General features: G+C 38.1%; 3 protein-coding genes across 4 annotated transcripts; 2 read left to right on the plus strand and 1 right to left on the minus strand.

Moving 5' to 3' along the window:
• The first annotated feature begins 306 nt into the window (after positions 1 to 306).
• On the plus strand, positions 307 to 5,807 carry neurod1 (neuronal differentiation 1). Its single transcript, XM_047371558.1, has 4 exons — positions 307 to 435; positions 1,674 to 1,954; positions 3,233 to 3,462; positions 4,713 to 5,807. Exons 2-4 carry the CDS (start codon positions 1,686 to 1,688, stop codon positions 5,270 to 5,272), a joined length of 1,059 nt encoding a protein of 352 aa, XP_047227514.1. The 5' UTR covers positions 307 to 435; positions 1,674 to 1,685; the 3' UTR covers positions 5,273 to 5,807.
• A 3,026-nt stretch (positions 5,808 to 8,833) lies between these two features.
• On the plus strand, positions 8,834 to 52,598 carry cerkl (ceramide kinase-like). Of its 2 annotated transcripts, XM_047370222.1 has the most exons (15): positions 8,834 to 9,130; positions 16,032 to 16,141; positions 24,171 to 24,401; positions 35,513 to 35,644; positions 35,866 to 36,135; positions 36,262 to 36,325; positions 40,159 to 40,289; positions 40,370 to 40,444; positions 44,999 to 45,176; positions 45,457 to 45,522; positions 47,357 to 47,394; positions 47,515 to 47,623; positions 47,709 to 47,805; positions 49,586 to 49,782; positions 51,782 to 52,598. In XM_047370222.1, exons 1-15 carry the CDS (start codon positions 8,976 to 8,978, stop codon positions 51,858 to 51,860), a joined length of 1,932 nt encoding a protein of 643 aa, XP_047226178.1. In that variant the 5' UTR covers positions 8,834 to 8,975; the 3' UTR covers positions 51,861 to 52,598. The 2 variants fall into 2 exon arrangements, with proteins under 2 accessions (XP_047226178.1, XP_047226179.1); XM_047370223.1 differs by lacking the exon at positions 35,866 to 36,135 and having other exon boundaries at positions 8,836 to 9,130.
• itga4 (integrin alpha 4) lies at positions 52,471 to 77,586 on the minus strand. Its single transcript, XM_047370221.1, has 29 exons — positions 77,250 to 77,586; positions 75,203 to 75,403; positions 74,322 to 74,437; positions 73,812 to 73,912; positions 71,317 to 71,449; positions 70,891 to 70,958; positions 70,085 to 70,217; positions 66,595 to 66,680; positions 66,419 to 66,484; positions 66,196 to 66,336; positions 65,941 to 66,049; positions 64,586 to 64,680; positions 64,177 to 64,267; positions 64,037 to 64,082; positions 63,677 to 63,831; positions 63,331 to 63,485; positions 63,089 to 63,241; positions 61,945 to 62,021; positions 60,767 to 60,905; positions 60,332 to 60,433; positions 58,246 to 58,322; positions 58,018 to 58,107; positions 57,763 to 57,850; positions 56,028 to 56,135; positions 55,729 to 55,854; positions 54,638 to 54,763; positions 54,247 to 54,345; positions 53,956 to 54,075; positions 52,471 to 53,792 (listed from the first exon to the last, which is right to left on the minus strand). The coding sequence occupies exons 2-29, from the start codon at positions 75,388 to 75,390 to the stop codon at positions 53,694 to 53,696; spliced, it is 3,087 nt and encodes a 1,028-aa protein (XP_047226177.1). The 5' UTR covers positions 75,391 to 75,403; positions 77,250 to 77,586; the 3' UTR covers positions 52,471 to 53,693.
• Between the last annotated feature and the right edge of the window lie 29,560 nt (positions 77,587 to 107,146).

Below are 107,146 nucleotides of genomic sequence, written 5' to 3' on the forward strand. Positions count from 1 at the left end.
GACTGTAATTAACACCATTTTAGTACTGACTACATATTACTTCTACTCTTGTTATTAATTTTCTGCAGTATTACTTAAATAATGTAGACTCACTTCAGGTGTTTTTTTTTTTTTTTTGGAGTGCATCAGCGTGTTTGTGTTGACAGATGGTCAAGTTTCCCCACGAAGAGAGAGAGAAAGAGACTCTCTTCATCACGTGATCCCCGGGTCCGTTTTAATGACGTAAGCACCATATGGCGCGTGCTGGGAGGGCGGGACCTCGATATGCTAATTACTCACAGCACCTCTCGCGCGTGGGTTCGCGTGTGGCGCTGAGTATAAAACCAGCAGCATCACACACACTCCTCAGAAATCTCCCATCAGATCACGCACAGTCACGCACGGACACAGGACGGGATGCCTGCGAACTGACGAGCTGCGTCCATTAAACAAAAGGTAGGTTTTTACAACAATAATTGTAAGTATTGACCACATCCTATGAATTCAGGATAATATATGTGGTTTTTCATTAGGATAGTTTACACTAAAATAAAAGGACTCTTGGGGGCCTAAATAGCTATAATTTATGACATCAGTAAGTTGACTGAATAGTTTGTTCCCATCGGAAACAGTTGCTAATTAAAAAAAAAAAAAACTTAGACCCATTTCCAAAAAAAATAAAACAAAGAACACATTGTTTCCTGTTAGTTACTTTTTTTTAATACTTGTTAGTTAACTCAACATTATTTGCGCAACATTGTTTCCCGCTTGGATTAAAAACCGATTTAATTCATCCAGTTAGATCTCCTATGCTACTTGTCATCATTACTGTTGTGCTTAGATGAATGAAATCAGCGGTACAAGTCAGCTGAAGACCAGAAATTATTTAATTTTTAACAACACAAATTCTTTTATTATTATTTAAATACAAAAGTTTTCAAGAAGCGGTACGTTTCAAGTGCAAGGATATTTTTCCATTGTATTTATTTTCTCATTCATTTGTTAAATTACTTTGTTGGTTGGTTAGTTAAATGGAGAAATACAAAAAGTTAATTGTCTCTTTCCGAGTCAGTATTGATCCGTTTTGTGTATTTTTTTTTTAAATAATTAAACAACTTGCACTTTTTAAAACAGTTAGAAGCACTCACTCGCTGTATTGAAGAATATAAATTGTACCGTCGTCCTAATTATTTAAATATTTAAATGAAGTCAAAATAGCTTGCTGAATATCCTAACGTTTTGCTTGTAGGCCTCTGCTAGATTTCTATCTTTTTTTTTTATTTGGGTTAGAGTCCTATTAATCCAATTTCTTCAAGTACGCACTTATTGATGTAAGATTGGGAAAGCCAAGAAAGATTAAAATATTATTCTAGTCTTACCTTTCTTAGTCTTTCCAACCTTATTTTAAGAAAATTAATTTTAAAACTTGTATCGTGCTTATTGTTTTTAACAGAAATGAACCATTTTCCAAATATCCTGTCGTGGAAATAAAATTTTCCGGTGATGAGAAGAAAAAAAGGTCATCTGTCTGATTTACAAAAAGCCTATTCTGTGTTTGACAAACTTTAGACCGTAATAATTATAATAATAATTATTATAATAATAACAATAATGTACGTAAAATACACATTTTAAACATGCGAAAGCGTTCTAAAGTAAAATGTTTTAATCAAATTGAACTTATTGTTTCCCAGAGAATCAGCATCATGACCAGGTCTGTGAGAGGGGAGCACACGTCAGTGGAATCGGACGAGCAGCGGGAGCTCTGCAGCCCTGCAAGCAGAGAGACCGAGAGGGCAGGAGCCGGAGCGGGAGTTGAGGAGGAGGAGGAGGAGGAGGAGGACCAGCTTCACCATCTTGGGGAAGACGAAGAGGAGGACGACGAGGAAGACGAAGAGGAAGAGGAAGATGGCGAGAACAAACCCAAGAGGCGAGGGCCGAAAAAGAAAAAGATGACCAAGGCTCGTCTTCAGAGGTATGGTCCATCCTCCGAGCACAAGGACAATTAGTAAAAATGTGTTTGTAGATAGGCATGAACAAACACTGGAGTAAAAGAGCCAGCCTGAATATAGAAATAATATTTTTTAGATAGAAACAAGACCTAAATTACGTCTGTCAGATCATAGAAACTTCAGAACAATTAAAGCCCACATATTGTGTATGAAATACATGCAGGCAGGGATTTGAGCAACTGCTCTTTAAACTGTTTTTGCAGATTTCTTCGAACTCTCAATTTTACCATTGTGGTACAAAACAGTGTGTTTTCATGTAATGTCCAGTAATACGAAATGTGGTAGACTGGGGTTCAAAATAAATGTTTTTATGAAACCATTTTTTAACATTAATAACAGTTTTCTTTGCATTATTAGTGTTATTTGGTCAGATATTTTGCACAGTGTCATGAAGCCTTTAAACATGCTGTTTACAATGAAATTGTAGTGCCATTATTCCTAGCATTATCACCAGAAAAAGTTATTTGCACATGGATGGTCATCTTAACCCAAGCCATATCTTACTGGAGCACATCAATGTGTTATAGTAATTTAACCCGTTAAACTTCCTGCTCAAATATCAGTTAGTTTTTGTGTAGTTGTCTCATTTGTAATTTATGCAACTGGTGTCACCCTTTATGACAATGACATTTCTATCTGTCCTTTGAGCACAAAACCAAAAAAGAAACCTGTAAACACATTAAAAAAACAGTAGCAAACATTGCGTTTAAACTAACAGGTTGACCTACTACACTTTAGCTGTTTGTTGAGCTTGTCTGTTAAATCACAGGAGATAATTTGCAAAGATTAAATTTAGGACAGGGGTGGTTCTTGCATAAGTGGCGCCCTGGGTGAGCCCTTCCTTTGCTCCAGTCCTCCCTTCAACATATCACACACAACCAACTCCTGCGACAAAGCCCATTTTGGAAAAAACAAACGTTATATCACGTACCTTATCTGAAAATAAACAAATTAAATAAAGCATACTAGTCAATTGTATTCAATAATCTATATTCAGTGTACAATATTCCAAAAGGGGTTTGGACATTGACTAAAATTGGACTAAGTAATTTAGAGAAAAAAAGTAATTAAATAAAAAGTAGGTTCTTTTATAAAAAGAAAGAAAAACATCTTTTCAATTTAGCATTGGATTTTGATGCTGTTTTTTTTCTGCTCATGGTGCTCTCCTAGACCATTCTGCCCCTGCCACAGTTTAATACCTTTTCAAAATACCTTTAATAGCTCTGTTTCTGCCTTTGCAGGTTTAAGGTCCGTCGAATGAAAGCCAATGCCCGGGAGAGGAATCGCATGCACGGGCTAAACGATGCCTTGGAGAGTCTCCGAAAAGTTGTCCCATGCTACTCCAAAACCCAGAAACTGTCCAAGATTGAGACCCTGCGCCTTGCCAAGAACTACATCTGGGCTCTAAGTGAGGTCTTGCGCTCTGGCAAGGCTCCTGACCTCATGGGTTTCGTCCAGGCTCTCTGCAAAGGTCAGAAGCTCAGCATTCTGGTCCCTTAGCATTATAAGAAGATACATGATACGTACAAATTAAGATGAAATACACCAAATTTTGATCAGTCAGTTATATGTTAGCTTCTGTTAAATGTTACGTCCAAAATGACAAGTTTATGTTTCATACTTGGGAGCTCCCAGAGACGAGGAGGTGTTACAAGACCTTGAACCTTGATGTGGCAATATAATGGATATTATTATTTACTTATAGTTTTGTTGTAGTTGGTTTAAAAACTGTCTTTTGGGGATGTTGTAATCGGATGTTTGTATTAATGAACATGATTTATTTATGAACTCTTATTGTAATGATAATTAAAGTTCATTTATAAGTATTATTAGGTACTAACAAGTGCTGTTACATAAATGACATCATTGACAGGGATGTAATGAAGCATGAAGCTCACAGGAACATTGGGTTCAGGGGAATGAGACAAGATTTGGGTGATAATTTAGTAAATTTAGTGTAAACTTTAGTAAAGAGTCCATCTTTTTTTAGTTTTCACAAATTGAGTAAAGGTTTTACCAACCACAGACTGTTCGTGTGCTTGTCCAGGCTAATGTTAAAAAACTTTAATACTGTGCTATTATTGTTTAATATTTTAAGAATACAATATAAAAATCATAATTTTCAAACTGTGTTTTTAAGGATCTCTGGTAAGCGTAAATGTATTCATGTTTGATTAGTCTACATATTTTGGATTGGGAACTGTGAAGACGGCCAAATCCAGCACAGTCTATTTAAAAACTATAAAATAACAGATACTAACTTCATCATATTTTGCTGCTAATGATTAGCTTGTCACAATATTACTTACGAGTGGTTACGAATCATTTTTATCTTGTCTGTCACCATCTTTTACTAATTATTTTACAAAATGGAAAGATAAGAACAGTTTATCAAAGTTTTGTCACCAACCCGATGAGAAGTCCTTTTTGTTAACTCTGTCACACAACATAGAAGCTCAAGAGCTACTTAATTTCTTCTATCAAAATAAGAGTTTCAAACGTAAATAAGTCAACGTGTCAAGTTTAAAGCAGTCACATTAAAATCAGTGGCTCATAATAAAAATCTTTACCTTAACTTCAACTTAGCCTAATTTCACCTCTCAAAGTAATGCTGTGAGCAACTGGATAGCATTTTACAAGACTTCCCTTGAAAGAGAAATATTATGAGATCTCGTTACACTATTGATCGATACTGACCTTTAACTTTCTCTGTGCTCTCAGGTCTGTCTCAGCCGACCACTAACCTGGTGGCAGGCTGCCTTCAGCTGAACCCTCGGACCTTCCTTCCGGAGCAGACTCCGGACATGCCAACGCATCTTCCCCCTGCCGGTGCTGCTGCCTATCCTGGACACTTCTCCTACCAGAGCCCTGGACTGACAGCCGGTTTGCCCAGCCCCCCCTATGGCACCATGGACCCTTCACACATCTTCCACCAGGTCAAAGGTCAGCCATACGGCTCCTTGGAACCCTTCTTCGATGGAGTCCTGGTTTCAGATGGCCCGGCATTCGACCCGCCTCTCAGCCCCCCTCTGAGCATCAACGGTAACTTCTCGTCCTTCAAGCACGAACCCGTTGCTGCCTCCGACTATGACAAGAGCTTTTCCTTTAGCGTGCACTATGGAGGTGGAGGAGCTGGTGGCCATCCCTCCGTCTATGGCAGCGGGGGGCCCAACCCACGGTGCGGTGAGCTGCAAGTGGAACAATTGATGGGATTCGATGGACACTCACACCATGAACGGTTGATGAACGCCCAGTTAAACGCCATCTTTCACGACTCCTGAGGATGAAGGACTGTGAGACTGATGAAGACAGAGAGACCATGATATGAGGAGACTTCTATCATTTAATCACTGTCTTACAGTCTGTCCTTGTTTTTCATCTTGTTGTCCACATCAGGATCTTTAACTTCTCTTTATGATGGTGATTTAACAATCCCGTAACCTTCTTTGTAGCTCTTCACCTGGCAAGAGATGCTCTTTGAATGTCTTGTCAGTGTTCATATTATCATTTAAAAATAATCAATAATCAATGAGCAATAATCTGGAGAAAACTATGCAATTTTGTTAACATCTGAGCAATGCTCAGCTGATGATTCCAAATGTTGAAAGAATTAAGATTTCTCTATTTTTTGGGGGTCAGTGTGTGAGGCAACGTAGGGCTGGTGTCAGGCTGAAGTGTTAATGTTGTTCATGTTGTTTTTAAGTTTTTGCTTTTTATATGGTTTCTGTAGCATTTATGTTATTTCATGTGACTCTTGTTCATATTTTATAAGATAGATGTTTATAAAGGCCTTTTATTAAAAGGAATTTCACGTGATTCACCTGTAAGACTCAATTCATCTGCAACGACACATTACAAAAACACTACGGTTTGGACAGCTTTACTCTGTTTTCACTGCACAGCTGTTATTCATAAAAAATATCAGTAGATACAATGTGGCAGTCAAAAATAACAGCACGTTTTGTTTGTTGACTTACCAAAAAAGTATTTTTTTTACTTACATAAAAATAAATTTTTTGTAAATCCTCTAAAAGAATTTGGATGAATCACGGATTGCCAAGACCTCCGGTTGACAGTAGTGACAATACTACAGATTTCCTTCCAGAGAAAGCCCTGTTAACAACACTATCCCACTTTGTGGAGTACAAAACAAGGTTTGGTGTATGTGTGTGTGAAGGGCACAGATGTTCGTCCTGCAGACGAGATTTAATTTATGAAAATTATTTATGCATGAGAGCCCCCCCCTCCACACACTTACACACACATACACTAATGACCTACTGTTTGATTGTGTGTGTGTAAGTCAACTGGGACAATATGGTGGCCATATCCCACCATTTACCCTCACTGTTGAAGAGGAATGTCAAGCAAAAGACTGCGGAGAAAATGCCCTTTGTCAAGTGACAACCTTAGTTTTAAAGCATGAAAAAACCTTAGCCATTTGGCTCTAGTTATTCTTGAATTTACTTGGCAAGACAATTTCGAATAAGGATATTGTAGTAATGGAAAATAAATATTCAAGACTCAGGGTCTCTGACAACTTCTCTTCAATAAGTAACAAACACCAAATACTAAACTTGACACAAAAGTAAGAAAATGCTCGTTCTGTTTTGGTTGAGCTGAATACGTAGCTGAATATTAGTAGAGTTGAATATGTGGGTTGTGTGCATAAGAAAAACAAACTTGGCAAACAGCTTTTGGTGAAGGCAGTGTGATGGTGGGGCTGCAACCCCTCACTGGAAAAGCAACAGTTGTAATCATTGTACGCAATCTTTATAAAGAGGTATATCGAGATGAGATGGCATGTCTTCAGAGACTAACTCCAGAATTTGGAAGTAGAGAGGATGTAATGGTCTGGCCGCAGTCCTGATCTCAACCTCACTGAACACTTGGTCAGCTTGGACCTTGCTGTAGTGAGTCGAAAACGCAACCACTTTGGCTGACTTGTCACAAATGCTGGTTGAGAAGCGGGATGCCATCCAATGCCAGTGTGTCACCAAGCTGTTGACCAATGTGAGAAAGAGGTGCCAGACCATTGTGGTTGATTTTGGTTCTCCTACACACTATTGAAGCCCCAGGTTGTTGAATAACTAAACTGTTAACAGGCCAATATCTTATTTCTTCAAACTTCAGTCTTACAATCAAATAAAAACACCAAACACAAGTCAATAGCAGAATAAGCTGTTGGGCATTGGCAGAGAGGACTTGGCAAGGTTTCAGTTCTTAAGCCAATAACTCAACTGTGTTGTTCAACCTAGAAATTCCTTTTCTTTACAAATGTGACAAAATGTAAGTAAAAAGAAACTCCAGCGATATAATAGTGGAAAGAAGTATTTTTACATCTACGGTCTGGTTAGCTTTACTCAGTACCAGGAAGGGACGAGGAAACACTAAAGCTGTAAGACGTTTCTTCAAAGGCAACTATAAAGTACTTTTTATTCTTATTGGAGCATCCTAAAATATTCTACAATAGCAACAGAAGCATTGAGAGCATTGCAGTTGCAGTATTGTGGGCAGTCTTTGTGACTTGGGTTTTGTGTTTCAGACTGTTGGCTGATCATGAAACTGATTAATGCAGATTTAAACTCAGCCATCTGTCAGCAGGACACACGCTGAGTGAGTGTTTGAGCCGGAGCTCATAATATGGAATTAATGACACAGTCCCCCCTCTTCCTTACTGATTTGCTGGCAGGTGTCTGTTAAATAACATCACAGGACACACATATAGACAACAATCCAGATGTACTGCAGGATGCTACAACACACACTCTTCTCAGCCCTTTTGCAGAAAAAAATACACGCTGTCAGTGGATGTAAGTCGCCTATTTGTGACAAAAGCACAGAAGATTTGGCCATGATCATGTATCACTTTCTACCTTGTTCTCATTAAAACATTACAATTCTTTGCTTTAATGCTGATTGATGCAATTTGTGATTTTGTTTTACTTGACTTCTAGTAGTGGTTTTGCAGAAATGTATTTTGATTGGTTTAGAAGTGTCTGCAAAAAGTTTTAGATTTTTTGAAAACATGTGACCTAATCAGACAAAAAATCTTAAATTGTATATGTAAGAGATTATGGCCCAGTCCAATTTCTCAATCATATCCCTACTGCTTACAGACTTTTATCATCTTCAAAGCACAAAAGTTTATTGGTTAACATATTTCACCACAATATGAATTACCATTTGAAGAAAAAGCAACCAATTGTCCTTTTTCCTTTTATGTTAAAAGTAGCGATAGTTTGGAGTTCCAGTATAATTAGTTATACAACTTGCAATGGGTCTTGGTTATTTAAACCATTTTATACTTTTGGTACATTTTGTGGACCAACCATTTGTCACTCATGACATGATTTAAGAATAATTATAAATGCTTTGAAACCCAGTGATTTAAAGCAGTTTTCTTTAATGTACTCATAGTTAACTGAAAGGATGTGAAGTTCTGTTACTGCACTTAGGTAAGGTTAATTTTAGTTTGATCAGGGGTCATAATTGGTCATATGTCATAACACTCGGCTACCCCCAACAAGGATCAGAACTGCAATCCATGGAAAAAGGATGGCATACAATTTTCAGAAAAACAGTCAACAGTTATGTTAAATTGTAACTGAGAGCCAAACCTTTTTAGAATGTATTACAGCTAAACCTGAAATTATTCATATATGTGGCAGATTTAGATTTGAAATAATTTTTCATTCAACCAAGTAATCTGTCGTGTAGGAAATGAGACAGGCCTTTCTCAAAAGATTATAAAAAAACAACATAAATGCGCGCTCCCGAGGAGTAGCGCCCATGTATGTTGATTACACACCAGTGGATCTGCCGCGTGACCAATGAAGCCGCTACCCGTCTCCATAGCGACGAGACCCCGGAAATACACACCGTGATCAGCTTACTGCCTGTTTATCGGACAGAAACAAATTTATACCCGCGGTGTTTTCTTGTTTTGTTTGTTTGTTTGTTTCCTCGAGTGATTGTTTAAATATGTCGGAGCTTGAGACTGAAGCGCAGGGAGAGCTGAGAGACAGCGGCAAGCAGAAGAAAAAGAAAGAGAAAGAGAAACCCAGGGTCAGTGAGGAGGAGGTGGAGGAGAACAAGCGGGAACGAGAAGGGAAGGTGGAGAAGAAAGAGGAGCTGAGGTGAGTAGTACAAGATGTTCCTCTACAGCTTCACATTAAAAAGTTACCATTAATTGAAAGAGAAAGCGAAGGATGTACGCAGACAAGTCATTTAGGGAGATTTTTTCAAAATAAAAGGCTTGCAATTAAAAAACATATTCTTTGAACAACGGAAGTGAATTAATAGTAACACCTATGTCACTACATTCAGTGAAAAAAACACATGCCCCTTAGTAGAGCTAAGCTGTATGCAGGTTAGTTTTCAAATTTAACTGGTTAGGAAAGATTTTACTTTTCGTGAAAAAGTTTCTTAATGCTGTGCCCTCCTTCATAGCAATACAGAAGAAGATGCTGCAAGATCCAGCAAGCCAGGAACCAAACGGAAAACATTTTCAGTTTTAGACAAATGATAAACATGGTAAAAAAACATGGTAAAAAAACAAAGCTTTGTAATCCTTTTACTTTTTATTTTCCTTTTTTACATCATACATACTATAAATGAATCATACTATAAATGAACAAAGGAAAACATTTGGAAAATTACTCATGAAAATTTAGGGATATTTTGCATTCAGGTCAAATTTATGGAAAAAAAAACAAAAAAACACCCTACATTGATATTATATCGTGAAAGTAGGGCATTTACAGTAGAAGCATGCAATGGTGATTTCCTCATTTCAAATGATTTATTGAAACAAAAGCCAACAACTGTGGTGGGTATACCACAACAAAAATGTCAATAACGTCTCGTCTGCCCTTGAGAATCGATTACAGCTTTACAACTACGTCTCCTGCTGTTTACAAGTCGACTTATTGTCTGCTGAAGCATGGCGTTTCAGTCTTCTTGAAGGGTGGCCCTCGGGTCAATGAGGTTCTGAGTTACAACCCTCTAGACGGCGACTCAGCTGACTATAGCTTTTCCATGGGATCATCAGAGAACAGCACTTAGGCCCACTGGTCCCTCGTCCAGCGATAATTCTCCCTGGCCCATGCAAGGCGATGATTCCTGTGCCTGGTGGTGTGGTCAGGTACCCTTGCAGATTGTCTAGCATGCAGACCATGCTGATGTAAATGTTTTGAATGGTCTGACTTGAAACCTGGGTAAGTCTCACCTCCCTTAAATGTGCCTGGAGTTGAGTGGTATTCATTATCTGGTTCTGCAGGACATTGTTCACAATGAAGCGTTCATCAGTGTGGGACGTGGCTAAAGGACGTCCACTTCTATGCCTTTTAGTGACCCTTCCAGTCTCTCTGCTGATGATACTCTGTTTTAGTCTGAGAACATCCTGTTTGAACCCTCAGAATGCCGAGGTACAGTTGATCAATTGTTTGGTGTCATATTGGTCTCATGATGTCAAAATATGAACAGCATGATGAGGGGCATGTGTTTAGATACCAATTCTGATTAAACCAGGAAATTTATCAGTTGATTCTTGGATTAAACACCTGTTGTAAATTCTGCCGTTAAGCTCCTTGTTAGAGGAGTAAGTTGTGCAAAAAGTACTGAAACATTGAACAGCATTCAAACATTTAGAGTAGGTCATATTAAGTTCTTCTGTAAAGGTTATATTTCATTTTAGGCTCATCCAGAAATTTCACCCGGGAGCCGAATATCCCTAACGTTTTGTGAGTCGTGTGTGTGTGTACATAGAGCACATCAATACTGAATGCACTCTTTGCAACTGATTCTTTTATTTTATTTTTTTAGGTGCTAAATATACTTAGTTAAATTGGTTAAATTCTGACCATTTTTAAAATATACTTACTTAACTGAATGAGTTAAATTCTGACTTAAATGTAATCTTACTCAAATTTTACTTACAGTGCCTTGCGAAAGTATTCGGCCCCCTTAAACTTTTCAACCTCTTGCCACATTTCAGGCTTCAAACATAAAGATATAAAATTCTAATTTTTTGTGAAGAATCAACAACAAATGGGACACAATCATGAAGTGGAATGAAATGTATTGGATGTGTCAAAGTTTTTTAACAAATAAAAAACTGAAAAGTGGGGCGTGCAATATTATTCGGCCCCCTTGCGTTAATACTTTGTAGCGCCACCCTTTGCTGCAATTACAGCTGCAAGTCTCTTGGGGTTTGTCTCTATCAGTTTTGTACATCGAGAGACTGAAATTCTTGCCCATTCTTCCTTGCAAAACAGCTGGAGCTCAGTGAGGTTGGATGGAGAGCGTTCGTGAACAGCAGTCTTCAGCTCTTTCCACAGATTCTCGATTGGATTCAGGTCTGGACTTTGACTTGGCCATTCCAACACCTGGATACGTTTATTTGTGAACCATTCCAGTGTAGATTTGGCTTTATGTTTTGGATCATTGTCTTGTTGGAAGATAAATCTCCGTCCCAGTCTCAGGTCTCTTGCAGACTCCAACAGGTTTTCTTCCAGAATGGTCCTGTATTTGGCCCCATCCATCTTCCCATCAATTTTGACCATCTTCCCTGCTGATGAAAAGCAGGCCCAAACCATGATGCTGCCACCACCATGTTTGACAGTGGGGATGGTGTGTTCAGGGTGATGAGCTGTGTTGCTTTTACGCCAAACATATCGTTTTGCATTGTGGCCAAACAGTTCAATTTTGGTTTCATCTGACCAGAGCACCTTCTTCCACATGTTTGGTGTGTCTCCCAGGTGGCTTGTGGCAAACTTTAAACGAGACTTTTTATGGATATCTTTGAGAAATGGCTTTCTTCTTGCCACTCTTCCATAAAGGCCAGATTTGTGCAGTGTACGACTGATTGTTGTCCTACGGACAGACTCTCCCACCTCAGCTGTAGATCTCTGCAGTTCATCCAGAGTGATCATAGGGCTCTTGGCTGCATCTTTGATCAGTCTTCTCCTTGTTCGAAATGAAAGTTTAGAGGGACGGCCGGGTCTTGGTAGATTTGCTGTGGTCTGATACTCCTTCCATTTCAATATGATTGCTTGCACAGTGCTCCTTGGGATGTTTAAAGCTTGGGAAATCTTTTTGTATCCAAATCCGGCTTTAAACTTCTCCACAACAGTATCTCGGACCTGCCTGGTGTGTTCCTTGGTCTTCATGATGCTCTCTGCGCTTTGAACAGAACCCTGAGACTATCACAGAGCAGGTGTATTTATACAGAGACTTGATTACACACAGGTGGATTCTATTTATTATCATCAGTCATTTGGGACAACATTGGATCATTCAGAGATCCTCACTGAACTTCTGGAGTGAGTTTGTTGCACTGAAAGTAAAGGGGCCGAATAATATTGCACGCCCCACTTATCAGTTTCTTATTTGTTAAAAAAGTTTGACACATCCAATAAATTTCATTCCACTTCACGATTGTGTCTCACTTGTTGCTGATTCTTCACAAAAAATTTGAATTTTATTACTTTTATGTTTGAAGCCTGAAATGTGGCAAGAGGTTGACCATTTCAAGGGGGCTGAATACTTTCGCAAGGCACTGTAAACTCAATAATTTAATTATTGTAATACATTTGTTTCTAATTATTCTCGTTTGTAATTAACTTAAACTAGAAAGAAGCATGCAATATTTGTCAGTTTACATTTTATTATTTAAACAGAAGTACAAGACATCTGTACAACCAACTAGAAGAATAGTGTTTCCAAACCTAAGGATACACTTTATGGTTGCAGAGGATCTTCTCTATCACAAAATAAACATCTGCTGGATCCTCCTGGCAAGAGAATCATGACCAGCAGCCAACTCTAACCATTACGTCACAAAGTCATCTGGTTTTTCCTCCAGGTTGAAAAGAATCAAATCAAAATCGGTTGCTTTGAAATGTAATTAGGTAAAATTAAACTGAAGTAAAACTTCTTAAATCAGTTCCACCAAGGTGTTACTTAAAGATTTTCCCTGACAACCACAGCTAAATTGTGCCGTTCATTGGCAAAAACAAGGGTTAAGAAACCCAGCTTGCTAGCTCCTATGACCTCTGCTTTAGTTCTTCTAAGTATGTAAAGAAACACTGGACATTAGTTAAAATGAACACAGCTGTAGCCTCAATAGAATTAGTGTGAGTGTGAGAAGAAACTGTATCTGCCTGATGAAACCTTTCCAAAGCTGCAAAATCGTTTTAGTCATTTTTTGACTAACAGCAGATCATTTAAAATGTGGGTGCTTTTTTGTCTTTTCAATCATATTTTATATATACATTTGTCCTATGCAAAGACTAAAAACAGACCCTCACCATTAACCCCTAACCCCCCACCCCTAAATAAAAACAAATAGACCGACAGCAGTTTAAAACATACTGCAAAGGCAGAAGTTAAAATGCCTCAAAAAATATTTTAATCTGTCGGATTAGACCAGACATGAGGAGGATTGTTGAGGAGTAAATGTTATCATTTTCAACTCTTTGCTAACAATGAAGCACTGAGTAATAAAAAGTAAAGAGATAAAAAAAAATAGGATTATAAACAAAATGGATAAATACAACTGTATTATATATTTTTCTAAAACTAATAAAAGAAATGCAAAATATTTTGACAAAATACAAATACAAATAAGCATTTAATTAAAAATAGATGAAACGATGAATATATGGTACCTTAAGTTAAAGCTAAAGCTCAGGTAAAGCTAAATTAGAGTAATACTTTACTTTATACTTCATTTTATTTTAAATGATTGTATATTTCTTAGTAAAGGGTGCATGAAAGTACAATTACTGTTAAAAAAAATTAGGGCAAAGTTAAAAGCAAAATAACAGTTTAGGATAAAGTGTTATTAAAGTCTGTGATAAACGTCAAATTAAAAAGACTAAATTTATGCTGTTAATGTCAAAGAAGAATGTATGCTGCATTCCTTTTGCCTCGGATGTTCGAAGCACAAATATGGGAATGATGTCACACCAACTTCACACCCCCTCCAGTTCACAACTCCAGTTCTAGGGCTGATAACCTGTGGGATTTTTAATTGTTGCATTCAGGAACAAGGCTAACTATTATACGGTAAATGGCCTGTACTTGAATAGCGCTTTATCAAGTCCCCAGAGACCCTAAAGCGCTTCACACTACATTCAGTTATCCGTCCATTCATACAAACATTCACACACTGACAGTGGTGAGCTACATTGTGGCCACAGCTGCACTGGGGCGCACTGACAGAAATGAGGCAGTCACACAGAGGCGCCGCCGAGCCCTCTGACCACCATCAGCAGGCAAGGTGTCTTGCCCAAGAGCACAATGACTGAGACGGACATAGTGGGGGCTCGAACTGGCAACCCATCGGTTACAAGATGAACACCTGCCACCATCACCATGGTTACCCTCTATATTTATATTATAAATTATAATATATTTCTCAACCCTAAACACTAAAGCAGCTGAAAGAGGGATACTGTGCGACTGACTTATTGTGACACAAATAGTCATGTGGTGGTAATAAACAATCTAGCGCTGCACCTCTCATGTTGTTTAATGTGTAAGGCAGCCATGTTGGATTTTGATGTTAGGGTTGATGAAAAATTGTTGAATTTCAAAGTCAGAATTCTGACTCCAGGTGGCATTCCGGTTTATTTTACTGATTCGAAACTCAAACATTCCAACTCCTGAGAAGAAATGGGTTTCGGAAGATGGGGTTTTTGTCACATGCCATCATCATTTGTCATCATATGAAAAGCTATAATTTCATAACCAGGTTGCTAAGCTTCAAAATGTAAAAAGAAGAACCACGAGCAGAGAAAACAAATATTGTAGGAAAATGACTGAAACGACAATTAAACTTAAACAGGATGTTCATAAGCTGATGAAAAGTTTAAGACCATAGCCGTAAAACAGAAAAACAAAACCGAAGTCAAAATTTTAAAAATAGGACAGAGTGGTGAGTAACCCCACCACTCCTGCAGATCACTTAAAAAATTGTGTTGGTTTGTGAGTTTTCCGGTGGAAAAGCTGCATCATGTGGTGATGGTGAGGGCACAAAGGGCATCCACTGTCTGGGCGTCCATTTTTGTAAAACTCCCTTGGTTTCCATCACCAGTCGTTTTCAATTGGATTTTGATCAGTGAACTGGAATGTTATACTACTGAAAGATGAAATGATATCCCACAGACACGGGCCCTCAGTCAAAATGGTAGCCCTCTGCCTCTTTTCCACATAACCAGCCTCATTTTGACTCTCCTGCACAACATGAAGCTACATTGTAAGGAAATAGCTCTGAGGCGAGTAGAAAACATCTTCTTCGGAATCTCGTTTTCATGCTAGCAATGTTGGAAACCATTAGAACCATCCAGAGGAATTGTTTTGTCATTACAGGATAAACCTTACTTTCACCTCCTTGTTTGCCCTGTTTGGTGCTCCCTTGCCAAGTCCATTGGGTTTGTAGAGTGGAAGGGGGCGAGGCGTTTGAGGACATTTATTGTTCATTAAGCTCTTCTCCCCCAGATGCTATGCTATGGTTATTGAGCTACAATCAGCATCAGTAAGGGCCTTAATTTGAGTCGATGATCTGCCTTTGTCTTCATGGTCAGTGTTTTTGGGGGGGTCTACCACTTGACCGTTTTGTCCTAACCCACTAAGGATGCTTTGGAGATTTTAAAATGACTTTCTTGCTGTGTACCACTATGGTAGTGATGGAGCGTTGCAGAAGGCCTTGTTTGTATAGCTCAACAATCCTGCCAAGTTCAGAGACAGAAAGCCTTTTTGCTTTTCTCATCAGGGGGTCATGACATTGTAAATGCCTGACAGAAGATAACGTGAAAGCCTCTTTCACCCGTTTCTTCTTTTTACATTTGAATATCTGTAATTTCTTGCATGATGTTAAGATTTTAATCAGAAGTTCACTTGCATTAATCATTAATGAGACGTCATTAATTATGTGTATGACTGATCTATGGTCGCTTTATTGATGGACATTTGTGAATAATACCTGACCGGTTGAAGTAAACTAGAACTCTGTGTTTGTGTTGGATCTGTCAGTGAGAGTGTGTTGATGCGGGGGATCTTCAAAGTGGGGAAAAAGAGCCATGACATCCTGCTGACACGAACCAGACTGACCTGGACCCCCATCATCCCGGAGAGTCCCACAGGTCAGTTACAACGGGAACAGGTTTTATACTGTTCTGCTGCTATAGAACAGACTTTGTAAGTATGTGTTGGTCTGAGAAAACCTGAAACCTCTGGACATCTAAATAAATGCAAAACATCTTCACAGTTCGTATTTCCTCTAAAAATAAAAGCATGATTAAATTAATGATGATTATTGATTAAAGAACTATTCTTGATCGTAGTTAAGATTTTTTTTTAAGTAAATGTTTGTTTTTGAGGGTTTTCAACAGTGTACTGTAACAGTGACAGCTGTGGCAGAAAGCCCTTTTGTCTCAGAAGACATTATTGACATATCATTCTGTATTGTGCATTTCTTATGCTTACCATCAGATTAATGACAAGCCTGCTGTTCTGAGAATATGATGACACATGAAGTGATCAATGTTAAGGAATTGTTGTGATGAAAGTAAAGTTTTTCCAAAAATATTCAACAAAGGTTTTTAGGCACATGGAGGTCTTTCCAACCCATCATCAGAGAAGTATGGCACATCTGCCAACCTATCAAGACATGGCTGTCCACCTAATTTGAAAGGTCAGGCAAGAAGACCAATAATCAGAGAAGCAATCAAAAGGCCCATGGCAACTCTGGAGGAGTGAGATAATTTTCGAAACAACTATCTTTCATACACTCCAAACATCTGGCTTTTATGGAAGAGTGGCAAGAAGAAAATAATTTTTTGCCAAAAGTCTGTAGAAGTCCAGGTAAAGGTTTGTCACAGACCATGTAGGGGACTTAATACATTTTCTATGGCAGAAAACTGACACACCACATCACCCAAAACACTCCCTACTCCCCTACACTCCCTACTGTAAAACATGGTGGTGGCAGCATCATGCTGTAAGGATGCTTTTTTTTTCCAGCAGGGATAGGGAAGCTGGTCAGCTTTGATGGGAAGATGGATGAAACTAAATATCAGTCAATCCTGGAAGAAAATCGGTTAGTTGCCAGAAAAAAACATAAGAATGGGACTGAGGGTCACCCTCCAGTAAAAATGAAACACTACACAAGAACTTCAATGGGATGGTTTAGATCAAATCATATCCATATTTTAAAATGGCCCAGTCAAAGTCCAGACCTAAATCTAATTGAGAATCTATGGCAAGACTGGAAAATTAGCTTTGCTCATTCTACCATCCAGTCTGACTGAACCTGAGCTATTCTGAAGGAAAGAATGATCAACAAATTCTATCTCTTGATGTACAAGGCTGGTAAAGACATAACCGAAAATACATGCAGCTGTAAACATATTGAAATATTAAATTCAATTCAGTTTTATTTATATAGCGCCAACTCACAACACATGTTGTCTCAAGGCACTTCACAACAGTCAGGTACATACATTCCAATTAATCCTAACCATTGAACAGTGCAGTAGTTAGCTTTTTATTCAAATTGGATAAAAAGTTTTTCTGTCTAAGGAAACCCAGCAGATTGCATTCAGTCAGTGACTTGCAGCATTCACTCCTCCTGGATGAGCATGTAGAGACAGTGGACAGTCACTGGCGTTGACTTTGCAGCAATCCCTCATACTGAGCATGCATGTAGCGACAGTGGAGAGGAAAAACTCCCTTTTAACAGGAAGAAACCTCCAGCAGAACCAGGCTCAGTGTGAGCGGCCATCTGCCACGACCGACTGGGGGTTTGAGAGAACAGAGCAGAGACACAAAGACAACAAAGAAGCACTGATCCAGGAGTCCTTTCTATGGGAAGGAGAAGTAAATGTTAATGGATGTAGCTCCTTTAGTCGTTTCACCTAGAAATATGGTTCTATAAAGTATTACTTAGGGGGCTCAATACAAATGCACACCACACTTTTGAGACTCTTATTTGTAAAGAATTTAGATAATTTTTCCTTTTCATTTCACTCCAGAATCATACTTTGCTTTGTGTTGGTCTGTTACATAAAATCCCCCCAAAAATAAATTAAGGTTTATGGTTGAAATGTGACAAATTGAGGAAAAGTTTAAAGACTTGGACTATTTTTGTGAGACACTGTATATATTCACCTACATCCCATATGTTATTAGCTTTAAATATTAAACTAGTGTGGTTTCATTTTTAGAAAGTACGAAACTTTAAAACAGATACCAGTCATAGAAAGATTGCATATATTGTACAGGACTGTTAAATACGGTTTACATGTGTTTGGCTATTTGGCAGAGACAGAGATTTTGGAAAAAAAGGTAAAAATTACACTCCAGCCTATAGTAATACCAATAAATCTTGAAAACTATTCTATAAAGTACAGCAGTGGTTAACATTTTGTGATCATAGGATCTGATTTTTATGTTTTAACACAAGTTAACCAACATTAGTCCAAAGAAAAAGGTTCTGTTCTGATTTTCATTAGATCTGGCTTTCTGTGTCATGTTTATGCAATTCATCGAAATGACTGCTTGGATGCAATACTTGGTGGGATGTTATTTTTCAAGTGTCATGCATGTCAATAATATATCTAACCAGTTGAATTAATTTTCATTGCCCTTAATGCCCATACTTGATCTATATTCTAATATATTTTATGTAACATGAGATATGCATTGAACTGAAAGGGTTACAAACAAACACTTTGATGGATCTAAACGCTGCCACCGCTGCCAGTTTACTCACATTTCTGTAATGTTTTGGTACCATTTTGCCATATTTAGTGCTTTCCTATTGTGGTAGACTTTTACTTGGATCCCATTCAGACCAAACTGGTTAGTGAAGCAGGATGAAGGTGTAAATTCAATGTGTTTGTGTGTCTGAAGCCAATCTGTTTTGTTGTATTTCATCCAAACTAATGTCATTAAGACAGCACTGTGTATGTGTGTGTTGGCAGCACTAGAGAGCAGTTGGTTCGGCCCGTGGGGGGTTATTAGAGTCTCTCAGTGTGAGGAGATTAACGCACACATACACATAGGCAGTCTGTCAGCACGCTGCGTGTGTGTGCGTTTCTGTGTGTTGATTAGATATTTCGATATAAATGGATCATCTGCTCTTGTTTGTTTCTAAACATGAATTCATCTGATCTATTTCCGTTAGGAAAGTGGAACCTGAGCTGTCAGATACGGAGGTTGTATTCGTCATCGTTGCAGGTGGATAAGAGAGTTTTAGGCGATGAACAGTCAAAACTGGAGTTAGTGTGGCCAAGAAGAGTACTTTGTTGCTTTAACGTAATAAAAGGGCAAACATCAGGTGGGTTTGAGTTGATAGAAGTGGGAGAGTTGTATTTTAGCTGTGAAACTTAGATGCACTGATCTGACTTGTGTGGCCAACTTCCAATCTCCAGTTTTTGTGAGGCTCTGACCTGCTATAATCTGAACTTATTCTATTTTTTCCACAAATATAGTTAACAGTGTTCAAATAATTTTTTTCTAGCTTAATTAATAATTTTAGAAGCAGAGGTGATGCCACACAGTGTGTGTGTGTGAGAGAGCTGTCACTATAAAACAGGATTTGATAAAAACCAAGATTAAACAATAACAGAATGGAGAACAGTAACAGAGTTGTTCATGTTATATTAAGGATTAATGCAATTTTCATGGTTAGCTTTACAAAATGTAAACTACAGTCTTTGTGTGTGTATTTTAGAGAGAGCAGACCGTTGCCTGAACTCTGAGATTTCCAAAAGGCTGTTAACATTTAAAAATCAGGCATCTGCTAAAAAGAATAAAACAAGGAAATCTGAGTGCAATAGCCTTGCTAGTGTCTGCTGAAGTCAGCTTGATGTTCTATGGGAAACGGCTCCTTTATGTTACCAGAACTCTGGCACGAAATGACCAAATCTGCAAAGGTACGAAATGCTGAAGGGGTAGAATGACCAACACCCACCTAATCCTTTCTCCCTATTGTAACATCCTGAATCAACGGTCAACATGCCTCCATATAAAAAACCTTCACTTCATTTTTAAACTTCCACTGATGCTAACTTTAAATCTTCTTCTCTTAGTAACAGCTGTCACACCAAACAGTGTTGTCAGCGCAGCCTACTGGGTCTTAAGTGCATGTGCCGGCCTCCAGGTTCTTCAGTTTCCTTTAACAAAACACACACTGAATAAGTGGATGATTCTAAGTTGACCATGAAGATTTTTGCTCTGTCACTGCTCCTATGTTCCTGAATGGGTTGATGCAGATCTCTTTAATTATTGAAGTCATATGAGACAAAATTACAACATAAGACAGAATCAAACTGGCACCAAGAGAGGGTGTTATGAGTTAGTATTCAAGAAAAGGTTTAGGTTTTGCAGACTGTTTTGAAACAACACTTATGGTTTAAATCACATTTTAAAAGAAGCCTGATGTCATAGTATGTTAATCACAGTGAATTTAATGTTGATTTGACCCCATTGTTTACCTCAAGATGGCTACAAGTATAGTTAAAACATGTCGTTTTGCAGATTTTTTACTTTTTTTAAATCAACAGATGGTTTCATTATGAGAACAGATTGCATCAGAGGGAAGGCATTGTTGTGTTTCTTTGTAGTTTTATTATTTTCATCAGCAACTCTTTCTGTGTTTTCCAAAATTGTCCTTCTTTTCCAAGTTCATTTGCGGAATGTGTTGAGATTCCGAATGAGAAACCATACTACCTTTACAGGTTTTATGCTGATTGTATTCTTATCACTAGAGGTATACAATATAAAGAATGATGTTCATCACTGCAAAACAATTGCTTGGGTTTTGTTAGATGTTAGGCTATTGTATTTTAAATGCCATGCATGCAGGTTCTGCATGGTTATAATAATCAGAGCTGCACAATATATTGAATCGCAGTCATCATCACAATATCGCAGTAGATTGCTAAGTTGCAGTTTTTAGTAGGATATTATTTTTGAAGTACTTTGCACTCTACACTCCAGTAATATATTTGGTCTGTTGGAGAGACTGTTACTGCCCTTGAAGTCCACACTAAATTTATATTTTTGTCGCTGAGAAACTGAAGCTCACATTAAATATGGGTTAATCGTAATCAATATCGTCATCGGAATATTTAGCAATAGTATTGCAATTGCGTGTTTCCTTGATATCGTGAAACACCTATTTTATATTAGATTTTGCCATTCAGGGGAAACCCTCGCTCTCCTGCATGTCTTCAGACAGTTTAGATGAGGCCAAGTGTGTTGGGAATGTCATTATTGAAAAAAAACAAAATCGGGTTTACTGCAACTGTTACTGTTGTTGAACTATTGCATAATAAATGCATGTTTCAATAATCATCCAGACATGTTAATGACAACAACTTACAAAGGGGTGTTAAAATTCCATCAACTGACTGAAATAGGAATAACATGAATTATTGGATAATAAGGTACAGATATAAGATGTGGTTCATAGGACATATCTGATTGTTCTGTGGACGTACGTTTGCGTGTGTATGTGTGTGGGTTTTTGTGTATGTGCGTGATCATACTACGATCCAAAACTCCCTACAGTTACCACATGGCCTGGTCAACATGGGACTGGACTGGCACTGTGTGTGTGTGTTTGTGTGTGTGTGTGTGTGTGTGTGTGTGCGTGTGTGTGCGTGTGTGTGTGTGTGTGTGTGTGTGTGTGTGTGTGTGTGTGTGTGTGTGTGTGTGTGTGAGAGTGTGTGTGTGTGTGTGTGTTGGCACAGTGGGTTGTGAGGTCATGATGGGAAACTTACCTCCATCTGGAACGACCCAGTGCCTGTGTGGTTGCAGCCTCTCTGTAGGCTCTGTCAGCATAGATCAGAGTCATGTTTTTTGGTAAGATGCAATAAAAACAGTGGACAGATCTTTTTTTTTATTATTTGTTTCTCTGAAATGTTGATACATTTAATGCACGTTTAGGTTGCTAGATAAAGATGGCCAAATTGGACCATTTACATCTCTCAGTTTTATTAGGTTTTTAGATTTTTGTGACTTAATAGAATAATTTTAGTTCACCTGCTTTTATGCACCTCCTGATTTCTGTCATCGGGCATTTCCATCAAACAGAGAATGAGAAATTGGCTGAATGAGGTATGCGGAGAAATCCAGGGAACTAAAGGAGACTGAATAAAACCTAAAGGTACACATATTTGTTACAGTTTATCTCTGTGTTCTGAGTTTGTCTCTCTGTTTTAAGTCCTACAAGCAGTGTTGTCTTTACCAGCAGAAAACACAACAACTGCTGATCATTTGAACACATGAACTGTGACCTCAACATATGGAGACTTGATTCTCTGGGGAAACAGCAGTGAAGGATTTGGGGTTCTTTGTGTTTGATAAGAGCAGCAGGGTTTTTCAGACAGCAGAGGTTAATAACCAATAAGTATTTAGAGTAAATGAATATTGATCTGAGCTCTTAAGAATTTCCCTTTTTAAAAACCTTTTAATGAGATTTTATGTGTTACAAAATAGTTTTGACTAATGAATATAAAATGAGTCAGTCTTTATTCTGGCTGTAATTCAAAATCAGATTATGTCAATACAAAACAGCAGATTTAAATGTTTTAGATGATTAAAGTGGATTATTATTTGTTATTAGTAGTTAAATTTCTTCATCCATCTGCTGTGAAATGTGCCTTCACCTGTAGCCAATTAAGCTTAATGAAAACATTTAATGTTGAGTTCATTCAAAGAATTGTTGTTTTTTATCACATAAAATGATCTGCCCCCATAAATTGTTTAATGTGAGGAGCTTTCTTTAATGGATATCTCCCAGGAGTGTGACGTCACACATATTTGTACTGAAAGTATCCGGTACAGCCCTGTTGGTTCGGTTTGCACATTTACCAATTAAGGCCAAGGTCTTAATGAGACACAGAATTTCATTTCGCGGCCGCCTTCTGTTAAGCCCACCAGGTTGTTGTCCATGCAATAACAGTTTTTGTACCTTTGCATTTTACTTTTAAGAGACAAGGTAGAGTCAGGGCAGTGGAGTCAAGTTCAATGTTGCTATATGGAGAAAAGGCCATTACTTACTAATGTATTTACAAATGAAAATGTTTACATAGCTCAGACAAAAGCAGCAGTAATTATTAAATTAGCTTTAATGTGTTTCAAGATGCAACTGATGCATTGACTTTGTCATGTACTTATGCTGAGGTGTATTTAAATTAAAGAATAAAGAGAAAAACAGAAACCAGACAATTGAGCATTTTTCCTTTGTCTTATTTATTCCTTCATTTGTTCATTCATGCATTCATTAGTTTTGTAGGGCTGTTCCCCACTGACAGTGGCAACAGGCTTATTCTGGCTAAAAAGTACGTATGATGTGTGTGCTTTGAATAAAATGTGAGTGTTATATAACTCAATGTGCGACATTAACAACGCTGACAGCATCCCGAGAGAACTAGATGGTTTATTTGACAAGGACCAATCAGATTTCAGATTCCCATCCTGATTAAGCCTGGTGATTGGAGGATGTGAGTGCATTGTGCTGATCAATAGATTAGTGAATAAATCTACAGATGATATTATGTAACTAGCAGCAGCTTAAACCATGCTTGTTTTATTCATATACATACTCATATATATATATACAGTTGAGGATTAAACTAAATAGTGTGAAAATATTTTCAGGTGACTTGCTCAGTAGGAAGAGTAGTCGTCTTGCAATCAGAAGGTTGTGGTGTTCAAATCCAGCTTCCTCCTGCCATATGTCAATGGGCCCCTGGGCAAGGCACTTAACCTTAAGTTGCCTGCCGATCTGCGTATCGGTGTATGAATGTGTTAGTAAGTGCGATTGGATGAATGAGGCTCTAGTGTAAAGCGCTTTGAGCGGTCTGTATGACTGGAAAGGCGCTATATAAGTTCAGTCCATTTACCATTAACCTCTTGCAATTTATTTATAATTACTACTAGTCGTATAAAGTATTTACAATTTACTATATGATGAAGAATAAACTGGTTGTGGCTCTCTATGTTTTCACAAGTATTTTACCATTCCAATAATTTGAACAGTAATTTGGAGATATTAGTTTTTTCTGTCTGTAGATAATCTGTGTGCCTCTTCTGATAAACATTGTCTTAATTAGCGCTTTGAGCTCACGTGTTGCATGCTGCCCCTGCCTCTCTCTGCAGGTGATGGGAGCGTGCAGCAGGCAGGTGTGGTGCTGCTGCAGGACGTTTTCGCCGTGAAGGTAAAGCGGAGGCGAGCAGTGGGCCAGCAGTCGGGGGGAGCAGTGCTTGGCCTCGCTGTCTTCCACTGCAGGAGGAGAGGAAGGAGGCTGGAGGAGGACGCACTGCACCTCCACAATGCCTCCGCAGAACACACGCACTCCTGGTATAACACTCTGAAAGAACTGCTTACAGGTAACATTCAAAACTGGTCATAATGGAGTTTGAAAGGTTTTAGCCAACTTTGAGGGAATGATTCTTATTCACTTGGGCCTCACTTAGTGTTGCTCTGATGGACCTGCTGACCGTTTAAGCTAACCGTTAGATTGCTTGTGTTACATAAGATGGAGCGATGGAAACATGACTCAGTGAGTCTGTGCTTGCCACTCTGTAAGATGATTATGCACACACTGCTGAGTGATGCAGCTGGAAATAACACAATCACCTTTTCCATTAGCTATTGGATTGAACAGTAATGCATGAGTAAATACACTTTACATCTATTTTTATCAGGTTTAACTTTGATTCAGGTTATATTTCACTTTTAGTGATTTTGCTCTGATTATATTGTAAGTAGCGGACACAAATTCATTGTCCCCACACAGTACAGAAAGTCTGGAAAAATGTGAAATATGAAACTTTTTTGTATGTCTGTAAAACTATGGACAGATATTTGTATTTTCAGCCTTTTCTTTTGCCTAGCCCATTTTCTAAAAGCTGTATCCATGTATCTATCCACCCATCATTCCTTCCCTTCATCAGTCTGTCCATGTATTGATTTGTTCTTTAATCCAACTTTCCATGTATCATCCAATGAACACTGGCAGCCTTACCACTGTAGAAAGATGGTACATTCATAAATTGGGACTCTGCAGATGTTTGACATGGAATATGTGAAAGAACCTTGTAAATATAGCAGAGTGATTTTTGTGCCAGGCCATCTAATTTTAAGCTGAAAGAAGATGTGTGAATAGGTAAAAGTCTCCAAATGAAACGGAGAATTGCTAATTTGCTGATGAATTACTATGTTTAAATACCTTGTTAGGTAAAAAGATATTTAATGCTTACTGATAGTCCATTTTCATACATTACAAGACAAATTCATACTGTAACCACATCAAACGAACAGGCGTCATAATCAGATTTTAAAGATGTTATTAGTAATATCAATGAAAAAATACAATAGGCAACCAGATGCTGAGCACAATTTCAGTTTTTAGTCACATTATCTGGGTTTTTTTGTTGCAGTCTATTAAGACTGTTCACATTCACTTTAATGAGATGAGTCAGAGTTACATCAGACAGGAGAGCTAATCTGATAATCCAGAAGAATAAAGACGCACAGATTACACACATACACATTCAGCATTGGTAATGATGCATGCTGTCATCATTTGAGTATTGTTGTCTGCGGAAGAGATTATCTAAAAAACTGGTCTACTTTAAAAGGTTGCAGTAGATGAGGTGGAACATTTTTTATTGGTGGTTAAACTGCTAGCACTAAATATCAACTCTCCCCTTCAAACCTCTGTCTGTGTCCCTGTGCCCGCATAATAAATTAAGGACTGCAAAAATACTAAAGTGTATTAAAGATATATGGTGCTTGTAGTTTATAGTAATTGTGTAAATTAAGTCATTACAAAGTTTGCACAATATAAACAATGAGGTCAAAGGTATGCTGTGCTGTCATACAGCCCTGTGAAAATGTATTTGCATTCCTAAAGATTTCTTTTGTTTTGCTTTTTTTTAATCAAACATAAATGTTTGAGAATAATAAACTAATTCTAAATGCAGGCTGTGATAACCTGAGTAAATACCAAAAGGAATTTTCAAATATGGATTTTGTTTATTAAGGGAAAAAAGCTATTCATATCATCTTGACCCAATATGAAAAAGTCACTGCTGCTAAACCTAATAACTGGTTTTGTCACCCTTAACAGCTACAACTGCCATCAAGCATTTGTGATATTTGGTAATCAGTCCTTTTCATCATTCCTCTTTGCAGAACTGTTATAATTCACCCACATCAGAGTGCTTGTGGGGATTAAAGGCCTGTTTGAGAGCATACTCCGCATCTAAATCAGATTCACGTCTTGTCGACTAGATTCATTTTACATTTAGTTGACCTAAATAAATGCTTTTCTTATGATCCCTTATATCTTATTTTGATTAAAAAAAAACAAAGTTTCAAAAACTGAAAATCCCAAATTAAACATGCATATGTTCAAAAAGGCATTCTTCACTAAATAAAATATATGTTAAACCAGTGCAAGTTAGCACTTACCATCGTTGAGAAAACTTTAAATTATCAGACTTTTAATGTTCATCAGGCCTTTTCAACCTGACTAAATGTATTTCTAATCTGTTACCATTTTTTGTGAAAATACCACATTTCTGTAAAATATTGTAGATATAATTTTAAAACACATTTAATGAGAAAGACACTTAATATTATCAGAGATTTAAATTAAACAAGTAATAAATGTCAAAATTTAAATATCATTCCTCAATATCTGTTAGCAACGGGAAGTGTAAAGATCCTAATGCCAGAAATTACAAATGTTACAAATAAAAGAAAAGAACAAAGCTACAGTTATTTTTGGATTTCAAAGTCTACACCCTCATCTTCAACAGCATCCAGAGGTAATTCTTTACACCATTTTACAGAGGCTTCCTACTTGGTTGAAATTGTTTGTTGAGATGTTGTCTCTATCTCTGCATTCCTTGTCCAGGAATTTTCTCAGATCTTTTCTAACTGAAAATATACCGAAAGGAAAATATCACCACCTACAAGAATTAAGAATAAAATATATGTATATTTCAACTAAACCATCTACACACTTAGTAAAACATTCTTGTGTCCACTGTTTTCTTCCATGGTGTTGACTTTTTTTCACTTCGGTCCACTTGATGTAGACACATGTAATGTCCTCCTCGCACAACAATTCAAGACATCATTAATTTCTTTCCTCTCAACGCACCAAGATCAACTCTCATTGGCTAGGCTTTTAACTTCTCCAAACCTTTCCACACAAATAAAATTAGATCTGATTGGATTTCATCTTACTCTAATATTTTACTCTTATTTTCATTCTTTGTTGAAAATCGTTGCCATTTTTTTTCATGATTATTGTCATTTTAATATACTTTGTACCTAATTTTAGTCCATTGATAAAAGAAGATATGATTCCTTTATTATGATTGCAAGCACAGAGAATACACAAGATTCAGGTGTGCTCCTCAAACGGTGCCCAGGTAAGAAGAAAAAAATGGCAATATGAAATATTATACTATAATATAAAACATAAACTATACCCCAGTTGAATACTACAGGCAGTTAGATTTGAATTTTAGCCTATTTTTCTCGGTAGCGAAAGTGGCTACTTCCCACTTGATGTTTTTTCGGCTGAGTAATTAAGTTCGGTGTAGAGCATGCTACGTTCCTTATTGCTGTTGCAAAAATGTGGCATAAAGCTTAGGTGTGGTCCAACTTTGTTTCCATCCACACTGTTGCAGAAACAGTTACCCTAATCTTCCCAAATAGCAGACTCTATTGATAGCTGGGAGTCCTCTCTGTTTTGTTTTGGTGTCTATTTTTAAAATTACGCAGCAAAATGTAGAATTTACACTTTAGATCCACGCATAAATGTTCTGCATGTGTTCTGATTTAAAGGTCTGCATTTGTTCGGTACATGTGCATGCCAGCTGAAAGGGCTGTGAAAAAAAGTTTCTGTTCAAACACTTGTTCCATTACACCCCTACTTAACAGCAGACTAGCTCATCTATTAATAAGTCAGGCAGTTTCCTCAGCAGCAGCCATCTGCTTGTCAGGAGATTTTTTAGTGAAGTCCTGGATGCTACTGCAGTCTGAGTTTCCCATGCGCTGATTTCCCAAGTGCAATGTAGTGGGCAGTGCCTGGCTGACTGTTAACACACAATAGAAATTTTGAAGTGCTGTGTGTATGGATTTAAGTTGCATGAACATGCTTTACGTTTCAACTCTTTTCTGCTTCCGCATTTATGCTGAACCCGACAGAGACATTACAAGCAATCATTAAATAAGGAGGTCAAAGTTGACACTTGGGCTACCATTGCTCTCTCACCATGGCATCAGTCTGACACATTATCGCTGGTCACCTGTCTGACTGTGCGTCTGTCTGTCCATCAAACCAGATTACCTCTGAGGCCCTGCAACAAAGTCACAACTTCTTCAAGGCTGCGTTATGGGCCTCATACTTACGCACATGAATGGTTCGCAGGTCGAGTGTCAACTCGAGTGGTCACACTGCAGATCAAACTGTGACGGCCTTTGTGACTATAAACACCACAGTTTAGGAGTCTATTTCTGGATGAGTGTGTGGATTTGAAAGGTAAACACAGTCAGTCGCTCTGCTGCTCTGCGGACATTAAGCCTATTTTCCAGCCAGAGGTCAGTATGAAAAGCTTATTGTTGTATGAATCTTGGTGTCGCAGAGTGGGCAGTCTTGCCACTGCAAACACCATCGCCACTTCTTAACCTCTAGGTCCGAACATTAAGTTGCACAATGGTGAGCAGAGAGCACCTTGTTTCTAGAGCATTATTCTGTGCCATTTGCTGTGTGAGGCAGCTGCAGAATGCTGGGCAGAAACTGAATGGCATTCAGAGCTACAAAAGGTAAGTATTTATGCTGTATAAAGACTGTTTCAATACATCCAGTCAGATGAAGAAATTATTGACTGCACTTGTTTAACAGCTGAACCGACTTACAGTCCATTGTCAATCGCGAACGTCTCAACAGTGACAATGTGTTGAGAAATATATTTTAACACCATGTCAGTTAAAAGGTAAGCACTGTGCAGTCTTTTACTGACTTTTAAGATTTTCCAAATTCTCAATGCTATAAAATGCTCTTTAAATTATAACCCAGTATACAGTATGAAATTGCTTATCTTCTTCTATCATCACTGATCTTTATTTGAGGAACTGTAATCGATTTTATATGAATTCTCTGCTACGCTGGGCAACTTTAGGAAGCAGCACCAAAACAAGGCAAGAAAGGCCTCCCAGCTATCTCTAAATTCTGCCAACACTGTAGTTTCTAATTCAGCCACAGTGACAATGGAAGAAGAAAGGTGGGTGAAACCAAAACGTTATGTCGGCATTATTTAGCTGTTATAATCTTACAGTTCGCTTACATTTAAGTTAAGTGCTCACTTGAAATGAAGCGAAGCTAAATGTAAATATTACTGGAATTGAGAAAAATAGGCTAAAGTGCCCATAGCACACAGCAAGCCCTGAATGTAATGGGAGTCTTTAAATCAGGAGACATACAGATACAGTGGTAATGTGTAGAGGGGAGTGTTTTGTTTTTGTTTTCTTGAATTGACAAGATCAAGCCAAAGGTCCAGTTAGTTCTACAGTGGCCATTTTTTTTAAAACACTAGTACGCACTAATAAGATAAACATATTGTCAGAAAATCTCAACATTATTTATTCACTGTTGAACAAGGAATAAAAGTTAAAAACAGTAAGAAAAAACATTTATTTTGTTTAGAATTGTTTTGTTTTGAATTATTTTTTTTTGTCTTAACTTTTTGTCTTGAAACAACAGAAACTCTCTCCTGTGTACTCGGCCCAGTACAACTTATGATTTATTTTTCATAAATAAACTTAAATCCCCTTCAAACACACCAACATTTTCATCTGCTGAATTAATAAACGTCCCGTTTTCACGTTTTTTAAACTCACTGCTCCATTGTGCACTGAAAAACTTCAAAACATCTATATGATGGATACGTTCATATTAGCTTGTTCTTTTATTAAAAAAAATAAATGTTAGGGAGATGTTTTAAATTATGTTCTTTCAGAAATCAACTTATTTCAAGCAGTTTTCAAAAACACCGGATTTTTGGTGCCCCCTATGGCAGTTTGAGAATCCAGAATGCTCTTTTGTTTCTGTTTTTTTACTGATCATGCAATTGAAATTGAGACATATTTTTTTGTCTAAAAAAGCATGGCTTTCTTGAAGGTTCGTCCTTTTCAGGATTGATAGATGAGTCTAAAAGTATATTCTTGTCTTGTTTAATTAATTACATTTTATTAGTAGAAATAACTTCTAAAAAAAAAAAAAATATATATATATATATATATATATATATATATATTTTTTTTCCTAAACAGAGATCAGTCTTAATCTGTCGGTCAAAATTATTTTATTGCCCTTTCCATACAGCGAGCTCTGTGTTACATATTAACTGGTCTGTTAGTAAAGCTCTGTGTATCCATAGCGACAGGATGGAAGCAGACTTCCTCCCTCCCTTACATATTTACTTTATTCTCTCTTTATTGGTTTGTCAGAAAAAAAGTATTTGTTTCACTTTACCTTAAAAGGTGGGAGAAATAATTTCTGAATAAATGTATGTGTATTTATTGAAATTTAAAGAGCTGTTAACATTTATTTTCATCTGGACAAGGCTGGCTCTTTGACCCACTGACACACACGTACACTAATTAGCTGCAGGATTCTGCTCATGGACTCCTCAGTATATGTATAGGAGAAGATGGGGACTAAAACCTTAAACCTTGTGATCAGTTGTGAACCTGCTATTTCTCTCAGTCATCCCAAAGGTGCATGTAGCACATAATTGTGAAGTGGAAAGAAAATGATACTTGTCATCAGACTTCTTTACAAATAAAAATCTGAAATGTGTGATGTGCATTTCAGTTCTACCCCTTTTAATCTGTACTACTAAATAAAATGCAGTTTAGCAAGTTTCCTTTAGATTTCACCTGACTGATTAACATATGTGTAATCTTAGTCTAACTGTTCTGTGAAGGCCTCTGAGGTATGCTATATCACTAGTAAACAAACAGCATCATGGAGAAGAACAAGGAACACAGCAGATGTCTGGAGAAGTTTAAAGGTTTAGGTTATAAAACAATATCCCAATCTCTGAACATCTCACAGATACTGATAATTCATCATCAGAAAATGGAAATAAATCAAGGGTACACCTACTAAAACATGGCTATCCACCTAAACGTTCAGGCTGGGTATTAAACAGAGATGTGACAAAGAGGCTTGTGTTAACTCTGGAGGAGCTGCAGAGATCCACGGCTCTAAGGGAGAATCCTTTGACACACTACACATCCCTTCATCCACAAGTGATGAAGGGAACACATTAAATGTGTTGGGTGCTCTGGTAAGATGAAATTGAAATTGAAATTGTTGGCCTACATGCAAAACTAACACCACAATGAAGACACAATTCTTGCTGTGCAACACGATGGTGGCATCATCATGCTGCGGGTATGTTTTTCTCCAGCAGGAAAAAGGAAGCTAGTCAGTGTTGATGTGAGAATCTATGCCACTAAATACTGGAAAAACCTATTAGAAGCAGCAAAAGACTTGAAACTAGGGTGGAAGTTCTCCTCCCAGCAAAACAACGACCCCAAACACAGTCTGAGCTTCAGTGATGGTTTAGCTTAAGGTATATTCATATATTAGAATGGCCCAGTCAAAGTCCACACCAAAATCCTGCCTTAAAGTGTAACTAAAGGAAACTGAATACAAATGTCTGCCACACCTTATTTTTTTTGTGAAAACTATAAACCCATGTAGCCTTTTCCTTCAACTTCACCATTCTGTTCCAGTTTGTATTAGTCTAAATTTTGAGTTTGTGGTTTTAACATGAAATATACGTTCAAGAGCTATGAATTGTAGCAGGGCACTGTAAAACACTCTAAAAACCAAGATAATCTACTGCTAATTTAATTTTATAAAGTTTTTCATTAGTTAATGTTTTGAGTTCATACCTTTGTTCGTGACCTCAGATGGAGCCTCTGTTTTTGTCAGCAACATTCAGCATTTGAGCTTTAAGTCCTGACTTGGAAATTCAACACTGATCCTTGACAACATAAGGATTTTCTACCATGGTAACGCTTCAGAAAACCAAAGCAACCTGCTACTGACCAAGACTGAGAGATGATCCGATGTATACTTGACCTCCTGGCATCCATGTCTACTTTCTTCTGAGAAGCACATCAGCAAATTGAATGGCATTGTCTCCTGATACACTTTGTGTTTGAGCAAGACAGTAGGAGTCCTCCATCTAAGCAAATAGAAAAAATTACATTGTTTAGAACCTTCGAAGCACTGAATTTTAAATAAAGATGGAAACCTAAATAATGATTTGTACAGATGACCTATTCCTCCTGTCTTGTAGTTCCTAATATTGTTGTGATAAAAACAGCTTGTAAAAACCATTGGGTTGTTATTGTTATTCTCAGTATTATTGTTTTCCTGCCTCTGTGACTCCTGTATAATGGAGACTTAGCATCTTTCAACAATTCCTTTTTACCTATTAACCAGAGTAAGAAATACTGAACCCATCAATGTTTTTCCCAGTTGAAATATTACTAGTGGAGCAAAAAAGTCACACCAGATTACAGATTTTTATTTTTTTTTCACTAGAGGCCTTTATTTTTTGACAGTAGGTAGACAGGAAAGAGGGTCAAAGAGAGAGGGAGACACCCAGCAAAGGTCCGGGACTCAAACCCGGGACGGGCGCCTCAAGGACTACAGCCTCTACATGTGGTTGCGCGCCCAACCGCTACACCATCAGCACCGTGCCCAAGGTCACAAATGTTGTATTAAAATCATGTTTTTCTTGATGAATAACAACTGATGGGAATATTGTGGGTGGGGTGAAGGGGTGGGTTAGTATAAGTTTATATTTTTGCCCACTCCTTTGAGAGTGTGAATATTGTATATTGGTAAATATTACTATTACGTTCAATAAATGTTTCAAATGAAATGAAATGTATAATTGCCAATATGTGCTGGCCTCATGTAAATAAATGAAGGACAAATGGAGAAATTTACCGAGACATTCTTGACAACTAGATTTCCAAGCAAGACAATGGTCCCAAACACAAAGCCAAGGAAACTTTGAATTTGTTTCAGAGAATGAAAGTAAAACATCTCGAATGGCCTAGTTAATCACCTGACTTGTCTTCAATTGAAAAGCTATGGAAAGAACAGAAGATCATAGTGCATAAAGGACCCACAGAACCTTCAATTTTTCAAAACAATTTGTTTGGAAGAATGGGTCAAAAACACTTCTTAGCAATTCGTGTGATTAGTTTCTCCAGGCCAGAGATTCCTGGAAGTTATTACCAGAAAAGGCTTTTACACCAAATATTTCATAGATTTCTGTAAGTATTCAATACTTATTCCATGTGTCATTTCTACTTTTATCTTTAACTTCATCTTTGGACTAATTTGCTTTGATTTCTTTGGATGTATGGACTACTTACTAGTTACTTCTGACATCTGGTGTGAATTGTATCTATTTTATTATCTCCATTAGAAATATTTAAAATGAGGAAAACTTTGATGTTCAATACGTATATTACCCACTGTTTATCAATAATGAAAATGAGACTGTAGCTAACCTTTATAAATAGAGGCAAAATAATAAATGTAATAAATATTGGACTGGATTTTAAAACAAAGTGGGCATGGCTTTCAGTACTGTTGGGGGTCTAATGTGATGAAGGTGTCAGGTGGCTTCTCATAAGATCTCCGGAGGACCTGGACAGAACTATGGAGTGTTGGTAGGAGGTGCACTTTATGTGGGGTCATTAACAGGGCGAGGTCACGGCCTGTTGGGAGCAGATTATAGTCATGAGCTGGATAATGGAGCTGGTGTGTGTGTATTGATCTAAGTTAGTCTATGGGGATTCATAATGCGGTCTCTAAATCTGCCTAATGATGAGCTGTATGGGGGAGTCTCTGTGAATGTGTGTATTTTGAAGACAATCCTGTAAAACCAAACACACACACTTACACACAGTCTCGTTATCATTAAGAGTCTGTGTTGTAAAGAACACAAATCATGACACATCCTAAAATTCTGTGCAATTTTATATTTAAATCTTTTCTTTAGACTGAAGTTGTATTTAAGCTGTAAGACTTTGCTTGGATAACTTGTTTTTAGCTTCTTTATGTCATTAATACAAACAGAGTCCATTCCAGTTCTCTCTGTGTAGGGCAGTTAGTATGTCTAATCATTAAATTCATTATTTATCAGCTGATATCATTTTCAGAGAATCCATTAGCAATTTATAGCTGAAGGGGGAATTCACAAAGCAATACAGTTTACTCCATTTTTACCATCGTTTTGCTTAATTTCTGCTTTCGATTCACAAAGCAAATTGCACTAAATACATGGAGACCAAAAATATTATATGTCAACACACCTGTTACACAAACACACCATCAGGTCCAGCAGTTGAAAATGTGTTATTCACCAACTCCTCCTTGTACTCCTGCCATACCTACCACTCTCAACATGATAAACAGAATCTTTTGAAATGGTTTTTCAACAGATGGTATTTTCTCCACACAATCTGCGTGAAGAAAACAGCTCCGGTCCTTGACAACGTGAAGCTTTCTGCCCTTACTGTAACTTACATAAATGTACATAAACATGGGCATGCACTGTTAAAAGCATATTTAAGACCTTGTTTAAATGTGGGTGAACTGCATCAGCGCAGGCAGATGCTATTTGCTTGGTAGGTCTATTTCAGGAGCTGCCTTTGTGTCTACTTTCACAATTACAAGAACATACAGACTCAGGTGTGTGCAGGATCAGCACCTGCAAAAAGCTTCTTACATTTTTATTTACAATGTTCCATTCCATGAAGTGAATTACAAACAAAAAAGTTAATTTTTTTCATGTTATGTGTTATTCTTCTTAGAATCTTCTAAAATGTGGTTTAGCAACAACATTTTGACAGTGATCAGCTAAAATGGTCTTCACCATTACACATGTAGCTCCTTATAGGCTATGGCTTTCCATTAATTGTTGGTAACTTCTACCAGACTGATTAGGTTCTTGTTCTTGATACCTTCCATATGTTTTAAATGAGAAGCAGAAGATTTACAGCAAATATCCACTCAGCTTGTTATCCAAAAGTGATGCTGCACAAATGTTTTCTACTGGGAATAACTATACTTTTACTTGTAGAGTTGACTGATAGTTTAATCTGTCAAATGTGCTGTGGTCAGTTGAGCTTGAGTTCTTGCATTTTGGCCCTGGAATCATTAGACCCACTCCCAACCAAAGCGTTATGTGGCTCAGCAACAGTTAAATGTGTTTTGTATGCAGCTTCAAAAGTTGTAGATGTTCATTCAGGCAACAGATATGAACATGGCAATTGACTGCTCACTGTGAACTAGATACTGCATGGTTGTCTCACACTCGTCGCTAATGACAGTGATTGAGGTGCTCATAGCAAGTGTATTCATGTGTGTATGCAGGGTTCAGCGGCCGTCCCAGGTATGTAAAGGTGTTTATCAACCCAAGCAGCCACAAGAAGGAGGCCGTTCATATCTACAGGGACAGTGTGGCTCCTCTTTTCAAGATGGCTGACATCCGCACTGACATCACAGGTTGGCCCATCCCGCTGTTTGTCTCTCTTTCTAGAACACATACAAAAATACAGGTTTAGTCATTTATTTATTAGTTTTTAACATCGCTATTGTGATAAGAGCCAGTCCAACTGCTAACAAAATTTCTTCTGTATCGATGTAAAGGAAAACGATATGAAATCTCTGTGTTCTTAAGTGTCCAGGTCCAAAGGTCAGAGCTAATGGCAGTTTCTGGTCGCTAGGTAACCTGATCCAGGAGGCGGAGCTAAGTCCATCTGTTATGACAGTGGGGCACAACTTCCTCTCCTTCCCTGTTTTTTACCCTCTTCTCCTTTTCTCTCCTTCTATCATCTTTTCTATGATTCCTCCTCTCCTGCCTTTTCTCCTGCTTTTATCTCCCTCTCCTCTTTTCTCACCATTACTCCAACTCTCCTCCTTTCCCTTCTGTCAGCAGATGGCACGATATCCGTTGTCCCACTTTTTCTTTTGGCAGCTATCAAGCACACACCCGTGTAAATCTGACCACACACATGCATGAACACTTTATCTTTGTCCATCTCAATGTCTCTCCATCTGCTTACCTCTCCTTTTTCTCCCCCTTTCTATCTACGTGTCTTTCTTTCTGTCTGTCTCTGCAGTAACTGATAGGAAGGGTCATTCTCTCTCAGTGATGAAGGAATGCAAACTGGATGAATATGATGGGTTAGTTGTTTCTTTATTTCTTATATCTCTTGATTTAAAAAAAATCTTTCAATTAGAAATCTTGAATGTTTATCTAGAATTTGGTGTGTAAAAACTATGCAAAACCTTTTGGTTACTATACCATCCTTTTTTCTTCATGTTTATGCACTCAGTTTGGTATAGATAATTATTGGTATTGAACTACATGAAAATGCAGGAAATTATCACTCTGTAGAAAAAGTACATTCTAAAAACTGTGGGAATAAAAACAACAAATCTGGATTATTGTGCTAACCCAGTCCTGGGTCAAATATGGATCCATCCAGGACTGGGTTGATTAAGCACAACGGTGTTGAATTATGAGTTTGGCCCAACATACTACACTTCATTTCGTTCCCAAAAATTAGGTTAACGTGGCTAATATCTATGTTAAGACTGCCAAAGAGCGAGTTGAAAAGAATAACCCATAAACCCGATGACTAAACATGTAATATTTGGGTCAATTTCAATCGGCCAGTTTATCTAATATGCATATTTTTCAATGGTGGAAGAAAAATGGGGTTTGAAGTTGGAAGGCCTCTTTGCCATCTCCCTAATTTATTACATCCTTCAAAGATTCAGCTGGGGACTCTGGCTGGGCCACCTCAAAACATTGCTATTACTTCCAGTAATAGCAATTAAAAGATTACTTTAAGTTTACACCTGCAAGGGGTATGCATAATTCTTGGCTTAACTGTATGTAGTAAATAAATAGCTAACATTTCAAGTAAACAAGCTCATTCTCACCTCCACTAAAGTGACTACCATAACCTACTGATTTTATAGTGCATCATTTTACCATTTCACTTTTTCTTATTTCCTGTGGACGAGGTTCATTGAACTCTGATCAGGTCATTGTTGAGTTCAAAATCGAGGTCTATGAATAATGTTGAGACTCCTTTTGTCTGTTCTCTAACTGAAGTACCTGGGTCACATGTTTAGTTAAAATTACCCAACCTTTACTCCAAACTGCATCAGCCCAGGACTTTGTTTAAAGAAATAACCCAGAAATAACCAAGTTTTTGTTTTACCAATGCATTACAGGAGGCTTTACACTTCATAAGAAAATAATAGCACATAAGTTGTAAAATTCACAAATTTTATGTCGTTTTTTGACATTGTAAAAAACATCTGACATGTCAAAAATTAATTCAGTTGAAGATGCAGACCTGACGGAGTTGTTTGACATTTTTGAGGTTGTGACATCATCCTTTAAAACACAATGAAGTGAACCGTGACACTAAAACACGCTAACCCAGACCGATCTCCCTCACACCCACACACACACACACACACTTGCACACGCACACAAACTCAGGGACGAATGCACAGGTTACGTGAAGCACACTAAACTTGTTATGCTGGCCATCTTGGAGGAAGCTTTTGCACTGTCAAAATCTTGTGTTCTTGAAGAAAATTAAAACATTTTTAAACTCTCTTATATCCTCACTCTATCTGCAGTTCGATGTGTGAGGATATATGTAGGTGTGTGTTTGTCTGTGTGTGTGTGTGTGTGTGTGTGTGTGTGTGTGTGTGTGTGTGTGTGTGTGTGTGTGTGTAATCAGCTTTTGTACTCAGCCCTCATAAAGCTTAATGTGCTTAGAGAAGATTAGCTCAGCGTTGCTAAGCTAGCTGCTGAGTGTGTGTGTGTGTGTGTGTGTGTGTGTGTGTGTGTGTGTGTGTGTGTGTGTGTGTGTGTGTGTGTGTGAGGCTACACTAGTGAGGATTTGGTTGAAACCTACATTTGCCAATTAGGATGGCTGTCACCTTGGCGACCGGAGTTTCAGGTAATCCCATGCTCAGGAAGAGGGGGATGGGGGTGAGCCAGTTTATCTCCTATTTACTCCAAACACGAACCCTGAAGATGAAGTGGCTCACTTTATAATGCTATCAACACAGTACTAAAGTTAACTCTTCTCTAGCTTCACACAACTAAGATCGTTTTGGTTTATAGATGTCTTTAACAACAAAACCTAACTTGTTTTGGTTTTAGTCAAGTTTGTTTTCCACTGCCAGTTATGTTTATTTTACATGAATAAGCTATTGAGCAGATTTATGCCTGTTTTAAAGTGAGACACAGTGCTGTACGTTTATTGTGAAGGTGAAGATTTTTTCTTAGAAACTCATACCAACAAGTTACTTTGAGGCTTATCCAGGCTTTTTTTCCCGGCTTATCTCCTTTGTCTCTTGTCTGCTGTCTTCCTCTGTCTTCTTGTCTAAATACACCCGAAGGAAAGACTGAAGGGTTGCAAACAATAATACTATGGACATGTTTTTGGCGCATTCACAAACATTTAAATAAAAACCCAATTGTTTTATGCAGCAATAAAACAGTAGGTGGATGTTCCATGCTTAACATTTTCATACCCTTGTTTTCACAAGTATTTACTTGAACTTGTTCGCATCGGGTCACGTCACATCCACAAACTTTAAATTTGTTGAAATAGTTTATTGCAATTTTAATATAAACCTTGACTGACCTGAACCTTTCTTAAACACCTTTGGGATGAATTAGAGCAGAAGCTGCAATTCTGGTTTTCTCTAAGTATGAATGCACTCCTAAACCTTGAGGAAGATGTTTACTAAATAGTCAAAGTTGCTATTGGTGGCAACAGTGGGTCCATCAACAAATTAGACCTTATAGATTAGGAATAGTATGTCATCAAAGTTAATGCACATGTAAAAGTAGACAGACAAATAATTTGGGCAATATATATATATATATATATATATATATATATATGCTTGAGTTTAAACCCTTCCATTGATCCTCAAGCTGCATGCTAGGGTTGTTATCCTGCTGGGAAGTGAATCTAAGATCCAGCCTCTGGCAGGTTTTCTGAGCTGCATCCTTGTCCCTGCTAGAGAAAAGCCTTCCCACAGCATGATTCTGCCACCTTCATGCTTGGCATTAGTGATAGTGTGCTCATGATGTGCACTGCTCTTTGCAGCAAATAGCATTTTGAATGTAGGCCAGCAGTTCAGTTTTGATGTTATTTCACCAAAGCACCTTTCTCCATGTGTTAACTGTGTCCCTTTGCTTGTGGCAAACTGCAAATGGGACTTCATACAACTTTCTTTCAACAATGGTATTCTCTTGCCCTCCATAAAGGCTAGACCTGTGGAGTGCACAACTAACAGTTGTCAAAATGATCTCTCACCTGAGCTCTGGATCTCTGCAGCTCCTCAGAGTGTGTGAGGGCCTCCGTGCCGGTTTTCTTAGTGCCCCACCTGTCAGTTTAGGAGAACCTCCAGTTGTGCCAAACTCCTTCAGTTTTCAAATCATGATTTTAACAGTGCTCCATGGCATCTTAAAAGCTTTGGATTTTACTAATAGGTGACTTCCAAAGACAGTTGGTTGGTATCAGAGTAAAGGGGCTGAATGCAAATGCATGCAACGGTTTAAAGGTGTCACTACTTTTTACCCCACTTCACAATTATCTGCTACTTTTTATCAGACTATCATATAAAATCTCATTGAATCACTTTAAAGATTGTGGTTGAAATGTGACAAATACAAAAAACTTTAAAACGGGGCTTTAATCACATTGTTGAATAGTGCATATTTGTAAGCAATACAAGAACTAAAAAAGTTTTATTGTCATTGACTGAACTGTTTAAAAAAGCTGAATTTAATATATGTTCTAGGTGTTGAAAGAGAGTCTCAACCTTTTAAGATTTCTGTTGGAGGTTTAAGGAGGTTTTCAGATCTACAAAAAGCCTTCACCTTCACAACAGAGGCTTGTTTTTTTTTGGGATATCTGTGCTAGTCATCTACCTGCCCTGATGGAGAACTGTTTTCACCTGTCCGTCAGGGTGGTGTGTGTTGGTGGGGACGGATCAGTGGCAGAGCTGTGCCACGCTTTGGTTCTCAGAGCTCAGCTTGATGCAAATTCTCCAGAAAAACCAGTGAGAGCAGTGCTGCCACTGGGAATCATTCCTGCAGGTAAGACCGTTTCATACAGCATTAACACGACTGAACATGAGGTAAGCTTTAGCTTTTTTTTTTTTTTTTTGCTTCAACAGGTTCAACAGATGTGGTTTCCTGTTCTGTCCATGGAGTCAGAGATCCAGTCACAGCAGCTCTCCACATTGTTTTAGGTACAGCACTTTTGTTTGGTATCCATCATTAGATTGTACGGGGTTCTATCTGATTCAGATGTTATGGATGTTAGGACATCAATGGTAAAGACTGGACATTAGGTGGAGGGTAAACGGACTGTTTTTCCAATCTTTATTAAGGATCCGTGGGCGATATATTCAACTTAAAAACATTGCACACCATGTGATGTGTGTTTTCTAGAAAAGATCCCAAATAAATGTGGGTAACTGTATTAATGTTGCTTACAAAGCACCACAAAACATCAATGCAAAAATATTTATCATGAATATTGATGGTATTTTCTGACTCCATGTAGCTCTGGCGTAATGAAATAGAAATTGCTCTCTCACTATTCTACATTAAGAATTTGAACATCTGTGCTAAGTACAATCTGTCTACATCTATATTCTCTGTTCATTCTGAGTGATTTACACCTGTAGTAAATCTATAGTTAATTTCAGTTCATTCAAAATGTCAAAGTGGAAACCAATCAGAAGCTTACATTGTTTCTAAGCTTTAATGTGATTGGCTGCCGGTCCATTAGTGTGGCAACAGGACTGGAGTTTAAAAAAAGCAAACATGCAGACAGATGGTGGTACTGCGCTCTGGAGGGAGGAAGCCGACAGATGTCCGACTGTAGGATCAGTTTCACTAAATCACAGGTTCTCCCTGTTCAACGTGGTCCTCTCACCCACCAACCCCTCCTCACCTCTCTCCAGTTCCTCTCAGGTAAATCTGTCGGCCAATCAGCTTGAAGCAGGGTTATGTTGTTGTTTTTGTTTGACAGCTTCTGGTGAGATGGTTCATCATATATAATTAATACTGGTAGCTGGTGTGTGTATGTTGGTGCGTGTGTGTGTGTGTGCGTGTGTGTGTGTGTGAGAGAGAGAGCGAGAGAGAGAAATGGGAGTATTAAGTGACACTAATAGGAGTAAAATCTGAACAACAGATGACACTCAGAAATAAGGCGAAGCGGCTTTCCGACAATGATGAAGTGAATTAAGCCTTGATCAATGCATATCTCAGCTGAATATACTCACAGTGTCCTGACACATCACCTTCTCAATAACTGCTTTATTCTAAATCTGTAAAATGTTCTCCACAAGTCATAACATTTTTTTTACATTCTAAATCTCTTATGAGAAATCATCAGTTGATGAAGCTTAGTTGTTCCCTGTCTTAAGTTCTTTGCTACTTTGACAGCGTGTTTCTGCTTTGTTTTTAAAAAAAAAGCACAATCGATAGATTGATAAAAATCATCTTCATATACAGTGCCTTGCAAAAATGTTCATGTCGGTTAAATCTTTTTGCATTTTGTCATGTTACTACCACAATCTTCAATGTGTTGTATTCTGATTTTACCTGGCGAATCAACACATACATTGCATCACTGTGAAGTTAAAGGGAAACTATTTCAACATATTACAAAAATGTTTTCAACATGTTTTACATGAAAATACATACATACATACATACATGTACATAAAAATCCCACTAAAATACATTGAAGTTAGAGGTTTAATGTGAACAAGTTTGAGGAATGTAAATTTATTTGGATGACACTGTCTGTGTACAGTAATACAGTCTCATTTGTTGTCAAACTATGCCATGCCTTGGACCCCATGTTGGATTGGAGGTTCATGGTGTTTTCTAACAGCACCAAGTTCAAATCTCAGCCAAGGATATTCTGTTCGTAGTTTCCATGTTCTCCCTGTGGAAGCTTGAGTTTCTCCGGGGCACTTCAGCTTTCTTTTACACTTAAAAAACATAAATGTTAAGTTAATTTCTCACTTTGAATTACTATTTAGTATGAGTGTGTTAGTGTGCATCGCTGTTGGTCTTGAGTGTATTTTTGTAAGACTCTTAATGGACAGGTAACCTGTACAGTTTGCAGCTGGCCTCTCGCTCGAGATGCTCACCACCACACCTGTGACCTCAAAACAAGACTAAGCAGCTTTAGAAAATGGATAAATGCATGTCAAGCCTATTTTTCCTGGTCATTTGAAAGTCTAAGGAGCATGTGATTTCATAAAGCTACAGCATTTGTTTCCCCATCTTCATTAATGTTAATAAACTGCAAATCTTTCAACTGTAAATCACATAAAGTTGTTGCAGTAAAAGAAAAACAAATTGAAGATAATAAAAATATTTGTAATTTTCTACATGACCCATTGCTTTTGGTCACACAAAGATAATTTTGACCTAAATCTTATGAAGTGGGGTGGAAGTGCCAAAAAAATATGTTTAAAGTTAAGAAGTACAATCTAGATTTTTTTCTGTTGTTTACGTTGCTTATAAATATTAGATGAGCCTTCCAAATGAGCTGCAGGTTTGATGTCGGTGGCACACTGACCGTGTCAGCTTTAATCCTACGCAACACACAAAGCACCACTAACATACTGACAACAAGCCATATGGTGAGGAAATCAGATTCAGCCAGAGAGACAGACAGGCAGTCTGTAGGACAGACAGGTGAGTAGGCCAGTTCAGTAGGTTACAGCAGGTATGTGGCCAGATGGCACACTGTGTGTTTGGGTACTGAGTGTGTGTGTGACAACTTGTGTACACCCCTCTGGAAACTGATCGAGGTTTTTCTCAAAAAGCCCTGTTTATGAATTCAGATTAAATGTGATTTTTCTTACTACATTTCCTTTGTTCTTTGCATCCTGCAGTTGTTGGAAAGGAAATCATTAATGATGTTCTGTGATAAAGCGTTTAATTTAGGTCACCCCACACATGTAACCGTTCCAGGAAAGACGTGAGACCAGAAGGCATTCTTATTTAAGGTCAATATTTGTGGCCACTGCCTCCTCACAGCTGATATTTAAACATGGCCCCAGCAATTGTAGTTATTTTCGCTATAAGAAGGTGGCAACATCAAAGGTGGTATGCTTGCATACATTTAGCTGAATATCAGTCATTTCTTGTAAAACATTAAATGACTAGAAAAGCACTCACAGAGCCAAGGCATCAGGGTCATTGACACATGCCAGTTTTTTTCCATACTGATGAGCTATACTGTGGATGACAGACAGGCGGACGGACAGACAGACAACGCAGACAAAAACATAACCTCCTTGGTGGAGATAATACATCTAACATTCTGTAAATAATAAATATTTCCAGAAGAAAAATTCCCCTGCTCTTACCAAGACCTTCCGCTTGGCTGAATATATTCACTGGCAAACCAAACTGTAATGACTCTAAACTCTGTCGTTTACACCAGCAGTGGATGTAAAACTAAAGGTCGGTCTTGACTGTGGATCAATGCAATGGGACACAAACAATTAAGTCAGTTATTTGCAAATCCTTCAAAAGAAACCTTTTGTTTTATTTTTAATTTTTAATTTCTTTAATCAGTTTATTCTCTTGAGTTAAATCTGCTTTTGTTGTTGTTTTTGGTTTAGTTGGTGGCCATTTAAAATGTACACCTGGAGTGAATTTTAGTCACAGTGTTGCCATTTATGTCTAACAATTTGGAGAGTTTTCTAAACCTTTCACCAGATTCATTGGAATCATTGAAAGCTGTGGTAGGGCTTTCTTGGCTAACATCTTAAACAATTAAAGTGCCTGGAAATATACAATAGTGCCTACAGTGCCTTGCAAATGTATTCATATCCCTTCAATGTTTTCACATTTTCTCACATTACAACCATACATTTTAATGTATTTAATGTAATTATAGGTGATAGACTAACAGTGAAGTAGAGGGCAAATCATTGATGGTTTAGGATTATTTTTTTTACAAATAGAAATCTGAAAAGTGTGTTTGTATTCAGCTCTCTTTACTGTGATAACAATAAATAAAATCCACCCCAAGCACTGACCTTTACATGTCACTTAAATATTAAATAGAGTGCAGCTGTGTGAGGTTCAGTCTCAGTATAAATCCAACTGTTCGGTGAAGGCCTAGGAGGTTTATTTGAGAACATTAGAATATGGCACAACTGCATACTTATTAATACATTGTTGTGCATCCAAACAGATCAGCATAAATATAAAAAGCAGCCACTAGGCCCATGGTAACTGTGGAGGAGCTGCAGAGATCCACTGCTTAGGTGGGACAATCTGTTGACAGGACAGCTATTTGGTCATGCACTCACAAATCTGATCTTTATGGAAGACTGGCAGGAGGAAACCCATTGTTGGCAGAAAGCCATAAGAAGTCTCTTTTGCCACGAGCCATGCAGGGGGAACCGCAAACATGTGAAGATGCTGAGGCCTACATGCAAAATGATATAGGTATTAGAAAACTGACACTGCACATCCCCTAAATACACAATCCCCACAGGCCCAAACATGGTGGTGGCAGCATCATGCTGTGGGGATGGTATTCTCCTTCATGAACAGAGAAGTTGATCAAAATAGAGAGGAGCATGAACGGAGCTTTTGCAAGTTACCTTTCTGTTGAAACTCTCCGCTCAAAAATGATCAACTCTTCTGTATTTCTAACAGAGTCGTCGTCATTTTTAGGTTGAAGCCTTAACTTGTTCCTACCAAATGCTGAGATGATGATTGCCTGGAAATGTAACATATCTTGTGTCTGTGTACAGGTCACCTGCAGCAGGTGGACATGTGCAGCTTCTCGTCTAATGGTCAGCTGCTGCGCTATGGATTTTCTGCCATGTTTGGTTTTGGTGGCCGGAGCTTAGCGCGGGCAGAAAAGAAGAGATGGATGTCATCGTCACGGCGACGGGAGTATGCTCTGGTGAAGACGTTGGCCAGACTTAGGTGACACACATTTCCTTTTTTTTCTTTTTTTTACAGGCATCCAGGCATTCTTCTTTTATTCTGTTTTCAAAATTCTAAAAAGAAATTCTGATGGTGTTGCTACTGAAACTTGTATTTTCATGGTCTTGTCTATTACATTTAACAGTGAGTGACATAAATTAGTCAAATTAACTCCATTTCCAACATAATAGGCGGAACACGCTACATGTTAACATGTAACAAGTATTTAGCCTAAAGCACTGCTGATTGTCTTTTTTTTCTCTGTTTCTGTCTCCAACAGACCAGAAGACTGTCAGCTGTCATTTCTATCTGCTAAAACCTCAAGCAGCAGTTTGTTTGGACACCGGTGAGAAACACATTCATAGGTTTTGTAATGTAATGGCTCATCAGTCTGTAACATCAAAGGTACTGTTACTAACAGAGAGATTCTAGTTGCAAAGCAGCAGTCTTGTTTCCTAGACGGGCATATGTGGCTTTTTACTTTTAGGGGAATTAGAAAGGCTTATTTCAGAGAAACATTCTGCAACATTGGCATTACTAGATTTAATCAATAGTTAAGCAATATCACTTTTCATGTTTGTCATTGATCACTCTTTTATGTGGTGTTATGTAGCAAACCGAATCTACTGACCTAATTTTCCTAAAGTGAAAATGAAGATATGCCTATATTTCTTATAGATAGCAACTTAAATTCAGTCAGTCAGTCATTTTCTACCGCTTCTTCCATAGTGGGTTGCAGGGAAGCTGGTGCCTATCTTCAGCAGTCTATGGGCGAAAGGCAGGGTACACCCTGGACAGGTCGCCAGTCCATCGCAGGGCAACACACAAACAACCACGCACACACTCATTCATACACCTAAGGGCAATTTAGAGTTACCAATTAACCTAACAAGCATCTCTTTGGACTGTGGGAGGAAGCCGGAGTACCCGGTGAACCCATGCATGCACGGGAAGAACATGCAAACTCCATGCAGAAAGACGGGAATCAAACCCAGGATTTTCTTGCTGCAAGGCAACAGTGCTACCAACTGCGCCACCATGCAGCCGCCAACTTAAATCAAACATGTGTTAAAAATAAATAGCAGAATAAAAGCTCAGTTTTCCTGCTTTTGTGGGAAAATTGAGACGGTTAGAGCGATTATGCTTGGTCTCTAAATCAACTGCTCATGAATACATTTTGAATGAGTTTTACAGTTTTAGTTATTTGTTTTTGCACCTCTGTCTTCTTGAAAAATGCATAATCTATATAAAATGACCCATGTTTGCTTGTTATTGAGAACAGGAACATATGAAGGTAGATTAAACTGTTTAAAATAGATTAACATATAGGTTTTATCCTATTATTTGTTTTCTTTAGTTGTATTTACGCTCATTTATAGTTTGCTTAAAGTTGCACTTTATGCGTTTTTCAAATATAAAAAGAAACTATCACCACTGGAGGGTGTCATTTTACAGTCAGGATGTGATGCATTTTTCCCTTCTATAGCTTCTATCCCAAAACACCATTTAAACTCTGTTTTATTCCATCCATCTTCTAAACCCGCTTCTTTCATACTAGGTTGTGGGGGAGCTGATGCTTATCTCCAGCAGTCTACGGGCGAGAGGCGGGGTACACCCTGGACAGATCACCAGTCCAGCAACAGGGCCTGCTTTATTGTTCTTGAAAAAAAAACCTTTATAATCATCATTACCAAAAATATCTTACTGATAAAAAAGAATTGTAAACTGCTGGAGATAGGCACCAGCTTCTCCGCAACCCACTATGGAAGAAGCGGTATAGAAAATGACTGACTAACTGGATAAAATGGACTAAATGGATAAAAGAATTGCTACTCTTCAGTGTTATTTATAAAGTTAATTTTTACAAAATACAGAATTCTATAAGGTATCTGTGGTTTGCAAGGTGTGTTTATGAAACTGGTTTTGAAAGGTAAAAATAAAATATATGAGTTCAAATTTATACATTTTTCCTGTATTTATGAAGTTGATCTCCATGCTTTAACTCCAATGATAGATGCTAATGTGCTGCAAAATGACACCTAAAAAGTACAAATAAAAAAAACTGTGGTTTCATTACTGGTTTATTCACAGTTTCTCCTGGTTTCTTCTCTTTTTACACTCATAAATGGCTGTGAGAAAATCTTGTTTTGTAAATAAACCCTCCTTCATCCTTCTCCCAGAGACCAGAGCAAAGATCAAGAACAGGAGCCAGAGTACGGTGAGTGCAGTACTTTTCTTTACGAGGATAAATGTGACCTAAAGACCAGAGCTGGTTTAATTTCCTAGCACTCTTAACTAGCCTGGCTTCACTTGGACTCTGTGTGATTGGTCTATATAGAAGTGGAGGAGTCTTGGATGACCAATCAGGGTTTGTACCTCAGCATCAGCATCATGTCAATCCCCTGTCTAAGCCCACATGCGCCTCAAGGACTGGCTCCAAACACCAGGTACACCTTAAACTCTCCGTTTTGTAATCAACCTCAGGATGTTTCTGCTTCTGATACCTCTCTCTTAACTTCCTGTTTGTGACAGTTTAGATAATGGCAGTGCCTCACTAATCGCAGTAGGTAATGCTTCCAGGTCGGAATTTATCAAGCACCTCAAGAGGTACAGCGGCTCTAGTGGACAGGTGAGCGTAATCATGAGGTAGCATCTACTATCAGTAACAATTAATTCTATATCGCTGTTAGGCATTGCTTTATTACGTTTTATATATGAGTACTGTTTTGAATCTGTTAGGTTTAGGCTTTTCACATCTAATGAAAGGCAAAAACAGTTGCAAATCAATAATTTCTAAGTTAATTCATACTCAAAATTATTAAACTAATGAAACATTTCTACAATGTTTATATTTCGATGTTAGTAAAAAGCAAATAAGTTGTCTATACCATTTCATCATGAGCCACTAAAGAGAAAGATGCTCAAATATCTCGGTAATAACACTATGATAATTTTATTTGATCTCATATTACACTGTGCAGATGCTTTGTCTGCACTGATAAAGATTTACTCAGCTCAGCTTGCAGGGTATATGAAGTGGTTCCAACGGCAGGGCAGCACAACCTAATCAAAATGAATCCAGCTAGTATTTATTTGGCCACCTGAGGACAGTTTCAGTCTGTGTATAAATCCTATACAATCCTATACAATTATTTGTGAAATCCATAAACCTTTAGGTCTTTCTTTTCCTAAAACAAGAGTGTCTGCACTTCTGTCCAAAAATATTTTTTTAAACTTGATAGTCTAATGACAAGAAAATTTGCTATTTTAACCAGCAGCAATAAACACGAATGGACGGATAAAGTCGGCAGCCACCCTTAATGTGATTTTTAGGAGCTTGTGACCTCCATTTCCTTAAGCTCCACCTTTTACTGGGGAAAACAAAACAGTTAGCATGCAGATTAGCCTGATTTAGCACGGCTTGTTGTGGCTTGAGAGACTGAATGTTAACCCACTTTCTAAATATACTGACAGTGTGACTGTCACTGTGCAGCAAAGTAAAAAGCACACTGAACTGAGTGTCCTAGATTTGGTTAGGTTAACACATCAAGGTCAGATGTGTAGCTTTTGACACAAGGCTGTGATGATTTGAACATCATGCCTCAATCCCATCGGTTGAAGTTTGTCTGTTTCTGCTATAAGAGTTTAGACGTGTTTGTATGCTTAAACAGGACCTTCTCAGTGAGTGTTTCCTCATATCCAGAGCTGAATAACAAAAAGAGCTGTAAACAAAATACCAACCATGTGTGTCCATTTAATCAGAAAAATGTCCTCACAACACTGTATTGTATTCTGTTCTCATAAATCCTTTCAGCAATGGCACAACATATCCAAAATCTAACTTGGACAAATAAAACAGACAAAGGTGCGGGAGGATACTGACACCAAATTATATAGGACACATTTTTGATAGCATTTATTTAGATGTGAAAATTTTAAAATAATTGTATCAGTCATTCTAAATAATTGAAAATTGTGACAAACAACTACTTCTAGCAAATGCTAAAACTACTTCTTGCACAAATATTTTTTGTCATGGATTATAATTTGTTAGATTTTAAATATGCTTAGAATTTCAAAAGACGTAAGAAAAAAAAGAGTTTGACCCTTAAGCGGGTGTGTGCCATTATGACCCTTGATCATGGGTTTGTTGTAATTCAGACGTAAAACTGAAATCTGAGGACAAAGAGAAACCTCCAAGACACAGATTGAGCGACACGCTGCTAATCTCTGCTGCCCCCTGTTGGCGCATCATGATATCACAACAGATGACAGTAAATAGGGAGTAACTCGGTCACCGCAGCACAAAAACAAGCTGCTTAACAAGGATTTACCAAGCTTCCCAGACTTCCTCGGCTTAGCGCTGACACACATACAAACACGGCGACGTTCTCATTGTATGTCTGCAGTTCAGCTTCCCCTTTGTGGAGACACACTCTGTCTCAGCGGTGAAGATTCGGCCCCGCTCACTGATTGGCTGGTTTGAGGAGGAGAGCGACGAAGAGGAATATTCCAGAAATACACCGATCATCCAATCAGAGGGAGCCTCTTTCCCGTGGAACATCGACGGAGAGCTGGTGGAGATAGCCAATGAAGTGTTCATCAGGTGGGACTACCCATTTTTCAGGACTAAAATAATATTCATAAAAGTGTTTCCAAATATTAAATCATTTTATGTTGATTTAATTGACCTCCGTTTGATCTTTACATCACCTGACGTCCTTAAAAGGTGCTCATCCATGCAGAACGCCTCTGCTTCAACGCAAACCTTTTACCCATTTCCTTCACGAGTTAAAACTGCCAACCTCGTTCAAAGCTGACCAGTTGTGAGCTATTCTAGACGTGAAGCACCTTCTGAACTATTGGCACCCTGATAAAGATTTGTAAAAAACCCTCAAATAAATGTATTTTTCATTGCAGAATCATAATGTCACATTAGGCATGTTTAAAATCCAGTGTTTAATTTGAGTGCATTTATTCAATTGGACAAATATTCCAGATTTAGAAAGCTTAAATCAGTTTTTTACAAAATCACCTATCTCAAAATTATTGGCACCCTTAAACAATGTTAGAAAGTTGATGTAACTGAAGTCAAGGAGCTTTTGAGCAGTAAACTATTACTTCTTTGCTGGGGTAAACGAAAAACTTGCGTCACACAAAGATCGATTTTTCTTTATATGCTCCCTATAATGGGAAAGACAAGTGAACATGTCATCCAGGTAAGGCAGATGTGTTGTTTTTCATAAGTCAGGCTAAAAGAAGATAGCTATTGGCCTAAACTTGCCCATATATACATTCAAGGTAATAACTGAAAGGTTTCAACAACTGGAACTGTGACAAACAAGGCTGGACAAGGATCCATACTCATCTTGCCAGTGTGCACAGTGATCAGGATGGTAAAGTAGAGGAAAAATATCAAAAGCTCTCTCGGAAAGAACTGCAGGAAAGAGGGTCATCTTGGGGGTCATCCAGTCTCTATGACAACCATTAGATGCAGGCCAAACTGGTTGTTTGGGAAGCAAGCCAGAAAGCAGTGTTTTCTGTTCTACCATCACAAAAGTAAAGCATCATGTTTACTAAACACATGGGTCTGGTGTAAAAAAAATGCTGAATATGTGGAAAAGCAAAACTGCAACTGTTTAATATGGTGGAAGATCTGTGATGCTTCTCTTCCAAAGGTCCTGGGTACCTTGTTAGAGTGCATGGCATTACGTATTTTTAAAAATAGTCTAAAGGAGACTGAAGTATTATCCTTTTTGTATTTACAGCAGTGGTGCCAAACGTTTTCTCCTATAAGTTAGTATTATGGATGGATGGATGGATATATTAGCATTATATTTCTTTTAAAGCAGTTTAAATCATTAGATTTACAAAAGGCAAAGCAGAAACCTTTATTTCTAGTGTCTTCTCACATAAAGGATTGTGGTTGATGCTGGAAGTGACTTAAAACCTTTAATGTTCTACTGTAAGCTGATTGTTCTCATAGCCTGGGAGGTGCCCCTTTATTCAGCAAACCTTATCTTGGAGATCTAAGCCGATATTAATGTTCAAAAACATCTCATCTGCATCAACACATTAATACGAAAGTAGGAAACAGTGTGTGTTAAGATAAAAAAGTAGTCATCACACTTTCAATGAATCCATACAAAATAATTTTTTATAAGACATTTAGGATTTTATAATTTTTATGTTTATTTCCTTGTTTTTAATGTTTTTTTTATGATTTCACCAAATATATTCAATGATATATTCAGTTTGCACTAAGTCTCCCAAAACAACTTTAAATAAAAGGTTCCACTAGGTGCTATGTTGGGTTCCTTGCTATTACTGTGTACATGCATTTTTATTCAGATATGCGTACATATTTTTTCTCTTTTATGCTCAATAACATAGTCTTTTATCGCCAAGCTCTCATATTTGTACTCTTCATCCTGTCATTAATATGATCAACTTTTCAACTGCATGTAATGCAGCTGTCCCACAAACTGAAAACAGATCTTAAATAAAAAGAAGTTAATCTTTTGTCTGGATAGAAAATGAATAGTCTGAAGAAGTGGTTTTCTGTAACAAATATTCAAACCATCGTCCCAAATGTCTGTGTTCAGAGTCCATCCAAGACTCATCATTCTGTACGGAGAGGAGGTAGACGAGGCAGAGTCAACCGTCTCCTGCAGCTGCATCTGAGAGCATGGAGCACTGCCCCATGTCATGGGCCAACTTCTGTCACCATGGAAACCAGTCCCATAATGGTTTTATTGGCAAGGGTATTGTGATAAAGAAGAAGAAAATTGTTTGTCAGTGAATTGTCTGACAATGAACCTTTTACAGATAAAGGCCCGCACCGTCACGTAACTTCCACCATACCTAATGTTTGACATCTACAGCAGCAGTTTATCTCTGAAATTTGCTGTGGCGCGTGAGTAATTATAAAAGTGGCTGATCTTTAGATTGATGTTTACAAATACCATTTTACAAGATTTAGTTTTATTTTCTGCAATGGCGATGGACTGGCGACCAGTCCAGGGTGTACCCCGCCTCTCGCCCATAGAGATAGGCACCAGCTTCCCCGCGACCCACTATGGAAGAAGCGGTAGAAAATGACTGATCGATTTTCTGCAATGTTTGTTAGTGTGGGTTTCTGCAGCACACAGCCAGTTTTATGCACGTTTTTACCTTATTTTTACTAACTCCAAACATTGGATGTGTGCAAATACGATACAAGTTTATAATTAAATATTTCTAGAGTTTTTCTTTTCTTTTTTCAGATGATATTGTAGTCATGATGAAAAACATGTTATGTTTAAATAAAAATAAAAAATATTTATTTTAACAGGAGTATTGATGAAAGCAGTGAAATGCTCCAGTGCAGAACAAACTTTCATAAAAAAAATAACCAAATAAAAATGTAATAAAACATTCAAACACTTGGATGATGTGTATTTCTGTGACATGTAAAAGATGAGGGACGCCGTTGTTTTAACAGGTTGCATTCACAGAATATAAGAACTTAATGCCTTAATTACGTTTAACTTTTCTAAAATCCTCTTTCAAGTAATGGTATTCATTTATTTCTGTGGTGTATCTTTTAAAGCATTTTCATAATGCATTTTAATTTAATAGCACATTGTAACTTGTTAAACACTATATAAATTAAATTAAATTAATAAAATATTTTTCATATGGCTAGATCATTATTGTTTCTAATATAGGCTTCACAAGAATAAGACATTGTGCTCCTGTGATCTGTTAGCACCATTTTTCTAAATATCTGCAGCAGTTTCTTTGTTGCAGCCTGTGAGCTTGCTACAGTTTGTTTATACTGGGGATGAGGACTCAGAAGTGTTTTCTTTAATACTGTTAGCCATGATGTTTTGCTGCATGATTAGCTGTTATCAGCAATGCCGAGAACGCCTGGATACTTCCTTTGTAATCTAGATGTGCCATAAAATTCTGCCAGTGGAGCAGACTTGTGAAAACAGCAAAAAGCAGCATCAGATCCCATTTCCCAGCATTTATCTGTGCCCCCCTTTCATAACAGATTTTGTATTAATTCCCTTTTCCTGCAAACTCCTGCAGTTCATTAGCTCCTTATGCTTGGACTCCAGTCCAGTGTTGACAGCAACTGTTGCTGATAATGTTAGACAACCAGTGAGTCTGTCCTCTGGTGATCAGCAGGTTAGCAAAATCTAGGAACCTGTTTCAAAGGTATAAACCAATCAGAAGCCAGGGTTCTATCCCCTGAGATCACCAGAAAGTCACTTGGTTTGATTCAGTTCTTCAGTGTTCATCCACAACACAAGAAGCCTCATTGCCTTCATCTTGGCAAATACTTGACTGTTTTAGTTCTCCATCCATCCATCCAGTGCTGTGGTCTGTCTTTAATCTGTCCATTGTGAAGGCACATTTGATATATCGGTCCAGGTGCATTCAGGATGCGTTCATCATCCATCATTGCTGCAAAGCTTTTGCACAGCATTGTTGATGGTCAGATGTCCCAGCGAGCGGCAGCAGCCGAGGTTAAATAGTGCTCTCCTTCTTGTTGAGTTTAGGAACATAGTCCCAGCTGTCTCTGTTTAACTCCTCCTGCTTCTTGAAGCTTCTCTTAAAGAAGCCAACCTGTAGATCAGACAAGGAAAACAGATTTAAAGCTAATGTTTAATTTTTTTATTTTGTTCCACAGAAATGCAAAAGGTTTTCTACTTAACTCCAAATCCAAACAGAATAAATACATGTATCACCTATACAAATTGACCCTGGGTGTTTAAAATCAGCTAATTACCTTCCACAAACACCAGATGAAAGCTGCCAGGATGGTCAGTCCTAAAACTAAACTGACAATGATGATGAAAATCTTCACAGCCATTGAGGGTTTCTGGGTAAAAACAGCTTCCACCACCACCTGGAAATTATTAACAGGTTTTAACAAACAGAACTGTTGTTCTGCTCTAATGGGCTTGGAAAGCAAGGAAGAGGCTTTCTGAAGCTCTGCTTTTAAGTCTGGCTGTGGTAAAAACACAGTGTTCAGTGTCAGACCTGGGCCTCTTATTTTTGCTCTGATAGGCTGTTTTACCTGGGCAACAGGTTGATCCTTTATTAGGACGGTGTGAGGATCTTCTCTGGGAGATAGCATAACTGCTGTGCTCTCCAACGTCATCACAGCATGACGGCCCTGAGACACAAAGCGGCATTTAGGTATAACGTAAAGCAGCTTGCTTACATCTCTGGAGAAATCCATGGACCGATGAAACCTGATGCAGTTTATGTGGATTTTAGTCCTGGAGTCAGAAACTAACGCATTTTTTGATACATCTTTTATATATGTACAATGTTGCAAAGGTTTTCTAAACCAAGCCATATGTGAAATTGGGTTAAACATCCCTAAATAAATAAATGTCAGTCTAACATGTTGGTTTAATGTTGGACCATTGAAGTCTCACTGTACAATCAGCAAACATTGTTACCGGAGCTTGCAACAGCACAGCAGGGTTCAGGCTGATCTCCAGCTGGATGGTAGCATCTCTCCCTGCATCCAGGTTACCGAGACGACACTCCAGCCGCTCACACAGATCGTCTCTGTAGCCACAGAACTGCACAACAAACACCCATGTAAAACAATTAAGCCAGTGAAACTAAGGATGTCATCCTGATAGTGGAGCGGTAATCCATGACTAAATGTCAGCAAAAATCTAAATGATCAGTCCTGAGTGGCTATACTAAGAAGCCTTGGCTGGTAACCAGAATCTGCCAGTTTTCAGCTTGATCAGTCCTCGCCGGTGAGCAGCTGCTATGAAATGAAACATTCTGATCATTTACTGACCAGTGAATGCACCATACCTAAGCTGTACCTTGTCGAGCTGACAACAGTGTTTACGTTGGTCCTGAGGGCAGACTCTGTTTTGGCTGTTTTCATTATTACTGAGATGTTTAAAAATGAAGTCAGAGGAGGCACAAAAGGTGAAGGAAAAAGTTAAAGGAACCTGGATTTTCAATTACCTGTTCAGACATGTCTGTGGTTCATTCAGGTTACAGGAGAGAAAAATGTAGAAATTATAATAATAATAATAAAAATAAACATTTATTAATAGAAATAAAAGAATATTCTGTTATGGTTCACAATCTTTCATGTTTTAATGACCCCATATACGGATACAATATACGGATACAATTTTGTAACATTTTGAGTTTTTAACTTACGTACATAATCTTAGTGTTATACGAAAGGTAGTTTAATGCTCTTTCAAATAAAACAATATGCATTGCCATACAACTCTTGATAAGTTTACATATTCAATATCATCTGAGCTGTTAAAGAGATATTGGAATCGGCTAAAATCGGTAGGTCAGCAGGTCAAGCTCAGAGACTGGAAATCGGCTACAAAATTCTGATGACTGCATCTCTAATCCTACTTTATTCACGATCTGACTTTTTCTTGAGGTTAACAGGTACAGAGTCATGTCACCTTGGCTGGCTTTCTGTTTGTTCGATGAACTGTTCTGTAGATACCGAATGATGTATTGCCTAGAAGAAAAAAGTCCAGCAGGTCTGTCTTACCATTGTGCGGGTGGTGGTGAGAGAGAAAAAGAACATGAGCTGCTTGATGAAGGAAGCTTGAGGAACATCGCAGTCCTCAATGGCCGAAACAGTTTTGTCACTTATTGAGCACGAACCATGTGATGACTGCAGAAAGAGACAAGAAATATGTTATTATGACGGACTCTTTTCCTTATGTTGCCAACAAGGGGTGTCTAGTATTACAGCTACTTGTATCTAATAGTCATTTAGGCTTCCTCTGCTAGAAACGTGTTGGTTTCTACACTGACCGAGGTATTTCCACTGCTGTTATTACCTACCTTCCAGTCGATGACCTGCAGCAGTCTGTGTCGGTAAGGTGCGAGGACCTTTGGCAGTGCAATCTGAACCACAGTGTTCATCGCTCTGCTGGGACCAAAGTTTAGCACCTGCACCAAAACAAAGTAAGAGACAGCCCAGAAGATTCAAGTTCAGTTTGGGGGTTTTCAAATGTCTAGCACAAGAAATAAAGTTTGTATAAGAGTCAACATTAATTTGAGCAGGTCTTTCATAGCAGCCTTGGAGATTGGCAGCTTTCTGTTTCCATCTGGTAGCAGATAACAAAGGGAATTATTGTTTATGGTTGAGGTTTATTTGTAATGGATGGAATAATGGAGAAGTAACACTTGGATGAAAAATGAAAAAGCTTTATATTGTGTGCTAAACATTGTCAGGACATGTTCAGTCCTAAGGAAAAATACTGACGCATCTTTACAGTAAAGACACAAGTAAATAGTTTGAGATTAATTAGGGCTGGCCAGTTTTAGGAAAACACACTATGTCATATTTTCCCCATATTGTGCAACCCAACTGTGACAGAAAGAACTGATTCACACACTTGGGTTAATTAGGAGAGAAAAAAGGAGAGGTCTTGATGAATGTCTGCGTACAGAATCAGAAGGTAGTATACATGTCCATCTCAATAAATGAAAATAACCTCAAAAAGTTGATTTATTTGGCTAATTCAATTCCCAAGTCAGACTCATGCACTATATAGATTCATTACACACGTAGTTATACATTTCAAGCATTTATTTCTGTTGTTTTTTGATGAATATGTCTTACAGCTTATGAAAACCCAAGAGACAGTGTCTCTGAAAGTTCTGATATTACTTGAGACCAAAAAGATAAAATAATTTAACAGTCATGGGCTTTTTCTCCTAAGCCCACATAAAGCACTTTTAACCTGTCTCCGCTTCAGGAACATTTTAACACAGTTACAGCTCATCTCCCGGGTATGTCTGTGTGTTGTGGCTCTTGAAATCTGACTCCAGCTGCAGGCTGTGTCTTGTGCATCTGTCAAACTCTTGAATAAGCTTCGCTTCACAATGCTATCAGTGCTCCGGTTATTCATTTTACTTGTGCTGTCACACTTTTTCCTTCCGCTCAACCTTCCATTAATATGGTTGGAAACAGCACTCCATTAACACACAGCTTCTTTATGGACATCTTTGGCTTACCCTGCTTGTCGAGGGGTTTCTGTGACTGTTTGCTGGACAAAGGTCCAGTCAGAAGTCTTCCCTATGATTGTGTGGACCAGAACATTACTTTTTTAAGTTAACAATAGTTTTTATTGGTCTGATGTAACATTCTACCTTTCTGAGAAGCTGATTTTTTTGTTTCCATTATCTGTAAGCCACAATCATCCAAATGAGCTGAAATAAATATAAATAAAATATATATTATTGTGTGTAATGATTCTATACAGAGACTAAGTTTTACTTTGTGAAATAAATATACTACAATAAAAGGACCTTTTGCTATTCTAATTTATTGAGATGCACCTGTCTGAGGAAAATTCACCTGTATCTAATCTACAAGTTTTTTTATCTAAAGAAGGCAGAAATTTGATCACTTTAATTTGATTTTTAGTTAATCTGATCTTTGTCAGGCTGCTGGAAACGTAATAAATGTAAATATCTTTGCATGAGCGACGTAAAGCAAAACCCCTGCAGTTCATATGGTGTGTGTTTGTGATTTTTTCCTGATCACGATTAAAGAAACATGTGAACCTACCTTGTATGTGTAATTGAATTTTTCAGGGTAGCAATCAGCTGGAATCAAGTCTTCATCTCCAAACACAAAAGACGTTGGAGTCACAAAACTGTAAACACAAAGGAGGACATTAGTGGCTGCTAGCTGTCAACATATCTAATGCTTTCCTATTAATTTCATTATGTTTTAGTATATTTTTATCTTTCTCATTTTATTTAAACTGTAATGTATCTGAAGTTGCCATGGATCAGTAGTGTTAGGTTTACGCTGACTGACCCGTGGATGTTGACGCCAACTCCATATTTCAGAGGAAGCACAAGTGTCATCCTGTTATCTTGGAGAAACTCCTCCATCTCATAGTTATCACTGCAAAGGAAATAAGCATGAGATTTAATGCATCTTAACCAGAAAAGATCTCATTTGCAGACTACTTCGAAGTTCAACTTCAGTGGCGACCTTAAACTCTGGACTTCTCATAGAAGTGATGGAGGGGGAGGTCACTACCTGCTGCTGTTGATGTTAATGTGAATGTCGCCGGGCGTGCTGTTCTGATTGACATCCAACAGAAAACTGATATTCATCTGAAAAAAGCACAATGGTTACAAAGTTATGAGTAACATTCTTGAAGATATCATTTTACAGCAAATGTTCAGATTTTCTTGGCATAACTTTTTACTTGTTGCTGAAATTCTCTAAAATCTTAAAATAATTTTTTTCTTTTTTTGTTTTTTATAATAAGTTGAGTTTTGGATCAAACATGGTTGTAGTGTGCTAAAAGGTTCAGCAGTGCCTTTTCTTTTTGAGAAAACTGAGTTCCTTTAAAGTTTGCTATTTATTAATGACTTTTTTATCAGTGTTTTATTGAGTCTGTTCTTTCTTACTGTTGTGTGGCTTGGCTTGGTTTCTTTACCTTGTCTAACAAAAATAGGCTGATGAGGCTCAGTAATATGGCAAGCAAGGTTATTGGAGTGCAGCAAACCTAGCTCCAGAACATATATATATAGATCTTATATATATATATTTATTCTTAATTGTCCTCAAGTCCGACTATACAGGATGAGAAGAAGGCGTGGCAGGGGGTCTTTCATTCCTGCTGCCATTGCTGAGCTTAACCTCCTTGCTAGGACAGCACTACCCAGACTTGATCACCTCCCAGGCCTTTTGAACTGTAATGCACTCAGTCTTTTTGTGTAGATGTCTACTGGCTATTTATTTTTTAGGATATTACTAAAAATCAAATCAAGATATTTAATATTTCAACTGGTTATTTTTTCACAATCTTTGCTCTGAAAAAGAACCATGCGTAGAAATGTCTCTTGGTTTGACATCTGGACTGCTGGACATTTTGAGACAACTCTACAAGTTTGTAATCATTGGTTACCAGACAGTGAATAATAATTGTGGTGAAAAAAAAAATCATATGCTGTGACTTTTCACCTTTTGTACTACGGTGGGGTTAACATTTATTCTCTGGAGCATAGTCTTGTCTCTTTAGGAAAGATTCATATTTTTCGGTGTACTTTTGACCTAATGTAGAGCTATCAGAGGAGGGAGGTTTCTAGCTGTTTAATTTCTGTATGGGGCAGCATCTTTCAAGAATATTTGTACCTCTTGAAGTTTACCCCATTTGGTTGCATTTCACCACAAATTGTTTTGAATGTAGGCCAGAACATAACATTTTATTCCCACCGGACCAGAGCATCTTCTTCCACATGGCTTGTGACAAACCCCAAACAAGGGCTCCTTACGGCTTTCTGAAAAAAGCAATAACTTTGTTTAACCCTAATCCATAACAGTCATATTTGTGCAGTGCTCTGGCCACCGATTCCCCTAACCAAGCTGTGGATCTCTGCAGCTCCTCTAGAGTTACCTTGAACCTCTTGGCTGCTTCTCTGATTAATGCTCTCCTTATCTGCCCTGTCAATTTAAGTTCCAGCCATCTACTGGTAGGTTTGCGGTGGTGCCATACTTCTTCCCTGTTCAGATGACGGATTGAACAGAGCTCTGTGTGATGTTGGTTCATACCCTGACAAGCTTTAAAGGTCTCTTCAACTTTATCCCTGACCTGTCTGTTGTGTTCCTTGGTCCTTGTGAAGTTTTTTTAATTAATGTTCTCTAACAAACCTTCGGGGCCTTGATAGAACAGCTGGATTTAAACAAACAACAAATTACAAATAGGTGGACTCTAATCACAAAAATATGAAAATAACAGGAGTTTTTTAAGGGTATCAGAGTAAATTGGGCCAACACTTCACCTTCAATCTTCATGTGTTTGTAAAAGGTTTTGAAACCATGTATAGTTTTCCCTCCACTTTACAATTATGCAGTACTTTCTACCGGTCTACCAAGTCAAATCCCAATTAAATACAAATCATGTTTGTGGTTGAAATGTGAGAAAATGTGAGAAAGTTGAAGGGGCATGAATATTTTTGGAACGCACAGCACCACCTGAGCCCCTTGCTGAACATGCACAGATCTCAGTCCTGAGATCAAAACAGTGATGCACTGTGATGTAGCATGAGACAGCAGCTGTTGAACCACAGAGATGAACCGAGGCACGATAAAACATGGAGTAAGATTGGGTGATTACCTGAGAGAAGGCTGGGAGGATGAGGCTGGTGATGCTGCAGTCGACGCTCACGTCTGTAGTGTTCACTTCCTCCGTGATGACGCAACTAATCTCGTTGTCCTGCTGCTCATACAAGAGACAAACAGGGAGATTTTAGATGGCATCCTGCTCTAAGGGTTATCTCTGGGGTTAGGTTTATACGGATATAAGGTTCTTCATTTGGTTTAAGGCAGACCAAACTGGGGATTTACAGAATGTAATGAGGCATGTAATCCTGATTTCAGTTTACTGGTTTCAGCTTCAGCAATGACTTTTACTCGCTTCCATATCAGAGGTCACATCTTCCAACGTGGTTCAAAAGGAACCATGAAAAACTCAAAAATTAGTCACAACTGAAAACTTAAGCCGCAAAACCAAACTGTGGTTTCTTCCTCTGTCTGTATGACCTAAACTCACATTATGCAGCACTTTGATGTAGTGGATGTTGTTTGGGAATCTCATCGTCACCCGTGGCAGAAAGGCATCATCTCCAGAGTTCAGCAGCAAGGCTTTCAGGATGATTGGTCCTGAACCGAGGGCAAAAAACTTCTGCTGTCTGCATACAAGATCAACAGAAAATATCAGTGCTGGTGTTCTACTTAGAAACAACATGAAGTCCCTGGATGATAACCTACTTCTTCCTTATTTAACATGTTTTTCCAAGAAACTGACACTATCTGTATGTATCTGAGTAGTTCAAGATGACAGAAAGGCAACAGCAGCTCAGAAAAGCCCATTACACCTGATGGGCTACAGCAGCAGAAGACTACACCTTGTGCCACTTCTGTCAAATAAGAACAGGAAACTGAGGCTACAGCTCACACAATCTCATTACAATTTGACCAATGCCGCCTTATCCCAGGAGTCTTAATTTCAGCTGCTACATTCATGTAGTAGGATCAGATTTTGGTGTGAACAACATAAAAACATGGATCCATCCTGCATCGTATCAATGGTTCAGGCTGCTGGCTCCGGTGTAATAGTGTGGGGAATATTTGCTTGGCACCTTTTGAGCCTTTTGAGCCCCTTAATATCAACTGAACATTGCATAGGCACCACTTTAAGACCACAGCATAATGATCTTCTGATGGCTACTTCCAGCAGGATATCAGGATATCATCACAATGAGTTCACTGTACTCAAATGACCTCTAAAGCCACCTGATCTTAAGCCTATAGAGCAAAGTCTCTGAGGAAATTTCCCACACCATGTTTAATCTATGCAATAAAGAATTAAGGCTGTTTTCAAGGCAAATGACAGTCCAACCTGGTACTAATAAAGTGGCCAGTGAATTTCTATTCATACTTGCTTTGTATAAACCACAGTCTAGAAATAAAAGCAACTTGGTGACGTACAGGATACGTCCTGAATCTGCCTGCGGCTGATTACCATCATGTGGTCAGACCTGAAGGGCTCATCTTGTTGAACTTGTACATAAACCATAGCTTTAATGACCTGTGAGGCATTTTTAGCTAGACTGTTGATCTAAAATACAGATATTCTTTTAGTGTAGTCTTCTGTGTCTATTTCTTTTTGATTTACACAGAAACCTAGTTGTGTGTGTTTTGTATGTGTGCGTGTGCTTGTGTTCTTACTGCGGCAGCACTAGTTCACTGAACAGCTGCATGTTGGTTGAACAGTTTACCACAGAGCAGGAGCGGGCAAACCGAGTCTGACGGAGAGAGAGAGAGAAGCACACCGTTTATGACACCAGTAACCACGAATGAATGCAGAAGCCATTGCTAGCTCACTGATAATCTTACAAACAGCTCCCGCGACCCCTGACTCCTGACCCTGAAGTTACAGACTATTAATAATAATGATCTTATGAGTCACACCAGCTGTGAATTCCTTTTTCTTAACTGTTTTTCTGCTCTGTTTTTGTGAGTCAAGGAGAAGCAAAGTTAAAAAAAACAGGAGCAGGATGTTAGCTAATGTGCTCCAGGCACTGCAGCTGTAAACACATCTGGATTGGCAGCAGGGTATGCTGTTAGGTATCAGCAGCGGATTTCTACCCTTTAAATTCAGTTTATTGATGAACTGGGTTGATAATATACAAAGTAACATTTCTCAACATTTTTGATAGAAAAATGTTTTAAAAAAAACTTAGTATAGAAAAATGACAAAAGAAATGTTGATGGTGCATGCTACTACCCAGCACCATAATAAAAGTTTTGTTGCTGACCTAAGACCTTAATGTGAGAGCATTGCCCTTCAGAGCCCACTAGAAAAATGGAATCTATGTTGAGTAAACTTTGAAAAACACTTATTTTATGAAGTACCTGTGAGCTTTATTTTCAAAGCCATAGAATAATTTTAATGCCTAGTGTAACTACATAAGTAATGTGGGATCTAACATTGTAATAATCAAACCTATGAAAGACTGAGTCTTTTATTTTGAAGAGAATGTACATGGCTTATTTTTAAAAGCCAACAGAATCCCTTTTTTATCACCAGTTTAGTTTAATAAGTAGTGCTGGAAGTGCTTTTGCAATAATAGAATCTATGAAATATCGAGGCTTTTATTTTGAAGAGTACTTGTAAGATTTATTTTGTCCAGAAGAATGTCTACATTAATCCCTTGTTAATCGCTCTTTTTCCCATTAGGAATCAGAACTTTAAAAATACTATTGTATTAATCCAATCCATATATGATTGAGTCTATTAGTAAGTTGGCTTTTGTTACTTTATACTATTACAGATAAAACATATGACTTAATGTGTCACACAGGCTGATACCTGGTTGGTGACGGTGTTACGATGTCCTGCACTCTGCTGCAGAATGGGTTTTAATGGAGGGAAGGGTCTGGAGGAGACTCTGTGGCTGCTTTTTTCTCTGAGGCCATAGGAAACTTCAAACTGAATGGGAGTATAAATGTCTTTAACGTCTTTCTGTAAGTTGGAAAAAAAAACATGCATAGGTGAAATAAAAGCACACAGCATCTCCGCCACTAATCTGGTCAGTAATCAGCTTGTATTACCCGTTGGTAAGCCACATGTGTTGCACAGGTGGGATGGCCGTGTCGGGCCTTCACATGACCCCTCGTGCTGTTTGATGATCCGTTACCGTGAAAATAGAAACGGTGAGGGAATGATGGTTTATGGAAGAGGTCAGAGGTCAAATTATATTGAAGCTCTGGGGACAGAAGAGGCAAAATCTTCTACATAAGTAAGTCAAAGCTATGTGCTATGATGGATAGAACTATTAAACATGAAAGAAAATAGTTTTGTATGTTCATAATATATATTCAAGAACAGTAAAATGGAAAATATGAACCTGGGAACAAAAACATTACACAGATTTCTTAATATCAGGCTTTAATGTACCTATTGCCCCTCTGAAGTGTTTAGAAGTGACACTGAAACAAATCGTAACATTGAAGCAGACAGTCTGAGTCCTGTGATCTCGACATAGCGCCACCCGCTGGTCAATCTGCTCAGGCAGAATCAGAGAAGCTTTCACTTGAATCACTGGACGGGTCCTATGAGGCACAACCAGAGAAAATCTTAAAGCCTGATGTTTTTCAGGTACTGTGAAGAGCTTCTTTAAGGTTATGATTGTCTCATGTGTGTCTTTAGGAGATAACTAATATAAAAATACATTTCCTTACTACACACCCCTGTTTGGAGGCACCTCTATGACTAGAAAACGTTTTGTTCAAACGGAAAGAATCTTTATGAGTTTACCTGAGAACCACAGCTGAGTCTGACAGGAATGCTCCCACTGCCACATCTGTAGGGACACAATTTAACCACAATCCATACCAATCCAATGAAAACAGCATATGTGTACAATGTGGCAAATCTTGAGAAATATGATCCTTTACCCTTGTAGCCGTTGTCATCGATGTCTATCCCAGAGTTCAGTGACTGTCCAAACATCCTCAGGTTATGACCCAAGGAAGATCCAGTAATCCTCTGAAAACACACAGTGTGGAAATTAGGAGTAAGAGTACTGCACCAGAGGGTTATTAATCACTTCAGACACATACTACACAATTAAAACTTAAATTACAGCTTGATAATTTAGGAGTCATCCAAAAAGGAATAGAATATCTCTCAGAGTATGATCTTGTTGGTGTAAACACACTACATTGTGTATTTAAGTAAGTGATCTCATTATCTCACTAGTTAGTACTAAACAACAGGCTATTCCAAATTGCTTGCCCACTCAACATTGCAGCTCTGTTAGTAATGCCATCATACAAAGGTTTCTGGCTCTGCTGAGGATTGTACCTGCGATGGTGTTGGTGAAATGCCCTCCTTCCTGCCATTGTAGATGTAGACGGCTCCTTTAAGGTCGTCTTCCTGTGGAGCGCCGATGGCCACATCTACAACCACACAAAAAACCACTGTCACTGTATCTGTGAGGACTTCCTTCAGTCTTTTGTTTGACCTTCTTATATTCACACAGTAAACCATGCATGCTGCCTCTTGTTGAAAACTTGAAGAATGAAGTATTTAGTTATGCAGAAATGATCAAGATCATGTATTTCTTTTTCTTGCTTGCGACGTGTAGTTTTATTTTGGCAAACTTAACCTCCAATGATCTAAAGAAAGAGATGGATCACGTGTTACATTATTCATATATTTTAAAGTTTGTAGTTGAAATGCAACAAAATGGGGGTGTGAATACTTTAACACCGTGAACACATATGGGAAAAAACAGCCTTGTCTTTGAACATTTAACCTCAGTTAATAAGGGAAATGTCAGTCTGAAACTCTTTTTCTTTTTACCAAAGTGGAGTGAAACTGAAACACAAACATGCACTTAAAAAGTCAATCACCTCAGAGAACGTTGGCTTGACTTCCTGAGCCACATTGATTTCCTGAAAACAGCTTAAATCCCAACTATAACTCAAACGAATATCAACCTTATTTTAGACCTACCCAAAGTATTTGGTTCCTAGAAGACCCCGCATGTCTGCACAACATGAGCAATACAAGCACTCACGTGTAGCTTTTTACCATCCAGCGGAAGATTACAGGGCATGTTCACTTACAGAGCAGCAACAGCTTGTCATTACTGCTTAATGAACTTAATAACACACTCCACCCCTCACACACACTCAGACACACACAGGCACACACAAATGGCGTGGGGGGCTCTGTATATGTGTGTGTAGGAGCGATGTGTTAAAGGCAGGATGGCGCTCTGTTATCAGAAAGTGATAACAGGCACTGAGGGGTGGGCTGTGGTCCTGGGTTGTTTAGCCCAGCATGCCACTGAACAACAGTGGTGGTATTTGATAAAGTAGCAGGAGATCTAAGCAGAGAGGAGAAAATCAGCTCTTAGCCCTCTCTCATTACAACGGATGAGGTGCCCTGGAGCAAAATAAATCAACCCACGGTTTCTTCACTTGAGCTTTTTAAGTGGATGTACAAAGGGCAGTAACATTATTAGAGGCAGTAGTATTATTTGTCTGACCAGCAGTAGTATTTCTATTATTGATAAAAGGAATAGAAAATGTATATTTATTCCTAGTAACAGAAGTTAAAGGTAAATGTGCAGTGTAAACATTATCTAACAGTGGTAAAAGCAGCAGAAGCATTGTTACAGTGCCCTCAGGCTGTGCAGGTGTGGTTCCTACCTGGATAGCCATCATCATCCAGGTCTCCAAGGTCAGCAATAGACTGTCCGAACCGAGCCGCGTAAGCATCGCTGCCAGCCAGTTTAAACGCCGCCTCTTTCAGCTTTGCCTTTGTGAGAATTTAGCAAAGTCAGAGTAATATATACTTTATATCTCAAAATTGCACACTCTTCCAGATGGAAATTTTTAGTCCTGAATCCCTTTTGGCCGAGCATAAATAATTGAAAACAAAAGTTCATGGATGGATGTTCCTACCTGTCCCTCATTTATGTACACATACACTCTTCCTTCCTCCCTGGAGGTCCCCGTGGCCATGGGAGCACCAACCAGCAGGTCTGACAAACCATCAGCATTCAGATCCACCACACAAACACTGGAGCCGAAATAAGATCCCAGCTGGAAAGACACACATCTTTTAGATAAAAATGTTGGTGCATTTTTGTAACTTAAGATTGTAAATGCAAAAAAGAAGTCTCACTTCATTTCCAGTAACTTCTGATACCACCTTCAGGATTTTTCCGCTCTCTATTGAGAAGACGTAGATCTGAAATATGCAAACACAGACTGACTTCAACCATCATTACACCAGACATGGAATGAGATAGGGTTGAATATTGAAGAAAAATTGTACATAGACAGGTCATCTGGTCCTACCTTGCCCTTCTGATTGTACTGTGGAGCTCCACCCACCACCTCCATAGAAGAGGGACTCTGGAAGTGACCTGCTCCAACAGCATAACCTGAAGCACCAGGAAACACTTTAATTAATGCGAGGCGGAACACTGAACATCACATTTGTACTCATAAGGATAAAACATCTAATAAATTTAATTCTTGTCAACAATCGTACAAGTAGTTCATAATTCAACACATGGTTGAGACTGAAAACAAACGTTTTATTTTCACAGGCGGTTCAGTAACCGTGTAAGGTCTAATAAAAATCATATCTTAAGTTGTGTTGTTGCCGTTTTTAAAAAGGAAGGAAATGTACTTGTGCAAGGCAACCCTCAAAGCTCACTGCCACTGCTGCAGCTGACAACAGCCTCCCCACCTACTAAAACTGCTTCCTTTTTAAGGGGAAAATGGTTTCATCACCTTCCACAGTTTGATGAGGTGAGGTTGATGTTGCGAACAAGGTTAAAATCTACACGCTAAATACCTCTACTGTCTTTGTGGAACATTACTAAATAATCAACTCATTGTAAGATGGATCATTATATATTTATATTTCTTTGTTTTTAAATCCACACAGCACCCCTACGTGGTTGTATAATTGTTGGGCTGCCTTGTGTTTGTGAATAAATAATGTTGTGTAAGTTTGTTTGAGCAAAATAAGATCTGCCTGTGATATTCAGCATAATGTCTCCTTGGCTGACCTGTATTGGTAGATAAGGCAATGGGTATCACACAATATAGTTGTAATAAGGTGAAAATTCGCCCTTTTTAAACACACACAAGATATAGAGATGGTAAAAAGAAAGTACTCCCTCTGTCAATTTTAAGGATTTATTGTATAAATGCCCTGGGCTTCCCAGGTTCGAAAATTTACTTAAACCTAACCTGGAGTTTACAAAAACACACAGCATGCATTCAACATATCACTATTTAACTAAATTAATCTATATTGGAAAAATTATCGAGAATTCTAACTGTAACCCAAAAAAATTATTAATTACTTAATTTGTAAAAACCCTCAAACTTAAAGACAATTTATGTTCCTTTAACCATAGATGTATAACAAAACACCATCACGGTACATTGTAACGAGACATACAGTCATATTCAATAAATTGGATTATTATAAGTCCTGATGAGGCCCATTCATCAGATTAAAAGTATCTTTTGAAAATAGCAACCGTTAAGCAGGTATTAAACTTACTTTTCATTAAGCCCGTATTTCTGTACGGTCAGATGTAATATTCTAATCTTAAATGTCATGTTTCCATTAGCTGTTAGCAGAAAATCATCATAATTAACAGAATTAAAGGTTTTAAAACATCTGTTTGTGTGCAGTTAATCTATATGTGTTTCACTTAGTGAATGGAGTAACTGAAATAAATGAACTTTTTAAGTTATAGTCTAATTTCTTAAATATGACTATTTCCTGTATGATTCAACTGAAAAACATATTATTTGGAAGTAAAAAATACATATAAAAATAATACGGTGCAGTAAGCCAGTGTGTGAAGCAATGTATTTGATGATTCAGATCTGTACTCATTGTGATCCTGTAAACAAAAGTTCCTCCTTCCTTTCAGCTTTCTGGCAGACATCTAAAAGGATTTGGGCCAAAGGTTACTGGTATTTGAAATTGTTCATAATTCCATCCAAACTAACAGAAACCGAGCTCCATCTGAAGAAATGTTATCCCAGATAATTAAACTCCCACCTCTATATTTTCAGGCTCATCTTTTAATCAGTTTTAGAGAAATGTCTAGTTGTCCCTGGTGTATCCCATATTTTCTCCATTATCAGAGACTGCTTTCAACTCATGTTTTAACAATCCGAACACGTTCTTATTAAGACATCAGAAGTTGGTGGGTTTCCTCATTTCCAGCTAAGACCTTTTAAAGCAAAACTCTCCTTTAGACAAAATTTAGGATTATCAACAGTCATACTGTTGTGCTCAGGCAGGACAGACAATGTGTTTTAGGTCATTCTTTCTCCACATAGCTTTAGACTCCAACACCATGTGAGAACAAATAACAGCCTTTAACCTGGTGCATTCCTTAACCTGACAACATCCTGTATGACTGGACAGAGATGTTTCAGAGTCAAGTGACTGTCAACTTTTTTATAGAAATAGAAAATCATGTAAAGACTTTCTAACATATAAATATTAATTAATAATTGACTGTAGATTGTGGGTCGGGATGACTCTTCAATTACTAGATTAATTAAAGGATCATTCGACCGAGTACTAAATCACTCAAATATTCTCTAGATGCAGCCCTAATTATTTTATCTATAAAATTTAAAAGCACATTTTCAGGACTGGTATATATAACTTCAAACAGTCAGACAAGTTTAACGAAGTGGTAATATACTCATAATATACATACTGGCTTTTTTCTTGAAGGTAATCTAAGGTTAACCGAAGGGCATGTGTTTATAAGTGTGCCAAAATTAGAAAAACAAGTTCACAGATCTTTTTTTCCTGTAAATTAGAGGTATTCAGAAGCTCTGTTTCCACCTCATGTTAGTTTGCATCTCTATATGTGTTGCATGCAGCCAGACTCAAAGATAGGTGTGTAAATGGTGCAACTTTGCAAAACAAATGCAATTGCATATAAGTCTAACTATCTTCTGTTGCTAATAAGTGTTATATAGAACCTTTTATACTGACTTCCTGCTCAGCATACATTGTGAGAGGTGATATGTACACCGAGTCTTCACACAAAAACACCCATATGCTTTGAGAATCAGGAACATTTCAACCATTAACATCTGCATTAGGCAACAGGAGTTTTGAACATGAGGATAAAAAAAGTAAGGAGTGTCTCTGCAAAAGGGGTGTGGAAAGATTAGATGAAGCCTCATTTTTTCCGCCGTATCAAAAATTATTGTTTGAAAAGCCAAATGAAACACGGTGTAGCTAACTGAAACAGAGATAAGTCACAGGTGCATGAAACTGTCCTCTCTCAGCTCAGTATACTGTCCCACTTTAAAAGCATTTTTAACTTATCAAAGAAACCCTTAAGTAACAATAGGCATTGATGTTACCCCTGCAAAGCGTCACAGCCTTTTTAAAACATGAGCTGTCTTCGCTAAAATACATTTACGCATATTTTGTGATGATATATCTAACAGAATACAAATTTTTCTTGATCTAAAACTACTTTAATAGGGCATTACATATAATGTAACTGGTAATAAACAGATTTGTTGTGGTTGCTGTAATACAACTGAGGTAGAAATTATAAACTCGAACAAAAGATACCAAAGACTTTGAAAAAATGCAGACAGGATCTTAAAGGTATTTAAAGATTTTTATGGCAGAGAGTCACTGTTACTTTAAAATGTAAAGATAAGAACAAAAGCAAGAGTAACATAAAACAGTGATCACAAAGTTGTTAAAATCCAGATTAAATATAGCACCACTGTAGTTTAAGGTTCATATCGATGGTACAGGATCAATAGTTACCGAGGTAGCTTCCAAAGCTGACAGCTCCTGTGTCGTCATCCAGATACACTGACATCCCTCTGCTGGAGGTGTTGTAGACCAGAACCGAACCCGTCCAATATGAAGTTCCTGGTGCTCCCATGATGATCAGGTCCTGAGAAACATAGAAGCTCTTAGTTATTTTTGAATTAAAACCTCAAGATTCACAGTAACCTTTAACAGTAGGTTGTTAACAACTCTTTCGCTAACAAAAACTTTGCTATATAGTTTAAATAAGTGTTTGATAAAACAATTTGACAAGCTTGACTCTTTTTTCAACTCATCAAAACTAAAACTTTTAAATTTAGATTGCTTCTATCAGCTTCTCATTTAAAGTTACGTTGCTTTTTAAATAGAAAAGCACTGAGACATGAACCAGTGACTGGAATTGGACAATTTTTAGATTTCTGACTTTTGGAAAAAGGGGCTGCCCGGTCCCATCGGCAACAACACTCATTGATAAAAACACTGTTACTGAGTGAGGAAGTATCAAAGTCAGCTATTTCCAGGGTCAGAGAGAGCAAGGCTTTCAGCAGAAAGCAGTAAGTTTGAGCTTTCAAACTCAGACTTTGGAACAGTCTAGATTTAGAGATGCTCTCGGAGTTAAGAGTCGACCTTCTCAAAGGAGTTCACACGTCAGCAATTAATCAATAACTACTAACAAAGAAAAGAAGATCAAAACTCGGTCACAAAATTTTTATCTGTGCATGTCTAATTGTGACTGGATTGTTGATGGAAACAAGAAACTAAAAAGATTTCTGAAAGCATGTTCCCTGTGTGTCACTGACCTGCGTCAGGAAATTGGAAATACCCGCCTGACATGATCCATAATCCTCACCGAACTTCCTCTGGTGGTCTGTGAATGACAGACAGAGGTGCTGAGAGGTGAAGGTGAGCAAACAATATCCAAATGTTTTCCCTTTGCAGCTTAACAGCTGGTGCTTTCACATACGCACACACACACACACGAACACATGGATCTGTATTTCTTGGAAGGCTATGTTTGGACATGTATTTGCCTACTCCTTGTTTTATTACTGGGGTGCTTTTAAAAAAGGCCAAAAAATAAATGCATGAACCAAAAAATCCTTAACATCTAGCTTTAATTCTAGTACGTTTTCTCTGTGAGGAGGCTGTGACAACCCTCACACCACCATGACAGCCGAACCACGCAGTTGTAGATAAAAGACTTGTGTGTATGAGTGTGTGTGTACCTCTGTAGCAAGGGATGAAGAACTGGGAGGATCTCAGGTCACTTTCATAGCGATAACAAACCCCGTTAGGAAGCTTGTTGTTCAGGCTGTCTTTCCTTGAGTAGAACACGTTTTTCCAGCGGTGAGCACATGCCTGACCACACACACACACACACTGTCACGATGTGGTTTTGGATCAGACCAAAGTGCAGACAAGAGCTCGGCAGGATCATCTTTGTAATTCAAAGATTTATTTACAAGGTCAAAAACGTAGCAAAATCACTGCAGGTTTCCCAAGGCAAGACATGGCAAAAAACAAAGCATAATCATGGACGAGAACGAGGTGTGATGAACACAAGGAACCAGCAGCCAACAATGACACAAAACCAACTAATATACTGTGAGATAACAAAGGGCAGATAATCAGAGAAAACAGGTAACAGGTGTGACAAGGAGGCAGGGAAGCAGAAGGAACAGGTGAAACAAATACAAAGACTGAGGATGGGCAAAGTAACTAATAAACAGAAACACGGACCAAGCAAACCTATAGACAAAGATAAATAATCAAATGGGGAATAAGAAAACTAGAATAATCATGACTAAAAAAACAGAGAAACTGGAGGGAATATAGGAACCACAATAACAACCTGAGAACAAACAAAGAACCCATAAAGAAAACCTGAATACAAAAGTAAACAAACCTAAGAACACTGACTGAATTAACTGGAAAGGAAACAGAAAATAAACTAGTAAACAAGAAGAGTGCAAAGGAACAAATAAAACACAATTAACCACAAAGATACTAAAGAGAAATAAAACTAGAGAATCCAGGGAAGACCAAGAACTATAATAATTACAATAATAATAATAATAATAATAAACCATACAAAGTAATAAGAAAACACACACACACACACACACATATAAAGCATCAAACACACAGACAACATGTGAAGAGGAGCTATTACTGAGTCACTCGTTGGCAGTAGCTAAGTGTAATTTCCCCCATGACAGATTTGGTGTCAGCCAAGCTGTATGTTTATTCATTGGATTATTATTGTAACCAAAAGATCACATAGCTGGAACATTTCCATTATCGCACCGCTGTCAACTGAAATGCCTTTATGGTTTTAAAATTTAGCTATGCAATGTACAATTGCTCCATACTACTATTAATAACTTAACCATGATGCAAATGGATTCTGCTAAAGCCTCAGAAACGCTGGATCAAAAGGAAACAAGATTCCCAATTTACCACTAATTGTTTCTTAATAAAAACTGAAAGAAAAAATTTTTTAGCTGCTAAAGATTATTTTAGGGAACTTAAATAGTGGTCTGGTGGAGGTATTAGGTTGGAGGTATTTTTGGAAGTGGTCTCCATGGGATGGTACTGTCATTTGAATGATCTTGTGCTCAAGACCTCACAGGAGGCCAATCAGCAGAGTCTGTAACTAATCGATTTGTTGCAGAATTTTTGGTTACTTTATAGCACAGATAAAAACTTGAGGAACACAGGATGTGCAGCAGATATAACATTTGTTAGTTCTGACAGTCCTGGCATTTGGCCCCTGTTTTATCAGTCAATCATGCATAGATTAAATTAAGATTAGGATCAACTATAGGTAAAATACAGAGAATATCAGTAACATTAGAAAAATTCATGCCGAGCGTCTTGCACCCCTGAGCTACACATCACACCACAGTGTGTCCTTCTAAAGGCTATATGGCAAAAAGGGACTGATGGCCAAGCCTTGCTATGAATTCTTTAAGATAAATTTAGACAAACATGGGATAGAATATCATTCAGACAAATCATTATTCCATATTATTTGGTTCATTCCTTCAGAGTCCTCCACAAACATGGTAAAAAAAATGCCAGAAATGGTCCTTGCAGAAAACACTTTCATAGAAAATCTGGGACTTCAGACTGGGATGATTCTCAAGTTGATTGGTTTACTGTTGTCCAACCACATTGAAAATCAAGTCATTTTAAAACGAGGTATTTAAATTATTTATTTTTTTATTCATATTATGATATGCACTAAGAAGCAGAAAACTGAAGTCAGTTCTTTTTTAGATTGATTGCCCTGGTTGATGACCGGCTGCCAAATATGAGATCTTTTTCGATCATTGAACGTACAATATCAAAGCCCTAAAAATACCCTATGGTGTGGAAGAAATTACTGACTGGAGGAGACTTAAACTAAGTACACATGTGGAAGCACAGATGTTGTATATAAGAAGCTATTTAAAAGTAAGCTATTTGCTTTTATATGTTGAGACATCCTGAAGTTCATTCAGGCTGCAAAAAGGCGAGAACGAGCAAGACTGTCAGTCCATAACTGGAGGCTCAACAGTGTACATAAAATAGCTCTGTTTTATATTTTTCAACCTTCAACCTTTGTATTTCATGGAACACACTGGGAAGAACATTTTTTATTTCATTGTCATAAACGTAGACAAAAAGCCGTAAGCAGCCACTACGTGTAGTCACAAAAGAATGGATTGTGCATTACCAGGACGTGTCCACCATTTTCTCCAGGTTGTCTGGACAAACTGACACCCAGCCACTGGTGATCACTCTCAGGTTCACACGTCTTTCCACAGCTCGAAACGTCTGCACACACATACAAAAAACGGTTTGGTGACATGACTGCGTGTTTTATGTTCTCCATAGCCCCCGCAAGAAGACGTTTATGCTGGGATGTCACTTTCAGTGAGGTAAACTGTGTGAGGCATCAAATGTGAATTCAGTGCTCTGCTAAAGTATTTGTCCAATTTTTGTCATCAATTTTGTCACAACTTCAACAGGCTTTATTAGGATTTTATGTGACAAACCAACACAAAGCAGACTATGAAGTCAAGGAAAAACGAGGTATGGTTTTGATAATAAGAATCTTGAAAGTGGGACATGCTTTTATATTAAACCCCTTTACTCTGACACTCTAAAATTATCAAATGCACATCTGGTGTGAAAATGTGTTGGGTGGTGGTTGTGTTGGTGCTATTAAAAAACAAACACTAACCAGCAGGCAGAGGGTCGCATGTGTGCTTCTCAGCCGTGATGCTGCAGCGATAAACAGCTCCTGGAGATTGAACCAGGTGATTGGAGGAGTTAGCCACTGGAGCTCCGACCACCAGCCTGAGTAAAACGGAATAAAATTAAACAGGATTTGTGCTTTTTCTATCTGAATGGAGAGCTGTGTGTGAAGCATGAAAGAGCCTTTCTTTATTGCCAGGGCTAATTAATGTGTATGCAGACAACAGCAGCAGCAAACACAGCGTTCTATGCATGGATGGACCTTTTAGGACATTACTACAATAACTGAATTAGTCTAACCTAATATCTTTCTCTATATATGTAGGTACAGCAGTCTTTTTTAAATTACTGATGAAAAATGATGATTCACAAATACTGTCACCACATATGCTGCTTTATAATTAGGTTTAGAGGTCAAATATAAGCCGAGAACAAATAAAAATCAGTTGTATATCAAAAGACTATCACAAACATAAATCACTTAAGAATGAACAATAGATTAAAAAGACCAAAAGTAGATCATTAAAGATGAAATAAACAGGGGATCAACTGCCCTGCAGAGAATCAATATTAGAATAAAAAATATAAAGTATTTTAGAGTTGGATTACCTGATGATTAATATGTATTATTATTATATTAATATGTATACTAACAATCAAGTAGATCAACAAAGAAGCTACATCTTACAGTGTTTAATCGGTAGATCAAAGGTGGATCAATGCCTAATCAACAATAATCAATAGTAATACAATACAGTTGATAGTGGACTAGTTAAATATAGGATCACCTACAGATCAGTGGAGTTTCAATGAGGGACTGTTTATGCTTCAATGGAAGATAATAACATAAACAGTTTGGATACAGACCATTTGTGAGTGCTGTGGCGATGCAGCAGCACAGAGTATCCAAACATAGAGGAGCGGGGGCCGTTGAACACCAGACTGTGCTCCTGATCCAGATTGTAACCTCCAGCAGGACCGACCAGAACCAGAACCTGAACCAGGACTGGAACCAGGCAAAAGAAGATGACCATGCTGTCCCCTGATTGGTGCATGTCAGCAGATTACCTGCATGACAGGAAAAGAGATGATAGGATCGATCAGATGTTAGAAACTGGCCAAACCTATAAACGGCTCCAGGTCAATTGCGCCCTTCACCAGTTTGTACCTAAGCTTTGCCATGTCGCCTCTTCCTACTTCCATTATGTACCCATTTACCTAAACAAATAACAATAACAAATCAGTTGATTTGTTATTTGCAGTCACCCATTTTCATAATGAAGTTAATGTTAAAATTGCTATTTATTTTCTGCACAATATTTTCATTTAATCTTATTCTGATCCCTGGTGGGTCAGTTTTTTCTATGAAACATTATGACAGCTGATTAAGCCAACACAACTTTGAGCAACCTGCTGCTAGTAGATGATATTTATTGGAGTCAAATGACCACAATTCCTTACAGTAGACGAGAGATGACACGCACCTGTTATTAAGCCTGTAAAGCTGTGTCTGAGTTGATGTAAATGTAACAAGATCACGTTGAAACTAAACTTCATAAAAACTCTGAGTTTAGAATAAATCAAGAAACATTGCAAATATCAACATAAAATGTTGAGATTGTTTTTATTGTATAATCTAGAAAGGTTTTTATTTTAGAATAAGATCAGGTCTACATATTCCACAAGTGTGCACATATTACTCAGTTTAAGAGTAGGGCAAACATTTGGACAATGCAGATACCAAAGAGAATATTACAGCAGTTATTACAAGGAGAATTAACAGGGAGAAAGTAAACACAGGACACAGTGTTTTTAGCTAATAAAACAAGCTAAAAAAGTTTGAATCATTAGTCAAACATTATATAACGGTCTGTATGCTTCAGGTATTGGACATTGAAACAGTACTTATTGGAAAAGTATTCCTAATATCCAAGTTTGTGGCAAGAAATCCAGGAGGTCATGACATCAAATTCTCATGTCTCTAAACCTTTGATTCAGCTACCTTTAATGTCTTCATGTGCAACCACTGCTTGACTGAGATCATTTGATGTCAAGACGAACCCCCAACAGAAGTAGGAAATAAAAGAGGGAGGTTGGAATGAGCTGTGGTGAACTCCCACCTCTTAAACTGGCTGCCGTGAACAGGGCTACTCCAACATGGTTAAGCCTAGGCCTGATGTACTTTATCCCTGTTGTATTTGGAACGGCCCATGTCAAAGACATGCATCTTACACAAAATTCAAGAAAATGTACCAAGTACTTTTGATAAAGGCATATTTATTTTCTTTGATGCAAAGACACATATTTCATAGGCAGAAGAATCTATGTTAATGCAACAAGCTACTATTTGGACAGCTGCTAGATAGACAAAGACACTACCCTGTTTCCCCTGTTACACGTCTTTATGAAGCCTTTATAGTGTGATGTCTGCTACATGTAGATAAAAGGGTGGTAACATAAAAACAGAGTTTATAGCCATATTCTGCAAAATACTGATTGTCAATATGCTAAAACTGCTATCTTTCGCATCTTTATTGTTAAACAGTTTTAAGGATGTAGGCTTCAATAATTAAATCAGGAATGTGGGATCTTGATATTCCTGATTCTTTCCTCTTTGTTTCAACTGAAACAAATAATTTAAAGCCAGGAACCAGTGCCAAACCTTTTTTGGAATGCTTATACTGTCTGAAAATGCTTAAGATCGAATATTTTGTTATTTACTTAACTGTCCGCACAAGTATTACATACATGAACATCACTTTATTTAAAATTCGACATTAATTTATTGTTAAATATTTTTAAAACACCCCAGTGGAAAATTGTGCTGCCTCTGATTACATTAAAAATATCTAGTAAGGACATTAACCAACTCTGACACATTTTCTGCGCTGCACACATTTTGAAGTTTACATACCACTCAGTCAGCTGAGAGCCTTAACCCAGGTCAGAAAGCTTCTATCCCGGGTTAGAATAAGTTTCTTCAATGAGACTCCGTCAAACTTCTCCGGCTGTGACTTGTTGGTGAAACCTCCTGTTGCTCCTCGCGGCAGCGCACGAGGTTCAGAGGTTTGTTAGAAGAAGAAAAACAAAAACAAAATAAAAAGTTGAAATATCAATGAAAAACTAAAGAGAAGAACCCCGAATGACCCGAGTTTCAGCTGAGTTTCAATGAGACTGAGAGTGGTCTGAGACCCTCTCTGTGTCTCCATGTGTGTAACGGTGTTTCCTCCAGCACCCGCCCAAACTGCGCACGAGGATGGCGCGCGGCTGCGTCTGTGGGAACGTGCGTGTCTAACGGCGTTTCCTCCGCAGTTCTCATCGGAGTGTTAATGGAGTTACTTTTAATCCTATTGTACCGTCTGGACGCCCAAGCACTCAACGAAGGCAGGACAGAGTCAGAAACAATTCTTCTGAATTCCGTAAAAAAAAAGAAGTATACAAATAAAACGGGCTTCCTTTGGGTTCTAAATTTGCCGATTTTAGTTCGTGGGAAACCTCATCACCATGTTCAGCCTGCCATACAGTTTTAACCACTAAAACAGATTAGCTAAGTTTGTCAAATGTGAAACTCTATGATACTTTTACTACTGATAGTTGAACAGACCGGGCAAACTAAGCCAAACCATGAGAGGTCTCCCATACCAAAGATAATTTGTTATACTTGTTCATTGAGAATGAGAATGCTAAGTCTGATAACAAGGCTTCGGCATAGATAAATGAAAAAAATAGTGAAGCTTTAAAGTGTTTCTCAAGATACTTGTAAAAGTGCAAAGCATAATCATTGTGTTATTGTTGTGTCATACTTTCAATCTGGTGCTACAAAACATTTCTTTATGCTTGAGTTTAGTTTTTTCACAGTAAGTGGTAAACAATTATCCAAATGCTTTTAAGCTCAGCCGATTAAACTTGCTCCCCTCGCTCATGTTCCATGAATCATTCAAATTTTTAAATTTCGATTCCTAGCCCAGGTATAGACCAGGTTTAGTTTGTTTCAGATATTTATTAATCTTATTAATTATTAAACTGCTGCCACAGTGGTTCTTATCTTTGCCATGTATGTTGGTACAAGCTCTTATGTGGGCCTGGATATTTTGAAGAACATAAAGTCCTGCCAAAACTATGGGCTGTGTGTATCCCATTTGATACTGCTCTGTTTGTGTAGGGGGGGTGTTGGAATGAAGAAAGTAACATTTCCATGCACTGAATTTATATTTGCTTTTCTAGTCATACATTCTACTAAAAGCACTAGTCACATCATATACCCAGTCAAACTCACAATATTTACACACAAATACTCACAGACCGGTAGGCATTTTGGGGTTAGGTGCCTTGCCCAAGAACAAAAACATGTGATGGGGATAAGCAGACAGCGCAGCTGCATAGCATAGCATTAGATGAACATTTATTTTCCTACGTCACTGGGAATATGTCGTTGGACAAACTCCAGAATTTTAAGTGATTTTCAAAATGTTTTGCTATTTTTAGAGCATTACGCTTGTTTGTGAATCTTTGGCAATCTTAATTTGGGCCAACATCCCCATTTTTATGCTTTGCCCAATAGCTTTTTTTGTAAACTTAACAAGTAATCGTTGGCACTGTTTAATTTTTTTGCCAGAACATAGAAAGTTTAGGAAATTGGTAGATTATTTACCATTCACTTTTACAAACAAAACTTTTTTGTTATTACCCCGGTGCCATTATTATAAACAAGATAACGTTCCTAAAAGTATTCTGCCTTTTATGTTTTTATTAGTTTAAACTCAAAAATATAAAACTTCAATTACTGCTGAATGACAACTTATATATTAGCCTTCTCTGAATTTTATTATGTTCTTTCTGGTTGCACTTTAAATAGTTTAGGAATATAATACCAGGTTTGGAGTTTAACCAATGAAAAACGTCACAACCATCATGTGGTCTGTGAACACCCTCATCTGAGGTGGACCATGTGACAATTTTAACATAAATTAGAGCAGTTCACACCCACAATAACAATCTTATTGGAAAATGTTATGTCATTAAAGTTACAACCAGAAATCACTTGACCAGATTTATTTTCACAAAACAAATGCTATGCATTGGTCAGATATTGAACTTAACTGGGCGTAGTTCATCATCATTTTCCATTTTGCAAAATCCAAAGAATATATACTACTGTGCTCACAGCTGCACCCGTTTAATCTTTAAATTACAGAGCGTGAATTTGTCTGGCTTTTTCACTCAGCTTTGTTTATTTTGTTTTCAACAAATGAAGCAAAGCAGCATCCTACAGTATGACGACTGGGATTTGATACCAGTAGGGACCTGTTGATTATCACACCATTATAACAGTATTGTTTAAGGCCATAATATCATGGTTAATTCATTGTATTAAAGAATTTATTGTACTAATAAAAATGTTGGTTCAGAAGACACTAGCCGTGCATGTTAAACTTTCACAATGCAGGGGAGAAAGGCATTAATATATTTGGTTAACAATTAAATTTGTGGTCTGTAATTTAGAATAAATGACGAGAAATGACATTACCCAGCAGGAGATTATTAACCACTATAAAAGTTCAATTTTATGGGTTGGACATGATCTCACTCGCTTGCACATCCCTTAAAGACCATTTGCACATGCACATGTTTAGATTCACAACATTTTTGGAGCACATCTCCTCTAAAAATATTTTCCTCAAAGCGAAAAACATTTAGTTTTTCTTCTTCTGCTCAGTGGTTCTGTCTAATTGTCCTTGTTTGCTGTGTGTTTTGTGCCATCTGTTCTTAAAATGTTATCATTGCACACAAATCATTTACATTGCAATCCATGCAAAAAAATATGGTCTGGACCTGATGTCAAGACCTGCAAAATAGATTATGAAATTTGCTTGACATTAGCAGAAAGTGAAGGACACTGTAAACCATAAATAATGGCAGGAGTTAGAAATACCTAGAGGTTTGAACCAAAATACCCAGTTTTAATTCGAACATTTTATTCTTGTCCATAAGTATGTCTGTAGTCTTACCCAAGTGTCCCCTTTTCTCATCCAAGCAAGTGTTTTGTTTACACTTTCAAAGTTTAAGGTGTCTAAATTGAACAACGCGGAAATTAGTAATGCTTGCAGATTCAATCTCCACAATGAAAATAATATATTTTATTAACTTGGATATTACGTGGTCAAACATTTGAAGAAAAGAACATACTCATACATAGACCTGTCACAGCAGCAACAAGTTTTAGGGGAAGTGTACTTACAGTCCACAACATTTACCATTAAAAAGGCTTTATTATTAGGTAACATGTGTCTTATTGTTATTGTTAAAAAATCACAAACACGGCATTAATGTGTTACATGAAGGCACTGACTACTGTGACACATGGACCACAAACATTCTTACTAGATTAAAAATATCATTCTCTTCAGTGCAGTCCAAATACACATAGATTTTACTGTGATTTGTGGCTCCTTATTACTGGGTTACGAAGATGTTCGAGTTCTGCTATGCTAAGTTTTTGATGCTTCTTTTTTTAGAAAATGATAAAGCATGTAAATATTTAACAGCTAATTGTACATTTTATTCTCATATTTTTTCCTGTAAAAAGTAGTGTGAACATGGTCTGTTTGTAATTAAAATTACTCTGAACACATGAGCCTCGTTGATCATTGTCCGGATGAGGTTTTAAGAATGTGAGAGGCATCACTATAAGGAACCTGGTCAACTCCTCCTTGCATGTGTTGTATGTTTTTGGGGGTTTTGTGCACTACTTTGACTAGCACTTTAAAGTCATTTTAGCAGAGGATCAGAGATTAACAATATTTCTTTAAATTCCTTTCCAAGGTCTCAGTAAGTTATACCACATTTTAACCTTTTTTAGAGGGGCAGGTCTCTCCTTCCATGTGATAAACTCATATTTGAAATGAATAAACTTTCCTCGAGCTGAATTAATCCAGCATTTTTGCCATAAGACTATTATTTGGCAAATGGTGTCCTTTCTCCTCAAACCTTCTTCAAATGTAAAGTATGCAAAGAGTTTGCATGTAGAAAACAGCATTTATTAGTATATTTCCTACATATACCTGTCACCTTTATCTACATTTAAAATGCAGTGAGTGTATCCAATAAACTGATTTGCTGCCTGTAGGAAGTAAATACTGACAGGACCACAAAAGACTTTCAACTGGACCATCGGAAATCATCTTCATCCACACATTCACACACTGACAGTGCTAGGCCACATTGTAGCCACAGATGCCCTGGGGCAAACTGACAGAAGTGAGGCTGCCATACAATAGGCCCTACCGGGCCCTCTGACCACCATTAGCATGCAAGGTGGGTGAAGTGTCTTACCCATGGACACAACGACTGAGATGGACAGAGCTGGAGTTTGAACCGACATCCCACCGGTTGCAGGACGAATCCCTACTACCTGAGCAAAAGATTAAATGAAGAAATCTTTTGTCAAATAAAGACAATGTCTCTGAAGTCATGCTTGACCTTCAACAACACTAGAGAGGTCCTTTAGTGAGCAGCTGCTGCACCCTAAATGCACAAAGGAGCGACATCGTAGGTCATTCTTCCCAGCAGCTGTGAGCCTGTAGACCTATCACTGCTCACTGCATTTCTATTGTTTCTGACACAGGTTTCCATATTTTTGTGCAAAGCCTTGCTTTCCACATCTAAACAAGCTCAATTTGTACAGTTTTGATTTACTTTAATACAATTTATGTTTTTTTCTGCGTCAGCTGGTTTTTCATAACTGTATGATTGTTACATGGATTTTTGTATATTTTTAAATACTTTACATCCATATCATCCCTATCTTTATGTTTAGCATTGTTGTTTATTTTTGATGTGTGTATCTGTCTGCTTTTATCACATTGCTCTTGACACACTGAAATGTCCTCACAGACAAAAGGATTTTATTCTATTCTAAAATAGCCAATGTTTTCTGTTAGCGAACCAGTTGCAGAGACTGTGGGCTTTATGTTTCGCTTGAAGGTCTGGCAGGATGTGAGACTTTCTTTAATTCACATAAAATTTTTTTGCCTTTATTTGGCTTCAATAAACCTTGAAGTTGATCTTCAGTTTTTAGGTAAATAGGAGTAGGATCTTTCTGTAGTTTTTCATAGTAATTCTAAGGAGACAAACGAAATAATGACAGAAACCAAAATACAACACTCACAAGAGACTTAAACTTGATGTTCGTGACTGAAATTAAAACAAATAGATACAAAGTCCACAAAGAGGCAATAAAATGGAGTGAACATAAAGAATAAAAGCAGGCCAAAAGGAAAAAGTCTATCAGCAGCTATAGTGAGCATAAGATAAATTGTGTTTTTCTGGAAAATTGTGTACACTGATTCCCAAACGAAGTGAGAAGAGTTTGAACTCTGCAGTGTCCCATATTTCATAACTGAATTGTTATTTTTGGACCACAGAGGTGTGGAAAAGGTTGTTGCAAATACCACTGATTACAAGAAATGGGGCCAACAGGAAGTTGAGCATTTAGATGAGTAAATATAGAAGTAAACATGAAGATAGATGTTTTTTTGTCATAATAGTGTTTCCTCCATCAGCTTCATGCTTTAAGATAGAGGTCAGTCTGATGGTGAGATAAGACCCTTTTTAAAGTGCTGTACAAAGATTATCAGACGATAAAAAGCTTGAGTACAACCAAACAAAGCAGCAGCTACTTTTCAAACTTGTGCTAAAAAACTTTCAAAATGTTTTCAAAATGTTTTTTTTTTTACTTTGTTTACTTTGTAAAAAAAACATAGTTAAAACGTCTGCTGACGTAAAAAAACAAATGTGTCACATTTCATTTGGATTTAGGTCTGATCTTTGACTGACCCATTGATATGCTTTGATCTAAACTATCACTTTGTACCTCTGAAAGAAAGAACCTCAGGAGAGAACATAAACATCTCTAACCATCATTATTATAACCAGTCTGGTATAAAAAATATCTGCAGACTGAAGGACACTATTTTGGGTGAATGTAGGACAGGAACTCTGCTCCACGCACACATTCACATTTTCCCAGTTTGTTTATTGGTACTTCCTGCTAATGACCCAGCAGTTATTATGCTGGAATCTGGCCCGCTACTGTTCCCAACTTCCCACCTAGTCCAAGTCTCCATATGGTCACTAATGAGGTAAAATACAGTCATACTTCCTTCTTTGAGGCACCTGGATATAAACATGATTATTCATTAACAAACAGTTGTTTGTGAGTGTTTTTGTACTCAATTTGAAAAATGATAAGATGCAACTAGTCAGGAAAAGTTCGTGCTAAAGAAGGTTTTACAATCTATCTGACTGAACGTACTGTTAGTTTACTATACCAACATGCACTTGCTGTGAAAAGCAACAATGTGAAAGAAATTTGCAGATCTTAAAAAAAGTGACTTTATCTTGAAGATCAGTCAGTCAGTCATTTTCTACCGCTTATTCTATAGTGGGTTGCGGGGAAGCTGGTGCCTATCTCCAGCAGTCTATGGGCGAGAGGCAGCATAAACCCTGGACAGGTCGCCAGTCCATCGCAGGGCAAAAAGTACCCTTATCAAGTAATAGTAATATTTTCTATTGCTTCATTATTTGAGTGCAGGCAAGAAAAGATAATGAGTCAAGAGGTCATTTTATGAAACCTTATAACAATCCTTGGTTTGTCGTTTTAATTTTAGTTTGGCCATATCCTCACTGACTGATGTAGCGGTGGTGTCAAAAGTCAGTCCTCAAGGGCCAATGTCCCGTATGATTTATGTTTTTTTCTTGATTAAACACACTTGAATCAAATGAAAGGTTCATTACCTGGTCTCCAAACAGTAATTCGGCTATTTGAGCCAGCGGTATCAGAGTAACAACGCATCTAAATCATGCAGGACACTGAGATGTCAGTACATCTACAGTCGTGTGAAAAAATTAAGATACTCCTTTACATATTCAGCTGTTTCAAATGAAGTGTCCAAATACTGATGCCTAATCTCGTTTGTTTATCTCTGGAAAAAAGAGGAATTTCATACTCTTCAACAACAAAGATTAACCTTGTTTTACTTATTAATCAATGGATATTAATAATGCATTTTCTTGCTGTAAAAGTTTAGGACACCCAACCCCCTAATCAATAGTGTTACATCCTGTGGATGAAATAATTTCAGCAAGACGCCCCCCTATTGTAGCCAATTACCAGTCTGTGGCATCGGTCTGAGGAAAGTTTGCTCCACTTCGCACTTTCAGCTGTGGGATGTTTGAGGAGTTTCTTTCATGTACAGCCTATCTGAAGTCACCCTACAGCATATCAATAAGATCAAGACCCAGGACTTCCCATTTCTTAATTCTAAGCCAGTCCTTGGTGAATTCACTGTTATGTTTTTGGTAATTATCATATTTGTTGGACCACTTGTTTGCTGAGTACTGGACTATCTGCACGTTGTTGGACGTCACTGTGCCTCTCCAATGGCATCGGCCATTTTGTATCCAGGACAGCCCGCTAATACATATCCCGTCGAGCACTGCGACTGATATGACGAGCGTCCCGAGTCTGACGTCACAGGACGCTATATATGAAGGCGCCCATTTTGAACTTACACCTTTAGCTGGAGATTGTGACCCGATCACCAACATCTGAAGCATCACCTGAAGAAGAGTCCTGAGTGGATTTCATTTATTCTCTCGTTGGCCAACGAACAATTCATAACTGAGGTTTCTGGACTAGGAAGGCCAGAAATTTCACTTTGCCGATCGAAGACGTGAGTTTAACACGTAACTAAAAACACGGAGTTCGACGAAACGAACCGTCACCGTGTTTTCATCCCAAGTCAACTTTGATGGTCAGATCATATGTTTCCTTTTCGTCAAGAAGGCCAAAGGACGGGGACTGACCGCTTTCTTGGAGTTTAACTGCGGACGCGCAGCAACACTTCAAAACAACCCCCCCCCCTCTTACCCTCTCACTCGCTGCCCCAGAAGGAAGCTTCACCAAGTAAAACCCATCTTTTATTTTAATCTTTTATTTCTTTATTAGAAGGCCTGGGCAGGTTGTAGAGCGATCAGAATCGCTAGTTAGAATCTACTGTGTGCTGGATGATATGTGCATGTAACCTTGTTTATTGAAACTTTGATGTACCGTGTTGATGTCTGGAGCCGCTGCGTTCCTAGCTTTGTGCGTGTTTTACCATTTGAGAGTCAGCGCAGGTGCGCGGTAAGACTGGACTGTTAAAATAACCTCATGGTGAAATTCACCATTTTCCTTTGTCTCCAATCTCACTGCTCGCTATCTTGCCGCCAAAACGTTTTATAACGCTTTGTCTACTCAGGAGTTGGGGGACGTTTTATGATCGGACATCACTGAGTACAAGGGAGCTGCGCCCCACCTCCACTCGCCACCACACCCCTTTTTCATATTCTCATTCCTTCTTTTTGCCATAACTGCTGGTTGATTCAATACACACCCACTGCTGTTTGTTTTATTTTGCTTAGTTAGATGTGTTACCCTTGTTATGTAGAATTTTGCATGTTGAGTAGGTGAAGATGAATAAATATTCACATAGATAAAAAGAGAGCATATGGTGTTCATTGAGTGCAAAAGTGATTCGTCAGTCAAGATAAGTTTAAGAGTTCCACATGTTTCGGCAGAAACGGTCAATTAAACAGTGACATCTCCAGCAATAGTTATTAATTATTACGGAGTATTTGACAGTTGTAATTGTCAAAGGCGTTGAGCCACAATTACAACACCAGAAACATCTCTGGTCTCGATTCATAAATGAGGATTGTGGTTAAGAAATTGATTTAGTCAAATTATGATTTTTAATTATAATTATTGATCAAGATTAATCAATCAATAATCATAACTCCCAACATATTGTAGTGTCCAGTTCTACCTTGGCTTTCATGTTTTGACAGATTGTCTCACATTTTCCTCAAGCACCCTAAAATACACATTAGAATTCATATTGGATTATATTATGGTGAGCAAGCCAGGTCCTGCTGCAGCAAAGCATCCCTAAACCAAGACAGTTTCACCTCCATGCTATACAGTTGAGTATGAGATACTTTTCCTGGACTGCCATATGGGGTTTAAACTACAAATGTCCTCTGTTCTGGCATCCAAAATATCTCATTTTACACTCATCTGCAAAGAACATCATTGCAGAGGTCATGGTCTTTGTCAGTGGTCTTTCTGTTGAACCTCAGTCTGGCCATCATGTTTTTCTTGCCTAAGATAAACTTGAACAGTCTCTTTTTCATTGTAGAGACATGCACTTTCATATAAACAGTAGCAAGATCCCACTGTATGTCCCTCTATGACATGTTAGGGCTTTTGGAGACTTCTTTTAGCAACTTGTGGTCTGATTTCAGGTTTAACTTGCTTTTCGCCAATCTTGGGCATGCTGGAAGTTGTTTTGAAAGTCATCTACTTGTAGACTTTTCCACACAGCACAATAGCTGATTTCAAATTATTCTGAACCCTCTTGAAATCCCTTATTAGACTCATAAACTGCTATAACTTTCTTTTTGACAGGGAAATACATTGAGAAAATACAACAAGAACACCATTATATCATCAATCATTCAACCTCTCCTGGTCACTGGCTTATAGTAATGTGTTTATCCTTTCATACATAACAATAAATAGGGATGCCCTGATCAGATCCTAGGTATATACTCCCTTTAGGCCTATGTTTGAGCTGGTTTCCTAAAATGCCAGTCATCATCCTGTCCTCAGCAGGATTTGTGCTTATGCAACATGAAAACATGTTTGATACAAGTCTCACATTTAAAAAATGAGTCATGAGATCAGAAATGCGATCAGGCTTCATTTTGAGTCCTGGACACTTCCGCTCTATATGAAAAGTGTATCTCAATGTGTGAGGCTAGCTCACATGTTCGTTCGTTCGTTCGTTCGTTAAGAAACCTAATTAATTTTAGCAAAAATATTCAGAGTGAGAAATGAAGCAGGTAAAACCTGTTGAAATGTTTCATGTGTGAAAGAAAAACTGGTGATGTAGTCCAAGTGAAAAATATTAAGCCTTCTTTAAAAGAGAGGAAATTCAAAGCTTATCTGCAGATGAGTTTGATGACAGTTATCACAAAAGCAAGATGTTGTGCAAGAAAAGCTAATTACTGTTAACAAGAAGCATTTTGGTTGTTTTCAGCCCTCGTCATGGGACTGGTGCAGGACAAGAGCAACAAAGCTTTAGTTGTCAAAGCAGCTGAGCCTCAACAGAGTCACCAGACCAGGATCTGACTCATTCAGTCCCAGGTGATAGATGTGATGGACCTTCAGCTTCACTGTCTTCCACCAACAAGAACAAACAAAAGACATACAGTTTACAGTAAGTTTGTTTAACTAACAACATTCAAAAACAACACATAAATCCTAAGTAAGGGACAGATGTAATTGATTTGTAACTCTGGCCTAAAAGACCATCCTTCAGCCCGTAGGGCTCCTGTTATCACTGATAGTTTCTGTTAGCAGTGTGCTGCCTCCACTGAAGTTACTGTAAACTTCTGCTCAGCCTGCAATTAAGACATGAGAGGTCACAGACCACAGCGGACAAGAGGCCAGAAGATCAGAAGCCGATAAGCTTCTGCGGCGAGATGAAAGTTGAATTCTCTCATCAGGTTATTAAAGTGGAACTAAACCCCATGTTAAAGCATAACCCCGCCCCGAGACAAATTTTGAAAAATGCCACCCAAGTGGGCGGAGCTAGAAGACACTGAGGGTCATGGCCAAATGTGGGGATGAGAGGAGGGGGTAAGCGGGGTTGTGGTGAGGAGGACGAGGGACAGTTGCAGCTAGCTTAATTCGACATATTGAAACATGGAGAGGGGCAGCAATAGATTTTTTAAGGTGGAGGATTTTTCATCCCCCTCATCACTGGAGGTTAAGGGAGGCTCAGTGGAGCCCAGCAGGCCTGAACCTTATCAATTGAAGCCACTGGCTTAAGATGCTGACTCAGCGATGCAGAAGCTGGCGCTGCACATGCAGCGGAGCACAGAATGGGTGCTTCTGTCTGAGTGAGATGGTTTTATGCCCAAACGTGCGGCTGTGACGTAGAGCTGTACTCTTTGAGCCAATAGGAAAATTCAACTGCTGTAGCCACCGTTCAACCCAAAGAGGACAGCACTAAGATGGCATTAGGACAAATATTGCAGAATTAAACACGTTTACATGAAAATATAAAACAAATACACATTAACATAAAGATAGCCCCCTTAAGGTCCAATTTATACAGTTTATTTGCAAAAAAATTAATTTAGGGTGTAGTTTTTCTTTGAGGCAGTTAGCAGCTGCAAGAGAGTTTAGTACCACCAACGTTGTTGTTGTGTATTTTCAGATTATGTGTGTGTTGTGTGCTGGTCTTGGTAAATGTGTTTTCACATGTAAATTTCCTGACAGCTAACAACTTTTCCACTTCCTCTGTTCTTTTTCATTTCCTTCTTTCCTCCAATAGCAGAGTTTCTGTGTGATTCAAGCAATCAAAATTAGATCTTATGGAAAGCAGATTCTTTGTGATTCTGCTGACATGAGACTGGAGTCATCGGAGTGGATTGGCTTGTGAACATCTGGAAAATGTTCATTTAAAATGCCTTTTAAAATGCACATTTAAAAGGCAGCCACTAAAGGTGTCGTTTCAACCACAAAATAAACAAATCTTAGAGACATAATTTTGACTTTGTGTTTAAAAGTGGAAGGGACTGTACATGTGTCCCATAAGCTCTTTTTCTCCCCTGGGTCAGACTAAATCAATAAGATAACTTGATAACTTCCCTTCACTGTTTTGTTTGAAACTTTTCACAAACCCATATCTATCATGATGGGTTTGGGGGAAATGGGGAAAATAGTTTGCCTACCAGTGAAGAAACAAGAACCACTTTTCTCACAGAAGCGCTTCTGTTTCAAACTGATGACAGAACATTTCTTGCAGATAAACAGAAGTACAGTCATCTTAACAACAGAAACTCCCAACATGTCAGCGGTAACATCTGGGCGAGAGTTTTACAAGGCAATGAAAAAAAAGCAGAGGTCATCCTCACTGACCAATTATTATTTTTTAGATTTGATCAGGAGATGTTCTAATAGTGTTTGAATTTGTTGGAGCTTTTTGTGTGGTAACAAACTTAACACACTGAAATCAGTTCAGCTAAGTTCAGTTTATCTAAATTGAGCCAAGTCATAACTATAATTTTAGACAGTATGCAAGACTAACTGGATCCCTTTTAGGAGACAATCCTGGCACTTCCTAGTCTTTCTCTGGCTTCCTACAAAAGCAACCGATCCTCTTATCTTTAGGTTCTTGATTATTCAATGAACTGGCTTGCCTGTGAAGGCCTTTGGAGACAAAGTGCTGATATCAACAGGATTCTGTGGAGATAACCATGGTTGACAAAAGAAAATGGTTTTAAGCTCCCTTTAAACCAACAATTCTTCTCTTTTAAGTCAATCCAGAAGGACAGAATAATATGAGATAAATTATGCCAGCAGGTCATTTTGAGGCAGGACTACAACACAATGCAAATGATATTTTCCTGATTAAGTTAAACTTCATTAACCTTTGCAAATACTTGCATTTCATCACACAATGCAAACCGGCAGAATAAAAAGCAAAGCCACAAAGTTTAAAAAAACTAATATTTCTGTCGCTTTGGGCCCCACTGCAGATGTGGTCTTTTGATTTTAACACACTCCTTTTAGCATTACTTTAAAGATACATTTGAACAAATAATTGTAATTATTTTAATATGGCATTTTATAAATTATGAGCTACAGTTGTAAAATTAATTTATTCAGTTTTTATTTTACTTCAGTTGTAAAGTTTATTTGCAGTTTAAATAATTGGTGTGAGAATGGTTGTACACTCATAATGCCGAGCATATCCGAGGGAAGTTCCTGTCATGGAAAAAGAAGTAGCCCTGCCATCAGTTCTTGGGTTTCACATATTTTGTAGATATCTTGGGTTTCTGGGATGTACTTAGTGTTTTTGCTTTTACAAACCTTTGCATTTTGGCTTCATGTTTGGTTAATAAATTATGACATCGTGGAATCTGGTAAAGACTAAGTCATGTACACATTAAAACCTTTGCTTTGGCTAAAACCCTTTGAAATACACTGAAGTGTATCAATAGTCTGGTTGTTAAGCAGCACCAACATGCTCCATCTTATAAGCAACAGCTACAGTACCTTTCAAAGCTGTTCCACATTTTCTTACACGACAGCCACAAACTGTATTTTCTGTATTTTGAGGGATATTGTGTGATAGGCCAAAAAAAGGAGTGCATAAAAATGAAGAAAAAGGATACATCGTTTTCAAAAACTCTCTAATAAAAATCTATTTGGATTCAGCCCCTCTTTTCTGATATCCCTGAATGAAATCTAGTGCAACCAACCACCTTCTGAAGTTGCCTAAGTATAATTAATCTCAGTATTCATCCAGCTGTTTTGTGACAAACTCAGAGGTTTGTTAGAGGACATTAGTGAATAAAGAGCACCATGATAACATCGGAGGAACTTCCACAATCCACAGCTCAGGTGGGACAATCTGTCAGCAGGACAACTATTAGTCATGCACTCCACAAAGCTGACCTTGATGTAAGATATGTAAGAAGAAAGCCATTACTAAAAAGAAAATCCAGAAGAAGTCCTATTTGAAGTTTACAACAAGCCATGAGAGGGTACAGCAAACAATGTCGAAGACGACTGGTTTCATCTGGTCAGATGAACACAGTCTCTACAGTAAAACACAGTGAAAGTAGCACCAATGCTGTATGGATATTTTTCTTCAGCAGGGACAGGAATGATGATCATAGGCTGAAAGGAAAATGGATGGAACTGAAGACGAGGCAAAAATGGACAAAAAAAAAATATGTTAGAGGCTCCAAAAGACTTGAAACTCAGATGGAGTTTTACCATCCATCAGAACAGCAACCCCAAATAGGCAATAGAGCTACAATAGACTGCTTTGGATTAAAGCAGATTTATGTGTTAGAATGGCCCAGTCAAAGTCTAGATCTAAATCCAACAAAAAAACTCCATCCAATATTACTGAGCTCAAGCTATTTTGCAGGAGAATAGGCAAAGATTTCAGACTCCAAATGTGCAAAGCTGGTAAAAACATGCAGCTGTAATTGCAACATGTGCTTCTATAAAGTATTGATTCACTGGAGCTAAAGGCTCCTAACCCCATCCCTATGGAAAAGTTGAAGTGGTGTGAATAGCATACCTGAAGGCCTATAACTGAGCTAACCAAACTCCACTTGAGGACGAACAGCATCACACAAAAAAAAATCTAAGCTCTTAACATGTTCTGGAGTTTATCTGTGCTATCTTTGGTATGCTAATAGACAAACGCCCCCATCTGTGTTTACATCAATTGATTACAGATCAGGCCGATCAGGACCAGATACAATGCTTTGATCTCAGACTGAACACGTGTGTCTCTGTTTGCTCTAAATAGGGAACAGCATAAGAGTAGGGTGTAGCTGCTGTCATTTGTAAAATTAAAGGAAATTAGTATTTAGACCACAAACTAGTAAGTCCAGATCTGTAGCACTACAGGATGACCAAAAGAAACCAATGCATGTAAACATAATGAAAAGTACTCATTTAACAGAAATTAGCAGTATAAAAGATTTGTGAAGTTGTCAACAGTAAAGGCCTACAGCCATACAGTTCACATTTATTTTAAATTTTAAAGATTTTTTTAACCTTTTTTCAGGTTAATAATAAATACAGACATACACTCTCACTAATATTTGGTTAAATATCTGCACCTCAACCACTTGCTTTTTGTGTTCATCAACACTCAGAGCTTCTGATATGATTCTCACTGGATATTTGAGCACTCGTCCTAATCAGTTCAATCAGTTCATTTGAATTGGTTGGTTTCCTGGTTTCTCTTTCAACCAAAGTGTCCGCATTGTCAGCTGGGTTTTTTGTCCATTTCTAAACCAGTTTTGATGTGTCCTAAATTTGGTGTTCTGCTTGAACACCAATCTGTGCCCAAATTTCAACTGTCTAGTTGTTACCTTGTACTAGTCCTTGATTTTCATTATTACATCCTCTTTTTGCTATGCACCCTTACCACTGGCAGCAAAACAACCCCACAGCAAGACTGAATTTTGCTAGATAAGCACTAAGTGATTCGTAACACAGAACAATCAATAAGATTGAAGCCTTCGGTTCAGCGCTAAATGTTTTGGGGTCTACCAGTGGATTGTTTGTCCTCAAACCTTCAAGACATTTTAAGAAATTGAAAATGAATCCCTACTGTGTTCAACCTTGTACAATCCTGCCATGTTCAAAGACGAAAAGTCATTTTGGCTTTGCCTTCATTGAGTTATAACAGCGTGAATACCTGAAAATATCCTAAATAGACGTATTTATGCATAGATTTTGACATTTTAAAACCAATTGGTCCAAAACCTTTATCACATGATAAACACCCTGTCTGAAGTTAAATGTCATTTTCAATAAATTGCTGACTGTATTAGTTTTGGTTCTTGCTCCTGCTTCTTCTTTTTGAATTTTGAAGGTCTTCTTACAACCTGGTTTGGATCCACAGGCACACCATTGAGAACTCTTGTAATTTATTTCCCATCTGTAGGATTTAATCCAAAGTGTATTTTGTGACACTTGTTCAAAGATTTTATGACACTAAACTCAATGTAATTTTTTAATTGTTAATCAAATCACTATAGTCTGATTCTAAATTGATGTGCAAGAACTCAAAAAAATTTCCCATAATAATATTTGTTTCAGACTTGGATTCTGTTTTTTTGTTTCAAACATGCTCCAAACTTGTAAACCTTTTCGTCCTGTTTAGTATTTCCTTTTGTTAGGCGGAGGCTTGATTCTTAATGTGAACCATGCTTCATAGTCATTTGTAGGATGGAACGAGGAGATGTGCTCCAGCAGTGACTCATAGCATTTCTTATGGGAACAAAAATGAACAGAGCTTTACTCCTCAACCCAAGAACTAGTCGTTTTTAGCCAATTGAAAAAGTCCTTCGTGTTCATGTAGAGGAGCAAGACGAAGTTATAGTGACAGTAGATGTGTTGAGAATGTTTTGGCCAATGTTTTCAATATTTGCATTGTAGAAAGAAACAGAACTGATGTAATGTAAAAGCAGACAGAATACAGTCATATTTTTTGACATAAGAGTACACACAGAGGACTGTGAAGCTCCCGGCTTCAGACCATAAATGGAAAGGTTCCTGTGACTGAGGTCACTGACAGCTAGCCAGGGATCTCACACACACACACACACACACACATTCACACATTAATTTAGGTCAGTCATATAAACTGTAAAACACAGAGGAGCCTAAATATTTCAGAACTGATGTATGTGAAGTGACACACACACTTACACACACACACACTTAGACATGCAGACCCCCTGGAAGGCACAGGGGAGGGTGGGGGTGTGTGAACAGCTTGTGACGTCTCCAGGCCATGATAACGTCTGCTAATTGGTTCCATCAGGCCTCCTAGTGTGTGTGTTTGTGTGAGCTCATGATAGAGTCACAATCACACAACCGTTGTCAACTCTCTTTCATTTGAAAGTGTTTGGATTTAATCAGTTTATTAAAAGCAAGTCTGAGCGACATCACCTTTGAACTGGTGTATACATGTGGCCGTGCCTCTGGTCTCCAGCAGACCCAACGCTGACTAGGTAGCATCAGAATGTCAGACTGAGGTGGTCTTTAAAGTTTAGAAGAGACTGTGTCCAAAACACAATGTGTCAGATTGAGAGTGAAAATCGGCTCATATAGAGACACATGGAAGAAACTTCACAGATGGAGTTCGTAAAATATTGATACAAAACTGAAATGATCAGAGGCCCCATTTAAACCATCTTACTGAAGATGTGACAAAATCTTCAATCTGCTTCTCAGCAATGAAACCAAAGCCACATTCCTGGGATAAGCTGAGAGCAGCCAGCATGTCACCGTGAATGTTGAAAAACAGCCTAATTATGAACACCAATAAACTCTTTCAGCAACAACAGAAGTGTAGGAGCAGCTGAAGACGAAACAGCAGGTGAGTAAACCTATAAGAAGCACAGTGGAAAAGCTCCAGTCTGAAAGTGTCCATCATCTCTAGAGACACCTGGTTTACATCTTTGTTGAGGATGTTTCACACTTCAGAGCAATGAGGAGCCCAATCATATCTCAGAAGTTTAAAATTCTAGTGGAGGTTTCGAAAATCTCTGTAGATTTCTCTCAATTTAATAATGATTAATAAAACAAAGATATTTCAACCGATTGTTCTTTTTAATTTGTCCGACTGTGGGGCGACAGCTCCAAGAAACAGCCCATCAGAAGGGTGAAGACAGGTAATGATTGTTGGTGCCACGCCAGGTGGTCTGAGTATTTCAGCAGTATTTTATGGGGGTTTATACCCACAACATGTCATAATTGGTTTTAGGAAGCACCCAAATGCAGGTAGAACCAGAGGCAGAGCAATGTAATAAGGAATCTTTAATAAATAAATAAACTGGACTTACATTGAGACATGAAGGTAATGGGACAAGAAACCAGCATAAGAGGAACAGGCAGGGAAAAGTCGACGAAAGAAACCAGCAATGAACTGTAAAACCGATGAGCTTAAATACTGAGGGAAGTGTGGAGAATGGCATAGGATGTAGGTGAGTCAATCAGGAGATAATGTGGAACATCTGGGACAGAAGGAAAGCAGGGAAGCTGAGGAAGGGAGACTAACTATGATGAATAGAGCTGAACAGAGATACGAAGAAACTATCAAACCAATAGGAAAAATCTAACAGAGATGTAACAGAAGAAACGACAAATATATAAGGAACAGAACACAAAAATACATTTAACACAGAGCAATGAACTAAATATGAACGTAACAAAGAAAGTATCAAAATACAACCACAAAAAAACCAAAACCCAAACACCTCTGGACACAACTTTCTCTCAAGTTTATACACACTAGTCTTAAAAGAGAAAACAATCTAGTGAGTGGCAGTTGTGTAAATAAAAATGCGTTGCTGACATCAAAGAAAAATGGTCTGACAGGTTTAAAATAATAAAAAGGCAATAGTAACTCAAGTAAGATATGTGGATCCAAATGCATAATGTGTCAAACCTTGACACAGATGGGCTGGAACAGCAGAAGACAACACTAAATACCTCTCCTGTCAGCTAAGAAAAGGATACCGAAGCTTAATTTTACACAGGATTATTAAAATTAAACAATAACAGATTTAAAAAAATGTTGCCTAGGGCTGCACGGTGGCGCAGTTGGTAGCACCGTTGCCTTGCAGCAAGAAGGTCCTGGGTTTGACTCCCAGCCAGGGGTCTTTCTGCATGGAGTTTGCATGTTCTCCCAGTGCATGTGTTGGATACTCTGGCTTCCTCCCACCGTCCAAAGACATGCCTGTTAGGTTAATTGGTCTCTCTAAATTGCCCTTAGGTGTATGAATGAGTGTGTGCTTGGTTGCTAGTGTGTTGCCCTGTGATGGATTGACGACCTGTCAAGGGTGTACTCTGCCTCTCACCTGTAGACTGCTGGAGATAGGCACCAGCTTCCCCGCAACCCATTATGCAATCAGCGGTAGAAAATGACTGACTGATTAAGATTACTGGTGAACTTTCAAATAATGTTGATTTTGTTCAAATAAGGATTTGTGCAAAAAAAAAGCATATTTTGCATAGACATAAGTATTTGGAATAAAGGGCCAATCTGAATAAAAATGCGTCATGTAAATGCATCAATGCGTCATGGTCGGATTCGGCTCAATCGGAATGAAACTGTATTCCAAATGAGAAGGGTGGTTTATGGTGATTGTCAATCCAAACACTGGGCATGTAAACACTTGTTTGGATCATTCTGGACGCTCAGAACACTCAGAACCAACACACTTCCACACTTGTTTTCTTTTTTTACAGCACAGGCAGAGGTACATCCTCTTTTTCTGTGGTTGGTTTCAGAAAACTGCAGATGTCAAAGTCCTTCTACTCTGAATAAAGCCTGGTGCATATTACCTAATATCATTATCGGATTATTTAATTTTGCACCCATATAAACTGTATACTCACATTTATTTATTTGAATCCGATCATGAAATTATGTGCATGTAAATAGCTATAGCTATAGTTCCTAAAAGCAGAGCATTGTGCATGTCAATACAGACTGAGACAACAAGGACTTGACTGTTTGTGGGCTGGATGCTACTGACTGGACGGAAACATGAAAAAATTGGCCAAAAATAGACAGAACTGTAACAGAACAGAGGACACTGCGCGAAGAAACACTGGTGAGAATAAAATAAGCCAATAGCAACAGCTTTGCTTTGTACTGTGAACTGAATGGCTGAGAATCCTGAAGACACAAAACAGAACTGAACTATAATCTCAGAGCGACGCAGGAGTCTCAACTGCGAAACTCAACATAAATAAACTGAGTCCAGTAAACTAGGTCAGAGTTCATAGTGACAGGATGCCTCATCTTGAATACAACAGTAATTAATAACAAGTTCATAAGAGCTGGATAACTGTGTTTGTCTCTGTGTGTGAGGCCATATGTCCAATCATTAATGAGCTGCAGGCCTGCAGCATTTATATAGTATGTGTGTGCATGAGAGGGAAAGTGTGCACGTTGTCCCACAGGCAACACAAGCTGTTTTTGAAGAGGACGCCTTCGGACACACACGCAGTAACACACACACACACACAATGCCGACTGAAGAGACAGACTCCTCAGCAGTTTTTATTTCTGTGTGGAGTCCAATTTCTCTTGAGCAAAAGAGATAGTGCTAAAATACCTTCAAATCAGCTTATGTGCAGAGATAAAAGTATACGTCAAAACATTAAAAAAGCATTGTTAGATGCAAATGTCAACTTGCTGGGGAACATTTGTTTGCAGAAACTGCTAACGCAATCTGGAAGGTTCTTGCATGTTGTTTATTTTTGCCATACATCTATTGGTATTTCTCTGAACTATTCAAATTTGTGAGAGTATTTTTCATAATTAAGAAATATCACCTTTTGTTCTTATTTGCTAGACATTTTAGCATATTTGTATGATTAAAAACGTCACAATTGTGTGTTCCATTTATTGGCACTGGGTTGATTTGCTTTCTCACCAATTTTACCACTCTTTTGTACCCACATGTTGCCATTTTGGCCCAACCTACTTATATTTCATAGCCAGGTACTTGAGTATTGCACATCAGTTTATTTATGTTATACTTTAGGGATATTGATGTATTGTGGAAATAAATAGTCAATAAATTCTTAAATCTGATTTTTAACTTCAAGTAATTGTATTGTTTATTGAAAAAATTTTTATTGCAAAACTAATCAAACCAAAATATTGAAACTTATTAAAAATGATTGGTAGATAAAGCGGGTGAAAAACATCCCCAATTTGGGTACTAATCCCTTGACCGCTCCTTTTCATACTTGAAAAAGATGGAAATGAAAAAAATAAAAAGTGCAAAACTACTCTCAAATTGGTTCACTTACTGTCATTATTTACAGCTTGTTCACAGCTGGTATCAGCAAAAGAAAAAAGATGGATTCTATTATTTTTTTCCTGAACCACATTGTTTAGACTAGAGAGAAACTAAATATGTCACAAACCAATAATGTAGATAAATTAATTATCTAATGACTAGGGCTGTTGTCGTTTTAAGGTTACAAGCACGTAATTACAGAATAAAAACACAGGTTTACATTTTAAGTTAAAAACATTAATAAACAATTTAATTTAACCCATCATGCCTTACACCAACACCAAACCGATTAAAACATTTAGAATTTTTTATTATAAATATTTTTAATACATTTGGAGATAATGCTTTAGAATGAAGATTGATTACCCAAACAGTTGTAAGTCATCCATGTAAAACTGCTAGCTTCAATGTAAAAACATAGCTGTGTTGTAAGCCTTAAATGTGAAAACAATTAGTCATTTCTTAAAGGTTTTTTCAATAATTTCTTATCTTGAGCTACTTACAAACTGAATATACGTGTCAGGCTGATGAGTTATTGTATAATGAGTCAGGGGTCTGCTTTGTTTCTGTATGTGAGTTCAGTCTGGATTATTCTCTATCTTTTTATGGTTTGGACGAGCAGAGCAATGTGAGAACTGTTAGACCTTTAAACACTTCCACACACTCAAGGCTCAGATTTGCAGTCATGAGGAAGACCAAAGACCTAATTGTTTCCGTCTATGAATAGGACCCTATTGGATTTAAATTATTTTTTGGCAAACAGATATTGTGCTTTTGACTTCAAGTTCAGGTGATGAACTGACCTGTCTTGTGGCTTTGACTGATTTGATGCATTCATAGCAACTGTTAGCTCCATTAGCAGATCTTTTAGCCAAGCATGGCTCATAGCTGACCTGCATCAAACAACTAGTCTACTGATTTTCCTCACAAATTTGTGTTCTTTATGTAACAGGATGAATTACTTGCAGCTGTTGGTACAGGCACAGCAAGTAAGACTGTTGTGTTTTTGTTTTTGACCAACTCCATGCTAATGTTGTCAAGGTTTGATTTTGAGTCGGACCAAAATGCAGACCAGAGGTTGGGAAGCGCATGTTGTAAGAAGTCTTCAGAATTTATTTTCAGAGGTATTTTTACAAACACGTAGCAAATGACTGTAGGTACTACAAAAGTCCAGACCAAAACTTGCATAAGAGTTATCTGCAGGAAAACGTAGCGAAACAGAATCAGGGGTAGTAACGGAAAGGAACCAGCAACACACAATGACACAAAACCAACTAATATACTGAGGGATAACAAAGGGCCGGTAATCAAAGAAACAGGGAACAGGTGTGACAAGGAGGCAGGGAGGCCGAAGGGACAGGTGGAACTAATAAACAATAAAGAGAAACATAGACCTAAGCAAAACTATAGACTAAGATAACCAAAAGCATAAGAAATCCAGAATAACCAAGAACTAAAGGAAACAGAAACTGGAGGGAACAGGAAAACAACAACCTAAGGCCTAAACAAAATAGAAACCATAAGGGAACCCAGACTATAAAAGTAAACAAACCTGAGTAACACTAAGGGAACAAACTGAGAATGGAAAGGAGGAAACGAGGACTGGAATAAACGTAAACAATAACTAGAGCTTACCTAAAAAGGAAGGCTGAAATTATAGAAACAAAGCTGAGGACTAAGCAGAGAGCGAGAGAGAACAAATACCTAACAGAAATACTAAATGAGAACTAAACTAAAATAATCCTGGGAGAATAAAGAACCATAATAATAATAATAATAAAACCATACAAAGTAATAAGGAAACAACCATAAAGGAAACTTGAGGGAGGAAAACAACAAAACACCAGGAGGCGGTAGAGGGAGCAAAACAAACTAATAAACAAGATACAAAAACCAAAATAGAAACCTCAAGACAAAATAAACCATCACAAGAGACAATAAAACAAAGTCCAAAATGTCACACCGTGACAACTGTCTCTCAATGCGTGAGCAGAGCTGGCAGCTAACATCCTTCTGTCACTATGACAAAGAGTTGGATTTGCTGAAAAAACATTGATGTTGATGTGGTGGTGCAAATATTGTTTAAAACCTTATGGAGTAGTAAAAGTAATTTTGACTGCCAACATTCATTGGCAATTACAACTGTTGGTTACCATGGACACTGAATGCAGGCTGGTAGACAGACATTACTGACCAAGAAGTTAGATTTGACAGGCAAATCATCCCGTAGTTTGACAATCAAGAGATGTGAGGGCCAGCTCCCTTCTCAGGTACTGTTTGATCTGCTGTACAGTATCTGAGGAAGATAATGATTCATTGAAATTATTTCTATATATTTTTGATATATTAAAACGATAAATTATGGCCTGTTACTTGTTAACTGCCTAAAGTAGATGTAAATATAATAAGTCGGACATATCTCAGCTTCAGAGATTGGTCTTTGACCCCAGCCAAAACAGCTGACTGATCAGGGGGTTAGATGGACAGATATAGTATCTCCATTTTACCAAAGGCGCTCAGATTGACACCCTCAAAAGCCTCTTCCTGTGTCAGAGTCCTTGGTGATGATGTCACATCCTGTCTGGAACAACAGCCATTGTGCTTGCCAGGAAGTGCACCTCCGGCACACAGTTTGTTCTTCCCACTGAGGGTCATTTGGTGCAGCCTGACTCTGATGCTGCTGCTTGACAGGAAAAGGCAGGATGAATTCACATCAACATGTAGAGACTCTTCTAAATTCATTTAACAGCTACAGGTGTGGTAACTAGGCCAGGTTAGATGGACAATGGTGTAAAGTTAAGCTTCAACCTCAGAACTAGTATTGGTCGAATATTTTTGTAGGCTTTGTTGTGTTGAATGAATTTAATCTTTTAATCCTTTGAATCAAATGTTCAATAGCATGAAAAATAAGACACACCAACTTCTGCTAAAACCTGTGTTATTAGCATTTTCACTCTCACATGTTGCCTTTTAAAATAGTTATAATGACCTCGAACGTCATGATTTTCACAAACATCAAAGAAGAAATCTTGAGGGGTTTTGCAGAGCAATGCTGTTTTACCCTTGTTTTTAGCCATTATTTGTTTCACAACCACACAGATACCTCTGATAACCCTTTAGGGGGCCTGAAAGCAAGGTTTGAAACTTCTGAATGCAGCTTTGTTTGAGGCTGAAAATACAGCAGTTCGAGCATCAGCTACATTTACAAGTACATACATATCGATGCACCAGTTCAAGGTAAATCCATTACTTTGTTTACTAAACAGTAAATGTTCACAGTTAGAAGGGCTAAAATTATGCATCAGCTTATTTCATTGCGTGCACATCATCGAAAACCTGTTACTTAGCATTTTGAAGGTTTACCTCAGACATTTAGTTTGATTACATCAATAACAGGACCACCACACTGCTACAGTTTTCTTCTCCAAGCTGTTAAAATGCTAAACTACTGTTAGAGATCATTGCACATATTTAGTTTTTTTCTATTTTGTGTTTTATTATTAATGTTTCACACTCATCTATTGATTATCTCAGGGAAACGCTGTCTTGGGTTGTCATATGCCATTTGCTTTACCATAAACTGAGAATAGGTTAATTATTTATTTTTTCTTAATTTTCGGAAACCTTGCCTTTATAAACTACAGTGCCATGAAAGAGTATTTGCTTCCAAACAGATTTTTTCTGGTTTTGCTATTTTGTCTCATTTAAATGTGTAATGAAATCAGCAGATCATCCAACATTCTTTAATATTAGACAAAAAGTAATCTAAGTAAATAAAACACAAAAAGCTATCTAAATCAACCTGGCCCTATATGTCAAAAAGTAATTGCGCCCTTAACCACATAACTGTTCATGCCGCCTTTGAAACGAACAACCTGTGGAGGAATTTTGGACCAATGTTATCTGGAGAATTGTTTTAATTCAGACACATTGGCGGGTTTTCGAGCATGAAAGGACTGTTTTGGGTCATAGCACATCATCTCAATCAGATTTAGGTCTAGCTTTTGACTTGGTTACTCAAAAACCTTCATTTTATTTTAGTTGTTAAAAATTTCAGAGGTGGACTTGCTTCAGATCATTGTTCTGCTGCATAATCCACGACGGCTTCAGCTTCAGGTCACAGTCTGTCGGCCAGACCATTTCCTTTAGGATTTCAGAACAGAATTCATGGTTCCATCAATTACAGCAGGTCCAGAAGCAGCAAAGCAACCCTGGACCATGACACCGCAATGTTTGACATTCATTATAATGTCCTTTTTCTGAAATGATGTGTTCATTTTACGGCAGATGTAGTTGGACACAGATTTTCAAAACCGTTTCACATTTGTCTCATCAGTCCACATTGTATTGTCCTAAAGGTCTTTGAGATCAGCAATATATTTGTTTGGCAAATGTGAGATAGGCTTTTGTGTTTATGTGATGTTTTATCCTTGGAACTCACCCATGGATTAATTTTTTTCCTATAGTTGAATCATGAACTCTGACCCTGAGGCAAGTCAGGCCTGGATTGGTTTACATGTTGTTCTGTGCTATTTTGAGATCTTCAAAGTGAGTCGTCGATGTGCTCTTGGAGTAATTTTGGTAGATCAGCCCCTCCTGGGATTTTTCACCACTGTTCCATGTTTATTCCATTAGTGGATGGTGGCTCTGATTGCAGTCCCAAAGCATTAGGAATTGCTTTTCAACACCTTCAACACCTTTTGTTTTGCCTTCTTCTTCTACAGGTCAGGTAGTAACCAACCCTGGGCGTGCCAAGTGAAACTAAACCAAAAAATGTGGTTAATTTAAGTTAATTCATGACTTAAAATGGGAAAGTTACTTGTTCAAATAGGGCAAGTTTGGTTTAGATAGCCTTTTCTGCTTTAAGAACTGAATTCATCATTTAAAATTGCATTTTTCTTTACTCAGGTTAGCTTTATTGGATATAAAAAATTACGTGATGATCTGAAACATTTAAGTGTGACAAAAAAATAGAAGAAAATATAATAAATCTGTATGTGGTTGCTTTTTCAAAGGACTGTAGGTCAGAAAATGATCTAAGGATTTAGAGGTTTCAACTTATCCCACTGTCGCTCCCCACACTCAGGTGTAGATTATGAAGGTGCGGAAGGTCAAGTGCTATCTTCAGATATCACTTAAGAATGACTAAAATTTAATCTGAAACCAAACAGAATCAGTGCTGCTGAATTTCACTGCTATTCACTGTGACCTCTAAGTCTCTTCTGTGGAGTCCTACAGATAAGATTAAATCAAATTGGCTGCAAGTTAACATGAGTAGTGAGCTGATGCTTCTGTGTTTAGATTGGAAACAATGTAGGGAGTGGCTGCATCCACTTGCTGTCTGGAACCTATTCAGTAGAGAAAACATTGCCCACTATAAAACAGGAAAATACATGAAATCAGTTTAATGGATTCCGGACACGTTTTGGGAAGAAATCTTACCATTAGATCCTATTAAAGAAGCTTTAGGAAAAATAGTTTTATGTATATTTTTTTATTTCTTCTTGCAAAGCAGTGTAATATTACCATGTTACCTCTTTTCACACAGTTCATGTTGTACATTTTGTAGTGTTGTTTATGTTTGTTGATTCCTTGTGCTGATGTGAACACTTCAAGCACTTCAGCTGCGTCAGCATCCTCAATGAACAAAAGACTGCTCTGTGTGTTAACCTGCAGCTTCATTAAGCTAACAAGTGCCAATTAATTATGTTAATTAGCTGCAGTTAAAATCTCTCCTGGAGGGAAACAGGCAGACGGCGGAGGGACCATCCGGTCAGCTCAAGCAGTCGTTACAGCCAGTTTCTATGTGTGCGGAGGAGGGCTTCATCCTGAATTTTATCTCTCCCTGGCCCTGACCTGCTTATCTCTGACAACTTGCACACACAGATGAAAACAGACACACACAAACTAGTCAGAGTCTTTTCCTGTCTGGCAGGAGGGAAGGTCTTGCTTATGTCCGTGTTGGATTGAGCTGCTGTGACGTCCTGTGGTGTGTGTGTGTGTGGGTGGGATGGGGAAAGCTACGACGGGTTCACTAGTATCATCACGAGTCCGGCCCAAGAGACAGGCAGTTTGAGACCGTTCTTACACAGGCTCAGTAAAGCCAGACTTGATTTGAAAAACCAAGAGAAAATTAAAAATAGAGAAAAATGCTGTTTTTATCAGCACCTTGGACCAGAATAGTAAAGTTTGATAAAGTAAAAATAAATATAAAAATAAAGGTGTGACACCTGTAGGATAACCAGTATTTAACCAGTATTTATGTATCTAAACATTGTTTAGATAGCTTGTCAGATAAGTTGATAGTAAAAACTCCCATCTCTCACTTCAGTAAATGACCTGACGCTAACACTCTCTTTTCACTTTTGGCAATCAGTTATTTCAGATACTTTTCATCTGTGCGACCTACTATGACAGTTCTTGTTTCTATATTCAATTCAATTCAATTCAAAAATACTTTATTAATCCCAAAGGGAAATTAAATTGAACACTGTTTTAAATATAAGAAAGGAAGTAGTTGCACACAGATTCTTAAATACAAACTCCTTCCTGAGCAGGTTTTTTCTTTGATATATGGATATAGAACAATGATCCAAGTGTTACGTTAACCCTATAAAACCAAACATATCATTTAGGAAGAGGTCTCAGAAAAGACATGTAGAAAAAGGATACATTAGGCATTATGGTGTTTTTATTATATGCTTTTAATATACCAAGAATATTTTTTTAAATATTACCTGGATTTCTATTTTTTTCTTTATCATAATTGATACTTTACACATTTATGGCTTTATGTTACAGTCCCATGTAAAAGTATTACAGATTATGTACCTTAACAAACATGTTGTAGGATCTCTGCTCCTCCCCTTCTGGTTGGTTCTGGCAGCTCATTGTCTGCAGCTGCAACGCATTCTCCTAATGAGCTCATGGGCTTCTTAAGGTAGCTGCTGATACAGACCTTTGCTGGAACATAACCTCAGTTATGTGGACTCCTGTCTGTCTGCCTATCCGTCTGCCTGCCTGTCTGCCTGCCTGTCGACCTGCCTATCAGCCTACCTGCCTGCCTACCTGCCTGCCAACATCTGGTAATACTCCCTCCTAAGGACTGCACTGTAAATATTCTCATCACCAGGACTCTCTCTCTCTCTTTCCTTGGATTCCTGGGTTTACCTCCTCCTCCTCTGTCTTCTGGACAACTCCAGCTCAAGATTCCTTAAACAAAGTCTACAGTAGAAATAAACCTCATTTACCGTCTTATCCTGTGTGCTGAGTCTGTTTCATCCTCTGGTTTTGTTCTACTTCGACTATCTAAGCAATTCATGATAGTATGTTCCAGCCATCTAACATGTCGAAGAACAATTCAGATGATGAACAGACTTCCTTAAAGGAACGCCTACAATCTACTGAAACCATGCTTCAATGGCTACTGCAACAACAAAGGACTACGGATTCTCATCTCACGGAACTTGGTGGTATGGTTCATGCTTTAAGCGAAATCATAACCAAACTCTCACCTGCCTCTTCCAATCCTCCAGTTCGTTTAGAGAATCCTCAGCCACCCACAATTCTATCTTCTGGGATCCGAGAGCCTGACTTCCGTCCGTCTGAACTGTTTGATGGTGATCCTAATAACTTTGGTGGTTTTTCTCTCCAGTGTGAATTAGCATTTAGTCGTTCCCCCTCCCTTTTCCCTACTGCTGCCTCCAAGATTACTTATATTGTTACCTCGCTAAAGGGATCTGCTCTGCGCTGGGCGCATGCCTATTTGGCATCTAACCCTGTTGGGTCTCTTAGTTATGCCATTTTTTTCAGTCACTTCAAGAGAGTCTTCGATCAACCACTCCAGCAGGAGGCAGCGGCTAAGAAGATACTCACCCTCAAACAGGGAAGGAGAGCGTTGGCTGAGTTCGCCATCGCCTTCCGGGTGGCAGCGCAGGAGGTGGGTTGGGATGAAGCGGCACTCAAGGGTATTTTTGTTAATTCCCTTGCAGATCAAGTAAAGGACCAGTTGGTTTTGAGAGATGAACCCGAAAGACTGGATGAATTAATCAACCTATCGATCCACATTGACAACCGTCTAAGAGAGAGACAAACAGAAAGGAACTACAATTCACAGTGGCAGCACTCTCTGGCACCTCGAACCACTTTCCTCGACGCACCCACTTCCTCTTCAGAGGGATCTGCGGAACCGGAACCGATGCAGATTGGTCACACTCGACTCTCCCCAGAGGAACGACAACGTCGCTTTGAGGGTGGTCTTTGCCTATATTGTGGACAAGGAGGACATTTTATCACAAGATGCCCCAAGAAGGGAAAAGAGAGGGCTTGTCAATAGGTCAGGGGACTTTGATGAGCATATCCCATTCTTCTCCTGTCTCTTGTCTGTGTTTTCCGATCACTATTATTGTTGGCCAAGAGAAGTTTTTTGTTGACGCTTTTATTGATTCTGGTGCTGAACAGAATCTTATTTCCTCGGATCTGGTTGATAAACTTCAAATACCCTCTCAGCCTCTCAACCATTCCCTTTCTGTCACTGGCATCACTGGTCAAACCATGTCTCAAGTGAGATTTAAAGTGCCTCAGCTTCACATCATCACCTCCGGTAACCATCATGAATGGGGTGAGTTCTTTGTTGTCTCTTCCATCTCTCCACAATTAGTTTTGGGGTTTCCCTGGTTGCAGAAACATAATCCTGCTATTAATTGGGTGGAGGGCAGAGTAGAGAGATGGAGTAATCTCTGTCTCCAGAACTGATTAAGAACTGCTGTCTCTCACTCTATCAAACTACTCAAACCTTCTGAGCCTGTTGATCTGTCCAAAGTTCCACCTGAATACCACAATCTCGCACCTGTGTTTAGCAAACAAGGGGCTCTTTCTTTACCTCTGCATCGCCCCTATGACTGCTCTATTGATCTCCTCCCAGGCGCTCCGCTACCATCCAGCAGACTCTTTAATCTCTCCGGACCCGAGAGAGGTCATGAAAGAGTACATTGAGGATTCTTTAGCATCTGGGATCATTCGTCCGTCTACCTCCCCTGTTGGCGCCGGATTCTTCTTCGTGGGTAAGAAGGACGGCACATTAAGACCCTGTATTGATTATAGAGGATTGAATCAAATCACTATTAAAAATAAATACCCACTACCACTTATTGATTCCATACATGAACAATTACATTCTGCCAAGATCTTCACTAAACTTGACCTGCGCAATGCTTACCATTTGGTCCGGATCCGAGAGGGTGATGAGTGGAAAACAGCTTTCAAAACCCACCTAGGACATTTTGAGTATTTGGTTATGCCATTCGGGTTGACTAATGCACCCGCTGTTTTCCAGGC

This window comes from Girardinichthys multiradiatus, chromosome 7 (genome assembly GCF_021462225.1).
Source record: "Girardinichthys multiradiatus isolate DD_20200921_A chromosome 7, DD_fGirMul_XY1, whole genome shotgun sequence".
NCBI lineage: Eukaryota > Metazoa > Chordata > Actinopteri > Cyprinodontiformes > Goodeidae > Girardinichthys > Girardinichthys multiradiatus.

Coding starts and splice junctions, on each gene's coding strand:
- neurod1 (XM_047371558.1), top strand. CDS start 1,686: ATGACCAGGTCTGTGAGAGGGGAGCACACGTCAGTGGAATCGGACGAG. Junction 1,955..3,232: donor ACCAAGGCTCGTCTTCAGAG/GTATGGTCCATC, acceptor CTGCCTTTGCAG/GTTTAAGGTCCGTCGAATGA. Junction 3,463..4,712: donor CGTCCAGGCTCTCTGCAAAG/GTCAGAAGCTCA, acceptor CTGTGCTCTCAG/GTCTGTCTCAGCCGACCACT.
- cerkl (XM_047370222.1), top strand. CDS start 8,976: ATGTCGGAGCTTGAGACTGAAGCGCAGGGAGAGCTGAGAGACAGCGGC. Junction 9,131..16,031: donor GAGAAGAAAGAGGAGCTGAG/GTGAGTAGTACA, acceptor TGGATCTGTCAG/TGAGAGTGTGTTGATGCGGG. Junction 47,395..47,514: donor AGAACAGGAGCCAGAGTACG/GTGAGTGCAGTA, acceptor TGGTCTATATAG/AAGTGGAGGAGTCTTGGATG.
- itga4 (XM_047370221.1), bottom strand. CDS start 75,390: ATGCACCAATCAGGGGACAGCATGGTCATCTTCTTTTGCCTGGTTCCA. Junction 73,913..74,321: donor ATGCGACCCTCTGCCTGCTG/GTTAGTGTTTGT, acceptor ATGTGTGTGCAG/ACGTTTCGAGCTGTGGAAAG. Junction 58,108..58,245: donor ATTAACATCAACAGCAGCAG/GTAGTGACCTCC, acceptor TTTCCTTTGCAG/TGATAACTATGAGATGGAGG.